Raw genomic sequence first — 108781 nt, 5'->3', positions numbered from 1 at the left:
TATGACATTTTTACCTGTTATCAGGTGTCCGAGTTAGTCCTTGTTTTGTCATTTCCAGTTTTTTGCATTCTCTCTGCAGTTTGAATTTTGAAGCTGATTATTTGTTAGCTAGCTGAAGCGAGCAATCTGCTTTTATAAGGTTCATTATTGGGTTAGTACCAACAATGCAATAAAAGAAAATAATTTTTTATTTTCTTCACTCCTGAAATAGCTTCCAGAATTCACACATAATAAAAATAATTTACTATTACATTGTTTTCACTAGCATTACAAAGCTCTAAAGCTTCATTCTTTTCCACTGTTAGAACTTATCAAAGTATCAAAGCCTGGTAGCTTCCACAGCTGACATCCAAAGATGAATGTGCAAGAGTAAACTATTGTTTTGGAGAAGTCAGGCATATCCAGTTCTCAAAAAGCCTTTAAAAATCCTGTGTTTAAGGTTATGTAAGCGAGGGCAGGATTATGTTTTGTTCCTCACAGTAATCCATGAAACGCCTGCTAGAATGTGAAGTTAGGGAAAACCATGTGTATTCTATTAATTTTAAAAGACAGCAGTACTTAAAAAAAACTTCAAAAAATTATACCACAAAAGGTGATTAAGACATTTCAATCTGAACCTACTCGCCGCATATTTCTTTTCAAAATTTCAAAGGTTTATCTTGAAGTAGTGCTTAAGCTGTACAGTGGACAGGCTTCAGAGAATGACTTTGGCCAGAAGAGTGTTTCTCCTCTGTGAACTATCCATACCTCTACAATGCCTTTACCGCTGTCTCAAAACTACGTAATTTGGGATACCACTGTCCCAAGCATACATAATCCAGCACTTCCATCTCAACTGACTAGATGACCAAAAGCCTTTTTGCCCTGACTCGCCCAAACGTTTGACTACAGCAGCCAACAAACTGTGTGTTTGGTGACCCCATGCTAAGCGTGGATAAACAGCAGATGCCATTGTGAAGATTTTAAATGATGCTGCTTTTCTTGACTTCACAGTGTTAAACTCTGTAACAAGCTAGAGTAGACATATCATTAGCCCCATCTTTAGATTCAGAAGTATGCCAATGTCATTGTTAAATAATCTGTCCCGAATACTTAAAAAAAAAAAAAAATAAAAATTAGGCTTGTTGATTCCAAACGTATCTCCTTATGCAAGAACATGGCGGGAGGGTTGTTGGTTTGTTTTTTTTTTTTTTGGGGGGGGGGGTGTTTAGGAAAACTGTAATTAACATTGAAAAACAGATTAGAAAACTTGAGATGGGTTGAAAAGCTTTATTTTGTTAATAAAAACACATAACATTCAATCACAACATTTTTTTCTTGATGATACTTAATGCATCTGTTTTCATGCTGGCTAAATGTAATCCCTAATATAAACCCAATTTTTTTTTTTAAATTAACATTTAAAAAAAAAACAAACTATTTGATGCATATATACATACACACACATGATGTTTCATGACCTTTTAAACTGTTATCTAAATGCAGTGCTACTTAAGGAGGGGCCCTAGCTCCTTCCTGCAGGAAGGCAAAGGACCTGAAATAACAGCACAGATGCATTCCACTCTACGCAGTGGGAAGCTGAACCAGAATTGCCAAAGCCCAGTAGAAGAGGGAAAGGTGTCCCCTAGAGCTTTGTCCAGGCTCCTGTCCAAAAAAAAAAGGTGCGGAACAAGAACTTTATAAACCACCCATTTGTCTTACGGGGCAGCAATGACAGGGTTGCAGACCTCTGTAGGTTGCTACCACTGTAGCACGGAAGATAGCGCAACTTCGTCACTGTTCTACAGGCACGGTACCAGGAAGAATTCTGTCTGCCTTTAAATTCAAAGTATTGTGGCTGTTTCCTGTACCTAAATACAGCAAGAAGGATTGGCTCCAAAAGAGAAAATTGTTTTCCCTCCTCCTCCTGCTTGCTACTTTAGACATTTAAATCACTAATTTGCCTTTTTACAGTTACATAGCTGTTTCGAGTTATCCTGGACTGTCGTTAGTATATACTCAAGCCCTTAGAAATGTAGTCCTCTAAAGGAACAACGCTGGTCTCCTACTTTCTCTTTCTTAATATGGAGCTTGAGAAGGTTGGCCAGACCTTTTCTCCCAAAGCATGGAAGGAAATAGTTTCAGTGATCCTCACTCAGTTTGGGAAGCAGAAAAAACGTCAAGGAAGGACAGGTATCAATAAAAGTAGGAAAAAATTCAAGTGTTCAATGAATTTTAAAACTCAGGGAGGAAAAAGCAGCCAGCCGTCCCGTATTTGGCAACTGAGTGAGTCTCTTAAGGGTTGATTCTGCATATGTATCACTAACACATTTTCTAAGACAGCCCAAGAATGCACCAATTCTAGTGTAAAAAATAACAAGGAGGGAACTAATTCTGTTTTACCCAAAGCCAACCAAACCACCTACCTCTATCCTCTAGTACCACTTGTCCCCAAATATAATCCCACCTTTGGGTGAAACTGCCACATTATCCAGCAAAGAAACAGCAAAGCTCTCAAATTAATTCCTAATACCAGTGTACTTCCAACTTAAAAATACAAATCCGACACTTTTAGATGTTGGTGAATATATGGCATGACAAAGTCTTACGATTCTGCCATGAATCAGTGTTCATACTTGTTGAAATAGACACAAAATGAGGTTCTATAAGCAGCCTTGCTATTCTTTGAAAACTGACCACCAAACTGAAAACCGAACTAAGGAAAGATAAAATAAATGAAAAGGAATGCTGGCTGATAGCCAAATGAAGGAACAAAGACCATCTCAGACCTAGTCTCACGAAAGGCAATGGTTCCTTTTTTTTTTTTTTAATTCCTTTAAAACAGTGATAATGAAAATGCAGTTGAGGACTCCGTGGATTACTGGGATTCCTTCAGCTGAAAGGGTGTAGCATGATAGCTACCACTTTATTACAAACCACAAGCCAACATGTAATTCCAACACCACCTGAAAGAGATATAAAACACGATTTAAGTCATTGCATCAATAACCCTGAAGCACACAAGCTTCTGAAAACAACTCTGGAAGTGTAAAAAATGAAAGTTAAGAGTTACAAGGTGAACAGGAACAGAACATCTTTCTTTTAATATACAAATGTCTTCAAGGGATGGCAGCTAACTCCACACTGGTCCCAAGGAAACATGAAGATTGTCCAGGGAAAAGAGTACCAAATAACACCAAACATGAGCCAAAGTGCAGTATATAGAACTCATAGCTTCTAAAAACATTCGCTATGTACCTAACAGAAAATGTCTAAGGCATGGCAAGTAACAGAATACTTTGCTAGAACCTAAATTCAAGATTTCAGATAGGTAAAAAGTAAATTTCCCCCGAAATCTACACCAGCCTTTTTAAAAGTATTAAATCCATACTTCTCTCCTTTCCTCTTGCTCCTCATACAGCTATGTAGAAAAATGCTACAGAGACCTTCGCTACTGACCCGGGTGCCTTGCGCTGCTCTTTTAAAGGGTCTGGTCATTCAAACTAGCAGCACAGAAACTTGCATTGGTATGATGGAATACAGGTGTGCCCTGACTGTCATACACAGCACATCCATATTGCAGGCTACATAGAATCATGCTACACAGTATCCTGGAATACATAGCTATTCACAGCGCGCATGTGAAGAAACTACCTTTTTGGTGATTTTTAGACATTTTTGTGTTTATCACCTAGAGTTCAAAAGCGATCTCTTTATTGTGATTATCAGCCAAGACAAAAAAGGAGATCTGAAGGCAGGCATGGATGTGAACCTTTTTAAATCCCTTCAAATGCTGTTTAAATAAATGTCTTCCAAGGACTATTCCCCCACCCTGCACAGAAGCAGACTCTTCTCTTGTCCGGTAAGCTTGCTGGATACAAATCCCTCTCTAGAGAGCCATTAAAGATATAACAACATACAATTCCAACAACATATTTTGGAATTCCTTCTAAGGCAGTTGGGACTTACAAGCCTAACATGGGAATTTACCAGCAGCGTTTTAGCTTGATGGTAAATTTCCACACTACATTGTCCTGTCATTCTGCCTGTCTACTTATCCCGTTAGCACAGAGCCAGCACACTTTTCACTCAGAAACAGATATCTACAACCTGTGATATTGTTCTGATCATTAATTCGTTAAACTGCCCAAAAGAAAAGGATTTAAGTAGGTAAAAATGCAACAGAAGTGTGATGGGAAAAAGGGTGGGAACAGACAAGACAAAATGCCAAGAGAGAGCATACCTAAATCATTCTGGAGTTACTCTACTACGAAACCCCAGCAATTTATAAGAAACACATGTACGTGATACAGACCTATGAAGTGTTTGCCCATTTTTAAACCCAATTCTGCTACTTCAGTGGACTCCTTAATACAAACATATTTCTGATTTGAAATCTTTGCCAGGGTCTATTCCATATAGATAAATCTGCTCTGTTTGAGAAGAAATGAAAACGACAAATCGCCAATTTCATTGACAGTTAAAGAAACAAGAATTCAATACACAGGAAACAGCTAATCAAATGTTTGAAACTCCTCCCTGTGTTAAGGGAGTTAGAAGAAACGTACAGAAGCAGTGCTTTTAATCTACATATGCTCTTCATCACTACATTGTTAGCATCTGCACGGGCTTGGGAAATGTATTTTTATTACTGCACAGTCCTTACCTGCCACCCCCGTAGGAAAGGCTACCAAGCGCTCCAGCGGAGCAAGCCATTTGCTTGGAAGCACTGTAACTGGCTCAGAATAGTACTTCCAAATGAGAGAGATCATCAAGGCAGCCTGGAATGGAAATTTTTATTAGCTTGGATAATAATACACATCAAAGGACATTTCCACTGCTATTTGGAAGCAGTAAATCACAAACTCTAATTAAAGGGAATAGTTCTTTGTGGTTTTACATTGTTCTTAAGCAAGTTCCAAATATTTTTAAACTTAGTGTGACCTTAACTTCATACACAATATTAAGAAGTAGCAGTGAGACGCCGGAAAATACTGCTTTCTTTTGAGACCCTGGTTCAAGACTAGCATAGGCAAACATAGTAACTGTTAAATTCTGATGACTGTTTTGAACCATAATCCTTGCCTGCTAGGAATCCAACTAGCTTTAACATCACCCTAAAGCTATCTTCAGGTTGACCACTGTTGTCCTTATTAGCAGACAATTCTTTGTCATCAGGTCTGAACTACAGAAGACAATCTGATGAGGCACTGTGGCAAAATGTGCGGCAGGTGTAAGTAGAGATTGGCATCCTCATCAAAAGCACATTTTGTTTTCAAAACCATAAGCAAAATATATGTACAGGTATCAGAACCTTCCTGGGTCCAGTGCCATATATAAATGAAAAAAAAAAAAAGCGATGAAAGAGCTAAGACAAACTTCTATCTTGTCATCTCAAAACCAGAAACACAGAGCTAAAATGAAACTCAAAACTCCTTCCATCCACAACTACCAGACCTTATCAGCAACATCTCTCCCTTCTATTTCAAGAAACTGTTTCAGTTTGGCATGCACTCTGTCATTGGAATGTCAAACACCTGTGTGACTAATCATCAGCCAATAAATGCAGGAGAGAATTGTAACGCTACTGAGGATCTGGTTTAGTAATTTGTATTCACAATAAAATATGTACTTACTTGTAAGATGTAGAACACAATATTTATAACCCACTTTATTTTGGCTAATTGGGCAGTTCGTGCTTTCACTGTTAAAAAAAAATACTCTGCATTATTTATAATGGTGAATTATACTTACATAAAACTATTAATGTATTAATATTTCACTCTTCAAATCAGGACATTACACTGTTTAAAAATTTCTTTTCAAATGACTCACAGCTATATTGAAAGTACCCTTCTGCAAGAAAGTGCTAGGTCCATATCGCACTGTAGCTTCTTATTAACACTACCTCGAAAAGTTGCAAAACACTGATATCCTAGACAGCGAAACGTCACATGTAATCAAGGACACTATTCCCAAATGAGAATAGTCACAGTGGTCACTAACTTGAGAACCTGCTTCAGATGAAGCATAGAATAAATTTCTCCCTTTCCTAAAAGGGCAGAATGATGGCTCTAACAGATGTGCTTTTTGCCTTATTTCATTCAGGAACACAGTTAAGACTGTTCCTTCATTGAATGAATCTTGGTCAGGTTCAGTATTAAAGCTTCTCATCCCTATTTTTCCTTCTGTTACAGTACCTCAGACCAATATAAAGAAGTCCAGTGAAGATAGCACATCTTCAAATGTTAACGGTGGCCTAAAGTTTTCTAAAACAATGTTGTTGGTTGCTAAGTAAACTACTCAAATCTAGTTGAATTGAAATTATTGGGTTAAGAATTACACTACTGAAAGCAATCCAAAACTGCCAGTTGTAAATATTGTCCTTTCTCCAAGCAAGGAGCCTATAAACATCCACCCATTCTGCACAGAGGCGGCAGACAAAGCAAGTAGTCGCCTACCCTGTTAAGATCAGTTAGTGAGTTTAGGCAAAGACAAGACCAAAAGCTCTGGTGCCAAAGGTTTATGCGTACTTTCTACCATGAGATGATGGACTACACTACTATAAAATCCTAACTGAGGCAAAGCACTACAGCTTTATCGCAAAAGCTGCTGCAGAAGATCAAACAGGATTGCAAAATGACAGGAAAGATGTCACCTGGTTACCTTATAGATCAACACTTTCTCTATAGCATTTCGTAGTACCCAACCAAGCAACGCATCCTTCTGCAGTGAAGATATGCAGCAGAGGACTTCCTCAACTTAGTCAAAACATGATTCAGTGATAAGCATCACTGATAAAGAGTAAATAATTACACAGTGGAGCCCAGGGAATTCCCTGTAAGAAAAATTTTGTATCTAAATCACTCCCTTATCAGTATACGCAGAACTATGCACAATTGAAAGACAAAGGCAAGCTCCCCAAAAAGCTCAAAGAAAAAAAACATAGAAAGAAAGAAAAAAAGAAGGAAACACTGGAAATGGAGAAGGGGGAGAAAGTTGAAGGAGAAATATACTTAAAATTGGAAACACTCTTGACAAAATGTTTTTCAGAAACTAGAAAAGGAAGTAAACATTGCACTCTACCGTGAGTTTTAAGCTTGTCAGTCATTTTGTTAATCTTTCTTTCCAGGCGGGCATATCTAGCGAACTCATCCATCATACTAATGGTTGAGAGTTCTTGCTTCATGTTCTGAATTTCAGCTCTCATTTGGGATTCCTGCTCTGCATCCTTTTGTAACAATCTGGATATCTAAGAAGTAAAGAAATGGTATCAGTTATTTATCCAGAATTCCACCGATTTTCTTCAATACATATAAAGTATGATCTCCTGTTTACATACTTGAAAGCCTCCCATTAAAAAAGGCCCTTTCATCAAGACACAGGAAAACCTAGGCTTAACAGTTGCAGCACGTTCTAAAAGCCAAAGATTTTTCAGTCTCTTCTTCTCACCGAGGCAAGCAAAAAAGGGTTTTACCGTCCCTGTAGGGCAGTGATTTTCAACTTTTCTAACTATGGTTAACTGCCTTTTCCTTCTCTGTTTCTGCTTTTGTCTCCTCATCTCCCCACTCTCGATGACGCTGCCTTCTGAGACCTTTCAAACCTCCCAGGCCCTGCATGCCACCGCAGCCTGAGCTGAACCGCTGTCCTCCCTCCTCACAGTTCTCACCATGCACTGCCTGGATGACAAGCACCCGACACGTGCAGGACAGGAAGGACCAGGGAATCACTCCTTTTCATCACAACTCTTGCCAGCTCCAGCAACGTCCTTTACTCATTCATCATTCCCATCTCCAGCTCCAGCAGCTTCAGCAAGGGTCTAAACTAACCAATGTGGAAACTTTATTCACTGAAGCTCAGCTTTAGACCTCACCAATAATGCATGGCTCACCAATCGGGAATCACTCCTCTAGATTACCGACTGCCTAGTCTGGGGGCTGTTAGAAACACAAAAATTGCCATACTGGCTGAGAGTTGTGATCCATCTAGTGCAGTATCTTACCGCTGCCTCAAAGACAGAAACACAAATTTGCATTAGTTATTTTTCTTACATCTTACCCATGTGTTTAAACGCATTTAAAATAAAACTGCATTTAAATGCGGTTTTCTTATAACATCTTATTGGTTTCTTGGCTAAAATTATTTCCTACTGGCAGAAATGTAAAGAGGTAATCAGACATCATGTTAGCAAACATTTCTCCCCTTCTTTTACTTTCTTACTTTCTTTTCACAAAGCACCACCTGCTTGTTGGTTCCTGAACTCCCTTTACTGTAGAAATGAAGATACAAAGAACATGAAATCTTTTCCTTGCTCTTCCTTAGCAAATCTTTCTAGCTTTCTGAAGACACATGTAATTTTTTCCCCACAAATGATGTTCTCAGTACTGCAGTCAATGAGAACATTACACTACTTTCTGTCAGGAAACACAGCAGAAAGTCGAGCGGAGATTTTCATAAGTCATCTATAGTAACACCGAGTTCAACGTCCCAAATTGCTAAGAGTAATTTATGTTTTAAAGGATTTTTATCCATTGTCAAACAGTGTGCACTGATCTGTGTGACAGTGAAGTTAGTTATATGGAAGAGCAGAATGACAGATATTTTAACAGGCTTGCTCACATGTAAGTTTATTTGGCAGTCACAGAGTTTACTGGTCCATAATTCTGTTATCCATACTTCCACAGAAACGCTTAAGATCGGACCAGGGGGCATCCTGATTAGTGATTGCGACTTAAGGTTTTCTCCTGTGATGCCTAACTCCTCAATCTCTGTATCCACTGATCTTCCTTCTCAACAACGGGGGTCTCCAGCTATCTGCTGAAAACATGGAAGACCGAGCAAAGCTGTCCTTTATATTCCCTGCAATCTCCTAAGGGCTGGAGCCTCAGGAGCATCATTTAAGACACTGATGACCCAGAATCTTGCTTCAAAGACCTGCTTAATCGAGGCTGCTGGAGTCACCCCCGTCACACTGCTGGGTTTCATCATCTCCAGTTCTTCCCAGTATCAGCCTCTCTAGCTTCCCCTCTTCCAAGGCCAGGAGCAGGAGCAGGCCCTGCCAGTCGAATGCCCTACGGGTACAGCCGGGCGCCCTCCCGAACCGGCACCGCTCCCCCCCCACCTCATCCCTCGGCTGCCAGGCGGGGGTGACGCCACCTCCGCCAAACACCCGGGCGCTCGGCGAGGGCCTCCGTAACGTCCCGCGGCCTCGCCCTCGGCCGCGACCCCCATTTAGTAACGGGGCCGCCGCTGCTCGCCCTCCCCCGGCCGGCGGTGGGCGGGGCGGGCGCGGTGACGCCACTTACGACGGAGGAGCAGGAGGGCAGCAGGATCTTGAGAGCGTTGCAGAGGAAGACGGAGCTCAGCACCAGCAGCCAGGCGCCGCTCTCCGCCATGCCGCGCGCCTCCACGGGCGGTCACGCCCACGCCCCGCCCCCCCCGGCGCTAGCGCCGGGGGGGGCGGGGCGTGGGCGTGACCGCTGGCGCACGCGGGCCGGCGGGCGGGTGTGCGTCCGAGGGGAAGCGGGGACAGGTGCAGTCACGTGACGCGGGCTGGCCAATCAAGAGGCCGCCCCCGCCATTTTACTCCCAACCCCCCCCCCCCCGCCATTTTACCCCCGCCCTCCTCTCCACCCCGGCAAGGGGCTCAACGATCCCGCCTCGCGCCCGGCGGGGAGGGGCGCGCGCGCGCAAGAGGCGCCGTTGGCAGCCGCCTGGCCCCGCCCCGTAGAGGTGGCCCCCTCCTTGGGGGGGGGGGGGGGCGGTGCCGGCGGCCGCCGCCGAAGAGCGGGGAGCGTCCGTCCCTCCTCCTCCCCCCGCCGTCGCCCCCTCCCGCCCCCCCCCCTTCCAATCCGGCTGGATCCTGTTGCGGTGCCGCTGGCGCTGCTGGGATGGGGGGGGGGGGCGGTTTCCCTGCGCAGCGAGGCTGGCTCGCAGGCAGCCGCAGCGGCTGGCCGTGAGGCACCCAGCAGCGCGCGCAGCAGCCGGGCGGGAGCCACCGCCGCCGCCGCAGCAGCAGCAGTAGCAGCTCCGGGGGTCGCGGCCGGGAGCTGCCGGCGCGCAGCCTCGCCATGCCCAAGAGAAAGGTGAAGCGGGCGGGAGCCGGCGGAGGCGACGACGCGGGGGGGAACCGCGCTGTCCCGGGCGGCCCCTGCGCCAGCGCCGCAGGGACGGGCGGGTGGGTGTGGGTGTGGGGGGGTGGTGGTGGTGGTGGTGGTGGAGGGGGGGGAGACTGGGGTGTGGGGCGGTCTGACCGCGCGGGGACGGGGCGCCGAGGGAAGCGGCCGCTCCGCGGGCACCGGTGCTGCCAGCGCTCGCTGGTTGAGGCCGGCGCCTTCCCCTCGCCAGCCAGCGCCGCGCAACCCCTGACGGAGGCCCCGCCAGGGGCGGCGGTGGTGGCCTGGAAGGTTCGGCGGGGTCTCGCCGGCCGCCTCGCCTCTCCGGGACTGGGAATCCGAAAGCGGCGGCGGGAAGGGGCGGGCGGGGGGGCGGGCGAGCGGCGGCGTCACGTGGCCGCCGGCCCGGGGCGCCTGCGCCGCCTGACGCGCGCCGTTTGTCTTGGCAGGTGACGGCGGCGGACGGGGAGGCCCCCGCGGAGGTAGGTGCCCGGGGCGGGGCCGGGCCGGGGGGGCGGCGGGGGCCAGGCGGGGCCCGCCCCGGCCCGCTGCCGGTCCTCCCGCCCGCCCGCTCACGGCCGTGTCCCTCTCTCTTTTCCCCGTCTGTAGCCGAAGAGGCGATCGGCGCGGCTGTCCGCTGTAAGTACGGGAGCGGGGGGTGGGATGGGGCTGCGTGTGCCTGTGTCTTCCTGTGCCGAAAAGGGGATGACCGAAGGCTGAAACTCTCCCTTGCTTGTTCTTTCTTCTCAGAAACCTGCTCCTGCCAAAGCAGAGCCGAAACCAAAAAAGTTAGCGGCCAAGGTGAGCGTCACTGGGAAGAGGGGAGGGAGAGGAGGTGGTCGAGTTCGTTGGGCCAGGGCCCGGTGGCGACCCGTTCCGTGTCATCAGCGCACGGCGTCTGAATGTCTTCACCCATCCTCGCATGTTCCATGTGGGAACGCTCGTTTAGCTGAAGCGTCATTTTTCTAGTACTTCCGCCAGTTATCCACAGGTACATTCCACTGCTGTCTGAGTAGATTCTTACACACTCCAGGTATTGCGTGGAAATGCGGGCGCTGATTCATGGGTGTTAGAGGGTACTTTGGTACTGAGCAGAACTACTTGAATGTCGAAGCAACTCTATGTAGGATTGTATTTCATCACTGTAACAAGAGGGGATAAAATATACTCACAATTTGAAGCAGTGTGTTAGGACAGGAAAAAAAAATACTTGAATTACTTAGGCAGCCACTGAAAAAGATCGGAGTTTCCATTCACGTAGTCTGGCTTTCAGGTCTTTCTGTGTATGTAAGTAAGCGTGGTTTAGTATGATCTTTCAGTTTTTCAGTATAGCCTCCACAGTGCCAATAACTGAGGTTATTCTTTGTTTTTATTCTTTGTTTCTTGGGAGAAATAAAACAGGCTGTGTATCTGTTGCCTTGTTTGTATATGTGTTTTTAAGTGTTCCCTTGTGATTATAAGCTTTTCCTTTTAATGTACGGATTAAGAGCATTTCGTATACACTAATACAGAATTCTGCTTTGCAGACTTTTTGCTGTTTTCATTTTATTAATCCTACTGAACAGTTACTTATCAGCAATGCACCTTCATTCCAGTGGTTTAAATATCAGTGCATTCCCATTCTCGAAGTTGTAAGCCTAAAGAATTTGGGGAAGATTTCCAGTTTTACTTTGGTTCTGACGCTCTTCTTTTTTTTTCCCAGTGTCTTTGTGTCGGTGCATCTAATTCTTAATGCTGCTAGTTGATGACGACTGATAATATGTGATGCTGACTTGCTGGCTATAACTACTTCACTTCTAGAAAGAAACATTTCCATAGTTCATAGCTGGGAATGTATCCGTGTAAACCAAGTACATCACAAACAATTGTCATCTCAGAATATTAAGTAGAACAGCTTGCGCAAGGCACCTGTGGAATGCTGCTGTAGTGTGAATATGTGAAGGATTTTTTTTTTAATAGGTATTACCATTGGCAACTCAAGTATAACTGGTTTTACATTTGATCCTATTTGTTCTAAAACTCATACTGTCACCAAAATCTTTTGTCATTTGGAAATTTTTCTCCTTGTTAATATAAAAATCTCTTTTGTACTGATGGTGATTTACTACTTCAGTTTCAGTACTTTCTCATTTTAGCTATCTCTGGACTTTCTTCAAATGGGTTGCAGAAATACTTCACTGTTACATACCAGTCAAATTATAGAATTTTTTTTTTTTTTTTAGAAAAATTATCATCTTTTTTTCTGGATTTGATCCATCAAAAGATGCTTCTTTGCATCAACTTTGTAACTTTTTAAAACTTTACTGACAGTATTTTTTCTGGGTGGGAGAAGTTTGCTCATTATGGAGTTACTTTGTGGGATTTTTTTTTAAATAAATATGAATGAAGAAAAATATATTTTGACAATCAAAACTCAGAAGTCTGTTGTGAAATTGTTACGTGAATTTGTAATACTGAGTTTAGCCTTTATAACTTTTTAAAGGATTTTTTTTTCCATTAGCATGTTTCAGCTCTTTTCTCTGTACTCTTGAGCATTTAAAAAATTAGCTTTTCTAAAAACAGGAGCAAAGGATTTCTAAAGTTTTGTAGACATCGATGATTTAGTTACCTGACATAAGATGCTTCAGCGTTGATTTTTTTTTTTTTACCTTGCATCTCTTGTATATGTAAGTAATTTACTACATGTTTGTATCCAGTGCTGTGACACACTTAGAACTTTTGCTGAATAGTTGCAATTGGTTGACAAAACCGTATTTTCATGAACACAATATTTTACGTGAGCATTCGTGTAAAATAAGAAACATATTCAGATAGGTATTAAAAAGGTGCATGTGTAAAGTAAGGAAGTTGCATGGTTTTTATAAGGAAAAATGATTGGAGTGAAGATAGTATGGAATACTTCTGACCAAATGGTTTCTAATAGTAATTTGAGGTACACATTTCTACAGTACTTAAAATATGCAAAAAATGAAAACTTTATTTCTTGGAATGAAGTTTAGATCAGAGACAACAAATTGGGACATAATTTGAAGAACATGCTTATGAAATGCACACAATATTTTTAATGAGGTTAGATGCATTTTAAGGTAGATCAGTGTAGTGGTCTTCTGCTTAGAAGTATGAATGCGTTATGTTCTCATGCCACTTACTCACATTGTACCTGCCCAGAAAAAGTTTTACAGTTTGTCGTTTATTGAAAATTTTTGTTAGTATTGTAACGTGTGACAGATGGTGTCAAAACCAGTGCATTTATGTAATTCTGAGTTGATAGAAATGTTCTGTAAGTAGGGGATCAGCTGGAGGATGGGCAAACTTTGTAGCATTTGGTTGCTGCAAGGAATGTCTGGGAGGATGTATTATGTATTTATATGGAAGTAGCTCTTTAACAAATACTTCTTTGCTACCCATTTAACAACAGTTGTGTAGGTACAGAGGATGTGACTGAGATACTAACAATGGAGCACTGAAGATGATGCTTCTAGGCGATGCATTTATTTAGGTTAAGTTACTGAAATTCCCGCTTATCAATATAAGAGGAAAAAGAGCGTTTGAAGTGCTTTCTATTTACAGCATGGAAGGACTGCATTGCTGGGTTTTTTTTGAGCCATGAGGTTAAATTATACATTACGAATTGCTCTGTCTAGCCACTAGAATCTAGTTATCATCTTGTCCCAGTTTGATTCTCTCATTTTACTGACCATCTGAAACTGTGATTGTTTGTCTGTGTATAATTTGGAAAACTTTTTTGGCAGTTGAACTATGTATTAGCTCATTGGCTGTTGGTAGTTGCTGTTTGGCAAGTCTGTCTTGGTTTTGTGTGTTTCTTATTATTTTCAAAGTTTACCTAGTAGGTCATAGGAATTTACTCACTGGAAATTTATCGCATTGTAGGATAAATCTGAGGACAAGAAAGCTCAGTCAAAGGGGAAAAAGGGGCCTAAAGGAAAACAGACAGAAGAGACAAACCAAGAACAGACAAAGGACAACTCGCCTGCAGAAAATGGGGAAGCTAAAAGTGAGGAGGTAAAGTTGTCTGTATTCTTTGGTGCAAAGCAGCTGGATAACTTACTGCACTGTTTTATCCAAACATCTATCGGAAACATATGCAGTTCTTATAATAGAATCTGTTTCTGTCAAAAGACAGATGTAGGCTGTTGAAACATTCGTAGATATACCTGGAAAGTTCTAGTTGCCCCAAAAAGAGTTGCAGTGATGTGATAACAGTCCCTGAAATTAAGGAAAAGTGTGAGAATTTTACCAAAGTTGTGAAACAGGATAATGTCCTTCAGAGATGGGCTGTTTTCCCTGCAGGTAGGTCTTGGCAAAATAGGACATACAGGGTGTACAGAGGGGATATTGCTCTGCGTGCGTGTGTGTGGGGGTGTCTGTCTTCGGAGGGTTTGGTTTGGGTTTTAGTCTGCCTTTGCTGTTACTGGAAGAGAGGTTCCTCCTTGCTACAAAAGTTTTTTGACAAATGGAATACTAATTTTCTTGGGACTGGAAACAGTTTTCACTGAAAACCCAAAGTTGAAATGATGTAACCAAAGTTGAGATAATGTTTATAGGAGTCAGAGATACAGACGCAGCTGGTAGAAGGGGCAGATTGGTGCAGGGATGGAAGAGAAAGTGCAAGAACTACTACTAGTTGTTGTTGCTGAAGAAATGAACATGCCAAATCAGTCTTGGCTATAGTACTGTGCTAAAATGACCATGTTGCTGAAGTTTTTGGAGTCGCTGACCATCTAACTTAAAACAAACTCCACGCTGCATTCTTTTTCTGGAATGTGGACATAATTTAGTTTTAAATTTAGGACAAGCTCTGTAGGGAGAAGCAGTGCCTCTTACTAGGGCAGCTGTTAACAACTGAATGAAACACAAGTCTTCATGTGGTAACAGGCCTAGAATTAGTCTCAGGTTTCTGCAGTATTGAACACCTCACTCAATTAGTTCAGTGGAGTTTGCTGATCAGATAGTCAGATGTTTTTTTTAATTTAAGTGTGTGATTCATGCTTCCTGTCTGGCTGTTGCATTGAAAAGTAATTTTTTTTTTTTTTAAGGTAGGGGAAAAAAGTCTGTCTGAATCCTGTCACACTGATCTATCAGTGTGCAGACAGATCTTCAAATAGAGGAAAAGAGTGGTTTTTAGGTAGATGATGTGTTTTGGTGGGTAACAAAGGTACAGGATGGTACTTGAGTGTACAAGACAACTTAGTTTGGGGTAACAGTTTTTCTTTTGCAAGCTCACAGTGTGATCTTTGGAAAAAGTTGTGCTATAACTAGGAATTCTTTAGTTGGCTTAACTTTCTGTGTAGCTCTGGCTCTGCATTACTGTCGCATAATGTAGTCTCTTAATTTGTACACGTAGTCTTTCAGCAATACCAGTGAAAGTTAAATTTGGCATATTTCTCAACTGGGGTCTATTCAGTACACTAGTGCAGAGATGATGTAAATTTACAAGGAATGGATGATGACTTCTGGGGCACATCTTCATGCTGGTCTCGCGTCAGTCACGCCAGCCAAAATTGTAGGTTTAATATAATACCTAAGTCTAGATGAGGCAGAGGTATAGGTTGTCCTGTTGGACGTTGCTGCTCTCACTCAGGACAACAGTGTCAGTGATGCTGTTGTTAATCCATGGCCTGGTGAAGGGCCAGGGACGACTTCTGGTGACACTCACAGAGACTAACGCCTGGGAGTGGAAATGGCTTCCATACTTAGAAGCTTCCCCCAGGCGGCAGTAAAGACTGAATGGGTGTTAGGGTTTCTGTTTGGGTACAAATGTGATTGAACAATCTGTTCTGCTGGTGGTGCTGCGAAGGTTTGGAATAGTTAAGTATAGTTTTTATGTTAATAGATACGTTACATTCCTTTTTACTAACCTATGTTGCAAATGCAGCGAGTTTTCCAATCTTAAATGGGGTTGTAGTTTTAATCAATCAAGTTTGTATGAACTTGTTCTGAAGTTGAGGTACAGCATATAGAGACTTGACTTGAAAACAGCATGTAACTCTGTTGCTACTGTTCAGTTTCACTGAATGTATTTTTACAAAATCATGTTTAATGCAGTACTGTGTTTCTACGTCTTAGTTACTTTAAAACATGGTAAGATTTGACAATATGTTAACAGTGCTGCACTGAAATTTAAATGCATGAAGTCTATGTATAGTGTCTTTTCTAAACACCCTGTATGCAGGGATTTCAGCTTAGTAGGTTAAAAAGCCCCCTTTTCCTGTCATGAAGGCAGTAATTCTTGAAATGGGCTTTGTTCTTTAAAAAAAAAAAAAAATCCTTTGCAGTGTGTATCAAGTAGTAACAATAGGAACATTCTGAAATTCATACTGATGCATCTGAGGAGATAGAAGCCTTTTCAGGACAGCTTGGTTTTAGTAGGTCATTATCCAGAGAAATAAGAAGATCATGACACCAATTTATTAACTGTAAAGCACAATATGTAGAAACGAGCTGTGGTTGTTCTGTATGTCAAGTTAGCTAACTCGTGCATTAAAATAACTACGAACTAAGAGGCTGAGTCACTTAGAAATTTTCTGCATTGAAGTGTTCTGTGTTTGTTTTTGTTCTTTGTCTTCTTTTCAGACCCCAGCATCTGATGCAGCAGTAGAGAAAGAAGCTAAGCCTGAGTAACATCTGGTACCAAGTCTTTAACTGGTGGTCCTTATACCTTTCTTCTTGTACAATTCAGAGGAATATTTTTATCAACTATTTTGTAAATGCAAGTTTTTTAGTAGTTCTAGAAAGCACATTTTTAAAAAGGAGAGAATCCCAACTCAACCCTTTTTTTTACATATTTAGATACGTGCAAATGCTTTTTTTAAGTGGTAAAATCATGTACTGGTTGTCTGTTTTCTATGAAACCAGAAATTAATGGCATGTTACATTAAGGAGAGGGCTTTGAAGCCTTGGTGAGGCTCCACGTTCCATAGACTGAGGACAGTTTTTCTATCCTATTAAACAAAGCATAACACGATCAGACTTTCGAATTCATAATGGTATGTTGAGAATGTCTTAACGTTTTAGTTATTTATCTTTATCTATGGTTGTACCATCAGTAGAATTGCTTATCTAATAAAACTGCTCCCTAGTTTTCTTGCTGAGTGATGTATATCTGTGACAAAGTTATTTTTGGTAGTTGCAGCTTTATTTTTTTCCAACAACTTTGTAGCTCTGATGCACAAGATTGGAACCTTTTATTACATCTTTAAAGACTGATTAAGTAAAAGTTTCTACTTGGCAGATGTAACTTGTTACGTCAGTATTCAAGATACTGGAACGTCACATCCATTTTTAAAGGACAGCTTGTCTACAAAGATCAAACAAAAAATATTTCAAATAGTCTTAGAAAAAAATCAGGTTTTAGATTTAAAAAAAACTATGTGAATAAAAACGATTGTAAAATTGTTCATAGTGTCTGTGATCACCAAACAAAAGCCAAATAAATCTTGATTATGAAAGGATGTTTCTGCAGCTCCTGCATTGACTATGACAACTCACAATCCAAGTGGTGTAGTTTCTGATTCTTAACCATGTCCTTAACATTGTTAAAAATGTACTTTTCAAGAGATAGGTGGTAATGCAGGGAGTGAGTAGCAAGTAGAAAACTGTTGCAGTCTTAATCTGGACTTCCGGTTTGAAAGCTGATAGCCTAGTGCTGCTTCTGCTACCTTTTAAAAAAAAAAAAAAAAAGTCAGTAACTGGTAAGCATCAGATGTTTTCATTTGTTCGGCATCTAGGAGTTTGCATACGCACTCTTGTGTAAATAACTGCTTTAAGGAAGAAGCACGAAGCGATCCTCTTGAATGGTAACCCATCAGATGGTGTTGCTGTTGTGTTGGAACAGTACTGGAGTTTCCCCAAACCCTGCCTTAAAATCAATAAAGCTTCAGATGTCTGGGGAAAAAATGAACCTAGGCTGTGAACTTCCCCAGGTGGCTGAGTTCATGTAATGGAGGATCGATGGATGGCGTTTGATGCCACCCACAGAGGAGAGACCGTGGAACAGCCTGGGCAGGAGCCGGGAGGGAAGCACAAGAAAACTTCCCTTTCGGTGCTGATGAGCTGCTCGGTGAGCTTACTGTGCTGCGAGCCAGTGTACCTGCTGTGTAAAGCTTTGCAGGTTGACAGAGCGTTGTTTCAAATAAAGCACAGCTGTGCTGAGAGCTAGTTCATGTAGCGCAACGCTGTCCTAATTCTCCCGTGCTGGATTTGAGAAAATTAAATGTCTTGTTGAAGATTTAATGGCCTTTCATCAGAAGGGGGCATATTAAGTATATATTACTTCAAATAAAAAATCGGGTCTACTGCAACATTACTTCAGTTCTCCCACTGAGTGCAGGGTTGTTTTGCAGGTTTTTTCCCCATTTCACATTATTTTGCTGGATTGTGGCAGGTAGTAGCATGGTTTTATCTTGCCAATCTGTTTGATGCCAGTCAGACAACTGTCAACCTTGACTTGGGAGGAGTCAAGATCAAGAAGTAACGTTCATTCTTTGTGTCTTTGTTTTTCCCTTTGACTGAGAATGTGTTTATGGTCTTAAGTAACACCTGCAAGCACAGTATCTGCTTCCTGTAACATTTTTGGTGCCTTTTTCAAATTGTCATACAGCTATTTCTAAAAAACACTTCAGTTTCAGCTCTAACTTGTTCTCTTAAACAATGCTTTCATTTGAGAAAGCATTTTACTATTTTTCCCTCAAAGCAATGTTTACCTTTTCTTTAGCTTATATATAGGATGTCCTCCAATGCTGGACGAAGATACGCTTCCAGTCCAACTCCACCACAGCTGTGCTCCTAGCAGAGCACCCCTGGTTTTGGCAGTGGCTTTGGCTTCAAGTTCTTGGATAGTCCAAAACTGTAAATTTATGCCACTTTCTCTAACCCCCTGCCCACCCCCCCCCCTTACCTTATTTGTTGGTTTAATTTAGTAGTAGCATGACATAGCTACATGACATTCTTTACTTTCTATTTTTAGCAAGTCAAAAACAGTTACATGACTTAATGAACTTGGAGGTAAATACCCTGAAAAAACCTCTCTTGCCTCCTTTTTCCTAAATGCCTACTTTCCATGTGTTTTGAGTCTCTGATGTGGAGATCCTGTTGACTTGCAGCATCTTCTCTCTAACATCTATTATCCATGGTTTAATTTATTGTAACTGCTCCCTGACACTTACTCTTGGGGATAAAAAGTTGCTTTTTTCTTATGGAAGTGAAAGGACTCAGTAAGGGCAAATGAGTGACAGCTTCTCTCTTGCAGGGTAGAATTTTCATGCTGGAAGGACAGGACAGAGGTAGTTGCATCAGGAGCCCTACATATGTTTTGGGCAGTGCAGCCCGCTTGATGCAATAAAGAATGAAACGGGCTTTCCTAATTACATAAAGTATGTCTAGTAAATATGTAGGTGACTCAACCGTGGATTTTGATTGGTTCTGCAGTAGATGGATACCGTTGCCCTTCTCACGTAGCGTGAAATGCCAACAGGTAACCATAAAAACTTACCAGTTTGGCTACTGAGAAAATGAGGAATTGTATATATTGGCAATGTCAATTCTGCCTGTGGAGAATTGGAGTGGAAGCATTTAAATTCATCTGATGAGTTTCCATGGGTGTGCTTCAGAAAAAGCCTTCTTTCCTATACGATATACCAGATCAGTTTGCTGTGCGCAAGTAAGGAATGGAGCGACAGCTCGTGCAGGTTTGCCCACAGCACTATGGAATACATACGTAATGGAGAACCATCCATTTCAAAACAACATGAAGAGAACACCACGTTTCTTTGAAGTTACTCAATCGGATTTGTATGCTGCTACTAGTTCTGGTTAAGAGAGTGCTGTTTCATACGTGTTCATGCTGCACCATTCTGGAATTAATTTTCTACTGTCAGTGAGATCACAGCTCTTTAAAACACGAACACAGCCAGGACGCTGAAGTGCATCCAAGTTTAGCTAATGAGTAGGGGTTGGTTTGGCAATGAACTCTAGAGGAACGCAGGTGGCCTTTACGAATGACGCAGCTGAAGCTTGCAACGACGCAGGGGGCGGAAAACCATGGATCGCTCTCTTAAAAGAGATTTTTAATGGACAGGATACCTGGTTTTGTCTTGTACCTGAACTGTGAGGTGGGAGCACGAAGAGGAGGAAGCGGAGGCAGCAGCCTGCCTCCCAGGACGTGCCTGGGGAAGGGGCCTGCCGCTGGGCCTGCGCCGCGGCCGCACAGAAGCGCTTTGTCAAAAGCTGAAAGTACATCTGAGGTAGCGAGAGTAATCAAATACACACGTATTCCTACAATGATATGTAAAAATATTTTACTTCAAAGGTTCTAAAAGTGCATACCAAACCACCACAGGTGAGGAATGGAAAAAGGGACAGCTCAGATTTAAAATACAGCATGAGTATAGCCGTTGCTACGTTTACTTTAGAATTCATGCTGGGCAGAGGCAAGAAGCAACTGTAAGAAAGAAAAAAAACCCACATCCCCCATACACAGGCCCGCAAAGCCGGGGTGGGGTGGAGGTGGTGCTGGCACCTGTTTGCAGAGAGGCAGCGCGGGGCACGGGGCGAAAGCCGCCCGTTTTGGAAAGGTGACGCAAGTGAAGTGATTCCTTCCTCGGGAGGGGCGGGGAGGCGGCACTCCCTGAAGCGAGGTTTCGGGGAGCCGCGGTGCCCCCGAGCATCGCACCCGCGGAGCCTCGGTGGCAGGGGAGGAGACCCGAGCCGGCTCGGAGGTCCGCCTGAAGCGGCAAGCGGGAGCCGAAAGACGGCCGATCGCGCATGCAAACCGCCGATGCGGTGGTTGCGAACGCGCTCCTGCTGCTGCCCGAGCCGCTCCCGAGCTCCGCCAACGCGGGAGGAGCACGGCTGCACCCGGCGCCCCGCCGGCCCGGGGCACGCCAGGCGACCAGCTTCAGGACGCGGCTCTGGGCCCCGCGGCGCCCGCACCGCCCCGGGGAACCGCCGGCCCCGCAGCCGCCTCTCGGCGCCGGGCTGCGGGCTGCAGTTTGTCCCCGCCGGGGCCCGGCCGTCCGGAGCGGTGACCGGCGGCAGCCGGGGGGGGGGGGGGGTCTCCCGCCTCCTCCCCGAGGGTCCGCGCGCCGCCAGCCCCTCAAGGCCGAACGAACGGCCGGCCGCGCCGCGCGCCCCGCTGCGCCTCCCCCACCTCACACAGCGGCCCCGCCCACCAACGCGCCGTCACCAACCGCCTTCCTCCCGCAATCCTTCCGCCACCCCGCCGCTCGTTCCCCTACCGGGCGCTTTCTCCCCGCTCTCCTCGCCCGCCGCCTGCCCCGCCGCCCTCCCCGCGCGCTTCCCGCGGCCACACGCGCACCCTCTCCCCCCCGCCGCCCGCCAGGCGCCCGGGCCGGGGACTATTTTTTGCCCCCGCCCTCCCCCGGGCGTGTCCGGCGCAGGTGGCAGCGGCGGCGCCGCGGCCGGTGGCGCGGGGGCGATGGCGGCGGCGCCGAGGCTGCGCTAGCGCCAGCGCAGGGGGAGGGGAGCAGGAGCGCGAGCGCGAGCGAGGCGTCCGGCGGGGGGCGGGGGCGGCTCGCTCCCGCGCGCGGAGGAGAGGGGAGGGGAGGGGGGAGGGGGGGCGGTTGGCTGGCGGTTGGCGGTGGGGGAGGGGCGGCGCTGACAGGGCTATGCCGAGCCGGGCCCGGCCCGCGCCAGGCGCCGCCTGAGCCCTAATCCCTGCCCGGGCAGCAACGGCCGCCGCCAGCAGCGATTGTGCCGAGCCAGCGAGCGGCAGCCGCCGGGCCGGGGCCGCCATGGCCGAGCCCCCGGCCCCTTCCAACTCCGGCGGCGGCGGCGGCGGCGTGTCCCTGCCGCTCATTGAATCAGGTAAAACCGCCGGGGCGCGAGCGGCCGCGGGCCAGGGCGAGGGCTACTGCCGGTGCCGCCGCCGCTCCCTGCCGCCATCTTCCTGACCGTGATTATGAATTACAGTCACCCCGGGGGCTCCCCCCCCCCCCCCGCCCCCCGCCCCAGCCCGCCCGGGACTCATCCCCCGTCTCTCCCCGTGTCTCTTGCAGAGCTCTACTTCCTCATAGCCCGGTTCCTGACCACCGGGCCCTGCAGGAGAGCGCTGAAGGTGAGTACCGGGGCGCCGCAGCCGCGCTCACCTGGGCGCTCAGCCTCCCACCCCGTGGCCGGTCGCTGCCGCAAAGAGGACTGAAGGGGAGGTGTGAACTGCCGGCCCCCCCCGCTCCCCCTCCCTCTCCCGAGCCCTTTTGCGGCAGCCGCCGCTCCAGGAGCCGGCGGCTCGCTCGTCCCTAACTCTATTTTTTTTTTTTCCCCTTTTCCCTGCAGGTGCTGGTGCAGGAGCTGGAGCAGCACCAGGTCTGTGTGGGCTCTGATGAAATCATCTCTCTCTTGCTGTAGTCAGAAGTTTTTTTTTTACTTTACAAGTCATTCAAGTTTCTTCCACTCTACCGTCTCAACTTTTTCCCCCTCAACACACATTGTTTTGGATGTGATCGATCCCTCGTTCCCCTTTAACCACTCAGTTTTCTTTTTTTTTTTTCCCCTCCGTTTAGTTGCTTCCTAAAAGGTTGGATTGGCAAGGAAATGAGCATTATAGAAGTTACGAAGAATTGGTGAGACCTTTTTTTTTTTTTTTTTTTTTTAAAACACTTTTAATTAGGATGATAAAGTTGATGTTAGATCCTTTACCTTTAAAAGTAGGCCCAAAGCTTTACCTTCCAGTTTCATTCCGGCTCTGTTAAGACATTGGAGTTATTTTGGAAAGGACCTTTAATTTCTTTACATTAGACTAACAAAAACACAAGTGGTGTTTTAAATTGAGGATATTGTTTACATAGCAGAGGTGGAGCTTGGCGTTGTGCATTGGTACATGCCACTGCCTACGTATGGGGAAGAGCCAATCCGAAGCAAGGTTTCATTTCAGAGTTTCAGGAGCAAGTTTGTTAAGCGCGTTTTGATTTGACGGTATTTATTTTCTGGTTGGCTTCCTTCATCAGCCCCCTTCAACAGATTAGGAAATGAAATCGCTGTTCAGAAATCAAGGCTTGGCAGTTCTGGTGCCTATGAGTATGCTCTTCATCTCTGGCTGCTCACTGGTCATAGCTTTGTTTCTAAATATTAGAAAGATATGAGTGATCTCTCAACATGTACTTTATGCCTTCTACGGCTGATGTTGTTTTCTCTAACTTATATCCGTTTCAGAATGGAAAGCTGTCTTTTTCTGTTGATGTTGTATTTTACTACTTCTTAAATGGAAAAGTATATTTGGCAGTTGAGTCTTGTGAAGTGATGGCCTGGTGATGCCTGCCCAGTGTGGTTTTATCCTGCTTTATTGTAGTTGCTCTTGTTTTCTTCAAACAGATGTTTATTCTTGCTTACCTCCCCTTCCTGCCCCCAAGATTCAGGCATTCCAGGTTAATTGACTGACTTCTCCCTTACGCATGAGTTTGTGTAGTGTTATAGTTAAATCCTGTTGTCCCTCTTGTGCAACACGTGAAGATCTCAGAATCATGTCTGCATAGAGAAGGAATGAAATTCTGTTTAAAACACTTTCTTAATTATTTAAGTGCTGCTTAAAATGATAAACAGGATTCCACTTCTTTTTGCTTGTTAGTGTGGTCAGTTGAGCAAATGAGGTTTTAAATTAATGCTTTAAGTCACTAAAAAGCCTAGTCTTGCTAAACAGGAATACTTTCAAGCTCTGACTTGAATTTAGCAAACATGAAAGTAGTATTAGGTTTAAAAAAGGATTGTTTGGAGGTTTTTTTGTTGGTTGGTTTTTTTCACCCTAGTTCTTCTGGCAAAAAGTGGTCGTGTTGGGAGATGTCATGTGGATTCTTCTGACTTCAGTACAGTGTTTTCTAACTGTAATTATTATGCATATACAGTTGTCAGATTAATTCTTTAATATGCGCTGCTTCTACCTCGTTTTCCTACACAATTTAAAATAAATTTTTACACAGGGTAATAGTATTTCAGAATATCCAAATTAATCTTCTGAAGGTTTTAGTTTCTGCTTTTGAGGGGCTTTGGGAACCTCTTGTTGTCCCACTGGTCTCACTCTGAATTTGCAGAGGCCACAGACAAATGTAGTGATGTCGTGCAATTATTTCTTTTCCTATTTGTTCATCATAGAATTGGAGCAAGAGTTTGAAATAACTGTTACTTCTAAAATCTGAGCAAAACTACTTAGAAAGGAAATTAATTGCAAGGTTTTGTATGCATGTGTCTGTCAGGCCAATTTGGAATATATACTTCCTGATGATGGCACGCACACCAAGTGGTTTATAATGCTTGGCATAGAGTGTGCTGAGCTTTCTGTCCTGAATGTCATGGCTGGTACTGCGCTATATCAATTTAAGAGGCAAAATTTGTAAAGAAAGGAAGAAAAAGTGCATTTTGTAATCTTTGGACTACCAAATATATGTCTCCTAATCAACCTTAAGCATCTGATGAGCTGATTTTTTTGCTTGTATTTGGCTGTGTGGTAATGCTAACTATTTTACTGATACTACCACTTCCTTCCCACCCACCCCACCCCCACCCGCCACCCCCGCCCCAGGAATACAACCTGTACCCCCACGAGCTTTATACATTACTTGGTTTTTTTATTATTAACACAAGTATTAGGTTGTGGCTTAAATTGTACGTTACTCAGCATGCATTTGGGCAACTTTTTGTTGAACACGGTAATTTTATTCCTACTGTTCTGATGATGAGATCAGCCTTGTCAGGACTTTCCTCGTCTAAGTCCAGTCAGTAGGCTAAGGGAATAGCATCATAAGCACGAGCTAGTTCTGCCTGTGTTCTAAGCTACGTGGGCAAGAGGCCACATACCTGTGTTGGTGTGGCCCTCTGCCTCTCCTGGGTGCATTGGCTAGGGATAGTCTGGCCGCTGAAGTAGCAGCGTGGCTTCTGGGTCTAACTGGTTTTTACGTGGCCAGATCACAGAGTGGAGTTAGCATGGGGCTGTTTGTGCCTGCTGATTCAGACCTCCCCAATAGTTTAAACTGATGATTCTGACGGTTTGGTTTACTCAAGTCTGTGTAAACTCTACTTTGCATATTTAACTTCTGCATTATTGTGATTGACTTTATAATTAGATAAGGATTTTTTTTTTTTCATTGAACACCCAGAAAGAAGGGGGGGGGGGGAATAATCAAAAGCCACACACATCTGTTTTTGACTGAGACATCTGAGTGTGTGTGGGGGGTGTAGTTTTTTTAGATTGTTAGATGTAGATAGTATGGGATCCTTCCTGAATGGACAGATGACTGTTTTGATCCTTTTGGTTTAAGGAAGTAGGGCAGTCTTATGCTATGTAGTACTGGTTCTTCAAGGAAACTATTTCCAGGGAGATTGTACTCAAACCTACTAGTTTGCAGTTCACTAAGCAAGTACTGTGTGACTGAAGGACTAGTTGCATAAATTCTTGTGCTTGATTACAGCAGAATTCTCCATGATCTTGAGTTATGAGGGTTTGAATTTTTTTATTTTTAATAAAAATAATTGGGTGAATGGGGCAAAGATACTCATTGTAGGGTGCCACACAAATGGGTGCCATTCGTGTGACTGTTGCAGGCTTTCAGTAGTAAAATAGTGATGCGCAGTAAGTAATTTTACTGCAGTTATTTTTACTACAGCTCTCCCATTCTTGGAGAGCACTTGCTGAATTTACTAGATCAGAGCTTAACAGAATTGATTTTGTTTTGTAAGTTGAAGTTAAAAATATTTAAACAATGTTTAATATACCTGTGATTATTGATGCTTTTAGATTCATCTGTTCTGGATGTACCATATATCTTTTTAAAACTTAAATTTCCATCAGGTGCTGTCCAACAAACATGTGGCTCCAGACCATTTGTTACAAATTTGCAAGCGTATTGGCCCTATACTGGATAAGGAGATACCACCCAGCATTTCGAGAGTGAATTCCTTACTTGGTGCAGGGAGACAGTCATTGTTACGTACAGCAAAAGGTATGGTTTGTTTATTATTTGAAACGAGTAGGATACATTTTCATAAGTGTACGGTGAAGACTTTTGCAATACTTAAAAGTGGTGAGCTTTCACCCACTTCTTCTGCACTGTGTTTAATCAACGAAAACACCAGTGATCTGTGTATTAATGGTATAACTATATATCGATTGTTGCAAAGAGAAGGTTTTAAGTTACATCACAAGACTTATTGTTACTCTGAGTGCTGAGGCTGCAGAACATGGCCAGTTTTCAGTGTTACTGCAACATAATGAATCATCAGGACACAGGTGCTACTTCTCTAACATCTCCCGACACTCCCAGTAGTGTTGGCCCGTGTTGGTTTTGAATGCGGTAGCTGTTGTACTCTGTTCAGTGCAAATGTGTGACAGTAACACCAGTTTTCTGAAAGTTTTCTTGGTTAGTGCAAATGGCATCAAAACTTGTGGATTCTGTACATAGGCAGGAAGAAAGTCCCTGCCCCTAACTTAAAGGGAATGGTGGGCAATGCATAAGCACGTACTTTATTTGATGGAGTAGATTTTTGCTTTAGACTTAATCTCTTTGAATGTTTCTCAGAGGGGGTGTGTTTGTGTGAAGTCCTGTTGGGTAGCTAGATGCTATGATGTGGGATTGGTTTATAGGATACTATTGTGTTTTCAGTTTTCTGTCTTAACTGCTTTAAAGGATGCACACTGAATGGCAGTGACTGTTCTGTCCTGAAAATCAGGATTGCGATTATTTCAGCATGAGTGTTGGAACAACTGTCACTGTGGGAAATTTTTTTAAGAATCGCAGAATTGTCAGGTTGGAAGGGACCTCTTGAAATCATCTAGTTAAATCATTTTTGTACTCTTAAATATTCAATAAATATTTACAATATTTATGAATAAATATTTATGAAAATATTAAAAAAATCTTAAATGCTTTGCACTGAGAATGAGTAGGAAAAGTGCAGTTGAAAAGTTAGTTTTGTGTTAAATGAACTGCAGGGGCATCACCATTTAGGAGTAATTTCAGAGTTTGGTGGTTGGTTGTGTTGGGCTTTTTCCTTCCTTCTGTTACTATATTAAATGGATTTTTTCTCTCCTCCGATGCCACACTGTTCCTGAGAAGTTTTGGGGCATTTGCTGTTCCTATGTTTTTAGTGGTTTCATTACTATGTTTGAGACCACCTATAGATACGCTCTTTACAGTGTTTTGCAACTGCAATTCTCTTGGCATTTTTAACATGTACTTATGACGAACCAATTGGTTTTAAAGATTGCAGGAACACTGTTTGGAAGGGCTCTGCATTTGCTGCTCTTCATAGAGGAAGACCTCCTGAAATTCCTGTGAACTATGGCACACCACCAAATCTTGGTAAGCTCTTTTCAACACTCATCACTGCTGCTGTGAGTATGTGATGTGTATCTTGATACCAGCTTTGCTACAATGCTGAAAATTGCACCTCAGAACTGGATCTGGAGGCTTATCTGGAGAACTTCATATGACTTCACTGTCTTTATGTATTGCGTACAAAGGTCTGCTCACAGCACTAGTGAGACAGTAGCCTCTAGATTACATTTTTTCTTTTGTAAAGCCCCTGTATTAAGTAGATAAACCTACAGAAAATACAAATCATTCTCCTTTGGATAGATGGACTCTTGTATGATTTTAAGGTATAGAAAGCCATGGGAAAATAAAGATAATGTTTAGCACTTCTTATTTGGAGACTGAAGTTTTGATTGGAGCAAGTTTAAAATACTGTCTTGGTTTTACACATAGAAAAAATTGCAAATACAAAAGACCCTGACTTTATGAAATCTGAAAGTCACTTCTAGTAAGTCCTTAAGTAATGTATTAATGGAAGTTAAATAAAATCATGTTTTACAATAGACCTGTTTGAAACATCAATATGTTCTTTCTTTGATTCCTTTGTGTTCTAGTGGAAGTACATCGAGCAAAACAATTAACTGGATATGCAAAGTTCAGTACTTCGTTTCCAGGAAGTATGTATCAGCATGTCAAGATGCACAGACGGATTCTTGGCCATCTTTCTTCTGTATATTGTGTTGCATTCGATAGGACTGGACATAGAATATTTACTGTAAGTTGATGAACTAGATCTGAATCTGAATATAGTTCTAGATGGATGCAAGGAAAAGAACTTTGAAATGCATGTTGTGCTAAAACTTGTAGAGGTGGATATCAGTAGTGTTAAAGTGCAGCTGATTAGCTCCATCACTGTGCTTAAGTAGAGTAATTTGATGGTCGGAAGCGCGTAAGAAATCATTGTACTTAATATCTGGTCAGGTGTTGACATTGATGTAGGAGCTTTATGCAGTGATGTAGTTCAATTGTAGAATCATAGAATGGTTTGGGTTGGAGGGGACCTTAAAGATCATAGAGGTCCAACCCCCCTGCCACGGTCAGGGACACCTTCCACTAGACCAGGTTGCTCAAAGCCCCGTCCACCCTGGCCTTGAACACTTCCAGGGATGGGGCATCCACAGCTTCTCTGGGCAACCTGTTCCAGTGCCTCACCACCCTCATAGTGAAGAATTTCTTCCTTATATCTAATCTAAATCTACCCTCTTCCAGTTTAAAGCCATTACCCCTTGTCGTATTGCTACATGCCCTTGTAAAAAGTCCCTCTCCAGCTTTCTTGTAGGCCCTCTTTAGGTACTGGAAGGCTGCTCTAAGGTCTCCCCGCAGCCTTCTCTTCTCCAGGCTGAACAATCCCAGCTCTCTCTGTATTTGTGCTTGGGATTGCCCTGACCCATGTGCAGGACCTTGCACTTAGCCTTGTTGAACTTCATGAGGTTTGCATGGGCCCACCTCTCAAGGCCTGTCAGGGTCTTTCTGGATGGCATCCTTTCCCTCCAGCGTGTCAACCACACCACACAGCTTGGTGTCATTGGCAAACTTGCTGAGGGTGCACTCGATCCCGCTGTCCACATGGCCAACAAAGATGTTGAACAGCACCAGTCCCAGTACTGACCCTTGAGGAACGCCACTCATCACTGGTCTCCCCTTGGACATTGAGCCATTGACCATGACTCTTTGAGTGTGACCGTCCAGCCAATTCCTTATCCACTAAGTGGTCCATCTGTCGAATCCTTGTGTCTCCAATTTAGAGACAGGGATGTCATGCAGGATAGTGTCAAATGCTTTGCACAAGTCCAGGTAGATGATGGCAGTTGCTCTTCCCTTATCCACCAGTGCTGTAACCCTGTCGTAGAAGGCCGCTAAATTTGTCAGGCACAGTTTGCCCTTAGTGAAGCCATGCTGGCTGTCGCCAGTCACCTCCTTATTTTCTATGTGACTGTCATGGTTTAGCCCCAGCCAGCAACTCAGCACCACGCAGCCGCTCGCTCACTCCCCCTACCCCGATGGAATGGGGAAGAGATTCGGAGGAGTAAGAGTGAGAAACACTCCTGGGTTGAGATAGAACAGTTTAATAATTGAAATAAAGTAAAATAGCAATGATAATAACACCACCACAAGAATGATAACAATAATATACAAAGCAAGTGATGCACAGTGCCATTGCTCACCACCCGCCGACCGATACCCAGACAGTTCCCGAGCAGCGATCGCTGCTCCCTGGCCAACCTCCCACAGTTTCTATACTGAGCATGACGTCATATGGTATGGAATAGCCCTTTGGTCAGTTTGGATCAACTCTTCTGGCTGTGCCCTCTCCCAGTTTCTTGTGTACCTGGCAGAGCATGGGAAGCTGAAAAGTCCTTGACTAGCATAAGCAGTACTTAGCAACAACTAAAAACATCAGCGTGTTAACAACATTCTTCTCCTACTAAATCCAAACCACAGCACTATGCCTGCTACTAGGAAGAAAATTAACTCTATCCCAGCTGAAACCAGGACAGTGACTTAGCATAGTTTCCAGGAGGATCTGCTCCATGATCTTGCTGGGCGCAGAGGTGAGACTGACTGGCCTGTAGTTCCCCAGGTCTTCCTGTTTTCTCTTTTTAAAAATAGGAGTTGTTTCCCCTTTTCCAGTCAGTGGGAGCTTCAACGGACTGCCACAGCTTCTCAAATATGATGGACAGTGGCTTAGCAACCTCATCTGCCAGTTCCCTCAGGACCCGCAGATGCATCTCATCAGGTTGCATGGGCTTGTGCACCTTCAGGTTCCTTAGATGGTCTTGAACCTGATCTTTTCCTACAGTGGGCAATTCTTCATTCTCCCAGTCCCTGCCTTTGCCTTCTGTGACTTGGGCGGTGTGGCTTGAGCACTTGCTGGTGAAGACTGAGGCAAAAAAGTCATTGAGTACCTCAGTCTTCTCTGTATCCCGGGTAACCGGGTCTCCCATTTCCTTCTGGAGAGGGCCCATGTTTTACCTAGTCTTCCTTTTATCACTGACATACCTATAGCAGCTTTTCTTGTTGCCCTTGACGTCCCTGGCCAGCTTTAATTCTGTCAGGGCTTTAGCTTTCCTAACCTGATCCCTGGCTGCTCAGACAATTTCTCTGTATTCCTCCCAGGCTACCTGTTCTTGGTTCCACCCTCTGTAGGCTTCCTTTTTGTGTTTGAGTTTGTCCAGCAGCTCCTTGTTCATCCATGCAGGCCTCCTGGTGTTTTTGTCTGACTTCCTCTTTGTTGGGATGCATTGCTCCTGAGCTTGGAGGAGGTGATTCTTGAATATTAACCAGCTTTCTTGGGCCCCTCTTCCCTCCAGGGCTGTATCCCATGGTATTGTACCAAGCAGATCCCTGAAGAGGCCAAAGTCCGCTCCTCTGAAGCCCAGGGTAGCGAGCTTGCTGTGCGCCCTCCTTGGTGCCCTAAGGGTCTTGAATACCACCATTTCATGGTTGCTGCAGCTAAGGCTGCCCTTGAGCTTCACGTTGCCCACCGGCCCCTCCTTGTTGGTGAGAATAAGGTCCAGCATAGCACCTCTCCTCATTGGTTTCTCTTATCACTTGGAGAAGGAGGTTACCATCAACACGTTCCAGGAACCTCCCAGATTGCTTATGCCCTGCTGTGTTGACCCTCCAACAGATATTGGGATGGTTGAAGTCCCCCATGAGGACCAGGGCTTGTGAACATGGGGCTGCTCCTATCTGTCTATAGAGAGCCTCATCCGCTTAGTCTTCCTGGTCGGGTGGCCTCTAGCAGACCCTCACTGTAATGTCACCTGTCCCTGCACTCCCTTTAATCCTGACCCATAAGCTCTCGGTCAGCTCTTCATCCATCCCCAGGCAGAGCTCCATGCACTCTAGCTGGTCATCGACATAGAGGGCGACATCCTCTCCTCGTCTCCCCTGCCTGTCCTTCCTAAAGAGCCTGTATCCTTCCATTCCAACACTCCAGTCATAGGAGCCATCTCACCACATCTTCATGGTGCCAGTAAGATCATAGCCCTGCAGGCGTCCGCACGTCTCTAACTCCCCTTGTTTATTGCCTGTGCTGCATGCGTTTGCATAGAGGCATTTAAACTGGGCCCCCAATGAAGCTGACTTACTGGCTGGAGTGGCTGGAATTGCTTTAGGCTGCTCTTCAGGTGCTCTCCTGCTGAACTGTGATCCTTCTCCAGACTCGGTGCATCTATTGCTGGCACCGGCATCAAACTGGTAGGAGTGGGATGGATTGAGGTTCCCCTCCCCCAGCAACTTCAGTTTAGCCCTCTTCACCAGCTTGGCAAGCTTGCAACTGAAGATGCTCTTCCCTTCTCTGACAGATGGACCCCAGTAGACCAGGTTTCTCGAATCCCATGGTCTGAGTAGTCAAACCCTGGCTGTGGCACCAGTCCTGTAACCGTCTGTTGATTTGCCAGATTCGACTGGCCCTTTGAAACCCCTTCCCTTCGATGTTAAGCATGTTTCATATTCTTTATGAAGTGGCAGGGGAGAGATTGCTTTTACGGAACAGTACTTTCATTGGCCCTGGCCATTGCTGTAAGGAATCCCCTCAAACTTGTTCCAGACTTTTTGCATTATTATGGTATAGATCTGTGGTGATGCAGTGTAATCCTGAACCATAAGTGAAAATTTTGGGTTTTTGTATGTTGGTTGTATGACTTTATTTCTCCCAGCTAAGTAGCATACATAGTTTTAAATAGAAGTGTAATTTACCAAGCTGTGGAAAAACACAGTTAGGTCCTTTAAAAGAAACCTAAAACTTTTATCCTGAATGTCTTTGAAAATCCTTGCTGAGCGTAATAAATATTTCTTTCTAGGGCTCAGATGACTGTTTGGTAAAGATTTGGTCAACTCATAATGGCAGGTTATTTGCCACATTACGAGGACATTCAGCAGAGATTTCTGACATGGCTGTCAATTATGAAAACACTATGATTGCGGCTGGAAGCTGTGATAAAATGATTAGAGTGTGGTGTCTGAGAACTTGTGCACCAGTTGCGGTCCTCCATGGGCATACAGGGTCCATTACCTCATTACAGGTACGTTTTTTGAAGCGTTTCTACGTACTGAAGGACAAATAATGTAGGTAGATTGTAAGAAGCAGTCCACGAAACTCAAAGATAAGTTTCACTTGAGAGCGTGGTATGGAAAGTTTGAAGTTATTTTAATCAAATAGTAGAAAACAAGAAATAATTTGGGAAAAAACAAGACGCTGTTGCACCCAATTTGAAAAATTAAAGTTGCATTAGTAGGAGGATTTAGATTGATGGGGTAGCCTAAAATTAGCTAGCTGTCATACTGGTAAGAAATAACCAGTTTCCTTGGTTGCTTATTGAAATTGAGAAACATAGTCACATGAACGCTCTACACCAATAGAGCCTTCTATCTTTGTGTTATAACTTCTTGAAAAGCAGGATTAGTACCTCATTTTTTGTTTGTGAAGAAGAGTACTTTGTGGCTGCTCTTAGTAGGTGTCGTGGTTTAGCCCCAGCCAGCAACTCAGCACCACGCAGCCGCTCGCTCACTCCCCCTACCCCGATGGAATGGGGAAGAGATTCGGAGGAGTAAGAGTGAGAAACACTCCTGGGTTGAGATAAGAACAGTTTAATAATTGAAATAAAGTAAGACAGCAATGATAATAACACCACCACAAGAATGATAACAATAATATACAAAGCAAGTGATGCACAGTGCCATTGCTCACCACCCGCCGACCGATACCCAGACAGTTCCCAAGCAGCGATCGCTGCTCCCCGGCCAACCCCCCCAGTTTCTATACTGAGCATGATGTCACATGGTATGGAATAGCCCTTTGGTCAGTTTGGATCAACTCTTCTGGCTGTGCCCCCTCTCAGTTTCTTGTGCACCTGGCAGAGCATGGGAAGCTGAAAAGTCCTTGACTAGCATAAGCAGTACTTAGCAACAACTAAAAACATCAGCGTGTTAACAACATTCTTCTCCTACTAAATCCAAACCACAGCACTATGCCTGCTACTAGGAAGAAAACTAACTCTATCCCAGCCGAAACCAGGACAGTAGGTTAAGAAGTAACTTGCCAAGTGTGCATCTTGCTTTCTCATGTCCCAGTGCAGGGAACTGATGTTCTGTTTCCCATGAAGGCTGGCAAATGGCAAATAACTTTCACTGTGCCTGTCACTGTGGTTTTTGTGTGACTGGAATTATTTCTGTGTGACTGCCTGTGGGAATATTAAAATCTCACTATTTAAATATTGGTGTCAAAAATTAGTCAAAACCACAGAAGAAACCTACTTTAAAAAAAAAGAAAAAAAGAAAAAAAAAGTTCCTTGCTTCCCCTGAAATACCTGAGTATTTAACTGAAGGTAGTGACAGGAATCCTTCTTCACTTAAAAAAGATCACTACCTGTAATATTTGAGCTGTTGGAACCAAAGAGAATTTCTGGGAAATGCTGCGTCCTCCTGGTGTTTGTTACTGGAGACATGATATGCTGGTTTATGTGGGTGAGCGTTCTGATCCAGTACGCAATTCTTAGAACTTCTGTCATACGGTTATTTGATCTCAAAAATGTAAGTTATTTCAAAAGTGCAAAGTTGTTTAGTGTAATATGTTGTGTATTTAAATTTGAAGGTGTTGTGATACTTTATGTGCTGTTGGTAGTCCTTTGGATTCAGTCTCATTTTGGCCTTTGTAATTCCTTGTTAAACAGATAAACTAGTAGCTCATTATCCAGATACACTGTGTTTTCCAATGAGACAAATGGGCTTATGTTGAGAAGTGAAGACTGGCTACCTGCCGGCTTGTGAAGTTCAGTGCAAAAAGCAATTTTGCAGTTTCCTCAAAAATGCTGCCTCAGAGTAATCTTCGTATTTGCAGAGTTTCTGTGGCATTAATTGCATTTTTTTTTGTTTCTTTGTTTTTTAATGGCAAAGCACTTACTTGTGGTGTTTCTTTTATTGTAGTATGGTGGATTTTGTTGTTTAAGTGTTCTTAATAATACTTGCATATTATATAAAAAAATATAATTGCACTATGTACAACTTACTTGGCCGTTTCCGGCAGTAGTAGTAATAACTGATGAACAATTTAATCAGCTTGTGTAACTTGGGTTCTGTAAAGTTCTCTGAAGGGTAGCTCTCTGCATAGCAATAAATCCGTGTCTTACATAAGTCCTCACATATACTTTAAGTTCGCATGTGGTTGCTGGGTTACATACTCAGACTATCTCATAACTGACGTTCTGCTTCATTATAGAATTTAAAAAGTAAGCCTGTCTAGTGAAACTCCTTTCCATTTTTTTTTTTCCAGTTTGCTCTGCTCATTACTTCATTCATTGACAAAATTTTTAGTGAATGATTGTGGTTAGTTAGGACTTCAAAAACAAAGCAGTGAATGAATTGGTTTTATATAATGCAATGATTGAAACATAGACCACGAGCTTATTTTAAAGTACAGGAGATGTTATTTTGTAAACATTAAAAATTACAGTTATCAACAACTGCTTTGGCAGTTTTAGTTGAAAAATCCAAAGTAAATTAAGGTTTTACTTTAACATTTTTAGACGTTCATAAACAGTTTTTAAATATCTGGTTTTGTATGTGTCTGATTTTACTTTTTTCTCTTCAGTTTAGTCCAATGGTGAAAGGCTCCATGCGATACATGGTCTCTACTGGTGCAGATGGAACTGTTTGCTTTTGGCAATGGGATACAGATTCTATGAAATTCAAGTATGTAAAGGCATTGCTGATTAACTCTGTGCTGTACTATGCTTGATTAAAATGAGTTGAGTGCTTTTAACTAGCTAAAATAATTTGATTTTTTTGTGATAATAAAAATGTTGTGCAAATAATCCATTACTTAATTATTTTAAAGCACCATCACTAACTATATCATTTACAAATTTATGTTATTCCATTGTTCTGGGAGATTTAGTCGGGAAATACATTGACTTCTTACTACACTAAAAGTACAAATGTAGGACAACTAGAATTGCTGCAAACATAAATAAGTTGGAACAGTGTGATAAAACTTTTTGTTTGTCTTGAGTTTTCAACAGTCCTGTAGTTTTAGGATGTCTCTTACAGAGCGTGCATGCAGAGTATGTTCAGGATAGTTTTTAAATGTTCTGTATGTGTTTGCTGTTTATTTGTACAAAAAACCCCAAACACCCCAGAAAGAAGAAATCTGGGATGATCAGTCAGTATCTAGTATTGTGCCATATAATGGTAGTTGGTATTAAATGATCCATTTTATGTTAGAGCCACTATTAAAAAAAAAATCAGTACTTTAGAAAGCAGAAGATTATTTTGCTTTTTAATTCAAACTTGTGATCTTAAGGTAGTATAAATGAAGCAAAAACTATCAAAGGCATTGTTCCATCTGAAGAATCTTGTAGGGCTGTAAGTTACAGGAAGAGAGAGTTTAAACTGGATCCTTAATTATTCTCTTTCTAAAATTAATTTAGAGAACTGTATGTGATGTGAACATTGTTTAAATTAGTTTAAGCATGGACTTAAATTGGTTTAAGCATTGGTAGGTCTCAAAGCAGCATCCTTAGGGTTTGAATCTCCATACCGTGTATCATACAAACATGAGAAATATACTGAAGGTCTCAACATTTCCTTTGATAAACAGAAAACACTTGAACAGAAAAGCAGTAGAATAATGAGTAGAAGCCTGTAATGCTTGCAAGTGGCACAGTTTGCTCCATTTCTGCTTACTGTAATTCTTAGTAGCTGCTTTCTGTGAGATGATGGCTATGTCGACTAGAAGAGTGTGTACATGACTTGTAGAACAGCAAACCGGTCTTTTAAATCACCGTGTGCACAGTATTGCAAAACTTCTATTTAGTTCTGTAAAATTTTATGATTTTCTGCAGCATTCTGCAGCAATGGTGTTTAGCAGGCCTTATTTCATGTACTGTTAGTGGTTTGTAATGTGAGGGCAAGGGTTCAGTACTTCATGGATATGTTGTGGAGGGGGTAAATCATAGTTACTGAAGGATGAGAGAGAATAAACATTCTTTGGCATGTCATGTTATCCTTGCTAGGTAATAGCATCTTGCTAGAAAAAGTCATAAGCTGTGTGGGCTTCAAATATCATTTATGTATGTGTGTACAGTAATTTTGAAAAGTAAACCTTATTGCTTATCCTCCTGCACAAGAATTACAGCTGTTACTGTACGTATTTAAGAAGTACCTGTTATGTAGATGTTTGAAGAAACATACCTTTATGTTTTGAAATGTTGATAAAAGCCAAGTTTTGTGTGGCATGTCCTGTTTCAAGCATCTTTTCTTTTTAAGCAATCGGCCAGTGAAATTCACAGAGAAACCTAGACCAGGGGTTCAGATGCTTTGTTCTTCATTTAGTGTAGGTAAGTCATGCACGGATTGAGTTTAGCATTCTGGTTTCTTTCCTTTCCTCATAAGTAGTTATTATAATGCTCTGGTTGTGACAGCTTTAAAATATACAAAAACAGCAGCTGTGTAGTAACTAACTGTGTATATATATGTATTGTAAGCCTATGACATAATTAAATAATGTGACTTCCCTTAACTAACAGTGAATGACTGTTGAACTAAGTGATACTATTTTCCTTTTGCCATTGGTGATTCTACAGAAGTAAAACGTCACGTGATGCTTGTTCACTTTTATCCATCTTTTACTGGATTTTTTTTTTTTTTAATTTAATCCCTTGGTGTAATGTCAGGGATTTGCAAAATTAATTCTCTTAAGATAGCACAGTCAGCAGCAGAAATGGTTACTGCCAATAGTAGGAGCTCCTGATTCTGTGCCAGTTGTATGCAGGGATAGTCATAAAGATCCCTTCTTTCTTAAGAGTCCACAAATACATCTATCTCTTTTTTTTCTTAAAAATCCACAGATGTAACTATAGATGTGCTTCACCCCTGACTTGTAGTCTTCTTTCATTCTAATCACGTGGGTGGCTTGTGGGAAGGCGTATTGGTACCAGGCAGCATGAACATTAGAAGAAACTTGGGACTTTCAGAAATAAAATGCAAATCAAAGTGTAGCTTGTTAATGTTGTCAGGATATAGCCCTAGGTTGTGTTTGGGTTTGGGGTTTTTTGAGGTTTTGTGTGTTTGGGTTTGGGGATTTTTTGACGGCACTTACAGGTGCCAAGAGGCAGATCTTAGTATTGGCTGCCACCACAGCTAAATACTGGTGTACTTATACTGGTTTACCTATGTTTCTACCCAGCTTTGAAGCAATTCACATGCCACAAATGAGACATACGCTACAGTGAGAGAGTCATCTAGATAATTCTGATGACTAGCTATATTCCCCATAATCGAAGGCTTCTGTGCGCAATTAGTAGTGTTAGATGTTTCAGCATTCCCCTAGTTATATATTTTAAAATCTTTGTAACACTGAGTATGACCATTTATTTTTACTGTAGCTGAGAGAGCTTTCTGGGTCAAGACAGGGATTTCCTTCCACATCTGTATGTCAGTGGAAGAGCATAAAAAATGTGACACTCTTTAGATTACTTTTTTTTCTTAAACTAGGCATCTGAGAAATGTTGGTGATCTGTTTTAATTTCTGATATGGTAGCTTAATTATTGCTTGTTTTTTACAGGTGGTATGTTTTTAGCAACTGGCAGCACTGACCATGTCATCAGGATGTATTTTTTTGGCTCTGAAACACCTGAGAAAATAGCTGAATTGGAAAGTCATGCTGTAAGTAAGATTGTTAAATCTAATAATTAGTCACTTCAAGCAGTATTGAAGTTGCAAGTTAAAGTTGTTGGTGGGTTTGTAGCAGTGTTCTTTTATTGAATATTTTTAGAACTTATGCAGAATTTCAGGCAGTCACGTCAATGTGACTTGACCATTTTAAGGGCTTAAATATATCAAGATGACATGTAGAATTCTGTCTTTTCAACTGGATGTCATACACTTCTCTAATTTTAAAGCATGTGGTTTGCTCAGTTGCTTCCCTCTGATGCAAGTGTGCGTAGTCACCCACGTATTATGTGCTGTATACAGGAAGTAGATAGGATGAGAATGTGGTTTTCATTACTCAAGTTATTTACCATTTGACACCTTTTGTGTTAAATCTTTAAATGGATTGAGTTTCCAGAATTTTCCTTTTGTTCATCTTAATCTTCATTCACGTCTTCAGTGGCTGTGCAAGCTACTGTGTACTTCCTAAGTAATAAGTCAGCTTGCTTGTTTAGCATTGTTTCCCCATGTGCTTTATGTAACGTGTGCTATCTGTCTTCACTTGCTTTCTTGATATAACTGATACCTGTTAGGAAAATAACTTCTTAGATAAAATACTCTAATTTTTTATTTGTGTACCTTAGTCTAGCTGACTCTGTCTTCTAAGGGACCTGGAGGAAACTTGGCTTACGTTCATGTGCAGAAGGTCAAGTCATTTTTTTTCAGCACTTGATGCACAAAGAATCTGTAGTTTTACTATAGAGACTTTAGATTTAGTTGAACCCTTAAAGCTCTTTCAAGGGCAGCTCTTAAAATACTCATCATCTTCATTTTGTTTGCCTTAGTATGTTTTCTCTAATACTGAATCTGACTTCAACCATTTATGCTACAGTGATAAGGCTTGATCAATACATATTTTGTATGTAGAGAAGACTTTCAGCTTTGAAGATAAACTGATCTGAGTGTGCTATCTACTTTTCCCATAGTTTTTATTGTGATAAAAATGAGTAACTAATTGTATATTTCTTTAACGAATGTGTAAGTAGGAGTGGGAACAACAGATTCCTCTTGATTGTGGTTGGCTTAGGATATTGGAAATATATATTCAAATATGAGTTAATTGGCTGCCAAGTTATTAATGGACAGTTGTTTCATCTGTCCATCCTTCATATTTAATTGGGACATTTTTTTAAAACTTGCATTTTAAATGCACTAACAGTTAGTGAATTCTGGTAAGTATTTGTTGGACTTGGTTCACTTTGCAGTTAAAACTGTTAGAAACTATACAATATGCGGTTTTTTCATTGTTTCAGATTTTACTAAGCTCAGATTTGTCAAAACTGTACTTGTTTAAAAAATATGATTTCTAACACACTGTACTTTTTCTTACAGGACAAAGTTGACAGCATTCAGTTTTCTAACAGTGGTGATAGGTATGTTGAAAGATGCTCAAATGTGAACAAACACTATGTTATTTTGGAATTAAGAATGTATTATTGTTTCAACTGGAGGTTTCCAGTAAGAAAATTCTACTTACTTAGAACTCAGAGGGGAAATTTGGACTAATCCAAGAGAGCATAGTTACGTTTCAGCTGTCTGTCTCAGCTTTCTATTAATCTTTGTTAGACAACGTCTTTAGAGTGGCTGGGTTTTTATTTACCTGGAGGAATGTTACCACTTTTTAACATACATGATGTATTTGTGGCTTCATAAACTTTCTCTTCCCCCTCCTTTCCTTTTAGTTTCAGGAAGTATTGGATCAAAATAGGAAATGGGAAAATGCAATGCAAATGGTCTAAAATAAATTTTAATCCTTTTCCTGTTTTTCTAGCCTACTATTATATTTTAAGGAAATGGATTTAACAGCATTTTACAGCTGATTAGGGGCAGGGGGGAAGCATTGTGTGAATTCCATTTGTAAAACTTCACCCATACTTCTGGTACAGGATGGAGTCAAAATTGATCTCTGATTGGCCTATCACTAATGAAGATGTGGATTTTAGCCTTCAGGGTAGACTTAAATCAGCAACCATAAGTTGCAGCTTTATTTTTATTGGGTTTTTTCTCTTCTTGAAAGCCAGGTAACTGTGACTAAGAATGCCAATAATCTAGGTTCAGTTTGGAAGTTGTAGTTGTCTTCCTTTTAAATGTGTTTTCTGCAATTTTACTTGTCTTTGGGGCCATCGTGTTGCACTGGTCCATCCATGTTGCCTGCACGGATTACTTTTCAAGGCAGTACCAAAAAAGAAGGCGGCAAAACTTCTGCTCTTATGCTTTGTGACACTTTCTATCGAAGATCTTTAAGATTTATAATTATTATTAAAATGAATCATAGACAATTAGGGCACAGTCATGATATACCTAGCATGCAAACTTTTTCTGTGGAAGGTATGTTAATTGTCTTTCTCAGGGTTGTGATTCATGGACCAGGGAGGTTATCTTTGGATGTCTTACAATGTTTCAGTTCCTCTCTTCAGGAACTTTGTTCTGCTGCATTGATAGTTCAGCAGTTGATGAAATGGAAGCCCAAACTGCCGTGGTTTACACCTTGGTACCTTAAAGTAAACCACTGGTGGTCTTCTCTTTTATCCACAATTGTGGGTGGGAATGTCTCAGGTTTTGCTGTGCTGATCTGTTCTTGCCTCTACTTCAGTATCTCATACGCCACAATTTCAGAATGGGTTACTTAAAATACTTCATTAAAGTACTGTAACTGAGAAGGAGTTGAGGGTGAAGTTGTGAATTGAGTTTAACTTTGGGACTTGCTTCTCTGTTCTACGGGGTTTGACAATTTCATTCAGTTTTTCAGTTCAGAAAAACTCTCTTTCCTGGGCTTCTGGAAAGAAAGTTAATGGACAGGTAACTGTAAAGAATTCTCTTGCACACAAATTGAAGAATTCACTTCTATCAGTCTTTTATTGTAATGTTTTAAATTGTGGTCATGTGTAACTCTGAATATACATTAAAGCAAATTCTTTTGAAGGTGAATTAACTATCTTTTAAAACTTCTTCAAGGTTCATAAGTGGCAGTAGAGATGGAACAGCTCGAATCTGGCGTTTTGAGCAAGCAGAATGGAGGAGTATTTTGTTGGATATGTCCGATCGATTACCAGGGTAGGTGAAGTGTTGTCTTTTTTTATCTGTTGTGTGAAGTCAGAAAGTTTGAAAGACTCATCAAGCACACTTACTTGCAGTCAAACTAGAGCAAGCTTTAGCAATATTATGATCGAGTGGCGTGGTCTTTGGGGGAGGTGAGATGAGTGTTCTGGTGATGTAATAACTTGCAAAATTTTAGTCCGTGCTTGAATAAATGCATAAATATTTATATAGCTTTCAAATGTACGCTCTGCCAAATTAATTACATTTTCTTTGTTAAGGAAAAAAAGTTAACAGAAAGATAGAGAAGATCTATCGCACTGGATTTGAGTCAGACACCTGACATGTCATAGGAGAAACATTTTTTTAGATCAGTAAAAATAAGGTAGATGATAACCTCTTTCCAGGAGAGGTAACGACAGGTAATAGGTGGGTTTCAGCAAGGACTGATCTGGCTGACTGGTTTTGTTGATTCTTTTGTACTTTTAAAAAGTGTATTAATGAAACATGCTGGTGGCACACAATGTTATTACAGATGAATGTCGGGATATTACATGGCACTGGATAAACCTGAAGGGTGGCTGATTTACAGTAGTACAGAATGCTCAGTCAACTTTTGTAGACACTTAGCAGAAAATAATTTGTAGGTGATTAAATGGCGGGGGGGGGGGCAAACACAAAAACCAAACCTTGGGTATACTAGTTGATTGAAGGGTGATTGCAAGCTCTTTTTGTGATGCAGCCGTGGGGTAAGGAAAAAAAAAAAAAGTGTTTTTTCTAAGAAAGGGGGAGGCAATAATATTTGAGATTTGACTGCGGCATCTTTCTGGGTTAATATGTACAATTGTAGTTGTGTATAATTGAGAGTCTTTGCAAGAGAGGCTACTAGGTGACGTGGAATATAGATAATATTGTGTGAAGGTATGGTTCAAAGAAAGCTTGTTCCTTCAGTTGACTAAGATGCTTAGAGGGAGTGTTACAGTATCCTATAAATGTATTTTGGGGAGAGAAACGAGGAAATAAATTGAGGTTAATACAAAATATTATCTTTAATATATTAATGTTGGGAATCAGAAAAAAATGTTTCATTAATGTAGGGGTTAGCTTCTCAAACAGTGTTAGTTGGAAAGCTCTTGACTGTAAAAAGTCCAAATTTTTAAAGGAATTATGTTAGGACTGTAATTGTAGAAGAGACAAGACTCCATGAAAAAGGAAAGCCTTTTTGCCTTGCATCTCAAATGGGAAAGAGGTTATCATGTCCTGTGAAGTAAGTATGCTAGAAATCCAGATTTGCTTTATAGTTGATTGCTCCAAAAAGAATTAAGTTCATGGACAAAATTTTCAAGACAAATTTAATTCTTAACTTCCCTTCCCTTGTCTCATTATTAACATGGGAAAACAGGTTATTTTTCTGTATTTTGAGATGGAAATGGGCTAATTAAATACATCTCATGCCTGTTCAACTCTTTAAAATAGTGACACATGTTCAGAAGAAGACAAATTTATGAAGCCTAAAGTAACCATGATAGCTTGGAACCAAAATGATAACTATGTAGTTACGGCTGTGAATAATCATCTACTCAAAGTTTGGAATTCCTCTACAGGGCAATTGCTTCATGACTTGGTGGTATGTAATTTTACTTTCTTTCTGAAGTAGATGGTCTTCCTAGAATTGCAATGGCATGTGCATGCTGAGTTCATAATTAGATTTGGTTTGTCTTGAAAGCTCTGTATGAATGATAAAGCAAGTGTAGCGTTTCTTGGATTTTTTTTTTTTTTTTAAACCAAAACTAGCTGTTTCCTCCTGCATTTGAACAATCCTTTCCCTAGCTGCTGTGTTGAACTTGCCTCTCCTGTGGAATAAATAAAAGTTTTTGTGTAGTAACATACTTGCCTATTGAATACTTCACCGCCCTTTGGTGAAAGCTCCATACTTCTAGAGTTCTTGCTTGAACCTAGAAAACTATTAAATTTAGAATGGTAAAGTTTTTCTGGCTGCCTGGGGTTTTGCCGTACTTATGTGCCACAGGTAGCAGTCCAGATGGATACACTGTGGAATTTGAAAGTCCATATATTTTTGGAGGCAATGTGTAGGGGTTTAATCTTCTAGAAGTCTGAGTGTGAGGAGAGGATAGCACAGCACTTTAGGCTCTGCTGTAAATATCCTACTGATGTGGATTTATGTCATCTTGTTTGCACGTGATGTGCAATTTTAAATTCTAGGGGCACACGGATGAAGTATTTGTCTTGGAGACCCATCCTTTTGATTCCAGGATAATGCTGTCCGCAGGTCATGATGGCAACATCTTTATATGGGACATTACCAAAGGCACGAAAACAAAGCATTATTTTAACATGGTAAGACCACCTTTTTTAAACTACTCTTTTTTTTTTTTTTTCCTCAACATGCAGCAGTGTGTTCACATAGTAGTTTAAGGAATTGTCACCAACACTCACAACCCCTGCGCATTTTGGGGGGAAAAAAACCCAAACCACCAAAAACCAACTAACCAAAACCCAGCAAAAAAACCCCGAACCAGCAAAATTTATGAGTTTGTTTTTTCTGTAGAGCTTTTATCTTTGAATTTCTTGGTTATTGTAATGGTAGGTGCAAAGTGACCAGGAGCCAGTTTTAACAGTCAGGAAAAGAGGGCCAGGATTGCTTCCCTTGTCTGCTCCCAGCTGCCCACTTCCATTCTCCACCTTGAATCAGGTGCCCCTCATGGGACCTTTTACTGAGCTGAGTCAGTTCACTGATCTGCAAAAGTATTCCCCACTTCCTTCCGCTGCTACTTTCCTGAGTTGAATTCAGTGAGGGTGGTCTTGGTAAGCTTCTGAGACAAGGAAGATGGATTGTGAGAATTTGCAGTTGGGTGTGGGGGAGCAGAGCAGGATTTTGTTTTTATCGTAGTCAATGTCTGAGCTCTTCAGACTTCACCTGTTGATCAGGACTTCTCGGTATGTGAGGTGTTGTGAATAGTCAACACCAGGGCTTTTCCACTCTTTGTTCCTAAAGATTTTCTTGCACCTGCTTCATAGTAACCTTTTTCCTTAATTGAGATGAGGTGCCATCTAAAATACTGAAAGGTCCTGTTTTAGACAATCATTTCAAGAGTCTTGTGGACAATTATTTGTATTCTCAACTGTCCTAAAAATGATATTGCTACCTTAAGCATTAGTAGAATGGTGCAGTTCTTGAGAGCTCCCATGACATTCGCTCCAATTGACAGTCCATGATTAACACTTTAAAATAGGTTATTTTCTCTGAGACTTAAGTTGTGATCCAATGTTCATACTAGTTTTTCAATCTTTTTTTTTCCTCTGGTTACAGTCAATAGCGAAGTGATTTCTTTTTTTCTTTAGCTTTAAGATTCCCTCTCCTTTTCTTGAAAGTGGTTTAACAAAATCAGTATATATTAGCTGCAATTTACTTTTAAGTGGTATACTAACAGCTAAAAAGCCTCAAAAAGCTGCTTTTTTTTTTTTTTTTTTTAACCAGTAAGTTTCCATACCCTTTAGTGCATCTTCTAAAATTGAGTGCATCTTTTAAAACTGTATGATTCAGGACTTAAATTCACGTGTCAAGGGGGAAAGAAATAAACTGAAGTAATGGATTATTTGTGCTTTAATGGAGGTATTTAAGAGGTGCATGACTGCTTTTGATAGAGTAATTTTTGATGCTGCATTATTGTTTGCTCCAAAAAAATTGGTCAAAGAGTCTTGAGTTTCTTTCCTTCAATCTAGATTGAAGGCCAAGGACATGGTGCTGTTTTTGACTGTAAATTTTCACCAGATGGGCAGCATTTTGCATGTACAGATTCTCATGGGCATCTGTTGATATTTGGTTTTGGCTGTAGCCGGTCTTACGAAAAGGTAAGTTCAGCTTTTTATTAGAACTCTTTATTCAGGATTCTAATTGAGATTAGATTAGTTAGTTTGTTCCTCTAAAACATCGTATGTAAAAAAGAGTTTTATATGGGTACGGGATCTAAATATGATGGGTTCCTTGAGGTCTGTGAGTTCTCTTGTACGTGTGGTCCTGGCACAGCAGCAACAACCAGAGTCTTAACATTCTCTTGGGAGTAGCTCCCAAGAACTTTCCTGGAATACACTTTCATCTTCCAGCCAGCTAATTTGCATGTTAATTGTTCAACCTCAAAATTACTTTTATTTCTAATTTCTGAAAATGGCTTAATGTTTAAAGATTGGAATGTATCACAAAGTTTATTGAACTACTACCTGGTTAATAAAAACACAGACTGTATGTTAAGAATAATTTGCTGGTTAATTTCAATTACTAGAACTTGCAGTTCTTTAGGCCTTTCCTTATTCAAACCCAAACTCTCTGTAGTAGTTTGATTAAAATAAGTAAAAGTAAGTATTTGTCCAACACTGGATTCTGAAATGTTAGAAAACTGTGCATGGGATAAGTGTTTTGCTTTTTTGAATCTTATCAGTCTGTTTCCTGTTGTTTTGACAAATACATGTGTGTGGTTTTTTGAAATAGCTCTCAAAAGTGCAGTTCTGGCCTATGCTTTTCTTCACTTCCCCCTCAATTTTTTTAAAGTTGTAATGGTAATTCCATGTTTGTCATTTTAAAGAATTATTTTTTCTTGCTCTACATTCTCAGCTGAAATTGAAACTTACTCTCTTCATCTTGTTCATCATTGCTAGGAGCAAAGATTCTGACTGTGTTCTAATACTTGTGTAACCCTTTTCCTTCAGCTGCATGGATTTAACAGATTGTTTCAATTGCAGAAAAAAAAATCTGGTGGACATTGCATGATTAAGAACAAACTTTACTTTGAGAGCTTATGTTGAATTTTAGACAATAATTTCCTTGCATGGAAACCAAGGAAACTTTAATTATGTGGAAAAAAAGATAATGAGATGTAAAATATTTTTAAGTGTAAAGCAGTGCTGCTGCTTTAAGCTACCTCAGTTTATTGTTTTCTAAAAGCATTTTGTTGCCTGCAAAAGCACTATCAAAAATGAGAGTACTGCAACACCCATACAGGTTAATTGTAGCTATACATAACTCTTTATTGGGAACTTGCCCTTTCTTTTACCATTAAGGAGAGTTTAGATATTTTAGTGTCACTTGTTCTTCTCTGTTCTTTAGCGTATTCTTTTTTCCAAATTGATAACATAAAAACTTCATTTCTTTCTAGATTCCTGATCAGATGTTCTTCCACACTGACTATCGGCCACTTATTCGAGACTCTAACAATTATGTCCTAGATGAGCAGACTCAACAGGCTCCTCATCTCATGCCCCCTCCCTTCTTAGTAGATGTGGATGGAAACCCTCATCCAACAAAATATCAAAGATTGGTGCCAGGAAGAGAGAATTGTGCAGATGAACATTTGATTCCTCAACTTGGATATGTAGCAACAAGTAAGAGCAGTATGACTGAAGATCTACATCCAGATATTAGAGTTACTGTAGTAGTTCTGAATGGGAACAGAGTAGATACGACATAGGGGATTTAAAAATGCCTTAGTTTTCTCACATGCTAACTGTCATGTATCTGTGTTCACTGAAGATGCTGAAGGGTCCCACAGTGAATACGATTTTAAACGCGCAAAAAAAAAAATTGGTTGTTCCAATGGATGTCTTAATTCTTTTCTTTTCTGCGGGCACAGATGTGCACGAGCTGTGTTTTGAGTTGTAGACTCTGTAAATGTCTTATTTGGAGTAAGCAGCTGGAATAATTTCACGAGTGGTTTTCATTGTGTTAAGTTGTAGAACATGTCTCACTGTGATGTGAACAATGAGATTAAATCATTTGCTGTAGTCAGTTAACTGAACCCATTCATTTTATTTGTATTACACTTGCAAGGTGATGGAGAAGTGGTTGAACAAGTTATAGGCCAACAGACAGTTGATCAAGATGAACAAGGCTTGGAGCCCAGCATTCTTGATGGCATGATTAGACAATTACAGCTGCAACAAGATCAAAGAACTGGAGCTGATCAAGAATCTACTTCAAGTGGCCCACAGAATGGGGAAGGAACACCTAGAAGAGGTTAGTACTTGCTGATAAATTCTCAGGTAATTGTTCTGTCTCGATTTTTATTATGCTGTGTGAAGTATTTCAAACAGGTTTTGACTTCAGTGTTTTGGGGACTAAGATTCCCTTAACATAGTGATATCTGGCTAAGATCTTTTATTCATTAAAACACTGCTACTTGTGCGATTAAATTACAAAACAAAGCCTTTCACATTTCCTTTTAAAGAGCGTTAATTGTATTTCTTGTAGGGTGCTGCATGTTTAATAGTATTTGTAGAGTAATCAAGTAACATTTGTAGGAGCTACATTTATTTTCCTCTAAAGTTTGCAAAATAAGTATTTTACCATTATTCAAACTTTGTTCCCCTCTCCCTTCTTTACAGATTTAAACCAGACACTCTTCTGATCTCTGTCCCTGTAGTTTTAATTATGTAAGCTCAGGTCCAGGAAGAGTGCTTCTTAGAACCTCACTAGCCTCAGAGCTGTCTGAAGTAATTCATACAAAGACCTCTGTCACATTATACTTCCTTTCACTGTACTAAAATAGTAGTAGAAATAACCGTTTTAAAAGTATATGTGTAATCTCACTGTATTTTCTACAAGACACAAAATTTCCTGAAGGTGATAACTAGTCACATACTTACAATCATGGAGATAAAAATAAGTGTTAATTTTTTACCTTGTAGTAAGAAGAAACAAGGTTCCAATTCTGTGTAGTCTGGAAAAAATGGTTTTGTTTGTGTATTTCAGCTTTTAGAAGACCAAGTTTCGACATCCAGTCTCCTCCCAATATTGGTCTGCGACGTAGTGGGCAAGTTGAAGGTGTGCGTCAGATGCATCAGAATGCTCCACGAAGTCAGATGGCTACTGAGCGAGACCTTCAGGCTTGGAGACGAAGAGTTGTTGTACCAGAAATACCACCCAGCTTACTCAGGTCTGCTGCAGATGTGATGAGAGAGAACACATCGTGTTGCCTTTTCTAAATATGGTGCTGTTAGACCTAAGCTAAACCAGATACGTGGTACAAATTGAAATAGTTCAGTGTTATGGTCTGCTGTGCTTAAAAACTTTTGATTGTGAAGTCCGTTCAACAAAAATAAATGGAAGCTTCTCTAGTTTAATAGAGAACCATTCTCCCATATTTCAATATTTGAAGTCATCTTAAAGGACAGCTAGATTACCTAGATTCTTGCTTTTTCCAAAATGAAGGTATATAGGTTAAATTAATTTACATGAAAGAGTTCAGAGAGATTGTGCTTTTGTGACACTTTGTGGGGATGATGTATTATGACCAGAAACAGCACAAGCACTTAAAATGCTAAAACAGTTAGCTGCTTTCAGAAGTACTATCAGTATGCATCTGTGAAAAGGAAAATTAATATTGATAGCTAAATATTTCTTTTTAATGCTACAGCCATATGTGCTGCCACATTCCTGGAGCTTTTTTTAAAAACCTTTCCCAGTGTTGGGAGGTAGAATGATTGCAAAGGGAAAAATGTGGATTAAAAACGGGGTCAAAAAAGTTTATTATATTCTGATATTTGCAAGGAAGACTTACTTAATATCCATCTTCTTTACTCTATCTGGAAATGAGAGGACATATGTTATAGTTGTTCGAGCAATAGTGACATCTGAATTAATAATGTAATGGAATTAGGTGTTAGGGTTTTTTAGATAGATCCTTTAAAGAAAGTGGGTCGTTTAACTTTTCCATGTTGTCAAAACAGATGTAGAATTAGATTTTCATTACTTTTTTGTAGGAAGCAGGAAGAATATCGAATTGCAAAAGGGGAAGAAGAAAGAGATCTTTATGCAACAGAGAAGAAAAAGTCATTCGAGTCATTGGACAAGGTATGCAGCAGCTTCTAGGAAAATGGGCGTTCTGTGCACAGGGACAAGTCATGGTTTAAGAAATGAAAGCAGATATTTCTGAAGGTATGGTCTTCAAACGTTCCTGCTGATTCAGCTTCCACTTATTGCAGGACAAGGTTTGATTTATTTTTACCCATACCTAGAATTCTTTTTTTCTTTAAGTCTTGCTGCCTTCCATCTAAGGTATTTGGTAGTAATTTTTAAAGGCAGGCTTGATTTCAGGCCATTCTGGTTTTACTGCAGTTAAAGTTTCAGACAGTTGTTGCAGGTCCATGCTAAAGCATTGAAGCACAAGTGAGAATGTTCAGGGTCCTATATTTGAAGAATTATAGGCTATATTGCTATTCCCTTGTCATTTTACTTTAGATGACAGTGTTTTTTGTGTGAGGCAACTTTTTCAGACTTGCCCGATTTTGAATGACTTTTTCATTATCTATTTTTTGGAAGAGATCAGTATGAAGGAAAAAATAGTTATTGTACTGTTTTTATAAGACAGTGGCCTGATTTGCTGCGTCTTGCAGTACAAAACAATTTGCCTCAAGAATTCTATTGCATGATCTCCTTAACTGGGGGGAGTTGAGGATTTCTCAGAATTGCATGTTGTAGGCAGTTAATGTCTTGATTCTGTAAATAACTTTATCAGGTAATGTGATTGGACCTGTCACTTAGAGTAGTTTATAAAGAGCAATTTCTTAGAACAACTACTAAATCTTAAATTGGAAATAGCAAATTTAAAACTATTGGCTTACAGGAAAATTACTTCTTGTTAAAAGCAGTTTTGACATGATCAGGCTGTGATGTGATGAGGCTGTTTCAGTTTTTACATTCAGCAGTGCTTTTAGCTGCCCTTTCACCCCCATAAAAGTTCGCCACATACATACTTTTGTGTAACTTCTTTTTTTCACTTCCTATATAAATTAGAGTGACTCTGAGTCTTCATTAATACAATCTAAGCGTAGACTGCATAGACGGAAATATCCCAATTACCGAACACGGAATAACATTGAACAACTGGAATCTTCTGATGAGGAAAGAGATAACTGCTTTGGCTTGATAGAGCAGGTAAGTTCTCTTCTGAGTTCTGTATTTTGAACTTGAGTTCCTCAATAAGTGAAGTTTCATGTAAATGTGCCTTTTCTCTTAAAACAAAAAAGCAAACAAAAAACCCCCATCAGTTACCAGGGGAAGTATTTCTGTAAGCATCATAATTATTAGCACTTCTCAAACCTAGTTGTCAGTTGCTTTAATAATGGCAGTCTTTCCTGTCATTTTATAAATGGCTGAACTATTTTTGCTGAGAATCTTCTAAATCAAATCCACAGCCCAAGGCAAAAAAGCGATGTACAATGCTGAGGTTGGCTTAAAGCAAAGTTTGGATTTTAGATGTGCTTTGTTGTTTTTCTGTGAAAACCTTCCAAATTTTGTGCACACACATAAAACTGGAAGTTTTGAAGGTTCTTGATAAAGCATCGTATGTCCTGGTAATGTGATTCTCCCACAGAGTCTGTTTATCCTGGCCAAGGCCTGGCTTGGGGTGAAACAGGACTTTGCCATGAGTAGCAGGAGCTTTTGACTGCTGGTTAGCAGATGCTGTAAATCGGTGGTAGGACTTCTTGGACTACAGTTGTCTTGCCTTGCACACAAGGAAATAGTCTCAAACTGGGAAAGAGTAAAGAAAAAGTAAAGGAGTAGAGAAGATCGAATGTGTTGGACTAGTCACTTTGTTAAGGAAGAATGGTGAACAAAATACAGGATGTTCAGGAGATAAGATAATTTTATAAGTAAGATGAAGAATGATATTCTTTGGAAATGGACTCTCTTCTCCTAGCCTCTTAGTAAAGAACTCTTATGCATTTAAAAAAAATAAGTTACTTAAATTTAGTGAAAAGTTCAGGTTTTCCTTACTTTGGGAATAGGGGGGGAGCTGACAGGAGACTTCTGGCACCTGACAAATTCAAAGCACACGGAGTGCAAGTAGGAGAGTTATGTGTGCTGTCCTGTAAATACTACATACACTTCAATATTTTTTGAAGAAGTGATGTTAGATCTAATAATACTATAAGAAGCCGAGCTTTGATGTAAATGGTGGGGTTTTTTTTGTTTGTTTGTTTGTTTTGTTATCCTACAAATAGTAGGATAAAAGAGAAGAACTAAGTTAGTATTGTCCATCCTGTACACTGTATGAACAGGTCTTGGGGGAAGACTGTTAACTTTATTACTCTGAAAATGACAAACAAATAATCAGTTGGACTAATTCAAAGAGTATCGAACTAGAAGTTGCAAGTTAAATCTTGTTTTCTTACTCTTTTTTTTTTTTTCTTTTTGCTTGGCAATATATACCTTGAGACATGAGCAGTGCATTATACTTAGTCATTTCAGTTATGGAAAACATATTTAAAACATAAAGTTAATGCAAATAAATTTTTGAACAACAATCAGGAAAGTACTTAAGTTGTAATATAGTTTGATGTATCTTGACTGTTTAGTTTTGCATTTAAATATGTGCATGAATGCACCCAGTTGGTCAATCAGTTGACACTAAAATCAGAAAAATCACCTGATTTCTAACTTGTATAACTGCTGGGAAAAAAAAATCATAGAAGTGCTACTCCTGTAATGGAATATACCCATGCTGTGTACGGGTGGGAGATGTGATAGTTTTCCTCGCTTTGTTCCTTTCGCAATCTTTAAATTCTTCCTTTGTTTTCTAGTGAGCTAGATTTTACTCTGTACTTCACATGACCTAATTACAGCATCATGAGTCTGGAATTTGAAGAAATCAAAGTCATCCACCACTTTGTTCTGATAAATAATGTAAACTCAGACTAGAAAACAATAGAACTGTCATATGGTAGGGGGATAGAAATGCTGCTTTGTGAAGAGTGGCTACAGCAGGTGGATACACATGTGGCTAATAAAATGTGAGTGAATATACAGAAGTTCATGATTAATAGTGCACTCCTGAGGTTAAGAGGATAAGTTGAAAGCAGCTACAAAAAAAGAACTACTTTCATTTCCATTTTAACAACTCTTTTTACCAAATTTCTTCCTAACTTGATAATATGCAGATGTGAATGGAAAATGTGTTTTATGTTTCAAACCCTTAAAACATGTGCTGTGAGAGTTTTGGATTGACTCTGCATATTTTTAAATTCAGGAAGCTGAAGAAAGTGAGGGCTCTGGCTCATCTGATGAAGAGGAAGAGTGGAGAAGTGACAAGAAAAGCAACAGTAATAGTTCTAGGTAAAAGCAAACAAACAAATCCCAGCTTTTACTGTAATGAGTTTTACTTGAATTTTGGCAAGTTGGAAGTTGTGTGGAAGTTCTGTTGTGCTTCGTATGTAATAATACTTTGAAGGGTACTGTGCTGACACGTTGCATTGTTATTTAGTGTTCCATTTCACCAAAACATTTCTGTCTTTTAATGTTGTTTCAAACCCTTTTGCTTTTTTGCTAGATGGCAAGGAGAAAGAAGATAGCCTGGGATATTTTTTATAGCGTGTTTTGTTCTGTTGGTTTTTGAGGGGTAGGGGGTTTTGTTTGGTTTGGGGGTTTGTTTTATTTTGTTTTTTAATAATACAGCAACAGTCAGTTGCTTGCTCTTACAAAAATGGTTGAAAAAAAAACCCTTAATTTTGATATTTTAGAACTTTATTTAGAACTGAAGTTACAGATAACTTTTTAATCACTTTACTGTGGCTTTTTTAGATAGTCTTTCTAGAACTCTATAGTAGGAGAACTAAAAAATACTGAGACACAGACAGATATAAAACAAGCAAATGTGTACCTGTGAGATTTGTATAACTGTCTTTAAAGAATTTAAGCAGTGTTCGGCTAGTGTGTTCTTAAGGGAAGGCTCTTAACTAGTCCAGAATTTCATTGCAAAACTTTCTTGAATAAAATGACTGATTCTAGGATTCACCAGGCTTGAGTTTTTTTAAAAAACATGCTTAGAATGACTGTGTGTTTGCAAAAAACTATGTTGACCATCAAGTGAAGTAATTGTTACAACAGGTCAAAGTAATTTTAGTTCTTTTGATAGTGCTTTCAACAGAAATCTGTATCTGCAGGTATTTGGCTAAGAGAATTTAGAATTCTGAAATACTGACAACTTGATTCTATGTTTGTATTTCCCTGACCCCATCCACTATGGGCAGTGATTCTTCAAGTAGATATTCTGACTGGATCGCTGATGCAGGGATTAACCTACAACCTCCCGTACGGACTTCTCGACGGAAAGTGATCAGATATTGCAGTACTTCAGAAGATGAAGTGTCAGCGGAGAAATCATCTCCTCCAAAGAGAAGAAGAAGAAAAAGGAGAAAAAAGCCCAAACCAAAAAAGCAGGAGGAGGTATACAGTTAATTTCTTCTACTCGCTCTTTAATAAATTTCTGTCTTAGGTTTTTAGACCTCTTCACTGGAAACTGTTAAAGTAATTGTTACTGCCATTGGACAAGGAAATTGGTATCACTACATACAGTGTACCCTTAATGAGTTTGAGATCATTCCAAATGCAAGGTATCTACTGATTTGTATGGAAGAATCTGCATTCCAAGTGAAGTCATTTTCACTTTTCAAATAAAAAGAGTTCTCAAGGTTGCTGGTATCAAAGGGGAAATGTGATTATTAAATAACTGTACAGAATATTAGACTAAAAGCCTGTTAAACTGTCTGGTTTTAAGTAATGTATCTTTTTTTGAAAACTGAGTGGATATAGTCACTGTATTTACAGTGGCCATTTAGAATTGGGTTGAATTTTTAATTTTTTGTAGGTTACAATAATTACTCTTTTTTTTTAAGTTACCAAAATTTAAGTTTATTTAAATAATTATCCTTTTTTAAGTTACAATAGCTATTATTTGCCATTTTCTACCATGAAGGGGCAAACAGATATTTTTTTTTTTTTTTTTTTTTTTTTTTTTTTTTTTAATTCTTGGGGTAATTTTGTATTTTTTTCTCTCCATCCTTTCACTTTCTTCCAAGTAGTCTCAAAATTGTATTTTTGGAACTGTTTTAATGTGAATATTTACTGTATCTCATAATTTTTCATCTTCAAATAGTTTCTTGCAGCTTGATAGATTTTTAATTGGGCGCTGAGACTGCCATCTAAATTATAAAACTTTTGTTTCTCTTAAGACCTGCATAATAGTAATCTTGCTCATGCAAATCTTCATATAGGAAAGGAATGCTTAGTGTTAGTACTGCAAATACAGTTACAACTCGAGCCAAGCCTTGGAGAAATTTTGCTAATAGGTTTTGGAAATGTACACTAGTCTTTTATAAGTTAAGCTTTTGTCTGCCAATTAAAATGGAATGAGTTGTTTTGATGTCATGTCAGCAATATGTCCATTATGTCTAATTTTACTCTCTATTAATGTGAAGGCTAATGCTCCAACACAACCAGTAAACTTGGAATTCTCATATGATTGGCACCCTCCCATTTGGATAACAGACACAGCTCTTCGAAGATCTCCTTTTGTTCCTCAGATGGGTGACGAGGTAGGAATATTGATTAAAATCTTCAAATGCTTGTGTTAACTATCATTATAGTTACTAAATATAGGATAACATTTATTGTTTGGGGTTATTTTTTTGTTTGGTTCATTTCTTTTAGGTAATATATTTCCGACAAGGACATGAAGCTTACATTGAAGCAGTTAGAAGAAATAACATTTATGAACTGAATCCACACAAGGAGCCATGGAGAAAAGTAGCCCTTAGGGTAGGTCTGCATTGAAAATACTGTGGGTTCAACACTAGTAGTCTGTGAATGTAGAGTCGTACTACACTGCAAAACATTGATTTATGAGGTTATGCAGTTTCCCATAATGTTTCCCTATGGAAACAATAGGGGAAAGTGTCTTCAATTACCAGAGCATCTTCAGAGTTACCTGTGGGAAGCCTGAACATAAATAGCTGTGTTAAAATTGCCAAGCCTGACAGACTTCCACTGAAATCTCAAATGGCCAAGTCTTCCATTGAAATCTCAAATACAGTTTCAATAGTTTTGGCTTTTTCAATGTGGGTACCACTAATGTGCTTGGTTAACTAATGTTATGTTAATAGTTCTGTGCATAGTCCGGGAGGTAATATTTGCTGAAACTGTTTGTTCTTACCTGTAGGATCAGGAATTGGTAAAAATAGTTGGAATTAGATATGAAGTTGGTCCTCCCACATTGTGTTGCCTCAAGCTTGCCTTTATAGATCATGCCACTGGAAAACATACAGACAAATCATTTTCCATCAGGTATGTGCATTTTTATTTTTCTGAAAAATATTTAAAAATAAGGTTTTTTTAAAGCTTCTTCCTAAAGCCCTAAGACACGCACACATGAAAGGGATTTTTTTTTTTTTTAACTAGATACCATGATATGCCAGATGTTATCGACTTCCTTATATTACGTCAGTTCTATGATGAAGCGCGGCAAAGGAACTGGCAAGCTTGTAAGTGTGTTTTCTAAGTATTTGACTAAATGATTTTGAAATCAAAAATTTGTCCTTGGCTAATTGCTGAATATGCTAGATGTTGCTTGCTTGTAGCTTCAGAGGGCTCTCTGGTAGCTAAGGTCCCTTTGCCCATTAGAAATTTGAGCCTACTGACTGCTGTACTAAGCATTTTGGAGGGATTACCATAGATCTTAGATACAGTCTTCAGAACATATATTGAGACTGTAGCATTCCCTTTTCTCATTTTATAGCTAAGTAGCAAACTTTTTCAGATTTTAGCACTTGTATTTTTTTGGTATAATAAGTGGTTTCACCTTTTATTGAATATCAGTGGGTTTAGAACTTTAAACTGAAATACATTGATCAAAAGTTTTCCTAATTGCAAATAGAAGAAGCATAGTTAAATAACTTTCTTAGTAGAATATCTGAGCAGACTTTTTTTGCTCTAGCTGATAGGTTCCGATCCATTATTGATGATGCATGGTGGTTTGGAACAGTGTTGGGTCAAGAACCGTATCAGCCTCAATATCCTGATAGTCACTTTCAGTGTTACAGTGTTAAGTAAGTATGAAAAGATTTTACACTTCCAATGTTGGTAGTGCGGGTTGCCTCTTACATAGCTGGCTTACTGGTATGAGAATGTATAAATTGTTCAAATGATTTTACTGGATGTATTATCACTTCTTAATGGTTTCAAGTTGCTAATCTAGCACAACATGAATATGTAATAACTTGTGGCAACTTTTTAGTCAATAGTAATACGGTAAAAGAAGTTATTGACCTCTTTCGCGTTTGCAAATCATTTCTGTAATGACTAGTGCTGAATCTCTTCCATGAAGCAAGCAATGCAATTTCCAGTGTACATGAATCATTATTCTTCATTGATAATTGGTTTTGGATGGAGCACGCTGTATCTCTTCTGTTGCTGCTGACATCATGATACTATGCTTCAAGTTCTCACGCTTCCGTCTTCCACAATATAGTCCACAGGAGCAAGTGTATGTACAAGATGATCTCATGCTATCACTTGAGACTCCTGTAGAGGATGTTTCCAAACTATTGCTGTCTCTTCTTGCTTGACCACGAATGTAAAGACAGAACTTGAGTCTCTTCTCTGCCTAGTGGTGTTCTGCCATAATTCCTTACTGTGTAGATCCCACTTGCAGTTTCACCTTTTGATTTCCTCTTTGGGTGATACTTAGCTGGATAACTGGCAGATAGTGTAACCCTATGTTACCTGTAACAGACACATCCCTTTGACCAGTCTGCTTGTCAGGAGATAATACTGCCTAGATGAAGGCATATAATACCAAGTGCATTGTTCAAAACATGGCAAATTGAGCAAACCAAGGGTATTAGAGTAGAAAAAAATAACTGCTTAAACAGGAAAGGCCAGGAACATCCAAGTCAAACTAGTATGAGGATAGTTGGATCCATACCTTCTTTACCAAGGTGTGTTCTGAAAAATGACCCCCTGCTGTCCCCCCATGACAGTTTGACATTAGTGGTGTTCCTGTGCACCTTCTTTCATATCAACAAAGAGGTCCTTCATACAAAGGAGAAGAAAGGTGAACAAAGTTAACTCTGGACCTCGGTGTTCAGAATTGGGATATTGTCCTTGTCCTGCCCTGTCCAAGTTGTCTGGAATGGTTCTGGAATTTTGCTTGCTTTGGATTCCCACAGCAAGGGAGGACTGTAAGCAGAATAACCAGTGAACACATAATATTCCTATTCCTGTCATGACCAGAGATTCTTCCCATGTCTTCTACAGTATATTTGATATTCAGAGTTTCATTGTTAGAGGGCTTTAAATTTTTTTTTTTTCACTCACAGGCTTTTGAACCTGTCACTCATCCCAAAGAAAGGAAGTACTTGTAGCTAATAGACAATTGTGTGAGACTGCCAAGATTGCATTACATATTTTGGTTCCTTGTCTCATCTACTTGTCATCTTTCCCGTTGATTTTCCTTAGTGGGAAGGTGTAAGTAACTTCTGGATTGAAGTTCTTGCCTATTTGCTTTTGGCAAGTGAATTTTCACTTTTGCTTCTACAGCTACAATTAGCAATTTGGCACTCTTGATGTGCTGTAAATAAAAGTGGCATCAGCATTAATTCTCTACAACAGATCATCTGACCACAAAGAACTTCCTCATGTTCCTGACAGTGATAAAGCTAAGACTGCTCCACAAAGGATCTGTCAGTATGTGCAAATACTTGTCTTTTCTTTCTGACAGTTGCTTAATCACCCACAAGGAGAAAGTATATACAGACAAAAAATTGAAATCTGGACTATCTGTACATTGATTTCTTGCCCTCATTTCATTCTCCTTCAGACTCTTCTCTTACCTAAAGAGGGAATCTTGACAAACTAGATTGGTGCTGTATGCTTACTGACATCTTACTCATATGCCAGGCATGAGGGGTAGTACACTTAGATCATATCTCCTGCAGGTGATGTAGAAGTAAAAATTCTCAAGTTACCAGATAGTATATTTTCCCTTGTTTTGTGAAATGATAGACAGATTAAAAATCCACTGAGTCCAGATACCAGTATGAAAATACAACTAAATCTTATTTCAAAGTACTAAATTTTATGTTAGATATCTCAAACCCTTTGATATGCTACCATGGGGAATATACGTTACACCTTCCATAGGTTACACCTTCCATAGGTTACACCTTCCATAGGTTACACCTTCCATAGGTATGTTTTGTTATGTTACCACAGTTGTTCCTTAAGAGTAAGTTTAGATTGGCTTTTTGGTTGTTTTCTTGCCCAGTTCAAAATCAAGTTTCCAGTTATGAAAAATAGCCTATAGCCAATTTCCTAGACTCCTTTCTTCTGTGAACACTAAAGGATATTTCAGTACCTTAATGTACCAGCCTGTAACAGAAGGAAGTCCAGAGCTGCTTTGAAGTTAGCTTAGTAATTGAATAGGTAAGGAATGCAGTGCTCTTTAAAGAGCACTTTCAAAAGAGAGCTCTAAAGATTTGTGCTGCTTTTGTAGAGAATGTGACTCTGTTCTACCTTGACTTGCAAACAACTCTTCTAGAGAAGATCTCTGAGATATGTATATGAAATGTCTGGAGTGTTTTGCAGGTATATTTAGGTTTTGTGACTTGGCTGGGTCCTCAGGTCTTTTTGTAAATATGATCCTTTGTTGAAGAATCTTAAGTCTTGTCTACCTAAGCATCTGGATCTGGTTCAGCAGCAATAGCTTCCTAATTTACATTCATATGCTTTACACATTGGATGAAAAACGATTTTTAAATACCTTTCATTTTACTTCTGTTTAAACGGGAAAAAACAACCTAAACACAAATGGTTGTGACTCTCTTGGAAAAACTGAAGTATGCTGTCTCTCTTCTTCGGGAGAACTCAGGATTTGGGTTATGGTGCTTTTTTAGGTGGTAGAATTTTGCTATTCCATCTGAGTTTGAGCATCTGCAGTTGTTTTTTGCTGCTTCTGAGACAAAGAACTTTACTGGAATAGAAGTGCTTTTTATTTTATGCCAGAAACAACCTTTGAAAGCTGGCTTTAGAACACTCGATGGAGAGTGTGGGGAAACTACATTTGAATTAGATGAAGGGGAGTAATTGCCATGTAACTTTAATTGAAAGTCTTATTGGTAACCACGCACTTTGTCAGTTGTCACACACTTAGGAATCATCTCAAATCATCACGATCACTATTGTATAGATAATAAATAAATAGAAGATGTATAAATTGAATGTTTTGCTATTTTATTGGCCCAGACAAAAATAGGTATCTGTGTAGAAGCAGCTTTATAGACTATTAAGTTGCATTACCTGGATGAATGGAGCTTAAGTGGAACTAGAAGAGGCTTAAGCTGTACTAAACTGTATTGATAAAGTCTGTCAGGCTATATTATGAAGTAGTATATACATTTATGAATACCAGCAACTTCTGAAGTACATTCACTGGGGAGCAGAACTCGATAGATGAACCTTCAGAGCCTTCAGAACTCTGTTAGTTCATAAACATCAAATAGGCTGAATGTGGATGGATCAAAGTTTTCCTAAGTTGATGGGTAGTCCAAAATAATGGAGAGGAGGTGCTCTTGCCTGAGCAGAGTTTTAGATACAAAATATTGTGAGGATGATCATCTCAGTTTTCAGTTTGTTTGAAATAAATATACAGGAGGTATTAGACCAGATATCTAAGTCTATTAAGTTGTAAGACGTAGATGGCATTCACCCAGGCATTTGAAGAACTCCGATATGAAACTTCTGGCAAGGTTGCAAACTGTCCTACACTTGGACCCTGTACTAGAGGACTGGAAGATCGCTATTGTAACTCCTGCCAACCGAAAAGGGTCTGGAGGGAAATTGGTGAACTATAGGCTGATATATTTGACTTCAGTTTCTGGTATGTGCCTATGATAAAGAATAACACTATTGAGCATAAGGATAAACCCAGCTGTAGGATAGAGACAGCACTGCATCTGTACAGGGAAGTTCTACCTCTCTACCCCTTTTGAAGTTCAGTGACTTTGTTAGTAAGCATATGAATAAAGTGGACAATATATATTTGGATTTTTTTTAAGAAGCCCTTGACAGGATTTCTCTTCAAGAGTTGTTAAAGAAACTAAGATGACGATTGGAGAAAATACTTCTATGTGTTGAAAATTGGTTAAAGGTGCAACAGAGTGGTTCTTAACAATCGGTGTTTCAGGCTGGAGTAGTGGGCTCCCCCAGGAATTGGTGCTGGGACCAGCTCTAGTCCTTGTCCTTCTAAGCCTCTTGGAGGGTGCGCACTGTGAGATATCCAAGGTCTGTAAATATTGCACGTCATTTCAGGGAGTAGTCAAATATCACCCTAAAGGTGAGGACTTCCAGAAAGACTTCATAAAACTGACTGGGTTAAAAAGTGCCAGATAATTTTCAGCATAGATGTATGTTAGGTAGGATGTCTGAGGAAACAATGGTCTCGTTTATGCTTATATGACATTGAGCTCATTAATAGATTCAGCTGAAGACAGAAATGTTGAGGTAGTCATTGACAGTTCTCAAAATGTCAGTTGTGTGTGCAGTGGCAGCTACAAAAATCAACAAGGTGTTGGCCACCATCAGAAAGGGTATCAGGGACAACACACTATTACTTGCTGCTTTCTGGCACTGTGATGTGCTGATGTCTTGATGCATTTTGGGTCTCAGCGTCTAAAGGAAGGCGTAATGACTTTGGGAAAGGTACAGAGAAGGGCAACTAAAATGATTAAGAGTAAGTACCAGATGTTTTGTGGGTTAAGACTGAAAAAAAAAGTGACTCTTCAGGTGGAAGAGAAGGGTGAAAGGGGTGCATTCATAGTTCACAAAATCATAAGAGTGACAGGCAAGGTGAATAGAGAATTATTACTCACCAGATTCTGTAATGACTGAACTAGAGGTGCATGTTGAAATCTGTAGGGGATTTGTTTAAAGGAGTTTGAGATTGGTTTTCGTAACATTGGGGCTAGTGAACTTTGGAAATACATTTACACAGGGGGCTGTGGAAACAGTATTAGCAGGTTCAAAAAGGTATTGGACAAAACCAAACAGATACTAGAGGAAATAGGTTGGGATGTATTCACAAAAATGCCCAGAGGAATACAGTGATCATGAATGCTGTAAGTGCGAGTAGAATGGACTTGTACCAGGATCATACTGTCACCGTAAATAGCATCTCCCAATAATAGTTTCAAAGACACAAATTACTGGTCTAGCTGGACCAGTAGGGTGTTAAGCTGATCCGGTTGGGCATTTCTTATCTTGGAAATACCAAAATTCATTGATATTTTTGTATTGTTAAAAACATGTAAAAATCTGCCCAAATGTAGTAGGATTTGGAAAGATCTCTAAATTATATTCATACCTAATAGTTAAGTATCAGAGAATATACAGATACACTGTCAATAGCAACGATGTTTGCCTTTGCTTCCTCTTGGTCCTTACTTAACTTCAGTTTCTTCATTTTATACTTACTCTGTCTTAATGTGGTCTGTCTTATAAATGAAATGTTAATATACCAAATACCTCACTCACTGTTCTTCCTTTCTCTGAAACATTCCATGGACTTGTGCAACCACTCTTGTGATTAGCAAAAAAATCCTTTCCCCTGTGTGTTTTTTCTTGATCTTCCCCTTGATGTTCTTATCTCATTTTTCCAAGTGTATAGCTTATTTTTTTATTCTGCAACTTCTTGATACAGGCTTTGTAAAATTGATTTTTATATTGGGTAAGTTGCTTATAGTCAAAATCAGGAGCACAATTTTAATTTGAAATTCATTATGAAGAATGTTTCTTTTATGCACTGTGACAGCTCACTGCTAGTTAATGCTTTTGTTTATATGCATGTTTATTAGTATATTTTATGAATACCTAAAAATAGCTGTGATTTTTAAATATGATTGGAGGGAGTACTTCTGAGTCAAGATAACTTTAATTTTTTTTTTTTTCCCCTAACTTGGTGAATCAGATGGGACAATGGTGAAATTGAAAAGCTTAGCCCGTGGGACATGGAACCAGTTCCTGATAATGGTAGGTAAAAATTCACTTAATAAAACAGTTTAACATGCTTCTCCCTCTTTCCACTTCCTTCATTTCATGCAAGTAGTGGACTTTAGATGATTCCTATCTGTCTTGTGACTCTTGCCACTAAATCATTGGAGTACAGTATCTGTTGTGCATATCTACATAACACGTGGAACTGATATGGTGATAGCTATCCTTGAAATTATAGAGAATGTCAGCAGGGTGTTTTGTTAAAGCAAGAAAGTTCTTAAAGACAGTCTTGCTTCAGATTTGGTGAAGTACCTTGAATATACATATATTTTTTTCCCTTTGCATCTTCCAGAGCAATTTTGAAGGAAATACTTTAAATGTGTAGCTCTGGCGTATGCAATAAAACCTGCTACTTCCAAATGTCATGTTTCAAAAACATCTCAAGTTTCAAAAAAACCAGTTTGTTGCAATACACTATACTATAGGGGGGTGGAGGAAGAATATGTATAAAATAATTTCCAGTCAGCAAATCCTTACTGCATATAGTTTAAAACCAGCAATTTTTAAGGTTTGCTAATCAAATCTAAATTAACCGTAAATGAAACAGTTGGATTCCTGGTTTGTCCTACTCAATTCGGTTTTCCAGTGCTTGTCCATACCAGCTGAGGGGAGGGAAGAAAGTTTGTGAAATACTGAGGGAGTAGTTATGGAATGAGCTGTCTGTCAAAAAGATACTAATTTTCTTAATAACCTTTGCTAGGAGTTCTCTTGTTTCCCAGACACCAGAAAGACTTATGCTGTGGTTTTTTTCTTAAATACAAATATACTGTACACATGTGGATGTTCTCAGTATCTGCCTGAGTGTCTAATCTTTGAAGTGTTAGCTGGCTGCTTCAGTCATATCTTGTGATGACAAATTCCACAAAACAGTCCGAAATCAAAACATGAAATTGAAATCTTTATACACTTGGGTTTATAGAAAACAAGTAATCAGTAGGATTTTGGTTTTACACACACACAAATTTAATTGAAACATTCCGTTTTCTCATCACCAACATCTGTCTCCTAACACAGAGAAGCTTTTCTTACTCATCATGAACTGGTTAATGCTTCCCATGTATGTCACTGTGAGACAGTCATATTACTCTTAGAGGCTCACAAGCCTTACATGTGAACTTAAGTCAGGATTTATTTTGTTAACAGGACAAATTATCAATTTCTTCTGAACGCTGTATACTATGTTTTAAGTTGCTGTTCATATCAGTGCATTAATTATCAGTTCTTCCTCCTATGGATTGAAATATAAAGAGTAGTATTCTCAACCACTTAAGTTTGACAGCATAAAGGAACTAGAATTCTTGAAATTGCTACACTGGCAATGTAATGACAGACATCCTACAGACGCTAATTTAAATCTGGATAGTATTACATGTGTAAGTCATCGTTTACTGGCTATATCAGAGGCAAATTGTAACTTCTTTCTTTGATCTAGTAAGTTGTTACTTTGCCATGTTAAGAGCTTAAGGTTTAATTGATATGAGGAGCTACGACTTTACCGTAGAAAAATCGGGAAGGGGGACACACAAAAAAAGCTAAAAGCTCGTGTGTCTTTTGTGGACAAGGTCAAAGAGTTGAGAACATCCTCTGAACAGGTCAAGAATAAGCACCACAGCAGCCACTAAGCTAGAGGAAGAACAAAAATTGTCTGAAGACAATCCAGAACTATTTATTTTCTACCTTTCTTTCCAGGCAGAAAATGGCAGTTTGTAGGGAAGTAAAGCTCTTACAGAAAGGTTTTGTGTATTTATAGAAAGCATTATTATGTTAACAATATAGGATAAAACAGGGGTTAAACCCATTCTTCTTTGCTTTCTCTTCCTTTCTTCAATTGAATGACTTTCAGATCAAACTGAAGTTGTACTTTGTGTTTGCCACTCTTCCCTCAAAATATTTCTTCATTCAGTTTACTAAGACAGATGTGTGGGAGAAGAACAGCACTGAGGTTGGACTAACTAGCAGGTCACAACTTTAATTTGTTACCTTTTGTATCCTGCAAGCATAAGTTTTGGCTCATGTTTATCAAGATACAGTATCAGATGTCAAACTCTGGTCTTGTCAGGGACAATGCTGTCAAGACCAGGAAAAGCTGGTACATGTGGACCTGAAAGTTCAGTTTTCAGCAGCCTGCTTACTAAACCACTATTGGTGTGGACTGGCTGTCCTGTCTGTTAACTGTCTGTACCTATACTGTAAGCACTGCAACTCTCCTTCTGGGGGGTTCGGCTTTCTGTGACTCATTTACTCCTGAAGATTAGACCATACAGTCATTCTATCTATCTCTATATATATGTATAGAAAAACATGCCAGGAGTTACGAAAAGTCTTCGGTGTCACATATACCAGGGTGCTGCAAAGAACACAAACCAGAGTTATTTACAAACCAGAGTTATTTACATGATTGTTGAGAAGGACAGAGTTTTTGTTTGTTTTAGTCAGTCATTCTGCTTTAGTTGTTAATCCTGCAGGAGAAAATCCCTCTTGAGCGCTTGTGCAATGGAGTACCAGATACCATATTGAGTTCTTCTTGACACAACCCTGTGTAAGTGTAGAAGCATTACTTGCTGCTTTCTCTTAGTGTTGTCTTCAGGAAGTTTGGTTGCAGAATTTGTTTCAGCTCGAAGATGGGTTGGAAGGATCATCTAAGTGAGTCATCTCTGCCCCTTCAGCTTTTCTTAGCACCTTTTTGTATTTTATCCATTTGCTTCTTGAAGAACTGCTTCATTACTCTTCCCTTAATTGGTTTAGTGGTGGACTTGGTAGTGTTAGGTTAATGGTTGGACTGGATGATCTTAAAGGTCTTTTCCAACCTAAACAATTCTATGATTCTATGATCTTTAGTACTATTTCAGTGGATAACAAATACTGTTAGGGCTCTGTCAGTGCAGTAATGAACGGAGAACTAGAAAAGGACTTTGGGTTATTAAGACTAACCCTGTTCAGCTGAAGGAAAAAATAGTCCTTTTTGTAAACTTAGACGATCCCCCACTAAAGCTTGGGTTTTTTTCTCTACAGTAGTTGTAGCTGAAATGTATTTTAGAATTTGTATGCAACATATTTGTAGATTACAGTCATCATAACTGACAAGAACCCTGTCCTCTTTCTTGCTTTCATTTTTAATGGACAGACTCTCAATGCTAATGGAAGTTCTTACTGTTAGTTTCTAGCTATAAGCCTACACACTTTATACTGTTGAATTTTTCTGCTTATAAAAAATAATCATCTGCTAATTCCAGTTGTCCTAATCAGTACAAAGAAGTGATCTTGCCTACACACAGTGTCTGATCAGGAACCTTCAGATGCTTGTTCCTTTTCAAGTGCTCAAATGAAATGAGGAACTTAGCTTTTCAAAAACAATGAAAGTGCAGAAACTGCAGATGTACTAAAAACAATCTGTGGAGTTGAGGGGGAAAGATATCTGGGGACAATACGTTATCTACTCAATCATTCTGCATTGGCCAGATTGCGTTAGTCTTTGGAAGCGTGACTCTTTCCACAGAACCATACGTCACAGCTTTGTATTTCTGCTAGTTCTTACTGCTTTGAAACAATTAATCTGCCATGTTCAAAACAAATATTTTTAAAAATGTCCAAAAGGTCGTAGTTGTTAATGCCAGGAAGGATGTCACAAAGTATATTGCCTATCTTGCACATGTTTAAAGGTTGGGGGGCACAAATTGACTTATTCATCTAAGTTATGATCCTGTGAAGTTTAGGGCGTGCATTTAAAACAAAAGTATATGAACAACTCTTCTGAGTTTAAGTCCTCTTAAGTCTAGTGCTCAGATGAAGAGAGGAAAGAGTCTTCTGGAAGTTCAGAACTGCAGGAAAGGCAAATAAAGGACATCTTTGCTGTTGTATATGTTTTGTATACTTTTTTCCCCCATAGTCTTAGCATCAAACTCCACTTTAAGGCAGAAATTTTTTTGTCAGTTACAAGCATATGAGCATTTAATAAGCCTGAGTACTTAACAATTTATCTTGTTTTGTGTTCTCACTTCTTTCCTATTTGCTATCACTCTTCAGTTGATCAGCCTGAAGAACTAGGAGCTAGTGTTTCTGTGACTTTTGAAGAGGTGGAGAAGCTACTATACAAACCCCAAGAAGGGGAGTGGGGGATGAGATCTCGTGATGAAGCATGTGAACGGATTATCAATGGTATTGATCAGCTTCTGACTCTTGGTGAGCATGTAATCTAAACTTTAGGTAGTTTTCTCCTAACATTACATTTATAAACAGGTCCCTGGAATATCCATGGCATCCTTTAAAAATTCGCTATGATGAATTACTGTAAATGTTCATACATTTTTATATGCAGTCCTTTCTGTTTGCCTGTACTGGGTCTCTTATAGTTTTATACATAATTGGTGTTATCAAGAATAATTATACATAGCAATTGAACATGTGGCTCAATTGTATAGAAGCCCTGAAATAGTTTAATTAATCTTGCTGTTTCTTAACAGACATTTCAGCAGCTTTTGCTGGTCCAGTTGACCTGTGTACGTATCCCAAATACTGTACCGTGATTGCTTATCCAACAGACCTGAACACTATTCGGACAAGACTGGCTAACCGATTTTACAGGTTAGTACTAGCAGTAGAAACAAGGGAGAATGTGGCCTTGAGTTTGTCCGTTGTGAGAAGATCTAAGCTTTTTTTGGTAAGAAGAGCAATTTACTCTTCTGATAAATATTCTGAAAACCAATAGTCCAGTACCTGAATTCAGTGTTACTAGTGTTTTATAGCATGGCTCTGATGCTTGATAACTGCAACGTTATATTCATTTTTATTAACTTAGTTCATAAAGAAATTTATTTCAGCCTATGTTGGTACTGTTTTCAGAGTTACTGTAAACACTGACATTCTTTCTTTGAGAGATTTGATATTTGAAATTAGTAAATATTTAAAAAAAATGTGTTACTTCAGTGCTGAAGACTTAATTCAGATTTTGGAGTGCTGTACTTCAGTTACCTTGAACTTGGAAGTAGGTGTAGCTCTTAAGCGCTTACTACCTTCAGAAATGGGCTTAAACACAGAGGTGAAATACTAAATATTGCCACCAGTGTTTTAAATGATGAAAACTCTCTACCATGAGAAAGAGGGAAGAAACTGAAGTGTAGTGATGATAAAATTCTGCTTTGCTCGATGTGCTGGGTATCCATAGCTCTAAAAGAAATTTAAGCGTGTTCTTCATCTGGACTTGCATTCAGCGTGTCTCTAACTACAGTGAAGAGACGTTAATAGTTGTTTTCTTCCTATATAAGACTGAAATAATGTCTTGGGAAATAGTTTGAAATTCTGGGGGTGAAGAGCTGCGAACATGGGGCAACTCTGCTTCACAGTTACAAGGAATTGGAAAAAAGAATGATAAAAATGAAATTACATAGTTGCGCTAGCTCATTTCTATCAAGTTACGATTTTAATTTGTAGCAGTTTCTACAAATCGGTCATCTTAGAGGGCACTGCTTTGACTGGTCAGTTGGCCTCAAAGCAAGGTATTTAAGGGAAGACAGAAAAGAACATAATAGCTGAGGTGTCTTTTAAAAATGTAATTAGACTAAGCTTCTTGTCACTCTTTTAATTGTGTTTATTAGTTAGGAATTACTAAGATACTACACAACTTGTGTTGCATTTGACAGGGCTTTGTGACAAGCAACTTCTGATGTTTCCAGAATAGATGTTGTAATTTACAGTGGTGGTTAAAGAGTGCTTTTTTTTCCCCTCCTTTTTGAATAAGGTCAAATGTAAGCTTTTTAAAAAATGCATGCGTTTTTAAAGAATCCAGGGAATCTGCAACCCTCAGTATTGTTTGAGTGATATTTTATAATTTAGTGGTAGCAAATGCTAGTGCTTACTTGACTAGTGGTATTAACTAAATTTTAAGAATGAAACTAAAGCATGCTAGAATTTCACAAACTTTCTGAAGATGAATTATCAATAGTGAGTTGGAAAATGAGTGAGCAAAGATGTGCTTTGTCGTTTTGCTTCCTCGAGTGAGTGTGTGTCTCTGTGTGTGTGTATACATATATGTACAAACACTTCAGTTTTCCATGTGAGTGAAAAGTTTACTGGTCTAATGAGTCTTAAAACAAAGGACATCTGTCTTAATGTATAGTGGACAGAACATGACCAAGATACAGTTTTTGCAGTTTTTAAGTTTTTCAGCTCAGTATTAAAGGTGCAATGTTTTGTAATTTTAAGGAGAATCTCTGCATTGGTTTGGGAAGTGAGATATATTGAAAGCAACGCTAGGACCTTCAATGAACCTGGGAGTGCTATTGCTAGAGCTGCAAAAAAGATCACTACCCAGCTCTTAAAGTTTATCAAGTAAGTGGCATTTTAATCGAAACAGTGCTTGAATACTCGTGCTCTTAAATGGTGGGAGAGTATAAGCACCTTAATATCCCTTTGTTGTGAATCCTGCTTCTTTGGATTTCTTACTATTTTTCAATACACTGCAGGACAGTTGTATAATTCTTTTTGAGTATTATCTTAACCGAGGAAATACTGGAATGTTCAGCATAGAGACATTTTAACTTTTTCCCTTAGTAGCATTCACTGGTATTTATAGTATCAAAATGTCACTTGACGTGAAAGTAGCTCAACCTATAAAGTAAGTTCTGTGCTGTCTAGCACATGTGTACAAGTTCCTGTTGCAGGTTGTCTGACTTAGTTCAGTTGAGAGGTTTATTTTTGAAAGAAGTCAGTGTAGGCAGTCTTCCTGCATGTACATCTGGTGTGAAGGCCCCTTTCAAATTTCTAATGCTAATTTCACCTTCCTCCCCTCACTCCTTCTGAAATGCACAGCATAACAGTTTTTCAGACATAACATTACTCTGTTAATATTATAATCCTCTTGTGATTTTTTTTTTATATTGCATTTGATTCTTAGTTACTGCCTTCCAGTTCGTGTTGCTTTTGGTTGTGGCTGGGTTTAATCTAGGAAATGATAGCTATGTTTTTGCTATTCCAGTAACAGAAATTTAATTGCATTACAGTGATCAGGACTGTACAAACATTTTTGAACTATGTAGCACAACAGATGATGAACAAGATGGTCTTGATGCTGATCTGGTAAGCTGCTTTTTCTGATAATTCCAATAATGTATGGTGGTAAGAAAATAACCACTGGCCTTCAAATATTTTTGGTAAAATTGCTCAATTATTTTTATAGAGATGTTTGTGTGTATTTATACATTTACATAGCTAATATAAACATGATATCTATTAGGAATGTGGGGAATGATATGAGGAGATAATTTATTAAAATAATTTTGAGTTGTCAATATTTGTTAAGTAGTACAACAAATATGCATTTTGTACTATGACTGTGTGCCATCAACTAGAACAATTCTTCCATGTTTCGTGAGTGGCACTGTATTTCTAAAGCATATTAAAGTGCAGTAATGTAATATAAATATTTCCAGAGTACCTGAATAGCTATCTTTCATTGCATTTTTAATTACATGCATCTGGTTATCTCTAAGGTCAAAATCGTCATTCATATAGTCATAAATGCTAAAAGCTGACAAGTTGTATAACTGTTGCAGTGATGCTTTGGCTCTCATTTTCTGTGTATACGATGACATGAATCATGCATCAGATTTGCATGCCTCACTAGGAGTTCAAAGTGCATTTATCTTAAATCTGAGAGGTAAACATGCAGTGAATGCTATCTACAGTGCTGTATGTTTATTAATAGTGTACCCAAAACTGCCCAAACTGATGTCTTTTTCACATTTTGATTTGTAATTTGCCATTTACTAACACGACTTCATAAAGTTGCAAAGTAGCTGCTCTCCCTTGCAGGTTAATATGTAGGGAAGAAATTACATTGAGTCATTTCAGTTCTTTATCTTGCTACTTCAGCATTGCCTTAGTACTCCCACATTGTAAGGTTTTTCTTACTACCAAAAGTAACTTAATCACAAGATGTCTTTTCCTAAACTCAGGACAAGCAAAAATCACAAAGTTTTATGACATGTATTATCAGTGAATTGAATTACTGCTAGTCTTTAGTCATTGAGGTTCAAAGCTGATGGGTAGCTTCTCATTGCAATTTCTGGTGGTGGTTTTTCCTTTGTATTAAGGACGAGAGTTGGAGTCGGGAATCTTCAGTGGCAGTATCTAGGATCTTGCTTTCCAAGTATCTCAAATGCTGTGGTGTATTTTTTATATGCTCATCTTCTGTCTTCCTGAGAGAAATTGGAATGAAAATCTCTTTTTGCCGCAGTATCAAATCTAATGACACTTTGAGCACCGATTACCTGTTTTTTCATACATAATTTTTAAGATGATTGATTTTATTTTGTGCAGGATGATGAAAAATGTCTTCCGAGAACATCATATAGAAGAAGAAAAGTGAGTTGGCTAATCTTTACCATATATACCCAAATCAGGTCTGGCAGGAAAGACTGGTTAATGGACTGTATTGAAATTCTGTGGGTGTGATGCTTGGTTTTATAACAATCATAGAATAGAATTTTTCCAGTGGTATTAAGGAAGTAAAAGCTTTGCTTAAATAGGTCTTCGCTTTTTCAGTGCCTCTATGCTTGTTCTATATAGTTGTCTAGGAAAATCTGACTGATGAGTTAGATACCAGTGCTGTTCAGTGTTAACAGTTTTCAGTTATCTGTATGATACTGAAATAAAAGGGTTGTTCAGCTGAGATGCTGGAAAAAAATATTTTGAGTGATGGATATTATTCAAATCTTTTGAGAATAATTTGGTATCAGAAGGTATATTTTTGTGTGCTTTAGTTATTTTTAGTTAGTGTTAAAAAAAATTGGAAGCTAGTAAAAGAAAATTATATAAGTTGTCAGATTAGGAAAAAATCTGCTGGTAGTATAGTGCCCTTTTTGTTATAAACCAGTATGATTGGAAGTGCATTTTTCTGCTACAGAAGTAATTCCAGACAGATGATCAGGTTTAGTTTTTCTTGCTATATTTCAGTGATGCTTCTTTCTAACTTCTTTTCCCAAGGGACGGGGCTTTAAAAAAGGAAAAAGTGTGAAAACTGGCTATGATGAAAACTGTTGGAAGAAGCAGTGTATGGAACTGGTGAACTTAATTTTCCAGTGTGAAGATTCTGAACCTTTCAGGCAGCCAGTTGATTTGGATCAATATCCTGTAAGTTGTTCTTATTAACCTTGTAAGAGATAAATATTACTTGTTTTTTTTTCCTCTTAGCATTTGGTACCATAATAAGATCTCCACACTGCTCTTGGAGCTATTTGTTCTCTTTATGGCTTTAGTCCCAAACCATTGAAAGAAATTTGCTTTGCTCTCTATTTAGAACTGTGAACTATATGCTCTAGTACATGAAGATAATGTTCATCAAAATACTGACACAGAACACAAAACGGGTATAGAGCAGTAGTGGTGTCCACAAATATCCTGATACCTTAAATATGGTTTGAAAGCACTCACAGTCTTTTTTTGCTTGCTTTCCTACTGTGCCTTATAGGGAAATAATTTTAGATAAATCTGTATGTTCTTAATTAAAACTAGTTTCTTGAGGGACAATCTACAAAACCTGTTTACTGAGCCTGAGCTATGAACTTGATTTGTTGCTTCTCTTAGCTGTTCATGGTATTCTTGCTAACTGTTCACTTTCTTTTTGTCTAAAAACCCAACAAACTTTCAAGGAAAAAACTTCTTAACAAGCATGCAACTGTTCTGCTGTGGACTTCACATCTTGAGTTTGGGTCTCACTTCAGGTTTTAAAAACATCTTGAGGTTCTCTCAAACTCATTAACAGGAGAGAAAGAAGGAGGGGTTTTGATTCTGGGTTTGTTGTTTGGTGTGGTGTGTTTTTTTTTTTTAAACAGATCAGTTTGTTTCTCACGGTAAAGTGCTTAAGGGAAAGGATTACATGACAATTTACGGCAGTCTCATTTCTCATTTTGATTAGCAATAAAAACGTTGACTTGCATGTTATTGCTACTGGGTATTTTTTATTGAGGAAACTCAGTAGAATTGAAACTGGAAATCTGCATGTGCAAGCGTGTGATGTTGTATCAACTCATGATCCTTCAGAAATTCTGAAGACGACCTTGAAAATGAGCAGGGTTTGTATAGGATAATGTAGTGGAGACTTTAAATCAAGTAGTCTCAGCAAAAGCATTGCTGTCTGCCGTGGTAGGTGCTTCTGTTTTCAGCTGACGGTTAAGATAATCTGTGGTCATCTTAGCTACCCTTAAATTATAGAACTAAAATTCAGAAGTGTTGTTTTTCCTTTATACCTTCTTGAGTCTTTTTTTCCCTATGTTTTATATAGGATTACAGACATATTATTGACACTCCAATGGACTTCGGTACAGTGAAAGAAACTCTGGAAGCTGGAAATTATGACACTCCAATGGAACTGTGCAAAGATATAAGACTAATATTCAGTAATGCAAAATCTTATACTCCAAACAAAAAGTCAAAGGTAGCTGTTACTATTGGGGGTTTTATGCTTGTCTTAATGAAATGAGGTATTGTTTTGGAATTAGTTTGTTTAGCAGTACTTTTGATGAACTGCTGGTTGGATAGATAGTGAGGAGAAGTATGACAAAAATATTTAATATGTTAATTTCTGGTTTGTCTAGTGTTATGTAGGATTGTGTGCTGTACTTTTTCTATTTCTTTTCTGTACAGTTTTTATTTTAGAAATGTTATTCTTGGATGAAAGGTTCTATTTTTAATACAAGCCACTTCCTTATCTAGATTTATAGTATGACCTTGAGATTGTCAGCACTATTTGAAGAGAAAATAAGAAGAATTGTTTCAGATTTCAAAAATGGTCAGAAACAGAATGAAAAACTACGAAGAAACCAGAGGTATACAAGAAGAATTCATAATCAAAGCTCAGTGCAGCAACCTACCAAAATGCTCAGGTAACTAAATTGTCAAGATGTAGAGATATATCACAGCTGACTAATATTCATATTGACTGTCATATTCAGTCTAGGAAGAAGAGAACAATTTGTTTATTAAATGATTAGCTAACTCCCATGAGACTTTTTATAATTACTTCTCTTGCAGTAGGAAAGACACGCAAAAAAAAGCAGGTTTTTTGTAGTATAAAACTGGCTGTGAAACAGTGAAGGGACTGAAGAGTAGAAAAGGTTGGGGTTTTTGCTTTTGCTTTTTTAAATATTTCAGTCAGGTGGAAATAATGAGGAACGAAACAAAGATTTACTTGCTGTATATATATTACAAAGATTTACAAAGCTGCATATATTACATGTTTTATTACATACAAAAGAAAGTCCTATGGAATTTATAGAAATCTTCACTTACTGTAGCATTCTGTTGGTAGCTAGATATGTCTTTTCTCTTTAGAAGGAAAACAAGCTTTTGACAGAACTGCTGGTTGACATGATTAACTCATGTATTCTTAATTTGCATATGGGATGAAGTGAGCCAAAATACAGAAGCTAAACATGGTACATCATTGAAACTGAGCTTATACCTTTCTGCTGCTGTTCATCCGTTCTTCTCTGGCAGTGAAAAGGATAGGAATAAGAGTTTTAAGGGGGGACGGGGAGGAATCTAAGAACACAATTCTTTGCCATGTTTGGCTTTCTGCTCTTAAAATTTAGTGGATTTACTTCTACATTTTCAAATTCTTTTATGCATACATGTTGGATTATGCTACAGGCATACCTGGAAATGAGCTTTAAGCTTTACTGGGAGTATTCCTTGGGTTCTCATTTATTCCCAGAGAAATAAAGAAACACACATCAAGATAGGCAGAAATTTTCCTTTGAAACGACACTTCTGCTCGTATCTGACGAATTGTATGTGACTTGTTTACAAGTCATTGGCGCTGAGCGGGACTGAGGTTTGGGACTATTTGGGAGAGTGTTTGGATAGCAAAAAGAGCATATACATCTTGTGCACCTAGATGAATATGTGAAAACCTGTGACTGTAAGGAAGCAACTGACTAAATAGTAGTTCTAAATGTGAAAATAAGTGACTTATCAGGACTGTGTGTAGCACTCCCGCGCATATAGTAAGGAAGAATCGAATCAGTGAGTTTCTCTATGAACACGCATTTTATTTTAGACAGTAAACTTTCTCTAAAGATACACCTTCTTTGTGTCTTGGGAACTCAGTCAATAAACTGGAATGATGTTAGTATGCATAGCACTTAGTTTGAGGCTTGTGTGCAATTAACAAGAGACTGGGAATTCAACAGAATTTCCTGGTAAACAATGAGAGGACATTGCTGTCTAGAGGGCATTCAGTATTAACTACTTTGTTTCTCAGACCAGAGAAAGAATGTCTCCTCTTGTATAACTTCACTAGGAGTATAGACTATTATTTTAATGAAAGTATCTAATGCTTATCCTTGTCAAAATTAAAATTGTCCTACACCATGTTAGCTCACAAATCTACATGTCCTTCCATAAATCTAAAATTGTATGGCATACAGTTAGTTAAACCTTCGGGGAGAAGTATTGTTAAAATAAGTAATTGCCACTATTTCTCACAGTTTTACAACCTGTGTTGCTTTTACTTCTTTCCCTTTCACTAGAAATTTGAAGCAGAAACCATTAAAGTCTCAGGCAAAAATTGAATCTGAGCAGGAAGATTCTTTTACTCAACCTACCTCAAGCAGAGCCGCCTGTGTTGCAAGCCATAAACCGAACGCTAGCAATTATGACCATAGTTCCTCTGGTGAATCCTCTGATTCTGCATGCCTGGCATCCTTTGAAAGGAATGGAAAAGCTAGGTCCACAACACTAACAAATTGTTCTGCATTATCATCAGGTCAGAAATGGAATCTGTTTCAGATGAGGATTTTCATCTTGGTCTTATCTCAGTTGTCCACTAATGTTTCCTTTCCTTTATAATTGCCATAATTTGCAGTTGCATTCTAAACTGTTAAACAAGGTTTGCATTTTTAATGTGAACTTATTTTAGACAATTGTGATTTCTATGCAGTTTGGGTTTTGTGTAATACAGAATTTTGTGTATTTTAATGAATTTTGGACACTTACTACGTTATTGAATGTTATAAAAAGATCTGTGTACTAAACATAGAAATTTCTGCTTTAAAATCCCATAGAATGCAGTAAGTTTAAGTAAACTTTTATTAATGAAAAAGCTCGCACCCAAGCAGAAATCTATCAGTAGGATAGTTTGCTGCTTAGAGGCAGAGCTGTCTTGGTTGTATATCCATTTTGCAGTCAAGTGGATGGTATTTGTTTTTGCAGCTTTTATATGGGGATTCAAAACAAAGCTGAATTGAGTAAGATTGATGATAAGAAAAAGTCGACCTGCTAACTACATGGTTACTTGGTGCTCTTAAGTCTTACCAAGTAGAATGATAGAATTTCTTCATTTCGAGCAGCTGTTCTAGGGAAGTGGTTGTAGTGCATGGATGTCTCTTATTTGAGAGGAAGATATAGTACCATTTATCAAATACACTACATAAAATACAGGTTATACACCCATATATGTTACATAAAAATTGTCATCCAAAATTAGCAAATGACAGAGGTTCCCCAAGACATAAAAACCTTCCTGTCTTTTCCTTCTTCCTCTGTACCTCACCTTGACAAAAATTCAGCTTCTTTCAAAGAATAAGAACTCAAGTCCTGGTGAGAGAGATCTGTCAGAATATGTTTTGTGTTGGTTTTTAACATGCTTTTCTCTTAATTCTGTTATTTGGAAACAGCTGTGTTATTTTACTTGAAACTTAAATACAAGCTAAAGAAGCTTCCTATCACTGCACACTGTATAAATATGGAGTGGTATATTTTGTAGAGCTATCAATTTCATGCATGTAAGAGATTAAGGCGTGATAGTGTATTGTAAGATAATATCATGAGGAAATTTTGAAGACTTCCTGGATCAGCAAAATGTAGCTCTTAACTGGAAGCTAACAGTATGTTTAGAATTCTAATTTACAATTATTATCTTTTTTTAACAGAAAGTGAAATAGAAGGTTCTTTGGTTTCTTCATCTACTTCTCCTTCATCTTCGTCCTCTACAAGTAGCTCAGAAGACAGCAAAGAAAGCCCTGTGGCTCTTGTGTCACCTCCACTACACAATGGTGTATGTAGAAGAAAGAACAGCAATCGTAGAATAACTAGAAATCGAGCTGCTCAGAGAAAACAAATAGGTGAGATTTGAGTAGTTTTCTTGTGAATGGCAAATAACACAAGTGTGTGTGTGTGTATATCTATAACCAAATGTAATTAGTATTTTTTTACCTTGTTGTATATGTAAGATACTAACTTCTTGTTTGGTGGTAGTTCTGAAGCTCTCAAAATACTACACTCAACTTTTTAAAAGGGGCTTTTTTTTTTTTCAGTACTTAGGGGAGGAGGGCAGAAACCAAGAGCCTAGTGAGAGGGAATGTCTTGCAAAGTTTTATATTAATGAAAGTAGAAGCAATAATTCGTTAAAAAGTTCTAATTTTCACAAAACTAAAATGAATCCAAAATTTATGACATAGCTAAATAATTTCTCTTGTCAGACAACAAAAGTACCTAACTGTTACTAGGAGTATATTTCATTTGTCATGTCTGTGGGTTGAACCTGTTCCAGATTTGACAAGACTTAAGATGCTGCTATTTTTATATTTAAGATATTAATCTCTCCTTTCCTTTACAGGAACACTTCTTCAGGAGAATGGGAATACAAAAAAAACTGTCAGAAAAAAGTTATATGTAAGTGACTCTGAAAATACTTCAGTGGTGACATCTGAGTCACTCAGTAATAGTACTGGTAGACATAGAAAAACTCCACGCAGAAGTGCTGCTGTGGCTGCTAATAAGTTAAGGCTAATGAGTGATGTGGAGGAAGAAGTTTCAAGCTCAGAAAGTATTGGCATTGGATGCAAGAATAGAAAACTGCCTCACCGAAATGCCTCAGCTGCAGCCAGGCGAATGTTACTGGAGGGGTCCGAGGATGATGTAGGCTTGAAGTCTGAAAGTGAAAAAGAAATAGAAGAGCAGCTTACCAAGAGGAGAACTTTTTCTCAACCTGGTTCATGTGCTGCACGAAGAAAATTCGTTAGTGAATCTGAAAATGGAACTTCGGATTCTGAGACGGACACACCGATGAAGCAGAGAAACTGGCAAAGCAATGGTCATAAACAGTTACGTGGGACAGTCCATTCTGTATCTCCCAGAATGAAAAGTCCCACCCTAGACTTTTCAGAGGAGGACTCCAAAAGCCATAACTCAGAGGATGAGAGCAGTCAAAAAGTTTCTGACCAGTCAACATCTGCACATAATAAGCCTGCAGTGAGCAACTCCGAGGATGAAGTGGATTCTGAATCAGACAGATGGAATGGCAGAAAAGCAACTGGTCTGCAGCTTGCTCCTCCTTTAAAAAAAGCAAAAGTCTTGAGTGATTTAGAGGACACTGCAGAGTCTGAAACAGAAGACAGAGAGGATGGGAGAAGTTTTGTCTTGGAGAGCTTGGTGCCAACTAGAATTGCAGGGAGTTCAAAATCTGGAGCTGGTGCCAGCTTCAACCACTCTTCTGATACAGAGTCTGAGACAGATTCCAATAACAGTAATTATTGTGAAACTTCTTCAAAAACAAAAAAGAGGAAGAGAAAAGGAAAAACAAAAATCGTTAGAAAAGGTAACATTTTTAAAGTTAATGCATATAACTCTTGATACTGACTAGATGAAGGAGACAACATAAGATTAGTGACTGGATAATGACTGGGAGGATTTGGACTATACAAAGTGTAATAGTGTTCCTTGTTGTTCTGAAATAGCTATAAATGGAGGAAGGAGAACTGATAACAGTGTCTAGAAGTCTAGACAGGTTTGGAACTGGGAGGTTACCAAACACTATTGAGAAAAAACTATTACAATTTGGTGTAGCTCTGTGGTATTTAGAATTCAGACCGAATGCTGGCTGTTCTTGTGCAATTCGGGTGATGCATTTCTCTATGAAAAACTTGTCATTAAATTATTATTGTTCTTTCCATATTTAACTTGCACTTGCTTATCTATGTAGCAATATGTAGTAACTGATACTAAAATACTTGTTTTGAAGTAATACTGCTGCGCGTGCCTGTTGTGACAGTTAAATTTGAGAAACGCTGGCTTTCAGGTTGTTGGCACAAAACTAAGCAATATTGTAAAGGATGCTGTGAATGAGTTCTATGGTACACAGCTCAAGGTAGCAGAAAATCTCAAAAGGAGCAGTACATTCTCTTTCTTTGGCCTGCTTCTTGTTTTGAGAATTTCAGTGGCAAAAAAAAACTCTGGTTTGTAGTCCTGTTACCTTGAGTTTGTGGATAAAGTAATAGTTCTTAGTTTAGATTATCTTAATTTTCTGTTGAAATTTTCTGTGCTAAAGCAGACTTAAAACCATTATTTTCAGTTGAAGTAACTTTATAGTCTTTCAAAATTAATTTGATGGAAAGGTGTTTTTATTATTCTTAATTCCATGGTGTACATTGGAACCTGTAACTTGTTTTGTATTTTGGATTTTATTCTGTCAGTGACCTGTAGTGTCCTTAAGACAGAGAGGCACTTTGATGCTGTATTGGTAGTGTTCTGAGGCATGTCTGGCTCTTCCCGGGTTTAACATACAGGGGTTTGGGTGATTTAGGGGGGGAGGTTGTGTGTGGGGGGGTGCTGTTGCTGATACAGTGGTGACCCTCCTATTCCTTGCTTGTTTCAGTTTCATAGGTGTCTAAGCAATGTTGTATCGAATTGAAGCATCATGTCACTGCTCTAACTACATTATCATACTGATAAGACATTACATGAGAAGATCTCTGTAAAGCAGTTAGCAACAGCCAACTCAAGGGCAGAAATTCCAGATAGTTGCAGAAGCAAGATTTACCGTCCCGCTTGTTTCAAAAAGTTTAGTTCTTTGCTTTTTGTTTTTTCTATAATTTTGTCTGTCACTCAAATGCTTACTGTGTGCTGGCTGACATGTTATGATTTGGAGATTCATTCCTGTTTTTTTTTTAAAGCTTATCAGGGTGATGCTACGATTTATTAAAACAGGTTCTGTACATTATGTGTCTCCATATTGTTAGGGGGATTGGTCCTGACTTAGAATTTGAAAACTGTTCAGAGGTTGGTGTTTGGTCAAATCCTTCCAAACCTGTCATTGAATCACAGAGACCAGATTATGAACCTCTAAAAACTCCTTAGGAATTTTAACTGGGATTGGGGTTTTTGGTTTAGGGTTTTTTTTCTCCCCACCCCCCAAAAAAAAAAAATATTTGTGAAAGAACTTAGGTGCTCTTAAAAGACTTGACTTGAGAGAATACCCGTAAGTGGCAATAGATGCAGTTGGATCATTACCTTTTTCTATATCTTTCTTCAAGTGCAAGTTGTCAGAATGCTTTACAGTGAGTAAAGCAAATTTTTCAGGGTTTGAGAGCACTCATGACTTGCAGTTATCCTAAAAAGGAAAATTAATCTGTTCAATGTACAGGATTGTATGGTGTGAACGGTTGCACACACTTTTACATAGCATGCTTGGTTGCCAACGGGGGCTAAACCACGACACTTCATTATATAGCTTTTGTTTTATTATTATGGTGCAGAGACTAATCTCTCTCAGCGGTCTTCCTGTCGCAGGTCTTGATTTAGAATCCTACTGACTATGCCCCTTTGTTGCGGATGAGCGGAATGCACCTCACTCAAAAGCGACAAGCGGCAGTATGTTTCATTGAAGTAAAATAATAATTTGACAGAGTTCAGTACCTTCAATGGAATTTAACAAAGTTTGACAGTGGTTTACTAAGGTTCAGTAAGTTTGATGGCAAGGTTCACCTTAGTAATTACTGCATGGAAGAAACATAACTAAGGAAAATTGAGTTTGTGAAACTTAAAAGTTTAACAGCTATTAGTCGCTTACTGAGGATCTGTTGCAGCAAGGGATCTCTCAGCGTTGAGGAGTAAGGGATCTCTCCGCCCTGGGCAAGGAAGGATCTCTGAATCTCAGATGAGGAATTTCAAACCTTGAGAGGCGTCCCTGCTCAAGAGGAGTCACCTGGCAGCAGTCAAGCTGCAGTTCAGTGGGAGCTCAAATTGGGCTCGTCCAGTGATCTGCCGCTGGTAAAAGGTCTCTCTGCCTTGAGGAGCAACCTTGAGAGGTGTCCCAGCTCAAGGGGATATCACCACCATGCAGCCACACTGCCTAGCAGGGAGAGCTCAAATGCAGCTCACTTAGGCTGTCTGTATTTATGAGATAAAGTGATTGGCTCGTAGTGAAATCACACACGATGGAAAGGTAGGCATGAGACTCCTTGTACTCACAACTTTGATAAATGAGTTTTGGAAAAGCCACCTGTTATTTATACATTAATTGCATGATGGGTGTTCCAAACTCACATGTATTGATGTTTACTGCATCACTCTGTTCCTTTATGGGTTTTCACAGAACAGGTTGAAACTAGAGGAGTTCTTGGCCCAGCTGCAGCTCAGGCCGTTACCTCCTTTGGAGCCTGTACCAAACTACTGCTAGTTTGGTTAAAGGGTTGAGCGTGTCCGTCACACTTCCTCACTCACCTCCCTCAAACAAAGCAGTCTGCATTGTTTAGCCTTAACATGTGGGTTTACAGGAATTTAGTGCCCCGCAAAACATGCCCCTGTCATGTTCTGGAGCAAAAATTCCTCTCAATGTTTTCAGTTATTTCCTACATCACTTAATTTGGCAATTGAGAAAATAAAGAGCCATCTTCAGTACTGCATTATAAAAGAGTAAAATCTTTCTGTGTCCACGCTGCTTCCTTTCCAGCGTTCATTGTCAACTGAATGCTGCCTTGCCAAAAAATACGTCGGGGGAAAGCATTCTTTCTGACAGCATGGGATTTTTTGGGTTTCTTTTCTTCCAGACTGAGTAAATTTTTAAGAGCCTTGTAAGTTTGATTTTTTTCACATTTTTGTGCCCTCTCAGGAAGTGGCTTTAATACACACTTGTAATGCAACGGTTTCAGACTCTTGAGAAGAAAATGATTGTCTCTTAAGATGAATCTGTCTTGACAGTTTTCCACAAGGAATACTGATTTCTTTTGTACTAAAAAGATCTTCGTATTTATAGCTGCTAAACATACTGAAAACGTTTCTTAATGTTTTAACATTAGCAATGTGAAAGGATGCCAGATGGACCTGAGGAGCAGCAATAAAGAGCTGCTGAGTTCTGTAATTGGCTATTGAACTCTAGACTTGTCAGAACTATGTTGTCATAGTCACTTTCTAAAACTTAGGAAAATTGGGGGGGGGGGGGGGGGAATCTTTTAATAGCTTTATAGAATTTAAAATCTTACTTGAATGTGCTTCATATGTCAGAACTTCTGAGTCAAATATAAAACTTTCTGGGGGTTTTTTTGGAGACTTGTACCATTACTCTGAGAAGATTTGAAGAGACTTTTAATATGGCAAAAAGGCAAGGTATTTGTACAAATACTTCATCTAGTGGGAATTTGTTGCTTTTGGAGTAAACAATTGGTAACATTTCCTGTATAAAGCTTGTCTTACACTTCATTTTTAAGGGGAAAACAAGACTGGTTAACTTTAAAAACTTTCCTTACACTTTTTTGTAAACGTTTCCTGTGAAATGTATAGAAGCTGTCATACTGGGTAGCCAACGCTGAGCTTTTGGTCTCTTTAGGTTGTCTTTTGAATGTAATGTGAATGTTTTAACTGTTTGTATTGTGGTGTTTTAAAGTGTGATGAAAACCTGGTTCCTCTTCTTGCCAATTCTTTAACACTCTGGTTAAACTGGAGCTTCTGCTGCATTGTACTTTTTATCCCCATGGGTGTGAAATGTTAATTTGTCTTCCAGCTCAAATTTGGAGCAAAATTCTCCTTACTCATGTTTTGTCTCTTAAACGTTTTGGATGATTTCTTTATTCTGTTAATTCTCTTCCTTTTACTTTGGGCCATAGCCTCTTTAGTAATCAATGTTCATCCACTAGGTAAAACTGCCAATCATAAAAGCAAATTCAGCATTGTTTTCCATGTGCAGCTGGTGCCAAACATTGGCAATATATTATCAGTTAGTTGCCAAGAGTTGCATTTGCTTAATGATCATAATATTACTGAAGATTTTAATGAGAATCAGTAAGAAAATAAACAGTATATTTTTTTACTTTAATTTCCACCTTTTTGCTTTAAGGGGGGCTCATTTATTATGGAACAGTCTTACTTTGTACAAAATGTTTAATATCCCCTGCCCTGTATAACCACCCAAATGCTGAGGTGTGCGCACAGCAGAATTTTGTTTTACCAAAATTTTTAAGCTGATGCCCTTTTAAAACTCTTAAAGAAACCCCATCTAAAGGAGATCCTTACGGTAAGTATGGGCAAGAGCAAGTATCACTAAATTTCTACAAGGCCGTGAAATACGCTCTTTAGAAGTCACTAGGGATAAAATACAGTAATGCATACTTGCATCGTTTGGGTCTCATTGCACAGTCATCTGCCAAGAGGGCTCAGCATACTGTTAACTTAGTAAAAAAACTTAATGTTAGTTTCCAGTATGTACAGAATCGGGATGGTTAAAGACACAGGGCCAAGTTTGAGACTTCTTTCATGTGAAAGGGGGGATATATCATTGTCCTATACAGTGCTCCTTATAGACAAGTAACTTGGGGGCATTTAGTTTTCTTTACATTGTGAGTTATTCCCCCTGTTGTTTTGTTGAAACATTAGTTGTCCTGTATATGAAGTGATAGCTAGCTTTGGACAGTGTTTACTGTAAAACACAATATTTCTTTTCCAGTTCGATAGATGCAACAACAGATGTGCTATTAGCACAGCCTAGTTAACTGTGGGTTTCCAAAACTGATGCACGTATTGCTCTTTTCTAAAGAGGCTGTTAGCTGTAAATAGGAAGCTAAACTTGTTTGTACTTCTACAAGTTATTGTTAGGTACTGCTGGAGTATATGCATGCTTTTATTTAAATACATATGTATAGGCACATATGTATTTATGTAATATCTATTTTCAAATAAATACATATTCTCTCTCTATATAACTATATATATACTACACAACTGACCAGATAAGCAATTTATATGGAAACTTTGCTGTGGTTACTTTTTAATATATATTTTTATATATATATATATACACACACACACATATAAAATATAGTATATTTTAATATCTAAAACATAGTATGTATAGTACTGTAATGTATATTTTTATAATACATATTTATATACTATATATTATATATATATAATATAACATGGTTTTGTATATATTAAAGAAAAAAAAAACCCTCAAGCAAAATTTTCACATAAATTGCGTAGCTGGTCAATAGGGGTTGGTAAGTACTTTCTGGACTGTAGTACACCCTGCAGATTAGTTGACTGGAGGTGCAGCTGTGGATATACCTACCCAGTACTGAAGCCTGGACTTCCAGGTTTAGAGTTTGATGTCATGAACTCCAGGACAGCTTGTTGCAATGGTAAACTTGATGGCCAGGGCCTTCATATCTTGGTGCCTTCCTATAAAAGGCACTTCCAGTTTTTGTAGGTAGTGGAGTTTGTTTAATCTTCCCTCTGTCAGCCTGTGCAATCTGTTTGTACCTTTTATTGTACCTTTAATTCAGGGCGTTCATTGGGTAGATTCATTAAGCTTTAATTAAAGCTTTAACTAAAAAAATAAGATGAACTTTATACAAATTTGCTCCCAATTTAAGATTTTATATGCAAAGTATAGATTTAATACTCTGGTAGTGTGTTGCAGAAAGGCTGGACTCCTTTATCTTTTAGTCTTACATTCCATCTTATGAATTAGCTGCTGAAACTTTGAAAATACATGTAATTTGTTTATTATGTTAAAGGCTTTTTTTCCTGAAAACATGCATCTACAAACACCTCAGCATCTATCTCTGTGAAAAACTGGCTAAAATCATTGCGTACATTCTTTTTTGGTTTTTTTTTTTTTTTGCTGCCTTTCTTGGAAAAGTTCCAGGTGATATCTTTAAGTTTTAAACATTTATTTCTTCAGATGGCCAAAGGGGATTAAGTTAGCACCCAGCATTAAGGCTGGGCAGTCTTTTCCACCTTTCCAAACTGCCCTTGTAGAATGCAAGTGTAGCTCAAAGCAGATGTAGGCGAATCTTAATCCTAGGGTTGGGTTATACATTTCCACGCTTACTAACTGGTCAAAATGTCTCTTTGTACCAGTAACTTGTGTGCTGTTGTTTGCCACCACTACTATGTTATGATGTGTCGTTACATTTACTTACAGTATTTTCCTGTTGCACATGTAATTTACTGTATTAAAGCTCTTTGCTCCTTTGCTTACCTCATAACAGCTATGAGCAGCAGCCATATGTTGTGCATGTGTCTACTTGATGGTGTTGGAGGACTGTGTAATTTAAGCTTTAGCTCTTCATTTTTTTAATCTGTGAATTAGTTCACCTTTTATACATTATACAGTATTCAGCAGAAATGTGTTATGTTTTGGCCATAAAAACCACACAGTACAAATAGTAACAGTAGTACTGCTAATGTATAATTTCTGGAAACTGTTAGAAAAAGACAGTATATTAATTATCCTTTGGAAATGTCAAAATAGGAATGTACTGGAGTAGCATGTAAAAGGATTTAAATTGAAATAATGACCGGATTTGGTATCTGAAGAGATTTTTAGTATTGGTAGTCAAGCTAGACGTTTGAATTTGTGTCCCATAACTTTTTTTTTTTTTAAACTTTCTGTAATACATCTTCATTGCATTTATTCTTGGCAGAATATAGGGAAAATGTTGCCCTGTCCTTACCTCACAGGTGATGAATTTGGGAACAAAAGAGTACAAATGACCTGCAGTGTTAACAGTTCTGGTTAAGCTGGCCAGAAGGAGAAAGGAACCGAACCTTTACTCACTTTTAAGTCTCAGGCTAGTCTTCCCATGTCTGGGGGGCTGTCATTCTCAGAAGGCGTTTGGCCATTAGCAGTTCAGACAGTTGAAACAAAGTTGGCAAGACAAGCTTGTTTCATCCCTGTGTAAAGGAAGACGAGAGAGCATGTCCTCCATAAAATCCTCATTTCCCTAAACTTCTACTTGAAAAAGTACTTAGTTGCCTAGTGTTCTGCAAATACACAGCAGCTGCCATGATTTTTCCCTCTGTTTGCTGAGTAGAGGTAGAAGATCATCAAAAGTAATGAGTTTAAGCTAGAAAAAAATTGACTGTTATCAGGAGATAGGCTAATACAACGTAGGGGCTTTAATGGAGCACGTGTTTATCTATTTTGTTCATAAAATTGGTAACAAAGAAATATGACATGGACAGCAATCTTAGGAAAAGTAACTTTGCAAAACATTTCTGCTAAAATAAGACTTTGGTTTTTTTTAATCAAGTCTATGCAAATAAATTTACTTCAAGAGCTTCTCTTTTTAATTTCTATTGATACCTCTGGGTAATTCTGCTTTATTTAGAAGGTAGAAGTTTAAACCATTGATCTTCGTAGGATCTGTTCACATTATTTACAGATTGAATATTTGTTTTAAAACCCAACATAAGAAGCAAGGGCTGTATTAAAAATAATGATACTAAATGGAAGATTCACTGTTAGAAGCAATCTTACTGTTTAGTCACTAAGGACCTGAATGGTTTAAATGTCTTCTGTGTATGTGAAATGATTCTAAAATTGTGAAATCCATCTGGGGCTTGTGTCTACATAAAATATTATAACCTCTTTTTTAGAATAAAAAGGTCTAAAATGTGTAATAGTTCATTTTGAAAGTTCATTCTAGTAAGAAAATGATAGCTTCTAATGATAGAAGTATTAATAATATGAAAGCATTTGTTTGCTAAGTTAGGTAATTTGTAATTTCTAAGCTAATTACTAGAGTGATGCTAGAGAATGTTACTTTCAAACCCTTTTGTTATCTCAAAGCGAAAGAGTAATCCTGATAGTTAAAAGTATGCCTGGGACTGACTGACTGTATTTTTAGTAAAGACTTAAAGTAAATTCCATATAACAGTTGAAATGGGGGGTGGGGGGAAGCTTTTGTGTATTTTATTAAAGGTGGTAGTGTTTGTGCTTAATAAACTAATTATTTCAGGAAAGTAAGTTATTAAAAAGAACTTTTAAATCTTTATTTTGTAGAATCAACATCTGAGGAGACTGGACAAAGCGCAAAAGTGCTCAGGAGCAGAACATGTATCATTAACTACAAGAAACATATAAAGCTGTCTAATGTGACTGAGAAGAAAAATCCACGCAGATGCGCCACTTTGGCAGCTAATAAGATTAAGATAATGAGCGACACAAAGGAAGAATTATCAAGCTCAGAAAGCGTTTACACAGTAAAAAAGAACAGAAGGCAGCTTCATGGCAATGTGTCTGCAGCATCCAGGAAGAAACTGATTGGCAACTTGGAGGTAGATGCTTGCTTGAAGTCTGAAAATGAGAAAGAACAGCTTTCTGGCAGAAAAAAACTTTCCTGCCCTGGATCATCTGCTCCTAAGAGAAAATACGTTAGTGAGTCTGAGAACGAAAAAACAGAATCCGAGGCAGAGATAAAAGTGACTCAAAAGCAGAATGATGATAACCACAGGCAGGCACACAAAACGGTCTGTGCTGCAGCTCTTAAAAGTCTCGAATATGACTCTTCAGAAGAGAATTCCACAAACCACAAGATGGAAAATGGGAAAAACTGGGGAAGTTCTAGTCAGTCAACTTCAGCCCACAACCATAATACGAGCAACTCTGAAGAGGAGGTAGATTCTGACTTAGCTAAACATGAAACTAAAAATATCAGAGAAGTATCAAATAAAAAAGCTAGAGCTTCTTTCAAAAGGTCAAAATTATTGGATGACTTCAAAGAAAGAGCAGAATCTGAAACAGGGGGCAAGAAAGATGAAAAAAACTCAGTATCGGAGAATGTGGAAGCACCTGGGACTGCAGGAAGGTCGAAAGCCAGTTTTAATTGTTCTTCCAATTCAGACTCTGGAACTGATAACAGTGTCTATAGTGATGCCACAGAAACAAGAAAGAGGAAAAGGAAATCAGAAAGCATTAGAAAAGAAATTACCAATTCCAACTCACCTAATCCTTCCAGAAGACCCCAGCGAAGGAAACGTTGGAAACCCAACCAAGAAAATGACTCTGAAGATTTGGATTACACCAAATATAGAAGAGCTAATCGACGTTCTAAGATAAGAACTCGCAATGGTGGTAGACGGACTGTGAGATACGATGATTGTGACGACGACGATGACGACAGAGGTTTAGATGATGTAGATTGCGAAACGTAACCTTAAAAGGAAAAGCCAGCCCACCTTTTTTTTTTTTTTTTTTTTTTTATGGTAATAGCACTAGAACTCATGATGGATGCTGGCTCTTCTTTGTCCTACATTTCAGGGAATATATTTATATTTTTCTATGAAAAAGTTATGAATGTGATTAGATGATGACTTTCTCCTTTTCATATTTTGACTTGCACTTGCCTGCCCATGTAGCAGCATTTAGCACAGATGCCAAAATGTGCCTCATTATAGGGGCAATTTTTTTGTCTTTACTGGTATTTTATTACATATAACAAGAGTTAAAAAAAAATGTTAAAACACTGCGCAACAGGTTAATAGCAGTATGTTGAGTATTATTGTTATGGGTGCTGCAATGGAATACTACCTAGGTCATACAACATTCAAGAACAGATTTCAAACATCTCTAATGCTGTATGAAATCATATACAATAGTAACAGGCATATAAATAATACTGTACACTATAAAAATCTGGCAGATGCTAGCATTGCATCAAAAAAGTAATGAACGGTCGCTAGGCTAATAACTTTACAACTTGTATTAGTACAGATGTTAAATGTTCTGTACTTCCATTATTGATAACATGCAACTAGAACCAGTTACCAGTAAAAAAGCGTTTTGCCCATTAGAGGCATATTGGTGCTGGTGAAGAGAGGGTTTATGCTGACAGGTAGTACTATCATCGTTAATGTGACTTCTATACTGTAAACTTAAGAATATGAAATGCAGGTGAACTCTTGGGCCTAAGGGTTTTTGTGTGTTTTCTTTATAAAATAGAAAAACAAACAAAACACTTGTTCTGTTTTCTTTATGCGTGAAAAGCTTGAGGTGCAGGATTCTTACATTCCAGACCTTTTTGCTACATTTCTGTTGTTCTTCCATATTTAAACTTTTAAGTGCTTTAATGTTAGACTTCTCATTGATTAAAATTTATCAGTTTCTGATTATTGCAGTACATCTCCTGTTTTTGAAATGTTTGAGGTGTCTGTTGTTGACAAGAAATAATTCTTGCGTATAAGATAGGAGAAAATTTCTTCAGGAAAAACGCGTAAATTCTTGGTGGGCCGTGTGTCAACTATGAGAACGGATAGCACCTCTCAACTCTGACCTTGCTCTTCCCCAGAGCTGTGCTGGCGGAAGCCCCGCCGTGGCTGCCTGCAGCCCAACACCAGGCGCTTGGTCATCTCCACTCCTTCTCCACTCTCCGCTGTAGGTTCCCTCCCTCTGCTCTGCTGGTTCCCTTTCTCACACTTAGTAAGACTTAGCGATTCCTGATCTCATCGTTCAATAGGAAATACGGTAGAATATTAGATTTATCCTGACCCAGCTCATTTGAACTGAAACAGCAAGTTTGTGAATTAGTTTTTTCAGTGGATTGGACTGGTAGTAGCATATGGAAGGGTTTTTGGGAGGGGGAGGAAAAAAAAGTTAGTGCAGCTGCGTAATTGCAGTCATTAATGCCAGAACTGCTTGTACAGATGGAAGTGAAGTCATGGAAAAGGGAGTCCCACGTGCTGCCTACCAGCAGTTCTCCAACAACGTCGCTGATGTTATGTGCCAAAAGGTGTATTTACCATCGCATCATTTTGGTATCTAGAATATTATTCAGTATGGAGAAATACTCCCCCTCCCCCCCTTAAAACTTCTATGTGAAGTCCAAAAATAACCTAGTTTATATCATTCTTGCCCCAGGTATTTTCTTTATTTGGAGCATAGTCCTTAATACGATACGGTAGAATTTTGTAAATTCAAGATATGTGTTCATCTGAATTCATTAAGTTGGTTTCTAAAATATGAACACAGTTGTGTTTAGTGATGAAACTTCGAGGTAGCTTTGTGTATCTTACCTTTCAGGGGCGACTTTGTTAAAAGGGAATAAGTCAACTGGTATTTTTATATTATCCGTAACTGAATGCATTGTTCAGCAGCTGTTTATGATCAATGTTCTATGGAGTATAACCTCCAGTATAGGAATAAATACTGGTATAATAGCTCTTAAGTGAACGTCAGAGTTTTTATTAAGCTTAAACAGCTAAAATTGGGCTGGTAGGTTTGTATTTCTAATTCAGGCTTAGACTTGAAAAGATGGTCGTCTTTCTTGCCCTTTTTCAGATGCTGTATTCTCTGTCATACCGCACTCATGCACTACGTGTTCATGGTGGTCCCTGAAAGCTGGGAGAAGGTTCTGGCCTCTATATTTATACGTCTGAAAGGGAATTACTGGCTAAGGCCCATAATGCTTTATTTTAGAAGCAAAGCAAATGCTATTTTGTGTTTCCTCATTGTATGCATACAGACAGGTTCCAAAGAGCCAGTAGGAGGAGAAATGATTAAACTGGAAAGGGACTTCTACTCTTTCACGGTCGAAGAGTTTGGATTTTTTTTTTTTTTTTAATTTATTTAAAATAAATACCAGAACTGGCGCTTTTAAGCCTTGCAGAAAGCAGTTCTTTCATTTTCCTGGTAACTTTAATCCTTCGGCATTATTTGGTCTAGCTGTACTCAGGGAAGTAAAGTGATTTAGTAGGCCTGTAAAAGTAGTATCTTTATTTAAAGCTGCGTAATGCAATGCATTTGTAAGCTGGGGTGGGGTTGGGTTTTTTGGGGGGATAGGGGTGCGGTTTTGGTGTTTTTTTTTTTTTTTTAAAAAGGGGATAGTGACTCGGCTAACGGGCAGCATGAACAGAGGAAAATGCTTCAAAGTGCAGGACAGAAGCCTAGGAGAATCAAATCAGCGCTTGCTCTGCGGGCTGCTCCCTTTCCGGGGCGGCAGAGAAGCGCACGGAGGCTTCGCTGCCTGCCCGGCGGGGGCTGCGCCCTCCCCGCCGGCGCTCCCCGCCTTCGCCCCGCTCTCCCCCCCGAGACTTCCCCGTAAAGCGGCACCGGCCGGCGCGGCGGCAGCGCAGGCTGCGCCGGAGGGACGAGGCCTGCTGCGAGGCCGGCAGAAGCCGTGCGGCGGGGCCGGGGGGCTGCCTGCGCAGGCGGGCCCGGCCGCGGCGGCAGCCGGCGGGCGGCTCTGCGGGAGCCGCTCTATGGTGTGCGGGGCCAGAGCGGCAGCGGGAGGCGCGGCGCTCGGTGGTGCCGGCGAAGCAGAGCGTCCCGGCGCGCAGGCGCGCTGCCGGCGGCCATGGCGACCTTCTTCGGGGAGGTGGTGGTGGCGCCGTCCCGCGCCGGCGTGGACGACGAGGAGTCGGCGGAGGAGACGCCCGAGGACCGGGAGATCCGCAGGGAGCTGGAGAAGAAAAGGTAGCGGGGCGGGGGCTGGGGGGCGGGCACGGCCCCGCGGGGCACCCCCGCCGCGCTCCTCGCCGCTGCGGTGCGGCCTCCCCCGCGTCCCCCGCCACGGGGCCTGGGGCCTGGGGCCTGGGGCCTGGGGCCTGGGGCCTGGGGCCTGGGGCCAGGCCGTGCCGTGCCGGGGAGCGCTGCTCCACTTCCCTCCGCCTGTTTTGCCAGGGAGATCGACGTCCTCTGGACCTTGAAGTCGGGCGCGTCTACGGAAAGCTCTGCCGACCAGCCCTTTGCGTGCTCGAGGTTTATAGTAGCGATAGGACGTAACGCCGCAGGTAGGTGGTGCGAACCGCGAACGCAGGCCGTCTGGGGCTCTGAAATGCTGCTGCTGCTGCTTTGCTCTTGGCTAAATCTGAGAAGGCAGGAGGCTGGGAGGAAGCGCGAGTGTGCCAGGACGCTCCCTTTGCCACAGTCTGCCTTAACGTTGGTCTCTGCTGTGAGAGTGGTCCGTAAGGGTGTCCAGCTCTTCATCTGGGGAGCGGGCTTGTAACCCTGCGGCAGCTGAGCTCTCCAGAGAAAGCCAAAGTTAGTCTGTACCTGTAAAACACAGTTTTTGTCACAGCTGGTTATTCCTCCTGTCAGATCACGGTAAAATGATGTATTTTCAGTTGAGGGGCAGAAGCAAAGTATGTTTTGGTTTTGGATTTTAGTTGGGACGAGCCCCCTTTTCCTTTACCTAACGTTTGCTCTATAGACTCTCCTGGATTGTTTGTTTGGCAAAAGTTTCCTTCTCATAATAGCAGGTTGCTCAGTGCAGTCTAGTGTTTTGAAATAGGGATCTGTCAAAGATAATAAAATTATGGCTCAATAGCTGTAACTTTTTAAATTTCTAATGAACAGTGTTTGGTTTTTTTTTTTTTTACTTATTTTCTTGATTAGTCAGTCCCTTTTTCACATTCTAATTCCCTACTTGTTGAGAATGCCCTCTTTTGAGGTGGCTATTTACTCATTAGGCCTAGAGTCTTAAAACACCCTCTCCCCTTCCCCCACGCACTTACCAAGGTCTTGAGGTTTTTTAATAGCTCTTTCCCTGTGGATATAAAGAAGTTTTAAGACTTCCTTACATTTAGGTCACATATAGATGATATTTAGATGATATCTAAGTTAACTTTGTTAACTTGTTTTTTCTTTGTTCAGGTTTTTCCTTGAAAAATAGTTACAGATATTTTAGATCTGTCTTCTGTTTAATAGTAACTTTTGACAGGAGTTTCATTTATGAACATTTGACATAGGATCTCTTTTTGCTGCTAAGTCATGCATACTCTTCCTAGAGCTTCCCTGCTTCCTAGAGCCAGTGTGATAGTTCTGCCTTGCTGGTTCAGTGATTTTGTTTTTTTTTGCTTTGGTTGTTTTTTTTTTTTTTCTTTTTTTGAGAAATTGGTTATAGCTGGTATGTCAAGAAGTATTAGAGAATTAATATTTACATCCTTAGTTTATACTAAAGGAATCAAAGTTGACCATAGTGATATAATTCCTAAGAATACATGGTTTTGATGTTAGGGATCTCTATATGTAGAACTGTTCTTTATCTTGTCTTGGTACGGTGAGGGTACTCATATTCTTGATCTTTGTTGGATTTGGTCAATAAACGTATGTCGATAAAAATAAGTTATTACTTTTTTTTTAACTTGAGATTGCAAAGAAATAATCTAATTCAGTTCAGGTATTTACCTGTAGAACAGAGATTTTATTCTTTATCAATTAACAGTATTTATTGTTTTTTGCAGCTTTCCTGTCTTCTTTTATTCTGGATTCTGTATGTTGGGAAGTAGTTGGAGTTGTGAAGTTGTGGAATGAGTGGTGTCGAACATCCAACACAACAAATGTCCTCCCAACAGATTCTTTTTGTTTGTTCTACCGATTAATATCAGATCCAACAGTAAGTGACTTATGCGTGAATTCCTTTATATTTTAGCTTTCTGAAAAAGAGAGCTATCTTCACCCACCCCCAACCCTGCCCAGGGCAAACAAAGCATTAAGACTGCAGTACTCTGGATTAATCTTATCAAAAATCTGAAGGGTCATTATGCTTACTAAAACTATTTGAAGTTCTGGCATGTGAAGTTCAGTGCAAAGAAGATGTATGACAGCCTGATTGCTTCACATCAGTTGTGAGTGAAAAATCCTGTTGAAATAGAGTTGAAGAAGCCCAAGAAAAATGAACAAGTTGTTGGCTGCAGCCACATCATCTTTACACGTGATTATGAGCTGCTGTTGTGCTCTTTGAAGCACTTGCTTATGCAACTTTTTTTTTTTTTAAGGTTTTGTTGTGCCAGTGTAGTTGCTACGTGGCTGAGGACCAACAGTTCCAGTGGCTTGAAAAGGTAAAACTGGCAAGACAACAAACTGAGCAATGAAATCTTAGGGGTGGGGATCTTCAACTTAGTGTAAGTGCCTCTTTCTCTGATATTCTAGACATGATGGTGTTGTAAATAGCTGTTTTCCCTCTGGCTTTCTTTTCTTAAACATGCGTCAAATGCACGAGTTTACTAGCTGCAGATTCTGTGAAATTCCCTTCTAGATGCTGCCTGTTGTATCGGCTGTAAATTAGCAACTTTGTGCAGTTATTTCTTTTGGACAGTTTCAATTTTGTTGCCCTTAACTATTTTCCAAACCTTTTTCCTGTTTGGCTTGGATTTTCTGTGGTTTATTTCGGCTGCATTTCAGCTCTGGGAGAATCCTTCCTTAAAAAAATAGTAACGTAACTGCATTTGTACAGCTGCCAAAAAGATCACCAGACAAACCTGTTGTGAAACTCATGATGAATGGTATCTTTACTAATGGGTGTGTTCTGTTCCTTTCACAAGGAGGAACTCTAAAGGAAGGTGCCTCCAAAGCAGTCTCTGTCCCGTTTGTTCACAGACCTTAGTATGCTAAGCGCCTTACCCCAGCATCATTCAGGTACACGAACGCTGCTGGGTCATTCAGGTCCCTCCAAATATCATGTTGATTTTAATAAGATAAAGCCGGGGGCGGGGGAATGTTCTGGTTGTTGATTTTCTTTATGGATTTGGGTCACTGCTTAGCCTCAAGGAAGCATGGCTTATTTTGTCTTGCTGCCTGTCTGCTAACCTACCTTCCTTTAAATCTCTGCTGATCTGATGAACAAGCAGAGATTCTAAAGCTATTACCTTACGCTGAAGTTGTGTAAGTCTGTGGCTAGAGATACGAAGAGTGAAATAAAAGCGATGTGTCCGCTGAGAGCAAGTCCTCAGCCTCAGCTGGGTGATCCCTGCTCAGTCTAGCCGGCCAGCTGGCCCAGCCAGCGCGGGAGAAGGATAACTGTTGTGAGGGAGAAGCATAGGAGCATCTCAGTGTGAGGGAGCCAGAGGGTTTATGGGAAGGCAAAGAGGATGGAAAACGGGGGTAACTTCACTGAATGATACAGGGTTTTCAGACCCAAGTTTGTGGAAAACTAGCCTTTTGTGGTTCCTTGGCTTGTTGAAGAGTTTAGTTTGCTTTGGTGGGGGTTAATGGTTCACTTTGAGGTTTAGAAACCGTAAGACCTAAAAACATCTTGGTTTTGCTAGATTCCACACATTCTTGCACTTCATTTAAAATGGGATTACAAAAGAAGGATGATTGTGGTTTTGCTGTCTTCCCCGTTTGTGTTTTTCCAGCTGTTTGCGCATATGTGTTATTTCAAATATGGGTGATTATGAACAGTAGGAGTGTGCAGTTTTACCAAGTCAACGTTATTGAGTATTTTTAGACTTCATGGTTATTGGTATTTTTAAATGTACAGCAGAAACGTTGTGCTGGTAATCTTTTGCTTTTAGTGTGAGTTACAAACCTGTTCTGTACGCTTCATAAAAGCTGATTCACTGAGCGTCTTCACAGTCTCCATGAGCGAGATTTTTACTGCTGTATGTGCTTTCTCAGTAAGTGATCACCGACAAAATGAGAACATACAGACTAAAGTTTCACAGTAATGCGTACCAGCCCGTGTTTCCAACAAAGTAAATTGAAAATGCGTGTGCTTCTGAAAAGTTCTGTCAGTTTTATATTGCTGTGGTAACGCACTGATGTGAGGGAACAGTCAGCTTCCCTTCTGTGATTGGTACCATATACAGAAATAGGCAAGTTTCTGTAATGTTTGCCAAATTCCCTATTTCCTTACTGATGATAAATCTGAAGAGGGCAGTGTAAAGGGAAGGTGCAGGTTTATCATGTTTCTGCTCATTTTGATATATGTTCTTTAAAAACAGTGGAACACTGTGCAGCATGTTGGTGTTTTGAGACAGCATGCAGTGGATCCAAAAGTATGTTTTGTACAATGTTTTTGAAACTCTCTTCTTTGAATTAGAGGAAGACTGTGGAAAAACTAAGGTTCTCTTTCTCAATTCAACTTGAATATAATTAAATAAAGTCTGAATGTTTAAAATGAAGACTCTTTTTAAGTACTGTAGAACAGCTGGGGAGCACAATTTCAATTTCAAATGTCTTGCAGCTTAGCAAGCTGCCTTCCTGTTTGGAGTCCTTTTTCTTTCTACAGTCACCATTAGTAAAAATAGTAAGTCTTAATATATTTGCAGGTGAATAGAAAGTGCTGAAAACCAAAAGCCTCTCAAGAAAATCAGTAGACTTAGTAAATATTTTAGCTGTTCTTTTGGGTGTTTTTATCTCCATCCCAAGAGCAATGCATGTGAAATTTCTACCTGAAGGTTGTGACTCAAGTTTTAGTTTGTCCTGCAAACCTGAATTAAACTGCCATTTGCCATCTGCAGTGAAATTAAAATGAATCTTTGTGGTTTTGCTCTGTTGTTTTGAGAAGATAAATTTTGCTTACGTATTAACATTTTTATTTCAGGTTTTTGGCTGTATGCGAAAGGAGGGCTTGGAAGTAACCATTCTTTCAACATGTCCTGTAGCTGATTATAAAACTCAGGAATCCACTTTAACACTTCCGTCTCCATTTCTGAAAGCCTTGAAGACAAAGGAATTCAAAGAGCAGGTCTGCTGCCCACTGCTGGAACAACCTAACATTGTGCGAGATCTTCCTGCTGCTGGTATTTTGCAATTCCAGTTATTTACAAGGCTGCTGGTGGCAACACAAAATTCACTTTGAAGAGCATCCCATTGCAATTAGAATTTTTACTTAACTGTGTGAACTGGCTAACAAGTTAGCTTTTTGAAAATTTCATTCCTAACAATTCGACATCTTACATGTTGCCTTGTAAAATAGGGACAAATTTCAAAACCACCCACAAATCCTTTTACCCTTTATGTGCAGTACTGGCAAATTCGTCAGTATAGCCTCACAAAGTGTATTGTATATTGGGGTTTTTTTGGCATTTTACTTATGAACTAAATATGTTTTATTAAGAGTTATTTTCATCTGAGCATCCAAACTGAGGCTCATAAAGTCCTTTCTGCATATTACAGGTAAAGTAGTGCTACTGATCGACCTCATGTAAAAGTTAGATTCAGTTTTAGTATGTAATGTAATAAAAATCCAAGCCTTTTCATTATAGAGTACCAAATTAGTGGTAGCATCACGAGGAAAGTGGATGATTTTTCTAGAAAAAGTTTATCTTGTTTGCACTTTGTTTTGAGTTTTTATGTTTGGTTGGTTTTCGTGGGTTTGTTTTGGGTTTTTTTTCTTTTTTTTTTTACAGAAGCTCATATTATTTTTGTTTACCAGTAATACACAGTTTCTGGTTAAGGTGTTTGCCAGGAAGAAATGCCAACTACATTTTACTAATTTCTGGTGGTTTATTTTCTTGTGTACCTGAGGAATGAGGGATGGCTGGTCTAGCAGTCAGGATCCTGAGTAGTTAATTTATAAACTTTCATGCTTTTGAAGTTCTGGCCAGAACAAATGCAATTTTATACACAGAACTGAGATTCCTTCTCTGCTGAATGTAACACGCATTTTCTTTTGACTTGTGTTTAGTTTTGAGTTATTGTCAAGTATGGCAGATTCCTGCAGTGTTGTATCAGTGCTACACTGATGTCATCAAACTGGACACAGTTACAATTGAAGCATTCAAGCCTCTGCTTTCTTCTAAAATCCTAAAGAGTTTAGTCAAGGTAAAATTTCATATTTAAAAATCAATGGGAGGTTTGGTCTATTTTGGTCTGTCTTTCATCTCTTGCATTCTGCTGTTGATGTGCCCCTATGAGGATTCCACCTGAAAAGGCTGATGTGTGTTAATGTACAGAAATGTACATACTTTATTGGCAGAGGACAGTGATTTCTGGTATAGTACCTGCTGTAACTATTTACATCTGTTTATAAGTTGCTTAGAACTAATGAATCTACAGCTTCCCTCAAAACTTCATTTTGACTTTTCAGGCTCTTGTAGTAGTATTAGTGTATCAGGGAGTAATTTCTTGTGATTGTTTAAGCTGCAGTTTTCTTTGGAGGTGTCTCGTGTTAAAACCTCTAAGTGTGTGTATATATATATTTTTAAACATTCTATATTCATATGCAAGATGGCTCTGTTCTAGCTCTGTATCCACCTGTCCTGTGCAATACGTGAAAGCTACTTAAGAAATATATTTTGGCCTGTAGCTTCTTTCTGGAATTAAAAGACTGAATTTCTAAAGAATATTCTTAACAGTTTTGCACATATCAAGCAGCTCTGAAATCATGGCATTATAGCTACTAAAGTGACTGTTTTGCTTCTTTCTGAAACATTTTCGATTGATGTTTAGTTGGTTCAAAACACTCTCCTCAGTTTTCCCAATTGAACTTACATTTAAGTTACGGAAGAGGTTTGTGTGTACTGAAGCATTTATTTCAGCTTTAAATGTGGGGAATTGCGAGTTAGTTTTCATTACAGCTTATGCTGGTCTGCTGAATAAGTCTAACAGACTAGTACATAACTGTTTAAACTCTGAAGGAAAACAACAGCAAATACGCAGGCTTTTCCTCTCATTTACAAGTAAGGAGGAATGCAAATTAACAAATCTCATTCTGTGGTTGAAGTGCAAATTTATTTGGGGCCTTTAGCAGGTCTCTGGATACCTTCATTCAGAAGACCTGAGTTTTGCTTACGGTTAACATTTTAATCAAACTGATATTCAGACTAATAAAAATTGGAATAGAGGACAGCGAGGCTTTTTTGTTTTGTCTTGTTACCAGCAATGTAGCTAATGCTGATCATCTCCTTTTCCTAGGATGTATCTGAAAGCACAAAGATTCTGAAGAAGTTACTGACAACCAATGAAACTCACAGTAATATCTATATCTAAAGAGGACATTTATGACACAGACTGCACCTTCGTAAACCCCAGTTTCTTCATAGAGGACATTTTGGAACTGTAGTTGTTTCCTTAAAAGTGGAATAAATTCCAGTAGATTTTTACTTCTGCACTCATTTTTGTTACTTTCAAATTCATAGCTACAAACACATATATTTCTTCTGCATGGCTTGGGAGATTTTCTTCTGAAGCGATTTTAGGAAAGATATCTTGAGTATGAAAAGCAACTTTTTCTCCTCCTGAAGGGATTGTCTTATCTAAATGTATACCTTTTATATGTAAAAGAGGAAATGCAGTTAAGGAATTCTGGCTATATCTAATGAGAACACCTATTTTTTACTTTATTTTGAGACACAAAAGTTTTCCTATCGAATACAATTCTCTTTAAAGATTTGTCTGTGATGGAGAAAATACACTCTGCATCTTTATACATACATAAATGTATAATTTTGTGTGTATGTATGAATGATACATACATATATATGTGTGCACATACATTTTTTTATATATGTGTTGATACAAAATACAGTAAGTCAAGTACGGTAAATACCTTTAAAAGACTTACCAGTGGAAAATAATCTTAAGCTTGCTGTACAGATTAGTAGGAGGCAGGAGCGTGGAGCTGTTTTGAACTGCATGGAGGGGCTGTGACTTGGATTCACCGAGTAGATTGTCACAGGTGTTTAGGATGGTGCTGCTTGCAGATCTGGCAGGAAGAGAGATGCGCCCACGCTCAGATGCTGCAGCTCCCATTTGCAGTGCCTTGCTGAGAGCTCGCCTTTGTTGGCAGTTTCAGCTTCAGACCTTGAGCAGGAGCCGTAGAGGCGCAGGTGCATTCTCTGCTGTCGGGTCTCTCACAGTGGTGGGAACCTCTCCTGGTGAAACAGGGTGGTAGGCTCCCAAGCTGCTTCAGCTGGATATGCCAGAGCAAGCTGATTTAATCTGTCCACTTCAAAACTCCAAATTGCTGGCAACAGTGGGAATAATACAAGATCTCTTATATGCAGAGTACGTGATTTTTAGAGGAAAATAAAAGTTCAAGTTCTGAAGTGTCTCAAAAAATTCTCTGAAAGTTGGTGACAATTTCAGCAGTGTTTTGAAAATATTTATTAGGATCGTCATGCAGTTCTGACTTGTATATATCCTCTGTTTAACATTTTGTTTAATAAAATGTTGTTAAAGATAGTATTTCTGTTGCTACCAGGTAATTCGCTGGTGGTGTCACTGCACAGAGATCTTTAAGTTGCATGTAGCTTATCCTTTCGGAACAAAAGGATAACAGCTTCAAAGTTCTCTAAGTTTAACTTTGACTTACAGTGGCTGTCCAGTGGATGTTTCTGAACAGTATATTCCCTTAGCCGAACTGTCATCCCTTCAGGTTTGAAAGTGGTCAGCTTAGTCAACATCCACTGAAGCCAGTAACCCCTGGCTTCAGCAGGCCCACTACAACTTCTGGAACTGCCCATGGTATCGCAGTTTCAGCAATAGTAGAATATTCTTGATGTGGATATCAAGTTGCATTTCAGTTAAGACATTGATTTAAATTTCTGTTAGTATAATTACAGACAAGCAAGCAACTGTTGCTTTAAGTGGTACTGTCTTTTGGAACGGACTCTGAAGCATGAAGTGCAGGACATGGTTCCTTCTGGGTTTTTTTTTCCATGTCTGCAGTATTTTAATTAAAACCTGTTTCTGTGTATGGTCTGAGTTGAGAATTCTGTTGCTCTGAACGAGTTGTATGGTGGCTGCATCATTTTCATACTTCTGTACTGGATATGTTTGATTCATAATAAATAAAGTATATAACAAGAAATATCTTTAATAATAAATATGCAGGCTCTTATAGGAACTATAAATATACTCTAGTATTGGTTTTATCATCCATGCAGTTTGCAATGTTTCAGAAGTTACCCATTGATAACTATTCAGTTTGTACTATCTGGGTTTATGCTGAGGTGTGAGAATGCACTTAAACACCTTGAATAAAAGTGGCAAACAAAACACTCTAGCAACTTGGAAGATGAAATTAGAAAGACTGAAAACTAGTGTATTGGCAGAATGCTCCGAACACTAATTATTCGTGCTTCAAAGGGTGTGATAGCTCACCATAGCTGGAAATGTTTACAAACGATGTGATGCTTTTTCTGCTGGACACTATCGAGCTAGTGGTTTCACCCTGTGTATCCAGGTATATTTCTGTGATCCAGCTTTGTGCAGTAGTAATTCTCTCTGGCATGAAACTATATAGGCCAGGGCACATGCATGCCGTATAGTCAGTAAGACTCTACCTCATCAATGTCAGCTGGGTTGTGCTGTATAAATTTGAAATGTCAACATTTTCCAGTACACAGTAAGTACTATAGGGCAGTGAAAGAAGGTATTTTTATTTTAAATTTCCTTCTATCTTTTTCCATAATTTGATGTATGAAGTAGCTCATATTCTCCCCTTAAAACAAATAGTTCTGGAAGTATCAGAACTAGTGATGCCAGAGTATCTTATAAGGTGTCAGCGTTGGCTGAAAATTTTTTCATATTTGAACATTGCTAAGTTGTTGGTTTCTTTTTTTTTTTCTTCTATGCTGTCTAGTATCTAGTAAGAGCCTGCAATATGATTTTCTTTGTTTCTAACAGCTGCTGGTTTTTTGTAATACTTGTAGGAGCGTATAAACTTAAAATTCTTTTGTCAAATGTGGCAAGTGGCTCCAAAAGCTTTGGGGGAAGACATGCATTCTTGCCTGCATGTCTGAAATGTAATTGTAGAAGACACGTTTCCTTAAGGTATTAGGCTAAATGCAAATAATGAAACCAGATAGAGTAAACTGTTAGACTGGAATAGTTTTCTTTTTCCACTTTTCAAGTCATCTGAACAATTTGCTATGCGGTTTTTTTTTTTTCTCCAGATAACACTGAGTTTTCTTCTGCTGAAGAATGTTGTCTTCCAAACCAAGGACACAGCCTGTTGTCAACTCTAATCTGCTTTATCATGCTGCAGAATGTATTTGGTAGGCAGACGTGTTCTCTCCTCAAAGGCTCTGACTCAAAGGTGACGTGCCTGACCTAATTCTTAAGTCCTGGAATCACAGTGCTCTGTAGTGAGGCTTCTTAGCTTTTGCCTTGTAACATGTTGGTGTCTGCGCAGTTCACGTCACAAGTGTATGAGAAGAGGCCTGTACAGACGTAGTTAGAAGGTAGTGTCCAAGCCAGGAAATCTGGGTTTTATTTGAATTTGTTACAAACCCTCCCTATTTGAATGTCCAAACCAGCAATATTGCAGCTATTCTGCTTTCATTTTCTCTATGGTGGTTGTGATCACATACAGTGCAGTGACTCTCTAGGAATAAAATTCTTGGAGTGTTTTGAAAATCCAGCATGAAAACATGCCCTGCTCTGCTTCCTGAGCACTTCTCCATCCGGTTACGTTCCTTCTGGATTTGACATGATGTACCAGTTCTCCTTCCTGTAGTTTCTCCTTCCTGTGTGCCATCAGCAGAGACGCTGATACTGTGCACAGAAGCATGAGCCGGGATGTTCCTGTTGGAGCCCAAGCCTTCCGTGACTCTAAAGCAAGGGAGGTTGGAGCTCGTGTCCCGAAGGTGGCTTTCAGTGACTGCCTGCCTCCTATCCAGTAATGTGCTTCTTGAATCTTGTTCATGTACCTCTGTTTCCACTGCACGACAGAGATGAGGTAGAAAAAGAGCTTTATTCTTCCATCAGTCCATGTCGACACCAGCGCGTGATGCACATCTCTTCCCCCTTCCTTATGTGAAGGTCTCCTCATCTTACTGCATGGCTCTAGCAAACAATTTAAGTCTTCCTAGACTCCAGCCTTCTCGTACTGGCAGCAAATATCTTAGGCTCCACCCTGCAAAGTGCTTTGTTGCCAAAGCCTCCAAAGAAGAACCTCACTTAATGTAATTTTACAATTTCTATGCCAAAAACTCCATTAAAACATTTGGAAAGTCAAGTAGGCAAAATTTAGAGAAGTCCTGGAAGTTTGCCCTGCTTTAATTCAGTCCCCACCCAATGCCTGAAGACATTTGCATCTTTAATTACAACGTTAGGCACTTTTTCCCGGATAAAGCTACCCCGCTAAAGGGCAGTGCTCCATTACAACGTGGAGGGCAGGAAGCTCAGGATGAGATTGCTGCTTTCATTTCTTCTCTGTGTTGGAGACTCTGATAACTGAGGCAAGTGAGTACTCTAAGGGACCATAAAGGAGGAATTTGTCTCTACCTCAACTTCAGGCAAGAGTGTCTTTAGTAATGCTAGGCAAGCCCTGTAAATGACAATTTGACATCTAGCTGGTACCTGTACCTTGCACTCGCAAGATGAATTGTAAGAACCAAGCTGGATCAGGATGCTGAAAGTATAAATAGAATTATTACAGTGCAACTTGAAAATGTTTGAAATGTTGCAGGTAATGAAAAAGATTTTTTTAAAAAAGGCACGCATTTTGTTCAACCTCAAATGTTCTTTCTGATTTTTTTAAAATGTTCTGGTTTGTCTCTAAAATATTGAAAAAACTAAATGAGCTAAAACCAAAATGAAAGTAGGAGAGATTAATAATTTTTTTTTCAGTGCAATCAGATCTGCATTTTTTTCCCTTTAAATATTTTAGACTAAAAGTTTTGACAGCTGCTGCACATAACAGCAGCCAACATTAATGGGCACCTTTGTCTAGCTGAGTGAGATCAGAGCTTTGAGGTAAGACTTTCTTACTTTATAGGAAATGTTGAGATGCTGTTGATAGATACCCTAGAATAGTTGATGAGCAAGAGTAGTTGAGAATTCCATACAATAAATGCTGTGGGAAACCATTAACTCGCAGGGATAAAAATGCAAAGCACTTGTTTCGCTGTGATAGCAAGGTATCCTGAGATGACTTCAGTGAAGGAAGAACACCATAGACCCTGGACAGTATGTATGTGGAAGAAAGTTAAAGGTTGAATGGCAGGCTATGGTCTCAAGTTTTTTACTTTCAAATAATTGTATAACTAAATGTTTAAATGTTATTTGTATGGGATGCTATATACATGCCTGGGTAATTGCTTTAAAGTAGAAAATGTTTTGTAAGAATGGTGATGTACCTTCAAAGGGCAGTTTCTTAACGTAAGCATTTACTGAAAAGACCATGGGTTCTTCCCCTGTGTTTTAATCAGAGGATTACAGCGTACTTTCATACGCTAAACCCACTATATTTCTTATGCTCAGGACTGATACTTGAATTCTGTTACATTTAATTTGGACTTGGATCCCTTTTCATGGTCTACTGAAATGAAAGCTGTCTTCTTTTCCATCAGCTCTATAGACTTTAAAGCCAATCTGCTGCTTCATAGGGAATTTACAAAAAGGGGAATGAACATAATAGAGTCACAATCACTAAAGACAGCAATTTGGTTACTGAACAGATGAGTGGTGAATGTACAGCCTTGCTTTAAAAAAAAGAAAAAAAACAACCTGTGGGTAGAAGGGTTGTAGATGGAAGGTTGTATGAGAACAGAGGCAGCCAGTATGGAAAGGTGAGAGGCACAGTAGAGAAAACCTTAGCACTGACCATCCCATAAAATTAGGGTTTGAGACGGTGGTTGCGAACTGAAGTAGGTTTTATGGTGGGTTAGCTATTCCCTGCTGGCCTGAGTAACATTCTCACAGGTCACAAAGAATGCCTTTTGTGCTGCTCTGCTTAACTCACTTCCAAATTGGATTGAAAAAGATATTTTTCGTGCAGAATAACCACAATGAGCAAGTACAAAATACTGTGCCTGGCTATTTCCACCCTTAAATGCTGGAGGACACTTGCAAGGAACCCTGCAGATGCTGTCAGAAACAAGCATTTCTTTTGTTCATTACTTAGAAAATGCTGGTGCAAACCTCTTCAACCTGAAACCAGAATTAAGAGTTGCCAATGTAGCTCCATCTAGTTGTTGGGTTTTTTTTTTCCAAGTGGCAGGAAGCAAGAGTATTTGAGATAACCTTGTAGTGCCATGTGTGAGGAGATGCTCAGCAATAGTGGATTCAGCAGGAAAGGCAATTCAGCACCTGCCCTTACAGTTTTTACTTTTTTATGTTCTTCCACTTTTCTATGAGCTGTATGACAGTGTATGTGAGGAATATTTACTTTTAACAACTATTGACATTTAATAGGGGTTTTTAATGAAAAATAATTAAATCTGTTGGGTTTTTATAAATAGACTTACACCCAGGTGTTGCGATAAGCACATTTTCTATCTTTATGAACGTGAACTTCTCCAGCAAGGCTAGATGCAGAGATCTTATGAGTAAAAACCAAGTGTGAATCCCCGCAGTTCCCAGCTGACACCCTGTCTGGCAAGTAAAGAAATTCTGTATGGTGCAGGTTTGTCTAGCATAATTTTCATTGAAGGTTTTGTTGGCTCTAACTGCAGATGCTCTATTTTGTGTCCTACTGGACAATGATCCTGTTACTTGCTCTTCTGAGCATCCCAATACAGAGGTGACTGAGAGGTCAGATAATCTAAACTGCAGGCTGGTTTGTTCTGTGGCGCTCATTTGTGGTGATGCTGCTTTCTAAGGCTCATGTAAATTTTAGTTTTTCACTAACTTTTTCAATTAATTTAATAATTCTCTTTATTTCCGTCCAGATTTTTTTTATTTCTACAAGTCAATGCTGGAGATCGGATTTCATCTTGGCTCAGTTCTTAGGTGGTTTTTGACTCTGTTCTGATTCAGGCTCAGCTGTGTCTGATGTTATTCTACTTCAAGCAGTAAGAGTCCTGTACTTGATGTGGTTACCCTGAATATGCTCAAAATCATGTGTCTTGGAAAATAAAACATTTATGAACGGGATGGCTCGCAGCAGGTGGGCCCGCAGCATGAGGCTCCCCCTTCCCCGAGTGTCATCCCAGCTCCCCTTCACACGTGTGCTGTTCCCTTGCCCTCGCAGGGATCTCCTGGAAGCACAAAGACATACGCCGGCTCTTAGGAAGTAAAAGAGCAGATGTGCTAGCTGGGATCTCGGACCCAAGGAGCTCAGGCGGTGCTGGAGGGTGCTTCTCGAGATAACAGCATCCACTTCCACACCATGGGGCAGAGGGAATCGAGTAAGGCAACTCTTTTCTGTCACAGCAGTGTAGCTAGTGCTTCCCCCAAAGAAGGCACAAAAGTTCCTGCAGTAAAAACCACTTTCTGTGGTCTTCAGAGCAGCCCAGTAAAACCACAGGCTGCAGAAGTGGGTTTCCATGTTGCACACGCTGGTGTGAATCATGTACTTCCTTCCAGCCAGGACCCAAACTTCCCAGCCGCGTCCCCAGAGCTCTGCACCACATCAGTGCATCAGGCAAGAGGTTCCTGTTCGTTAAGAAGCAACTCATTCGAAATAGGAATCAATACTGAGTCTTAGTAAGTAGGGCTCTTTAATATCACATTTATTTAGCTTTCCCTCATTTAGCTTTCACAGTACTTTACGAACAATGAAAGAGGATCAAAAGCAGTTGTTGGACTTTGTAAGTCTCAGTTTTCATTCTGCGTACACTTGCAGCGTGCACTTCAAGTTAGACGTTAAAATTAAGATCAGTTGGTAGAGGTCTTGACTTAATCAGTATGGGGTAGAGAATGTAATGCTCATAGAAACGGTCACTTGCCTGAAAGGAAAGTAGCTTGCCTTAACTTTTTACATCACCTCTACCCAGGGGGTGCTGCTAAGTGTTTCTGCAGAGCAGCCTGCTGCCACAGCTGTGATGCTGCCGTAGCAAGTCTGTAATGTTTTGAAAGTGGCCTTTAATGTTTGAACTTCCAGCAAGCCAGGCTTGTGCTTCCTAGTGTTGACATGTGGCTTCCAGACTTTAAAATCCAATACATGTTATGAAAATGCACGAGTGTTGAATTTAAACCATATTTTAATAATTCGGCCACCTGTACAATATCCTAATAATCTTAAAATAGCGAACTTGAGATCCTCTGTAAAATTATTTGTAGCAGATGTTAAATCTTTGGCGTATTCTACACATTTACACGCTGGGGCACAGATATTAAACATTACCCTTACAAAAATAACCCAAAACATACTTATTTCAAAGAATTAGAATGGTTCATATCAGGAAGTGGATGCAGGAAGTTTTGTCCATTGTTGTGGTTGGTTTTAAAGGTGTGCTCAGAATGAGATGAAAAAAGTTTCAGTTGTTACTGCAGTTGGACAAAATTATTTGAGTGTTTAAAAGATAAAAAGCCTTTTTTATATTTTGTTCCAGCAACTTCCTTAGCTGTTATTTTTCTAGCCCAGCTTTCTTTTTTTATTATTTTAAGTACACTTCAACTCTCTGACCTTAAAGACATAATTATTGGGCACTAAATCCTACGTGTCAAACCCATTCTCTGATGATTGAAAAATTACCCTTTTGGTCAGAACTCGGGAGCCAGAAAAGAAAAACTTGCTGGCAACAGGCAAACTGCGCTGGTTTTGGCTGGGGTAAAGTTAATTTTCTTCATAGCAGCTGGTATGGGGCTATGTTTTGGATTTGTGCTGGAAACAGTGTTGATAACCCAGAGATGTTTTAGTTATTGCTGAGCAGTGCTTACACAGGGTTAAGGCCTTTTCTGCTCCTCACCCCACCCCACCAGCGAGCAGGCTGGGGGTGCACAAGAAGTTGGGAGGGGACACGGCCAAGACAGCTGACCCCAGCTGACCAAAGGGATATCCCATACCATATGATGTCATGCTCAGCATGTAAAGCTGGCAGAAGAAGAAGGAAGGGAGGGACATTCAGAGTTACGTCGTTTTGTCTTTCCAATTGACCATTACATGTGATGGAGCCCTGCTTTCCTGGGGATGGCTGAACATCTGCCTGCCGATAGGAAGCAGTGAATGAATTCCTCATTTTGCTTTGCTTGCGTGTGCAGCTTTTGCTTTACCTATTAAACTGTCTTTAGCTCAACCCATGAGTTTTCTCACTTTTACTCCTCCAACTCTCTCCCTCATCCCACCGGGGGGGGGAGTGAGTGGGCAACTGGGTGGTGCTGAGTTGCCAGCTCGGGTTAAACCATGACAGTCCTTTTTGGCCCCCAGCACGGGGCTTGAAGGGTTCAAGACAGTGACAGGTTTGATTCCAATGTGCTAGATTGAATTTATAGCTGTTACTGCTGTTTAGATATTAACTGGCAGGCTTCTGTGCTTGCCATGGGTCTTGCTTGCCTTACTGTATATTACAGTCTAGTGCTCATTAGTGGCTGCTTTTTGCTTTTGCTGCTTGCTGATCATCTGACTCTGCTGTGCCTGGGAATATTTTGATAACAGCAATGGCGATGCATCTGGGCTTGCAGATGGCCAGGGCATCGCTGCTGTTTCTGTGCTGCTGTACTGGACAGGCTGGAACTCCAGTGTGAACTCAAGTCAAAGGAACTGTGACCTGTGGATGAGTCCACGTGGGAGCAGGACACCCCAAAGCATCTGTAGCCACGGTTATGTCTGTGCCGCAGCAGGTAGACCTCTGAAAGGATTGTGGCCCAAGGATAAGTCCACGCTGGAGAAGGCACATCTCAAAGCATCTGTGGCTGTCGATAAGTCCATGCTGGAGCAGGTACACCTGGAAGCATCAGTGGTTGTGCATGAAGTCATGCTGGAGCACTTCAAAGCGTGTGGCCATGGATAAGCCCGTGACAGAGCAGGTACACCACTGGAGGGACTGCAGCCATGGCTAAGGCCATGTTAGAGCAGGTTTACTTCTGAAGGGACTGTGGCTGTGGGTAAGGCCATGCTGGAGCAGGTGCACCTCAAAGCGACTGGGGCTGTGGGTAAGTCTATGCCACAGCAGATATACCCCTGGAGAGACCGTGGCTCATAGATAAGGCTCCATCTTTGCTTTACCTGTTAAGTTGTCTTTAGCTCAACCCAGGAGTTTTCTCACTCTTACTCCTCCAATTCTCTCCCCCATCCCACCGGGGCAGGGGGAGTGAGCGAGCGGCTGCGTGGTGCTGAGTTGCCAGCTGGGATTAAGCCAGAACACAAATAGTCTGATATGACTGGGTAGCAAGTCTCTTTAGTAGCGAAGTGAAGTGCTGCTTTTAAAGAAAAAGACCTTGTTGACAAAGGAACACATATATAGAGTCTCGTTGGTGTAGCTAGCTCCAAGTGCGTACACTCTGAATCAGCTTCAGAAACCATGCCACTTTTAAAATCTGAGTACATTTTGAGTTGTTTTTATTTGCCTCCTGAGGTTTTGAGTTTACTCTATATAACTATGAGGGCCAGACTTTTTCTTTTCCTTTCTTCCTTTCCCAGAACCTTAACTTTAATCACAAAGTCGCATGTTTCCAGGAGCTAGGACTTTCGGAAAATCAGTAAATGTGTCTAACCCAGCAATAAAAGGATGGCAAGCCCATACCCACTCCCTCAACTGCTGCCTCTTTCTCTGTAGGAAACACCACCTCTGGCTTCTTCACTTTGGAATAAGCATCATTTTATACACTTGCTCCACTCTTCCTCTTTCCTTTCTCCAATTGCCTCTCTTGTCCACCTCCCAGCCTGCCCACTCTTTGCTGGCATCCTACTCCCTCCCCACCCATCCTTGCATTTCGGATGTTTTCCAGCCTCAGGTGTAGGGGCAACATCTAGACTATGTTATTCTGTGGGAAGACTCCCCAGCCTTTCCCCTGGTGCTGCCGAGTTTATTTGTGTTGGCAGCAATGGCAGTAAGGGCAAATTCTGGAAAGAAAAAAATTGATGGAGGGCTGTTAAATGCAATGATTAAATGCTAGATTGCCAGCAACTGGTAGGGCAGACCTGGGGGTGGGGGGTGTTGCTGCAGGCTTTCTCTGAGCATCTGCTCTTTCTTTCCCTCATCATCTGCCACCAGCTGCCATGAGATGGGGCGCTGACTGGGACCTCGCTTTGACCAGCTTCAGCTCCTTTGATGTTCCCAATGATGTGGAGCCAGAGGAGTAAGAGGTGGACACCACCTCTGAGGTGGGAGCAATGCTGTCCCTGCTCTGTTGTAGCCTGTTACTGGTCTTTCCCACAGT

At 39.7% G+C, this 108781-nt stretch overlaps 4 protein-coding genes across 6 annotated transcripts; 3 read left to right on the top strand and 1 right to left on the bottom strand.

The window, feature by feature from the left end:
• Nucleotides 1-2800: 2800 nt before the first annotated feature.
• GET1 (guided entry of tail-anchored proteins factor 1) lies at nucleotides 2801-9374 on the bottom strand. Of its 2 annotated transcripts, none has more exons than XM_075709427.1 (5): nucleotides 9285-9374; nucleotides 7066-7231; nucleotides 5616-5683; nucleotides 4646-4760; nucleotides 2801-2945 (listed from the first exon to the last, which is right to left on the bottom strand). In XM_075709427.1, the coding sequence occupies exons 1-5, from the start codon at nucleotides 9372-9374 to the stop codon at nucleotides 2872-2874; spliced, it is 513 nt and encodes a 170-aa protein (XP_075565542.1). In that variant the 3' UTR covers nucleotides 2801-2871. The 2 variants fall into 2 exon arrangements, with proteins under 2 accessions (XP_075565542.1, XP_075565551.1); XM_075709436.1 differs by lacking the exon at nucleotides 9285-9374 and adding an exon at nucleotides 8599-8691.
• Nucleotides 9375-10038: 664 nt separating this feature from the next.
• On the top strand, nucleotides 10039-17566 carry HMGN1 (high mobility group nucleosome binding domain 1). The gene is made up of 6 exons (XM_075721714.1): nucleotides 10039-10064; nucleotides 10544-10576; nucleotides 10704-10733; nucleotides 10845-10895; nucleotides 13986-14117; nucleotides 16689-17566. The coding sequence occupies exons 1-6, from the start codon at nucleotides 10050-10052 to the stop codon at nucleotides 16734-16736; spliced, it is 309 nt and encodes a 102-aa protein (XP_075577829.1). The 5' UTR covers nucleotides 10039-10049; the 3' UTR covers nucleotides 16737-17566.
• Nucleotides 17567-21865: 4299 nt separating this feature from the next.
• Nucleotides 21866-87322, top strand: BRWD1 (bromodomain and WD repeat domain containing 1). Of its 2 annotated transcripts, XM_075728048.1 has the most exons (41): nucleotides 21866-21938; nucleotides 22130-22188; nucleotides 22407-22436; nucleotides 22634-22693; nucleotides 25909-26059; nucleotides 27320-27418; nucleotides 27985-28145; nucleotides 32239-32460; nucleotides 35025-35125; nucleotides 36701-36771; nucleotides 37999-38099; nucleotides 39477-39517; nucleotides 41100-41198; nucleotides 42657-42807; nucleotides 43404-43538; nucleotides 44925-45053; nucleotides 46352-46577; nucleotides 47023-47208; nucleotides 47944-48127; nucleotides 48954-49044; nucleotides 49987-50127; nucleotides 52223-52308; nucleotides 53223-53418; nucleotides 54450-54566; nucleotides 54682-54789; nucleotides 55190-55314; nucleotides 55429-55511; nucleotides 55964-56075; nucleotides 61991-62052; nucleotides 66100-66255; nucleotides 66537-66657; nucleotides 68275-68400; nucleotides 69072-69147; nucleotides 70390-70434; nucleotides 71056-71202; nucleotides 72353-72505; nucleotides 72784-72953; nucleotides 74601-74836; nucleotides 76002-76193; nucleotides 76688-77668; nucleotides 86132-87322. In XM_075728048.1, the coding sequence occupies exons 1-41, from the start codon at nucleotides 21866-21868 to the stop codon at nucleotides 87280-87282; spliced, it is 6954 nt and encodes a 2317-aa protein (XP_075584163.1). In that variant the 3' UTR covers nucleotides 87283-87322. The 2 variants fall into 2 exon arrangements, with proteins under 2 accessions (XP_075584163.1, XP_075584164.1); XM_075728049.1 differs by lacking the exons at nucleotides 21866-21938; nucleotides 22130-22188; nucleotides 22407-22436; ... (6 more) ...; nucleotides 36701-36771; nucleotides 37999-38099 and having other exon boundaries at nucleotides 39483-39517; nucleotides 42785-42807.
• Nucleotides 87323-90419: 3097 nt separating this feature from the next.
• PSMG1 (proteasome assembly chaperone 1) lies at nucleotides 90420-99556 on the top strand. Its single transcript, XM_075711413.1, has 7 exons — nucleotides 90420-90538; nucleotides 90746-90855; nucleotides 92308-92459; nucleotides 92842-92904; nucleotides 95391-95589; nucleotides 96477-96613; nucleotides 97706-99556. Exons 1-7 carry the CDS (start codon nucleotides 90420-90422, stop codon nucleotides 97778-97780), a joined length of 855 nt encoding a protein of 284 aa, XP_075567528.1. The 3' UTR covers nucleotides 97781-99556.
• The last annotated feature ends 9225 nt before the right edge of the window (nucleotides 99557-108781 follow it).

This window comes from Pelecanus crispus, chromosome 1 (assembly GCF_030463565.1).
Source record: "Pelecanus crispus isolate bPelCri1 chromosome 1, bPelCri1.pri, whole genome shotgun sequence".
Lineage (NCBI taxonomy): Eukaryota > Metazoa > Chordata > Aves > Pelecaniformes > Pelecanidae > Pelecanus > Pelecanus crispus.
Note: the sequence above shows the minus strand (reverse complement) of the source record. Positions and strands in the feature narration are given on the sequence as shown.

Bases quoted from the DNA above. Each gene is read 5' to 3' on its own strand.
- GET1 (XM_075709436.1), bottom strand. From the start codon at position 8,691: ATGCCCCCTGGTCCGATCTTAAGCGTTTCTGTGGAAGTATGGATAACA. The intron at 5,684-7,065 runs GTAGAGTGCAAT...TTTTTTTAACAG, and splicing joins TGACAAGCTTAAAACTCACG to TGAAAGCACGAACTGCCCAA. The intron at 4,761-5,615 runs GTAAGTACATAT...TTTCCATTCCAG, and splicing joins TTGTGTTCTACATCTTACAA to GCTGCCTTGATGATCTCTCT.
- PSMG1 (XM_075711413.1), top strand. From the start codon at position 90,420: ATGGCGACCTTCTTCGGGGAGGTGGTGGTGGCGCCGTCCCGCGCCGGC. The intron at 90,539-90,745 runs GTAGCGGGGCGG...CTGTTTTGCCAG, and splicing joins AGGGAGCTGGAGAAGAAAAG to GGAGATCGACGTCCTCTGGA. The intron at 90,856-92,307 runs GTAGGTGGTGCG...TGTTTTTTGCAG, and splicing joins GATAGGACGTAACGCCGCAG to CTTTCCTGTCTTCTTTTATT.
- HMGN1 (XM_075721714.1), top strand. The intron at 10,577-10,703 runs GTAGGTGCCCGG...CCCCGTCTGTAG, and splicing joins ACGGGGAGGCCCCCGCGGAG to CCGAAGAGGCGATCGGCGCG. The intron at 10,734-10,844 runs GTAAGTACGGGA...CTTTCTTCTCAG, and splicing joins GATCGGCGCGGCTGTCCGCT to AAACCTGCTCCTGCCAAAGC.
- BRWD1 (XM_075728048.1), top strand. From the start codon at position 21,866: ATGGCCGAGCCCCCGGCCCCTTCCAACTCCGGCGGCGGCGGCGGCGGC. The intron at 21,939-22,129 runs GTAAAACCGCCG...TGTCTCTTGCAG, and splicing joins CCTGCCGCTCATTGAATCAG to AGCTCTACTTCCTCATAGCC. The intron at 66,256-66,536 runs GTGAGCATGTAA...GTTTCTTAACAG, and splicing joins TGATCAGCTTCTGACTCTTG to ACATTTCAGCAGCTTTTGCT.